Source organism: Excalfactoria chinensis, chromosome 1, assembly GCF_039878825.1.
Source record: "Excalfactoria chinensis isolate bCotChi1 chromosome 1, bCotChi1.hap2, whole genome shotgun sequence".
In the NCBI taxonomy this organism is placed as follows: domain Eukaryota; kingdom Metazoa; phylum Chordata; class Aves; order Galliformes; family Phasianidae; genus Excalfactoria; species Excalfactoria chinensis.
In genome coordinates this window covers 100,505,955-100,650,133 of record NC_092825.1, presented here as the reverse complement: position 1 = coordinate 100,650,133, position 144,179 = coordinate 100,505,955, and the positions used below count along the sequence as shown (strand labels likewise).

Below are 144,179 nucleotides of genomic sequence, written 5' to 3'. Positions count from 1 at the left end.
ACTGTATGAAAAACACAATGCCCTAAGATAGGTGGTGCTAAGATTTACGTGGTTGGCAGCATTTCTTCAGCTCAGTCAGTCCTCCTTGACTTTTCTTTGTGAGCTTCTGGTTTTATTCCTCAAATAAATTGATGAGTGCTTGGAAATATGTATCCTCTTTGAAGACAGGAGTTTTTATGTCAGGCAGTGAAAGAAATAATGCGTTTTTTTAGTAGAAAACTCTTCTCTGGAAACTAGGTGCTTGAAGACATGGAGATTTCAAGGTTCCTGAAGACATTCTAGTTTCAAATAAGCCTGCAGCTGATTGTTTTCTGTGAAAATATAGTGCTAAGGATATTCTGTATGTAACTATTCATTAAAAAAACAAAACAACAGCAACAACAACAAAAATGCTTGGAGGGATATTTTAATTTCTGTGGTAGTCTTCAGGCTCAGGGAGGGTAGATTTAGGTTGGATATAAGGAAAAAAGGCTTTTACAGTGAGAGTGGTGAGGCAATGAAACAGGTCACCTTCTATTGTAGCTAACCCATTTTTGAAGACTTCCAAGGCAAGGCTGGATCAGGCCCTGGGCAACCTGATGTAGGTGTGTCCCTGTTCATTGCAGGGGAGCTGGAATAGATGGGCCTCAGAAGTTCCTTCCAACTCTAAAGACTCTATGATTCTGTGATTCTACATAACAATTTTTCATCCAGTTAATCCCTACCCCCAGCCCCTCACACACACCAAATGCAGAGATTGGATTTTCACAGCTCTTTTTTGCTCTTTTGCCTCGGACTGGAGAAATTCAGAAAGCTATGGGCTGGAGACCAAGCTGCATGTCTGCTTTAACTAATCTGTAACTTCTCAAAGTTTAGGAAGTTGAGCAAATTGACAGAACAGTGAAAAAAGAGAGCAAACAAGAATTAAGAGCTCCTTCAGCTTCTTGCAGTCAACAGTGGAGGAAAAAGTGGAGTGAGAAAATAAAACATTAAGATATAGATTGTGTTTTTAATCTAATGTTGAGAGCACCCAGATGTTCTGTTTCAACATATCTCAGAAGTTTTGTGAAACTTTTATCTGTTTTTAACCTCTTGTAATCCCCTGAAAATCAGTATATTCTTTAGTGAAAGGATACATCCAATTTAAACTGCTTGAAGTATGTATAAGAAAAAAAACATTCTGATCTACCAGTAGCACTAAAGAGCAAAAAGTTTCAGGGAAAGATTACTAAAACAGCCTAAAGAAGATGGTTTGCCTGAGGTTAGGAGCAAATGAATCCTGATACAAGTTCTCTCTGGAGTTTTTGTCAGAGGCATCATCTCAGTCCATGAACTGAGCACCTTGCTAATTGAAAATAAATGGCAACGCTGTTAGGGTCAGTGTACAGTGACATGTTCTGCAGAAAACATTGAAAAAGATTAATTCATGTTTATTTGCATTAGTAGCTTGAAAATAAATATTATTCTGAACTTCAAAAGTACTAAAAAGTACCGAAAGGAGCAACAAACTCACCTGTGTGAGAAATACGCTTCTTTAAGTACTTTATCTGTTATGACTTTTCATGATAAACACCCTTTAGATTTATTTCATAGGATATTGCTTAAATATGAATAATCACAGCTTTCATACTTTGGTCTTCCAAGGTAGAGAGCTCAGGTAGCAGATGGTGTAAATAACTGCATTTTGTGGCAAGGGGCCAAAGGGGTTTTGTTGCACTAGTTGTCAGGTAGCAACACAGTGCCAGTGTGGGATACAGTGGCCCAAAAGTGCTCCCCATGGTTTCTCCCATCTGGCCAGGGCATGTTGACCCTCATCACAGAGGCATGTCGTAGATACACAGAATTACTTGGACTGGAAGGGACCTCAAAGCCTACCCAGTCCCAGCATTTTATTTTCTTGGCAGAAAACCATAAAAAGTAGAATCATAGAATCATAGTGTTGCTTAGGTAGGTTGGAAGGAGCCTCAAAGCCCACCCACCCCAACCCCTGCCATGGACAGGGCTGGCCCCACCAGCTCAGGCTGCCCAGGACTCCATCCAACCTGGCCCTGAGCGCCTCCAGGGATGGGGCACCACAGCTTCTCTGAGCATCTGTGCCAGTGTTACAACAACTGAGGACAGCAGCTTTACTAGAAAGCAGTGTGGGTGCTTTCTCACTTGCATCTCAGCCCTAGTGTTTCTCTCTTGAATTTCTGACTGTTTGGCCTAAAAGAGTTTGCATGAGGTAACTGTGCAATCACAGAGGCAAATGAGCAAAATTTTCCTTGAGTCTTTGTAACAAATCTAACTGTTGAAGCAAACCGGTCCAGCCAAACTGGCATATGATTGAAAATGCAGCAGCGTTTTTCCTCTTGTAGATCAAGTTTCCATCTGATGCTCTTCTATGTTCTTCAGGGCAAGCTGGAAAAACCACTGATAATTGCCTGTTATTCAGTGTACACACGACCAACTTTCCCTTCAAGAGCCATGCATCTGCCTCTCAATTACCATCATCAAATTTATATTCTTATTTGGACCAGTGACTCCTTTTGTGCGTGTGTTTGTTTGATGTCCTAAAACAGTGAAACTTCATCTTGCCCTCTAAGCCTACCCTGTTCATAACTATTAATTATCACACCACAATCTCTAGAGACTGTTCCTTTGGTTCAACAGCAAGTGCTCGTTTGCTATTTGGAGTATGCACTAATTATGTTATTACTTTGTGAAGAATGGGTACTGATGTTGATGAAGGCTCTGCTGGCTCTCAAAGGGGGATGCTCCTCAGGAAAGGAGCAGCCCAGGAAGAGCAGGGGTGACAAGAACTGTGGTAAGCACCATGGGTTGCAGTGGGTGGTTCTGCAGCCAAGAAGCTAGAGCAGGGGCTGGAGCTATATGCTGGGGCAGGGAAATAATAGACATCTAACATTCTGCTTATTTCTGTGCAAGGGATTTAACTCCTTTTCCCTGGATGCCTCAGAGATGGGGGCCAGTGGACTCAAGAGCCTGTCCCCAATGTGACAGGGCTTTAGGACAGGCCTTATCTTGTAGTGTGGCCAGACAGTGAGTGGCAAGCTGGACCCACCGCCTCCTACTTTACTGAAGGGGAAGTGAGATAGAGGGGATAACTGCCTTCTGCAAAGTCATACAGGAAGTTCGTGCGAAGCAGAGAGTGAGAGCCAAGCTTCATGAAAAACAGACTAAATGTTCAAATCCCTCTCTTCTTTTTAATTCCACTTCAGGTTGCCCAAGCTGTAATGAAAATCCAAGTGTTTTATATAGAACTTAATATCATATTCTATTTCTTTCCACCAAAGCATTAGTAGAACTTCTTGAACTTGAATGATACCTTGAACTGGATCCCAAACCTTCTCTCATGCACTCAGGAACACCAAATAATAGCAAGACCCAGGTGCAGAGCAGGGGGTGATGTGGGATCTGTTCTGAAGCTCAGGGCCACATTCTTGTGCAGGGGACAAGAGGAATACTTTTTGCAAGCTCTGACTCAATGCTGGATGACTCCCTCCCAGTCAGCTATTAAGTGTACGGCTCAGAATTTCGCACTTGGGTTTTTGTTTGGTTTGCTCCAATGAGCAGCTGAGGTGTAGGCAGCAGTCTGCACAGGCAAGGTTAGCCAGAAAAAAAAGAAAAAAAGAAAGAAAAAAAAAATCATTGGGAATCATCAGGAGGCTTCAGTTGCTCTGTTTTTAAAAGAGTGGATGTTTTGCTCTTGGCCTCGTCTTGTTTTCACAGCCACTTGGAAACTCAGCACTGCATCATCTGCAGTGAGCCAAGGTCCCCTGCTGCCAGGGCAGGATAGTTTCCTACTCTGCCTTCTTGATCGTTTAGTCCTGTGTAGTTATAAGTGACTCAAGCTATGGTGCTTCCTACCATTTCCCTGGGGAGACAAGTTTGCAGTCTAAATAGGCTATATGGTAGCAAATTTTCCTCCTATTCAGCTTAATTTTTTTCCTCTCATTTTCATCCCATAATGCCTATTCCAGACAGAGGCAATGTTGTTGGAGCAGGGGGAAGCAGCTCACACCAGCATCTCTCGGTTATGGAAAATGTGAGTGCAGGTCATAACACAGGTGCATTGCTTGGGTGCAAGGATAGCTCTGGGCTGCTCCCGGGTATGGAGGCTGGGGCTGAGTGTTGGCAAGCCAGTAAAAGCCAAGCCCCCTGCTACCCTCTCGTCATGAGAAAGTAATAAAGAGCAAAGCCAAGGCTTTCCCTACCACAGTCTTGTGTTCTCTCCTTCTAACAGTTTCTTTTCCTCCACTCAGGCAAAAGGGAGCCACTTCATCTCTGTGCTGTGCATTGGCCTCCTGCTTTTAATTGCCTTCCTACTGTGGATGGCTTTCCCACTGCTTGCCGTTTCAAACACAGTGTCACTCCACCGTCTGTTCTCCCAGGCACATCACCTAAACTCAGTACAACGCTGTCGTCATATAAAGAAGTTACTCTAGGCTACAGATCCAGCTTTCTGAAATATTCCAGCCCAAGTGAGGGGAAAGGAAGGGTTTCTCTTCATTCTGTACTTGTCAGATAAAAAAAAGGAGAGAATCTGTCTGAACTGAAAAGGAGGAGGTTATTGCTTAGAGGCGATTCTTAAAATGGTTGTCTTACAGCAGGTTTCCTGCAAATTGTGTGTTCTGTGCAGAAAGCACATCAGTGGTGTGAGTGCACTGTTAGTACTAGATGGAGGTGGCCTCAGTCAAGGGCTTTGCCACTCAGAACTAATGCAAGCTTGCTGCTAGCTAACAATTTGTTTTATCCCTGATGCAATGTGTTAGTATTCCGGTGCATATTTTGTATTAACATTCACAAAGCCACAGAATAGTAGGGGTTGGGAGGGACCTCTGGAGATCAGCTAAAACAGGTTCCCTGCAGTAGGTTAGAGGACACTGTGGAAAACTGTCTTAGGTAGAGAGGAAAGGATGAAAACTGCACAGTGACATCCAACATATACGTGGACACCCCAGAATTGCCCACAGCTACCCAGTGTGAAGGAGAGCAGCCTCTAAGAAGTGAAACATGGGATAAACAACCATGTTATCTCTAGGCCCAGTAAGTAACCCAGTGGATATTTGTTGTAAGATGTGAGGATTTATTTTTTTTTTTCTTCCTTTTTTTTTCTTCTTTTTTTTTTTTTTTTTCCTTCAGATGTGCAGACTAATTAAATTACTCAGAGAAGGGAAAAAATCAGTTTGATCTGACTTCAATTTGAGTGAAGTCTGGAACTAAAAATGTGGTGCTTTGAAAGACAGAATAAGCAGTTTCCTGAGTCATAAATTGAGTCACACAGACCCCTAATGGTGTTTCCAGGACTGCAGACAAGCTGTTGCTCTTAAGACAAAAAGTAAAACCTTTAAAAATAAACTAGATTTTGTGGCAGATTTCCAGGGAGATTTGTAATGTCCTGTGAGAGTCACTTCAAAGGTACAGCCCCAGCCCCTGGGAGCTTGCATCTCTGCGTGAAGAGAGTGAAGAGAAAGCTCTAGCCTTGAGCAGAAAGGGGAGCTCCAGAATAGCAGTGAGATGCATCCGGGGAAGCCCAACAGCCGAGTATGTTACTATAAGCCTGCAGAGTGCTTAAAAACAAGGATGTTATTTCCTGAGAGGCTGATGGAATTAGCTGTGCTGCAAATACGCAAGCCATTGCACATTTGCTTTTGCACGTAGTAATACAACCAGGGAAAGCACCCAGCACGTTTCTTCTGGCTCAGTCTGCTGCAAGCTTTCCAGCAAGGGACAGAACACAACTGAATCATAGCATCACAGAATCATTAAAGTTGGAAAAGACCACTAAGATCACTCAGTCCAACTGTCGGTCCACCCCCACCATGCCCACTGCCCACGTCCCTCAGTGCCATATCCATGCAGTTCTTGAACACCTCCAGGGACAGTGACTGCACCACCTCCCTGGGCAGCCTGTTCCATTGCTCCTTGTCTGTCCAGCAGATGTTTCCAAATAAACAATCAGAGCACACTGGACAAGGAAGAGTAGCCATCACAGCTATAGTGTGAATGGTGTGAGGCTCTACAGCTACAGTGTTTTGGAAATGTCTGAGTGTCACAGGCTGATGGCTGGGTCAGGAAGAACCTCTGGAAGGAGTGGGCTGCTTCATGTCCTTGCTGTGAATCTGCTCACTGCAGTTCCAGCAGAGCCTTGGCTGCCTGCACGTCTTGCCGCATCTTCCCTTACCTCTGGAACCAGACCTTGCGAAAGGAAAGGCATTGTGGGAGATGCTGAGTGGGAGGCTTGTTTGCTTTCCCTTTTGTGAGGATTAACAGAGGATCTCAGTCTCCACAGCTATCAGTGAGTCACCCTTCACAAGCAATAAATTCACACAGCCACAAGAATGCTGCTATATATTAATGCTTTGGTGCCATTGTTGATGATCTCTTACTGCATCCTGTGCCAACACCACAAACATTCTTAATAATATGGGAGCTTCCAAGCCAGCTGATGGAAAGCATTTCAGATAAAAAGGAGAAGGAAAATGCCAGAATGAACCCAGAGACTTCATTTTTAATTAAAAAAAGTACAACTAAATAGAGCAACTGTCTCACACCTCGGACTAACCTATACTTTCTGAAACAGATTTGGTCTTTGCTGTTGGCTGTAATTTCTTACTGGTCATCATAATTAAGCTCCAGAGTGTCTTCATGGTACAGAAATAACCACCACCTCATCTGATTTCACATACACCCCATGTGTTATCCTTGAGATCATGGGGAAAGGTTATTCTATGGAGGAAGCTTCAAAGAAGCACCTGAAATATTGTTCTTCATGCTACCTTGTGCTCTGGTGTGTGTCCATGATGCAAAGGGAACTTTAAGTCTTGTAGCTGGTTCCCAGACATGTGCTGGCTGTTACAACATGGTGTGCCTTATTGGTATCCAGCCCAGGGTCCATTCTGATCTCCCTCTTACTCTTTCACTACAACCTTTTAGTCATCACTGATTACCCAGCAGCTCTGGTCTGATTATGCACACATCTCTGAGTACCTGTGGTGTCAGGGTATCAGGTATCAAGTGCAGCTTGCCTTGGTTTTATGCCTGGAAATGGAAATCCCAACCATAATGTAAGGGGTTTTGTTTTACTTCCTTGAATACACTACACCACTCTTTGGCAAGAGAGGACACTCAGAGAAGAATAGACTATGCACATGGATGGGGACCTGTCATAAAATTCATTTTAATTTCCAGTTGAAATTATGCCTGCTCAAAAGATCTTGTTACCATGCAGTCTGACAACATAAAGCCCTGTAGAAGAAAAGGGCCACCACTGGAGGCTGAGGGGAGGGGAGGAGAAGGTGACTATAGATAAACCAGGATTCTTATTTGCTCTGTTTACATCAAACTTCTCCCAGCTCACACTGAAAATCACATCTACTCTGCCCGGGATGTGGAGAATGGTCACACTGCTGGCATTCTTTGCATGGAATCGGAGTACTTAATACGTGTATGCTTGGCCTTGCCCTCTGCCATGTATGTAACTAAACCAAGGTCTTACAAATGGTTCTCTGGCAACTTTCTCTAGAGACAGAAAGGTCTGTGGGAAAAAAAAAAAACAACAAACCAAAAACAGAAGTGGATATTAACCCCCAGGAGGCCCTGTGTTCACTGCATTAGAGGAGGACAAGACTGGAGATCTGTTTCTCCGCTGTGGTCTTCATCAGTCCTAAGTCTGGTTCTGAAGAGCAGGGTCACAGAGGAAGGAGAAAATAGTGCAGCTCCAGCCCCAGGGCAGTACATTGTGACTTCCTGCCCTCTGCTGTGCAGCACCAGGAAAGGACACAGGCAGCTCATGCTGGGGACAGGCTTCCTCCCACAAGCCCAGGGATGCTCCATAGGCCCTGCCCAAATGCAGAGATTTCCCCAGGTGGCCATAGTGACTGTATGGCTGGAGCACATGTACTGGCAGAAATTCCCTGTTCAAAAGCCCTGAAACATGGAATGGTAGCAGCATGCAATGTGCCATTTGAGATGGCTGGCACCTAAAACCTGAGTTAGCAAAGGCCTTTAGGAAACTATCCTAATGACTTCTTTTTAATTTTCAGTTGTATTTATGATTTGGTCCCTAAATGTGTGGTCACTTAAGGTATTTCAAGATGAACTTGTCAGATCCTCTGTTTCTCTGTGGGACACACACTCCTGGCTTTGCAGTTACTTTCTGAAATGCTACTCATGCTTTCAAAAGGAAGATATATGTTTGTCTCTGCATGATTCCAAGGCTCTCACACTATGTAGCATAGAAACATCAGCCAAAGAAAAGTTGGGAAGGATTTCCTGAACATTTTAGGTGATTCTTTCCATGCATGAAAAAAAAAAAAATAAATAAATAAAAAGAAAGAAAAAAGCAAGGAGGAAAGGTTGGATTTTTTTTCCTCAGGTATGTTAACATACCATATTAGTCCTCATTTATTTCCATGTCTATTCATGTCCCATAAATAGGTTGTGCCTGGAGTTCAGCATCCACCAGTTCCACCCCATGTTGGCTGTGTGCCTTTGGGTGCAGCTGATGGCAAAGCCGTGACCTTGACACTTACTAGAAAAGTTTTTAAATATATTCCTAACATTGGTGATGTCATGCAGCAACTCTCTTTCACAAGGGTGTTTTTTAATTCTTTTTCTATTTTATTTTTTTCAAGAAAAAGAAACGGATGAGTAATTTCTTACAGGCAGCTTTTTCCCTTCTTGTTCACTCATCATCAAAGTGCAAATCATGGCTTAACTATGTGCAATTGTAAATTGGTTTGGCATAGTTGTGTCTACATCTACTGACTTTCCCACTTGTGGGAGTCTCCCATTACTCTTTCTCCTCTCTGACTCACTTGCATGTGTACCAGTGATTTCACTACCAGCTGTCTCACTGCTCCAAAAGGTCTAAAATGGGATCTGTGTATATATTCCCTGAATTAGATAGAGATCTCTGCCATTTTGACATTGTGCGTATAGCCTAGGATACACCTCAGCCTTTTGACATTTCACTCTTTTTAATATTAAACTTGGGTGCAGTAACTGCTTTTGCAGAATGGAAAAGTGATTAGGATACTCATTTCCAAAGAAGCGTGTGGAGCATTAGCCATGCAGTTCCCATTGACTTTAATGGAGGGTTTGTATTTAAAGCCTTGTGCAGTTCTTTCAGAAGATTTAGGGGAATTTATTACATTATCTACTGGTTGAGAATTTGTGCTATTGTTTTACTAGTAGCTGTAATCACCATAATGAAGTTAAGCCTTAGGAAGAGAAGGTCAAAAAACAAATGTCCTCCAGTCATTACATGAAAGCTGTTAGATTGGTTTGTACAGCTGCTGGGGGGAAAAAAATGAAAAGCAAAAAAAGAAAAAAAAAAAAAAAAAAAGCATGATATGATAATAACTATTTCAGATTCAGGCCAGTTCTGCATGTCTGGAAGTTGCACTTCACATCAGCATGCCAAAAGATTGCAAGTTCCAAAAATGCTTAGGAAAAGGTGACTGCTACTCTGGGAGACAGATAAAGAAACAAGCTGAATGGAGATGAGGCTCATCTCACCTATCTATCTGTCAAGCATCTAGCTCAGGTTAATCTGTTCTGTCTTCTCTAGTTCATGGGTGGAAAGAAAGTGAGAGATACCTCCATATAGGGTTGGTTACCAGCAAAAGATAAGTCTCTAAGATAAGTAGGCTGAATCACCCTCTGGCAGTGCCTTTCTAACATCCAGTGACTATAAAGGGAGCATAGTTTAGACTGGCTTAGACAAGACAAAGCTAAAATTAGGTGAGATGAATCCCCACCCTAAGCTCTGCACCCAGACAAATTACTGTACATCAGCATGATTAGGGAATCTGAGACTGTAGGTTGGGACTGCTGACCACTTAGGTTCCATACACTGTCATCCCTGAGCTACCATCTTGATCGTGGAGTTTTGCCCTACCCAGAAGAGGTCACAGGAATCCACTGACTATGATCCTGCTTAAGAAGTTGCATATGTAATTGTTCTTTCATCTGGGAAAGCTATGAAATGCTGGAAAACGGGATTTAAATAGGATGATCATAAGGATTTTTACCAGTGTTTTCCCCTGGCTTTCAAAAAAAGGAAACTTTGGCAAAGATACAAAAACCTTTAAGATCAGATTGGTCCACCTTCTTTCTCTCTCATCTTATCTACTTCTACCCTGCAGGCAAAATGCATAGGATTCCGGAGATTGACAGTTCCTGCGTAGTTCTAGGAAAGTAGTTAATTATCTAAATCACTTCATAATTGACTCACTTCCACTACTACTACTTCAAGAGAAGCCATACCAGAGCGGTGGAGTTGGAGCACTAAGATGTGAGGAGTATAGGCAGGCAGTGAAACTTGCCAATTTATATCAGTGTGCTTCCAGGAAACATATCTCTGTTCACTGCTTGGCTTTCTGACTTCTTTTGTCCTCTCATTACTGGCTGCTATCTTTTGGACTAACACCCTTTTGAACTGCAGAACTGCTGCCAGTATGCAACTTTGGTTACACTTCCAACAGTTTGTTTCTTAGAACAAAAAAGTGACACTGGAAATGTGTCCCTTTCAGTGCCAGCAGTTCTAGAAAGCATCTTGTTTGGGTACTTCATTCCCCAGCACTTCCCACGTCAGGAGGGCTCAATGTTCTGTGACTATGGGTCTGGCACCCTGACAATCGGTCTGGCAAGAGCTTTCCATCCAGAGTTGTGCAAGAAGCAGCAAGAGCAGTTAAGATGAAGTTAATGTCAGCTTAGTGCAGTAGGCTCACTCACACAGTTAGAAAACCTTTTCTCTGCACTTTCTATTCTTGAAATTTTGCAGAGCAAAACTTTTATTGCACAATGGAAATTCTATTTTTTTCTTGTTTTAGATCAAAGCAAGTTTAGAAGTACTTATAAGATGTCAGCATTTCTAGCAATGAAGTGTATTCAGCACAAACTCAATGAATCGAAAAGCGGTATTATTTGATTCCTCATGCACAAAGCATTCTCATTTTTAAGATGCTACTTTTAGGAAACCCTGGAAAGAAGGAAAGGATTTACCATCAATTAATCAATGTACTATAAAAATGCCTAGTTGGTTAGAAATTTCTTTGTAACTAAGTGTGGTGGACTGCAGCCATAACCACTCCACTTTGGAAACTCTGTATTTTAATCTCAGTTTTTTTAAAACAGTTTCCATAGTTGGCTGGTGTTTGTTGTTTATAATGTCATTTTGACATTATAAAAGGAAGAGATACAGCATAACTTCAGATTTATTGTTATGTCCACACTGAGATTATTGCAGTAGCCATTTGAGGAATCAAGCTATTCGTTACAGAGCACCATCTGAAATTGCTGTATTTTCTTCAGTTGTGCAGGTACGAGATAGCTGTACTAACATGACAACTGCCCAGTTGTGTTATTCCCCTTTTTATCTTTCCATAGCTGTGCCCTTCTCCCTCTGTGCTAAACCCCATTTGCAGAGGAGGTACCATTAGGGTAACTAAGGGATGCATTTTCATCGCATTCTGAAATGGAAGCAAGCTGCCTTGCCCTGATGTCCAATGAGAGCATCCACAAGAAGAAATTAATCTGAAATAACATTTCATTTCTTGATTGCTTTGGAGTTCTTATACAAAGTCTGAGACATGTTTACTGAGAAACAACAGCAGAGACTTTATAAAGATAATCGCTGAGTTATCTAAAAACTTTTGGTGCTTTCCATTTACCCTTGCATTTTGCGATATGATCTCATAAACCAGACTCAAAATGCATTTCCATTAGTGTAAGCTCATTAGCAGGATGACTACAGTGTATATATCAATAGCCTACTGGCTACCAGGGAGACTGAGCAGCCAATTGTGCCTGTCCATAGAAAACAGATCTTTTTTTTGTGGCCAGCCATTTCTTCTGAAGGAAAGAAAGAAGTCTCAGTCATCTGGATTTCCCTGATCAGTTCATCTCAGTGAGTAATACAGGGTGAATTTTGTAAAGCTTTTGGATTTCATATTCAAAACAGCCTTTTAAATAATTACTCGAAACTCCAAACGTTTTGAATTTTCTTTGTATTTATAAAAATAAAAAGACCTTTTAATGCTTAATGAGAGTAGGTAAAGCTTTCTTAACACTTCTGAAAATGATTAAAAGTCTTTTGGATGCGCTCTTCTTAATTACAGGAAATGACTGGCATTTCCTTAGCTTTGCTCAGATCCACATTTTGACTGAAGCTCCACTCGCTTTCCAGGTCAAGATGAAGGGGTTTGCTGTGTGTTTAGGAGTTAGATCCTGCTTTCTTAGCTACCACCTTTATCCCTACATGATATCCTAATAGTTAGTGAGAGATAAAACACTCAGACTAAATGCTTCATGAACTAAACATTATCGGGAGAAAGATTTTGGCTAAGGGTTCCTGTCCAACAGCTGCTAGATGCCCTGCTTTGTAAGTTAACACAGAAGCCTGTAGGGACAGCATCAAGTATTGAATTGATATATTTAGCTTATTGGTGGACTCCATTCTGGACATCTCTGCTGAATGTTTTAATGAAACTATACACGATGGGAGAAGATTCTTCAGGAGATTTTGGTGTGATTAAAGAGGGTGATGTGTAGGCAGCTTCATTTTTGAGAATGGCCTTGATTCCCACAGTGCTTTCCCTGCACAGGATCACCCTTGCTGAGTGTGACTGGGCTGACCTTGGCAGTGCAAGGACGTGACACCTTCCTTTCATTCTGACCTGAGCAGGAGGCCTGCAGTCAGGGGCCTTGACGGGGTTTTTTCTGTCAGGAGTAGATGCTGTTGTGGGAGCCAGATATTTGTTTGCTATAATCCTGTTTGCAAACAGCAAGGAACGCCTTCTTTCCCTGAATGCAGCAAGAATCAAACGGGCGATGGTTTCTTTGATGGTGGCTCCAAGCCTCTCTGAGCCTTACTGGTGCTGAAAGCTTTTGTGGGTTTTTTCATCACAGTGCTTTGCTACTGCTTCACCCCTACTACTATACTGCTACTACTATAGTCCCTCCTCTTCTGGCTCTGGTCTCCTCTTGTTTCAGACCTAAAGGAACTTAGCACTGTCTTCACATTTATCCTGAATGAAAAGTTACTCCTAAGCTCTCTAGGGAAAAAAAAAGATCTCATTGTCCAGTTTGCAGTGTCCTTTTGAGACCTGCCACTGCACAGCCCCACACTGGCTCTTCACTGCTTAGGGAACTCTAGGGCCACATTGCTTGCCTCAAGTCTGTGTACCCTGCTGATCTGGGGATGCCTTTTGACTCTGTCTGGATTGACACTGGCAAGCCCCAAGGCAGGGTAGAGCAAAAAAGGGTCTGTCTGCATAGGGGTCATGTAGACATTCTTCTTGACTACTCCAAAAAAGCAAGTGAACTTGTTCAGAGAATTTCTTGAGCAGCAGCATCTTTTTTCATTATTATTTTTTTTTTCACTAAATGGAGTTATTTGCTGGCAATTATTTCAGACCGGAATAGCTGGAGACTGTGAAGTTGTATTTGCATTTTTGTTCAAGTGCCTGCACATGTACTGCACACTGTGTTCCTTGCGAGGCAGTCATTTATTGTCCAAAAAGCTTTGCTTTCCACATCCAAGTGCTAGCGCAGGAAACTCTCAGGCTGACCTGACTTTGGAGTACAAAACCTGAATGGCTGTGCTTATGTAGCGCTACACTTCATTATTAGTACATTATTATATTAAGCAGGCAAGCCCCAAACCTTCTGTAAAGTGGTTGTTTTCCTGCTTTTCTCTATTGCTTTCCCTTAAGACTGCATGCCAGTCAGACTGAAATCTGACCTGAGCTCAGGATTAGAAACTGGCTCCTGAATGCTGTTTCACTCTCACAGATCCAAAGGTGGCTTTTACATCCACCTTCTCCCTGTACTGCTTCCAGGAGCTGCTGAGCTGTTTAGGAATCAGACATGGTTCACACTGCAGTTGTTCCCCAGCGTTGGCTACAAGTGGCCCTTTACAAGCCTGAGTGGGTATTGGGCATGGGTCTCACTGAAGCTCTACTCGATACCCCAGTTACAAAAGCAAAATGCCTAACTAAAGTCCTACCTATTCATCATCTAGGAAATAAATATGCAGTAGGAGAGTCTCCTGAAGACTGTGGCTGTGTTTTCCTGTTTTGATTTTTACTCTGCCAAGTAGCATTTACTGCTGTTAGTCAGTGCCCATTTTAGAAGAAGCAAAAAATGATCCAGAATGAGGGTTTTCAACCAGAGTTCACAGTTTGGTTTAGTTTTGAATTGTTTGGAGGGCAGGTTTCAGCAGAAATGTCCAGCTTGCAGTTAAAAGACACACATTCTCAGTTGAGCTGGGTCCCTCTCTCTTTTCTAGAATCACCACTTTTGAAGAAATAGCACGGAGATTCCCTCCTGTGGTATGGGAGTTTCCAAAGGTAATCCCCCCTGCTCCGGTCATTAGCCAGGCTGGAAGGCTAAGCTCACTCCTTTTTCTGGAAGGCGTCAGCCCCTAACCTGAGCTTCCACATGCAGAAATAAACATTTATATTGATCAGTTTCCAAAGCACATTCCTAGGATGTCAAATCAGCACCTCCTGGTTTATGGGCCTGACAAAGCATGGCATTTACAGTTCCCTGAATGAAACAGGGTGCGTTTGTGGCAAGAGATTGTCGCATGGGAGGTGTCACCTCACACACCCCAGTGAGGTTACAGTTGGATGGGTGGAGCAGGGGTTGCTCAGGGTCAGCTGCCAGAGGGATAACCTCAGAAGGCCAGGGTGGGTGAGCATGCCTGAGGTACCTGAGGTGCAGCAGCAGCTTTAGATGAAGGCTTGTTTCAGTGCTGTCTTTTCCCTGTGGCAGTGCCTGAGAACTTGCAGCTGCAGGGCAGGCTGGACTGGAATGCTTGGGGTCCTCAGGTGGCAGTGCGCTCAGCACAGACCCCACTAGACCTAATCCAACCTCTCTGGGGAAAAACAGAGCAAAAAAGGATGAGGCACGAGGCAACCAGCCTGGGGCCATGTGTAAACCATGGTTCAGTCTGTGTTACCGGCTACAAGCTCCTTATGTGGGCTGGGGCTAGGGGAGAAAAAGTCCCTATACCTGAGGTATTTGGGCCTGTCCTGGTTTTCTGTCTCTCTGATGCAGGCTGCCATAAGTCTGTGCTCCCTTTTAGATCACTCCCTTTGGCTTTCTGTGGACCATAGCGGACTTCTGCACAGAGCTTCCTTGTACTTACAAGCCAGCAGAGCAAATAAACTATGTTGGTACAAAGCTACGCCTGTACATTTTTCTTCTTGAAGCTTTTTCTTCTCTTTCTGCACTTATTTGTTTTTTTTCTTCTTCTTCTTCTTCTTTTTCCTCCTCCTTTCTATAAATGCATTGTGGATGGCTTGCAGCGAGCTGTCCAAATTTGTCCTCTGTAGCTACCCCTCTTTACCTGAAGTCTGAGCTGCCAGCTGGTAGCCAGCACCATTTCAGTGCACATGCTATCAGCAAAAAAGACTCATCAGTGGTGTAGAAGTGTTTTCTTCCCTGTTTATTAGGGTAGCTTGACTCTGTGCATCTCAGCTTTGTGTTATGGGATGTGAGGAATCAAACACACCAGCTGTGGATCCAGGGTGAGCAACCCAACCAAAGGCCCACCCCTTCATCACAACCCCCTCTCCACCCACTCTGCTGCACACATGAGCCTGGTGATAGTCAGGAGCAGTCAGATGTGAGAGAAAAAGTGGAGTGAGCAGCAGCACCCACACAGGGAGCTTGTGCACACTCGTAATGGTGTCGGCACTTGCTGCTGGAGCACTGTGAGTGTACTGGAGCCATGCCTGCGCTCCCCAGCGTGTCTGTGCATTCTGCTGGCATTGCTCTGTCCTCACCTCACTCTCCAAGTCATATCCAGAGGGTAGATGATGTCTGGTCTGCATAAATACACTGGAGGGGCTGAGTTTCCTGCCCCTTTCTCCCCCTCCAAGAACATCTGTGCCGGAAGAAACCTAATTTAAGCCCTGTGTCTCTGGCACAAACAAATGGGAGCTCAAAGCCCTTGGAAAGAGTGAACTAACTGAGTACATCAGAGGTGATTTTCACACATTTTCCCTTTAAATTCTTGTTCTTCCTTGTGGTTTCGTATCTCACTGCAATTGACAAGGAGGCCGGCAATCGCACTTTGAAATGATTTTACTGTAGTGGACCCTGAATTGGATGTTATGTGCAGATTAGCATCTTGCCATTTTGGATGCGTTTATTCACTGAGCAATCACTAGGATCGCTCCAGCCCATATATCGATCAAGTGAGCTTGCCATGGTTTGAAGTGGGTTTATCTCAATCTGCAGCGTGTGTGGCAGTACACTGGTGACTCATAAAGGCTCACTCCTGCAAAAGCACATGTTTAAGCACATGTTTAACTTCCAGCACATTATTCTATCTCACAGAAGTCAGTGAGACAACTCACTTTCTCAAAGTCAGGCTTGTTCTCAAGCATTGCTCGGGGCTGGAGTCAGAGAGCCCAGCACCTCACAGGAGTAAGCCCATAATGATTTCTTGCCTGCGTAAGTAACATTCCTGAAGAAAGGCTCTAAAGGATCAAGTTCTGCTACTGTTGAATAGCACATATTCACAGATAGTCTGGTTTTAATCAATGGGTGGATGACTTTGAGTGAATAAGATCCCCCTTCCTATAACTCAATTTCCCATGTGTAAAGCAGAGATAATGATGCTTGCCTTGTTTGCAGTATACCTGAAAATTTACTAAGAATTCACTCTATAAGAGAAAGGGTCTGTATTTGGCTCTGAATAAGTCAATAGTAACACATTCTCACACTGGCAAGTACAGAATGAGTCCTGGAAAAGTATTTTCTGCTATTGCATAGTTGCTGTCTCTCTTCTGCAGGCTTCATGGGAAGATAGAGAAGATACAGCGTGAAGTTTTGGAGCATTTATTTTAGTATAAGAGTTGGAACCATAGGGAGATAGATAGGTTCTCATTCTCCCTGCCTACATACGTGCTAAGGGTGTTACCATAGTCTAAGCAATTAAATGTGGGCCTGCTGTAAACTGCTGACTTCTAAACTTGCGATTGTCAAGCATAAAATTTGCTTCACACCTTTCCCATGGAGAATAATAATTGTAAGGGATAGCATCCCTGCTGTTTCTGGAGCCTGAGCCTCTACACAAGAAATCTGGATTTCCTGGTGACTTGGAGAGGTTAAATGTGTTTCCTGCCTTCACCTGAACAAGGCAGAATGAAACCATGCCCCATGTCAGCGACTAGGAAGGAAACACATTGACTTGCCCAAGCTGAGAATCTAGCTCTTTACATTTAATTGTTTTAAGTAAAAGGAAAGAACCACCGATGAAGTGTATTTTAAAAAATGGTGTTGAAATGATGACATTGCTACTACATAGTCTAATGAGCTGGCAGAATATGTTTTCCAGCAAAATTCACCTTTGCATCTTTTCAGTGACACCCACACCCTTTTGTTTAACCTCTAGGCTAAATTTAATCTGAATGTTTCTGAAATACTTGAGTTTCACTCTCAATTTTTGAGTTTTCATTTATTAGCATAGGGATAATTCTGGCTTTCCAACCTCAAAGATATAACATTGGTTGATTATTAAACCTGTAAGTCCAGTTTCTGTATTTTCCACATCTTTATGTTTTATTTTCAGTGGAAATTTTGTCTGCCATGTAAAACAAAGTGATTATTCCATCCTAATCTTTGGAAAATTCTGTTCTCTGGCACAGTGTTGTGTTGTCTGATACTTTCTTTTTTTGATTTTACTTTATTTTATTTTTATAAAGTTCTAAATTTCTGGAAGGAAAACCCTTCCTATGAGGAGATTTAAGTTTCCATCAGTCATGAGAAAAACTGTTCCCTCTGGAATATTAAAGGTAAGCTTGGAAGACAGCATTAAACGGAAATAAAAATGCAGATTGTTTCATTTTGAATTTCAGCCCTTTTTCTTTGGAGGGGTTATTTTTTTGACAAAACACCTTGATTTTGAAATTTTCTTGGCCTTTTCAAGTTTAGTGCATTGAGTGTAATAGCCAAGAGTTCTGGATACACAGCAGACGGGAGAAATGCGAAGCATCTGTCAAAAGACAAACATATACGTGTGTGTTATATAGAACATAAAACTTTGTGTTTTACAGCTATGAACTTTCCCTCTCAGTTGTTTTGCTTTAAGTGAAAGAGGGTTGAGGATTCTCACAGAAAGTTGTTTCAGAGATAGTTTGTGAGACAGATATATTTAGAAAAGTTTCATGCAAGTTCTCTGCCAGTTTCACAGTTTGGATAAGCTTATCTTCTCCCCATGGTATTTGAACTCTGTTCCTGTGTCCACATAGTATGTAGTTCAGGCATAGGCTCATTCATTCGGATTTATTTTCAGTGAATCTGCAAATTGCATTCTGATCTTTTGCGAGACTAGCTTTCATTCCCTTGAGCTTTAGGCAAAAGTTTCTGTTCTGCTGCGAGGGCGCAGAAGTGTAGCTACCAGTTACTATGTGTTGTCCAGCTGAAGCTTGCATTCTACATACAAGAGCTGACAGGGTTATAAGTTACTCTAGGGGATGGCTGTCTCTATATAAGTATTTCCTAATGCTACCAGGCTCTCAATTCTGTCGTGCATACACAGACATCTGGTGCTATTTGAGATGTCCTGGAGTCTTCCAGTTGGCCTCCAGTAGCCACTAGGGATGGCTCTCTATGTCATGGTTCCCCATGGGTAATGTAGGATGTTTGCTTCATGCCATGTGGACATCCTGGACTCCTTAAGGCCTCTCATAGGGCACTGGACAGCTGTGGTGGTTCTCTAGACTAGTCCTAGTATTCCAGCATGGTCATCTGCTGTCAGCCAGACTTCATGGAGACACAAGGTTCAAAGAAAGAGCTCTTCTCAAGCAAAGGAATTTATGTGGTAAATGGCCCCAGGATGGAGCTTGTGACATTGCAAAATTCCAATCATCTTTACTTCTCCAGGTATCATGGAATATTTCATGCTGTTTCAGAACAGCTTTGCTCTCTGCAGCTTTGAAGTCACAGTGAAGTATCAAACAGCATAGAGGGGGAACTATACAGCTTCCTTTATGCAAGTGATTCCTGGATATTTGCTTTGGAAGAAAACAGTCCTGTTGTTCAGCAAAAATGAAATTGTAATATATTTCTCCTTTGATCAAACTGAAGTCAGTCAGATGACGGGAGTGCTGCTAACACACGCTGTGTGACTGCTTTTGTCTATTCCCACTAGGCAGGCAGAGCTTGCTTTCAGTAGCGAGGTATCCTAGCGCTTGGGCGTGGTACAGAGGAGGGTTCAAGTAATGAGCAAGCTCTCGTTTCTCTCAGAAGACCTGGCAGAAGGCCCTGTCTGTTCTTTAATTACATTTCAACAGCTGCTTTTTATATATTTGTGTTTCCTTATTCAAACGTGGCTTATGAAGAAAAAAAAAAAAAAAAAAAAAAAAAAAAAGCAAATGATGAGCATGCTTTCAACCAAGAAACACAATACTCTGCAACACAAGAAGCTGTCTCAGACTAGCCAGAATCTTTCCAAGAAAAATTATTTCCTTCCCAGACCCACGTCAGTGTCGATGCCACTATGGATGAGGTGGAAAGAAAGCAGAGCAGGTTGAGACTATATTAAGAGCAAAGGCAATAATCCATGCTGACTTGCAAAGAATCATACATTGTTAGTTATCAGGTAGTCTTCCTGACGGCAAAGTAATAGCTCAGTATGTTGGTACCCACAGAGTGAATGGAGAATAAGAGCTTTCCACATCATGCCAGGGAGCCTTTAGCCTTAAAGAGCAGCTCCTGGATTTTAGGTGTAAAGCTGCACTCGGTTTCAGGTGACTGAACTGCAGTACCGTCACACATGCATGTCACATTTTCCCTGGGACATCTGCTTCCAGCTCAGCAAAGCTATGGTGGGATGGAGAGCAGTAGCTGTTAGCATCACCTCTGCTCACGGGGCAACCCTCTGTCCCTACCATCAGAGCCCACGTTTCACATCCCCTCAAGACTGATGCCAGGCCACCTGCCAAGAGGTTTGAAGGGCCTCCAGAAGTTTTCTTCAAGACTAGTTGTTGGAAGACAATTCTGTGTTAGCTTAGCTGACTTCTTATCACCGAAAAGGAAAATTCGCCCTCCTTAGTCAGACTCAGACTCTAAGAGTAAAGTGCGGGACTGATCTTTATAGCTTTGCTGAAGCCCAAGAGGTTGTCTCATTCTGTACATCACGTCTGTCTTATCCTTTCTTCACTGCCCAAAGCTGTAAAAACCGGTATGTAGTGATGAGACAAGAGAGCCATCTTGTCTCCAGCTGTGGTTAGGAGCACATGCTTAAGAAGGTCTGTCTGACTTGGCACTCCTGGCCCTTCACAGCTTCTAGCTGTCAGCACTGTAGGGATTTCCTGGGCTGGAAATTGTATGTAGACTATTGCACTTAGCAGACAGTAACAGACCTTTACTTCCTTGGGTTCACCAAACATGTTCTTTGTGAACATGTTTAAACCTCTTTGAATTAATTTATAATTTGGCCTCTGCAGCATCCTGTGGCATAAGTTGCACAGTTTCATTATAAGCTGTGTATAAGTCCTTCCTTAGCTCAGCTTAGCTTAACATATGCACAGCTTTCTCTAGTCACCAAGAAAAGGAGAAAATAACAGAATGCAAAAATCTCTGGAATATGAGTGGAATAGTTAGAGCAAGATGCTGTCCGTATCTCTTGTGTATACAACTGTGTAAAGGGAAATTATAAAATTGAGAAGGCTCAGTTGTCTTTGTTGGTAAATGAAGTCAGAGCAAAGAAGCAATACGTTTCAATTCCTTTGAGATTATGTAGGCAAAGCAGGAGGACGGAAATTCCTGGTCTCTGTGTCCAAAAAGATTATCTGCAGAACAAGTTTGGGACCAAGTTGGCCAAGTTCGGACTAGATATTTCCTTCTGAGGAACGTGGTGCATAATAATACAGACCACTAGAAGTGGCTTCCAGCCCAAAGGGAATAATAAATGCAAGAATATTGCTGTCTGTTGAAAACAAAGCTGGTACTACGCTCAGAAACATAGTTGTTAATGAAATGCATCGGGACTAAAAATAACTTAGAAACAAATGTGCGAAAGTGTCAGAATCAGCTGCTGAAAAACAAGTGCTGGCCTTAGAATCGAGTGTATTTTTTGTGGGAGGTAAGTGAGTAACCTCATCTTCAGAAGAGCCTAGTATAAAATCTCTCCGCAACATTTGCCTCTGTTTTTGTTTAAAGGGATATGCTTAAGCACAGTTAACTTACAGTTCTTTTCTTTTGTTTGCACAAGTGAAAGCCACATATGTTATTTTATGAACTGCCAGACATTGTGGCAGAGGAGCAAGATTTACCCCCATACTGCAGAATGGAAGGGGCTCCAGTGCTTTCCAGTGATACCAAAACCACTGCCAAAAGGAGATGAAGTGGAGGACACACACCTTTCAGGACTCTTTCTCTCATCCAGCACACAAATTCTACTGCACCCTTAAAACAGACAGTTCCTGAAATGCCACAGCATGGAGAAAGGTGAGGATGCAGGCCTTAGTGTTTGAAAGATATCACAGCGCTATAGCTGCAGTTCACCATGGGTGTTTTCAGGTTAATTTTTATAACAGATTTAGTCCCTGCAAAAAATGGCTAAATATCCAGAGCAGATTTGGATCTGAACAGTGTAAACTGTTCATTCAAAATAACTGTAATGGATTGCTTTTGCTAACTTAGCATGACACCAACCTTTGGACTTTCTTTCAGTTCTCATTCCTTTTTAGCTTATTTGTGGAAACTTATAATTAGATTTTCCTCTTCCTTCTTCTCCCTCCACCCCAGCTGATAAAGTGCCATAAATCCTGGACATCATCCATGAGTGCAGTCATTTATGAATTTTGCTATTTTTTGCACATTGCACCATATGTAAGACAAACTAACTTAGAGGCACAGTTTCTTATTCCTGGCATGCAGGAGAGTCACTGAGAGATATCATATGGTCTCCTGGCAAAAGTACAAAGTGGCTCTTGTTGTTTGATCTACTGTCTTAAACTTAAATGCAAAATCTGATAATTGGGTCAGGCAGGAGAAGAACCGTACTAATAAAGCTCTTTTCATTTCCTTTTCCTATATTTCCTCTTTTCATCTTTTCTTTCTCTCTTTCTTGGTTGATCCAAGGACCTGGAATCAGCTGTTAGCAAAAAGGTTAGAAGCAGAGCTTAGCTTATGGAATTGTATCTTCTCCTCAAAATCCCCCTCTGCCTGTCATCCCTTAGCATAAGCTGCTTATACAGATCCCATGCCAGCCGACTGACTTTCCTAGACTTGCTGAGAATGTCTTCCTAGAAAAGTCTCTGACTTTACAAAACTGAAATCACTGAACTTACCGTAAACATTCTCCAGAATCACGCCTGATTTGAAAACAACAGTCTCTTTTTCATCTAGGAGTCTCTTCTCTGTTATTTGTAACAAAGACAGAGGCCTATGCTCCCAAGGATACACAAGCTAAAAGGACCCTGAACTTTCTTTGCGAGCCAAACATCTTCATAATACAAGAAGCTGAGACCTGAGCACTCACTCAGCTGAGTGATTTTTTAAGCAGTAATAGAGAGCTTTTGTTCCCTGCTAGAAATAGCACAGCAAGAACATTTCATGGTTGGTTTCATGGATGGAATTAGATACTTCACAGTTGCCCATGTAATTGGATTTGCTGCATTTCCCTCAGTGATTTTGTGTAGATTTCATCCAGAAATACGAAATCTCCATTCTGAAAAACCTGACAGCACATTTTGGAGTAGCCCTCAAGATTCTGAAGCAACTTAACACCCATAGCCCACTCCTCTGCAGTAAGCAGGCCTCCAGCCCAGGGGGTACCTGACTGTAGCTCTGTCCGCTGGATGGCCACTGCTCCAGAGCCATCAGTCCCACACGGTTGCATAAAAGCGCTTTAAAATGACAGAAGAGAGAGCTGCAGGGGTGAGTGGTTGTTGGCCAGCAGTAGCTGAATAAAGGCCTTAATTGATTGCTGAGCGCCAGCTGTAGCATGCTTAGCGCATGGGCTGAGACCTATGGAAATGATCAGTTTTACCCTGCTCCTTCTAATATAATATGAACTGTCATTCAAGTTACTACTCTTATTCACATGACTTTGCTCCACATTTCACCTCTGAGAAGCTTGGGAATTCTTTTCAGTGTGGAAAACAGATCTGACATTTGGTGACGAACAAAAGTAGGTGTTTGTTTTTTTTTCCCTCAGATGCTGACCACAAACACAGAAGCTCCCCAGCTGTGACCAGAAAAAAATGCTCCCGAAGCTGTTTCTCTCTGGTCAGAGACAGAGCAGCCCAAGTTTGGTGGGTGTAGCTGTGCTGTCACACAAAACTGTATCTTGACCAGCACATTTATGGGAGCACTTGCCATTGCAGTCCTTGCAAACCCAATAGGCTTGCTGGTTAAGAATTCCCAAATAATTCATTGCTCAGGCTAGAAACTCAGCTTAAAAAGCAACAACAAAAACAACAACAAATATCCTTTAGAATAGACACACTAGATGATGTGTATTTTTAGCAAAGATCATCTGCACAGCATTTTCACTGTGCATTCCAAGTTCAGCCTTAAATTCTGCTTCTTGATCTGGAAGAGGTACTCTGGAGCAGCTGGGCAATTTCATAAAAGAAAACATTGGAGACAGTAAATACAGAATGTGTGAGTGGAAAATAAAATCAAAAAGGCCCTGTCAAGATAAGTGCTGAAAATGGAGTTCAGGAAAAACAACAGATTTTGCAATTGTTAAATAAGGCAGCAGAATAATACTGCAAGGGGCAATGGAAAAGTTTGATTGTTCCCAAAACACTTTTTCCCTTGCCTTTCTCTTTTGGTGAAAATTAGACAAACTCACACAGTGAGATGATAAGAACACAAGCAAGGACTGTCAGCAGAGCTTCTGGGTTATTTCTTCTTTTGGCAGATGTAAGAGCATGCATTTCCTTGTCTGTTTCATGTAATGACATAGGCCTTTTGCAGGTTTGAGTATTAGGTCTTGGGAGCAGATCATAGTATCATTTTTCCTCACGTGTCAATGCAAAGGCAGCTGTGTTGATCCACTGTCAAACCTCAGCGTTGCACACTACTGAACTACAAGGGCGGTCAGTTGTCATGACATTACACATCATTATCAGCCTGCGCTTTGCATCCTGAGTCCCTTCTATTCTCACTTTGATTGTCATTATTTACTTTCCATCCCATTTGTAAAGGAATGGACAGTCCCAGTGATGAGTTGAGCCTACAGCAGTAATGGACAGCTACCTTGTAGTGTGCCTTTTCAGTCATTTTACAAACTGAATACCTCAAAGTAGGTCGCTGTTAGTGCTGGTCGAATTCCTATGGGCAGCAGAAGACACTGGTGCTGCTCTACAAATCCCTGTGCCTTTATCTTTGACAGATTTATTGTCTTCATCATTTGGGGTTATTGCACTGTTATTAACCTCTCCTCCAACTAAAATAGCTGTATCATTATTGTCAAGATGAGCAACACATTACCAATGCAGACAGATCAGTGATGACTGGGGCCACGTCCATCAGTCAGGCTTGGCGATCCTCAAGTATGGATGTGAAGTGAACCAGAAACACAAACCACCATGGGAGCAGTACTTGGCATTTTAGGCTCCCAGGAAAGCCTGGGAAACTTTGGAAATCTTGCACATCCACCCCAATCTGCAGGCAGAGGCCCAGATGTATTGCACGTAAGAGAAAGCCTGGTGGGCTTGATTCTGGGGACACCCAAGTGCTGCCATCTTGCCAGCTCCAGTTCCTGGCACCTCAGGGAGAGAAATAACTCATGGGCACCCCTCCATTACATCAAGGTTTTGTGGCAATGTGTAGGATTGGCAGTGGTGGCACCTAGGGAGGGCTGACCACAGGTGCTGTGAAGCTTCGTGGCGCAAGGGAGACTTTGAGGGAACCATGGGCCAGAGCAGAACAGCAGTTTCTCCCTTGGTTCCTTTGACATTCATCATCCAAGCCCACAGTATCACTGAGTCAAAAAGTCCCTTGGTGGTCATCCAGAAGGGCAGCAGTGTCCATCCAGCCCTCATTGGTTTGCCGGGCTGCAATCACTGTACCAGTGGCTGCAGGAAGAGAAGGAAAGAAAGACAATAAAATTATTTGACTTTCAGTCTGCTAGGAACTGCATGGCCTCAATTATAATGTGTTTGTTCTGTCGGGTTTGTTTTTGTATCTTTTCATTGTTATTATTATTATTATTATTATTATTACAGATTCACTGGTTCGGTGCTAAATTCTAACCAGAGCTTTCTTTGCCTGGTTACTTCTTGCAGACTTGCTGAAGACTGCTCAAACTTTTCACTTGCGTGTGTTTACTAGCTGACTTAAAAAAAAAAACAACACCACAAACAACTTTTACATGAAAAGGCAGAAGTAGCTAAGAGTGGTGTTTTAGATCAAAAATGAATGTGAACAAAACTACTCTTGACAGTTAACAAATATGAAATACTCTTGACTTCTAGACTGTTAAACAGGAGCAGCCAAATGTTCCCAGCACTTGCTTAATGCAATTACTTGATTAGAGAAAGGCATTTCATTTCCTAACCACTACAAGAATAAGCAATATAGCTGTCAATAATTTTGCAGTGAGGGCTGAGGGCTGGTGGTCAGCCTTAGACCACATCTTTGCATGGTCATTAGCACATATCCATCAATGCACCCAGCACAGCCTTTAGATTCTTGAGGGATTTCAGCAGTATGTGAGTGACCTTTTCCTTCATCAGTTTCCAGGATGTTTTTCATTACTGAATATGCAGCAAATCATAATGTTTTACATCGATTCTCCATTTAAGTCATATCACATTATTTTGAGACAGCCTACAATCCTGACTGCCTTTTGCATTCAGGGTTTGATGAGTAAGTGGGGTGATTCTCCATCCGAAAGCACTTTCAGTGGGCTGCAAGGCCTTCAAATGCTTGTACAAAACATGCGCTCTAACAAGAGACGGAGGGATTTGTCTTTCTTGTGACTGGTGTTGCAGCAAGGACATAATGGAGAGGTGATGGTCAAATAGATGGTGTGCCCAGCTCCTCAGTGTGGATCAGTTTCTAAAAAGACAGCTTTTTGTCCTCTGTAGTGTTTTCTACTGGGCAAGAATGGGACTTAATGGGCATTTTAGTGTGGTCAGTATTGCACCTTTGAAGGGCATATCTCTGTCATCCTACATCACACTGTGATGTGTGTCATGGAGTGGTCTCAGCGAGAGTGAGCTGGAACCCTTTCTGATGAAGCAGAAAGCAGAAGCAGGGAATCAGATGGCCTCAAGTGAGCACTTTAAAACATAAACAGCATGTTTGTCAGGTCTACTGCACCACTGGTTTCTGTCTGCAAACATAGTGCTGTTGCCTAAGCTGGCTTTCTGATGCCAGAAGAGCTAGAGTACATACTGAAGGCTATCTTTGCCATGAAGAGATGAACTCTATATATCTAAAACGATACACATGAAACCTTCATTCTCCTTGCTTTAAAATCATCTTTATAGGTAGCTACGGAATGGTGAGGCTGAGTCCATAGTCAGAACAGAAAAACGGGAGCATTTTTATTTCCATAGAAGATGAAATAGTTTCCCTCATTCATCAGTCATACTTAAGCCATATTTCTAAGTACATTCTGTCGGCAGACGTTTTGACCACGTGTTCTAAGTACAAACTCTTGAGTGTTCTGTTGTACATAAGTATTGTATGCCACATTCTTCAGCTTTATATTGATGTCTTTAAGATCATTTATGGTATAAATAACAATGCTTTCTTTTAAGTGGGCTGGTTCCTGGGCTGAGTAATACACATGCATGGGTTTATTGAAAGGATGGGGAAGAATTAAAGGCAGATTTTTTTTCATCCCCTCTCAATGTCCAGGTCACACAACGCAGGAGAAAACATCCAGATCTGCTGTAAACTCATCTCACAAAACTCTAGCACAGACAAAGTCATTCATTCATGGATGGCTTATGAGTTTGGGAGTTAATTTCCACATAGAGAAAACTCAAAGAGAGAAGGCACTGTAGCAAAATAAAAAAACTAAAAAATACTAATCCAAGGGAGTGAAAAAAATCTTTTTCTTCAATCTGAATGTAAATGTTTAGGTTTGAGTTTGATTTACTAATCTTTTATAATTTTTCCTTTCATTTTCTTAATGGGGACTAGTCTTCAAACAAACATACAACAGACAAGCAAAAATTACCAAAATAAGGAGCCAAAGTATTCATTTCAAAAATGCCTCAGTGACACTTTAAAAAGCCCATTTAGAAAAGGTCAAAATGAAATTAACCACTTCAAAACAATTTCCCCCTTTTTCTGGATTGATTCTATATGCAAATTTCATTCTAATTAGTAAACTGTGGTTCACTCCCATGATGTACCGTTTTGCACTGGAAAAAAAATTGTCTTCAGAACTTTACCATAATGATTTCAGAATTGAGGGCGTTTCATGCCTTTTGTGTATCCAGTTGCACACTGACACTGGAAAAGACAAACTTCTTCCCTGGGAGTAACTTTGTCATCTCTGTGAAGTATTAAGATTTTGAGTGAAATCCCCTTTAGAAAAAAATAATGGTTATCTGTAAAGTACAATTTTTCCATGTCCAAGCTGAAGTAGTGAAGTACTGAAGTAGCTTAGCTTTGGCTAAGAATTGGGAACTTTTCTGTTACAAGGACTAAATGCAGCACAGGAGGATTTGGGTTAGAAGTGACCTCAAAGCCCACCCACCCCAACCCCTGCCATGGGAAGGGTTGCCCCCCACCAGCTCAGGCTGCCCAGGGCCCCATCCAACCTGGCCTTGAGCACCTCCAGGGATGGGGCACCACAGCTTCTATGGGCAGCTGTACCAGCACCTCACCACCCTGAAGAGGAGAAGGCACTGATCCACACTCCATGGGACTGTTTCCATGTGCAAGTAGCTGGTGTCCATCAGCGGGTAGCGAGCAGTGCTGCAGTTGGCATCCCAGCCCTGCTTCTGATCCTCCTGCCTCATCCCTATCAGAATTGCTGAATAACAACACACCTGGGCAAGTGCAATACAGGGGAGCCAGGAGCACCTCCACTGCATTCAGTGCACTGAGACAGTGAGTGCTGAGTGGCATGGGTGACTTTGTGAAGCCTTGAGACATGGAAAAGCAAAATCGCCTCTGCCCTGACAGTGTGTGCACCCACTGCCTTACCGCATGCTAGAGTTGCTTTCTAATTCCACTTCAAAAGGAATTTGAACACATCTATTGCCGCAGCCAGAGAGAAACAGAATTCAGGAATGCTTTCCTTGATGTGTTATTCGTTCTCCTACTTGGTGTATTGAGGGCAAAATTCTCTCTCCTTTCTGATCCTAAGCATAGATCAAAAGGAAAAGTAGATCCCTTATTTGTTGTTTGTCTTTTAGGAACACAGCCTCTACATGCACATACAGTAATGCTTGCAACCTGTAGCTGAGAAAATGTCTATTCATTTGCAATAGCTAGGAATCATGGTAGCACTCATTTCTCTAGAGAATTAGTGCCTGGGGTTGCAACTTTGTCTGTAATGCGCTGCTAAATGGCCTGCTGCGGTGGGATGAAGGTCTCTGCATTCATTACTCCTGAGTCAGATATGACAGTGGTAGCAGTGTCTGGGTTTTTATCTAGCTTAAGTCATTTCTAGGAATTTGCTTTCATACATAAGATATCAACTCATATCTTGTATTCATCACCAAGCGCTATACCTCATATGTAACCACTGGGGAATTCAGCTGCATAGTATTCTTTTCTCATAATCTTTCTAAAAATTTTGCTATGTTATCACAGGCTCTGGTTTCTCTTTTTCTATCTATCTGGGGATGTGTGTATCTATGCATATGTGTGTGTATTGCATATAGGTAATGTGTGCTTGTCCAAGGTTGTACACACAAAACCAGCAAGACACAGTCCACATCTATTTTTCATCTGAAATTGTGAAACACAACTGCCACAAAGACTCTTATACCATGGAAGAGGAAAGCACACCAAAGGAGACTGAATTCCGTGTTGCAATATCTCATGTATTTCTCAGCTATTTCCATTGCAAATATGAGACTTGCCATTGGAGAAGAAAAGGCTCTGGGAGAAACTTCACTGCTGACTTTCAGTACTTGAAAGGAGCTTATATGCAGGAGGGGGACCAACTTTTTATGCAGTCTAATAGTGATAGGAAAAGGGAGAAAGTCTTTAAACTGCCTAGAGAAGCTGTGGGTGCCCCATCCCTGGAGATGTTCAAGGCCAGGTAGCACGGGGCTGTAGACAGCCTGATTTAGTCCTGATCAAACACTGCCTACAAAAGGGGAGTTAAAACTGGATGGTCTTTAAGGTCCCTTCCAACCCAAGCCACCCTATGATTCTATGATTCCCTGTCGGCAAACGTGAGGAAAGCTGCTTCATTTCCATTCAACATGCCTGGGTACTATGCACTGAAGCAGTACAGTGACAGCATGTTAAAAGCAATGGAATGCAAAGCTGGTTTCCAGTTGGAAAAGTATTCCTTTTGCAAACAAAAAATTTATTATTATTATTATTATTATTATTATTATTATTATTATTATTATTATTATTATTATTATTATTATTATTTTAATATAGATGTTTTTGTTAAGATATTCTAAGGAAATGTCCTCTTCATTTCTAAAGCTGGAGATGCTTTGGCCATTGCCTCTAGACACTGTAGCATCCTACCCATTCCTGGTACTGCTTAGAGGTCCTGCACTCACCTCCCCCCAACCAACTTGGCAGCTCCCTGCCCCAAAAAGCAGGCAGTACAATGCTTTTGAAGTGCTGAAGCCCAACCCATTTCAACTGGGGAGGCTTTTCATCTCTGTCTTTCAGCTTCAGGCATGTGGTGGATCTCCAAACATAAGCAGCGGGATGGCCCACGCACGGAGTCCCCAGCTCCCTGTATCCCTCCAGGGGCTCGGTTCCCTATGTGCTGCATGGTGCCTGGCAGAGAGGATAAATGTCAGAAAAGAAAGAGGCAATATGCAAGTCCTGTAACTATACAGAGTAGTTTCCATTTGGGGAGGAAGGAGGGGAAAAAAAAAGAGATCATACCTTTGGGTACTAGTTTTAAGCAGAGCAAATAGGGAGAGAAAGAGGAGGGGAGAGAGAAAATGAGCTAGAAGCCTCACATGCGGAAGTGCAATTGGATGTCAGAGCAAGGGCTTTGATGTCGCTGGAGGAGATTAAATGTCCACATAAAGGATTGGACTCATGTGGTCTGTGCTGTTTCCTCTCACATGCACCACCGTGTGACAATTGCTTTTCAAACATTAGCAATTTACCATGTTCTAAAGCAGAATGAAGAGAAAGGGGGAAAAAAAAAAAAAAAAGACCTCAAAGAGGAGCTTGGAAGAGTTGGTACATTGCACAGCTCCTATTCTCCCTGGGCTCCCTGGCCATGGCATGATGCTGCTTGCACTGCCATAAGAACATACAACATAAACTGTACTGCCGAGACACTCACATGGTGACATGTCCTCAAGCTGCACCAGGAGAGGATCAGATAGTGTATGAGGAAACATTTCTTCTCAGAAGGAGTGGTGATGCAGTGGCACAGGCTGCCCAGGGAGGTGTTAGACTCACTGTCCCTGGGGGTGCTCAAGAACCATGTGGTTGTGGCACTGAGGGACGTGGTTTAGTGTGGTCACAGGCATGGACTGATGGTTGGAATGGATGATCTTATTGGTCTTTCCAACCTTAATGATTCTGTGGTTCTATGAAAGCGAGTCACTGGTGTGGAGCCTTGAGCAGTAATGTTCTTTGGGACAGCACTGTGCAGCACTGCAGCTTGGAGCTGCCTTAAGCTTCTTCTGAAGTCATGCTGCCTCAATGAAATCTTAGCACATAATTCATTTTTACTCCTAAGTGCTCTGCTAGGCTTCAGCCAGAGTCCCCACTGGTTTCCCTGAAGTCTTGATGGTTCCCCAACCTCAGGAACGTCTGACCATAAGGGAGGATTTATTAGCCTACTATTATCATTATTATTATTCCTAGAAGCAAATCATCAGGAACATTAACTCTGTAGACACAGGCAACCAAAATTCCTTATTTCCTGAAGTTCAACACAATGCACAGAAACATGCAGGGTGGATAAAGCCAGTGGTTTCCCCTTTGGTGCCACTCCTGTTCATGACAGATTCAAACGTAGCCTTGTGCCAAAGCACGCTAAATATGGCTGAGTAAGTCAGAGGATGTAAGCAGGGAAGGTCTTATTGACTTTATGGGCTTTGGATCAAGCCTGAAAGTCAGGAAGAATGTACCACGAGTGACAAATGGCAAATGCTGCCCACTGGGTGCTGTGGGCGAAGCCTTTTGCCTATTAAGTTATGGTTTAGACTTGTAGTCAGTTGGTTACTGTGGTTTCATAGGTTTTCTGCTGTGGTCAGCAGTTTTTGTCTGCTTGGACTATAGAGGCATTTGCAATTTCTGAAGACTCGGGTAGGAATTTTTTTGCACTGAGTAATTACAGGATTATATTTACTGTCGTTCCCTCAAACATTTTTTACTTCACTCACTTTACTGTGTTTTTCCTTCTGCACCAGTTTTCTGTAACGATCGGTAAACATTACACTCACATATATTTTGATAAAGAGGAAGTATTTCCACTCAGGAAGGCAACGTAACAAAAATCTTGTTGATTTTTTGATGCTAGATTAAGCAGAGCTGTGGAATCCAGCCATACTCTCTGAGCTTTATCAGAAGAATGCATATATGCTAAGTATGGCACATGCACAGCATTTCAAATTAATATGCTGAAGTTGTGCCACAGAAATTTTGCATCAGTACATAAGCACCTCATCATTGGGTTAATGAACTCATTAGAAAATACAACTCACGTAATGTAATCCTTACGTGATTGTAATGGTTGTAATGGTTGGTGGACTTTCATACTCTATGCGGACCTACATTCCTATTTTAGTCTCTGCCTTCTCTGCTCAGACCATAAATCTCTGTCTTTACTAAAACAGAAAGTGAATGAGACTGTGAAGATGGAATCATTGCCTTCATGGTAATAGGACTGTGGACAAGTGAATGGAGTGTGGTGACTGTGGTAATCAGATGATATTTTTGTCACACTGACGACGAAAGTCTGCGAATCTCCTGAACAGTAATGAAACTTTGCTGATACTTGCAATTAGAATAGTTTGTACCATTTGATGTCTAAACTCTGTACTCTTTCTCTCTTTCTTTCTGCTGTCTCGAGAATGGGTAAGATAATTGTACTGCATGGCTCAAAATACCATGCATAAATCAAAGGATTTAGCATAGTTTTGTAGGACGCAGAGACAGTCTTAGCTTACTAAGCTTAAGTTACTACATGTGTTTTTCATTAAAGAATCCAATCCCTGATCTTCATAAAAAAACACCAAAACTCATTGTCTATAGCAAAACATCAAACAATAAAATAATCATTAGCTTTCTAGACTATTACGAAATGAGAATCCCTGCATTAATCTTGCTGTTATTTGGTTTTAGTAAAGTGACCTTCAAAAAGAGTTTGAGTGAATAAAGCACTGAAGCATTTGCAGAAGAGCAGACAGCCTGACATTTAAGAGAATTCTCTTGTTTTACTGTAATCAACATAGCATCACACATGCAGAAGCAATGATTTTAAAAGTAAGCCTGGGACATAAAAAGGTCTGTTCTCAGGGGAAAGAGCTTGAAAACGTTTAAGAAAATGTCCAGAGTGTAGTGGAGAACACATTGGATATCTTAAGACAGTCAAGTCACCAAACAAAAGCATGCTGGTGAAAATGGTTTGTGATGAGAGTGGAGGCAGAAGCATATCAGCTTTGAGGTAACTCTGCTATGAAAAATAATTCCTTTACAGGCCACCTGCATGAGCCAGGCTCTGAGGGCTTTCCCAAGTGACCTGCCTCACATTCAAGATGTGGCTCAGTCTGGTTAGTGAAGCTGCAGGACAGGGAGTGAGGAAGAACTGATCCGAAGGAAAATGAGTACTTGAGGACTCCCACAGCACCAGGGATGTGGACATGGGCATTTCTGATCTCAATGCAAACAGCCTCCCTCAAGCTGCCCTCTGCTTTATTTCCAACCTGATTATTTATTGCTTCTGATTATTTTTAGTTACTAATGGATATATACAATAAAAGGCGGTACTTCTGGTGTTTAGATATCTTTAATGCAGAACACATTTAACAAGGACATTCAAGGACAGGCGAATACTTAGCTCAAGGCAGACCACATGTTATTTTTTTCCTTTCATCTGAAGGACTTGGAGACTAAGCTAGAGTGGGTTCTCTTCCTAATTACATCTGGGCTCACTGAAATCCTCACGTTCATTGGGTGTTCCCAACCCATCAGCACCCTCTGCTTGCCCCGGGGCACAGCTGAATGCTGGAGCCCTGGAGCAAGCTTCCAGGGTACCATCCTCTTGGGTGTTTCCAGCCCTGCCCTAAGCCTGGGGGACACTGCAAGAATAGTTGTGTACAGGGCTGTACAAAAGAAGGTTTAATGTACGCAAACACAGGCACACCGTGATGGAGAGAGGATTGCAGGGATTTTATTGCCTGCAAGCCAAGATTTCATCCTTTTAGCTAAGCCAGGCAAAGGTTGCACTCATGTGAGAGTCTTCCAATCTCTTATACAGTGTGTGGTTTTGCAAGTGCTTCAGCGTAGGTCTTGAAGGAGCAATGAATGTGCACTGAGCTCACTGGGCTGCTGCCTTCAACCAGCCCTGCTCCAGGGACAAGAAGCTGCCGCCGCCACCGCCTTCAGTTCTCTCCACAGGTTGCTGGGCGCTCAGATGTGGTTGCACTTCTTTGGTGTGTGAAACTGCACTTTCAAACTTCCTATGATTAGAAATGCTCAGCAGAATTCTTTGGGATGAAAAGAGCTACGTAAAGGAAAAGTTGTGTCTATTTCCGTGTATACTACTAGAGTAGAGAGCAAAGGATCTTTAACTTTCAAAGGTGAATTACAAGGTGTAGAAAATACAACATATATTGGCCAATGTAATTTTCTTTTGAATGCATGTTGAGGACATAAAGCAATAGTAAACATACACAGATATAAGATTTTCTTATGGAAAGAAGCAAAGTTGAACGAAATATACAAGAGTTTACTGTGTTTTACAATCAACATTATAGGATTCATCTCCAGTGAGGTACAGTTCAGTGCTGACAGCTTTTTTTAATTTACTCGTTAATTTGGAAAAGAAGATGGACGTGTACAGCTTCATTCCAGGCTGAGGAAGCGAGAGAGCGCACTGTGAAGGAATCACATTTCTCCCTGTTCAACAAAGTCTGCTGGATTCAAATTGAAATGCAAGTGTAAAATAGACTCAAACTCACTCATGCAGCCAAATAGGAATAATTTTCCAAGCAGAAATTTAATCCTAAATAATTTAATAATATAACCTAATTGCTTCGTTATTAGACAGAACATGAACCAAACTCAGCCCCGGTATGTACAAACTTGCCTTGACTGGAATTCTACCGACTTGCTGAAAGAGTTGGGTTTGGCTGCACCTTTTTTTTTCCCCCCCAATCATAATATTAAAAAGTTGGTGTTCAGCAAATATGGAAAGCTGCACCTAAACAGTGAGAAGCAAATTCCCAAGCCTTGTTCCCCAGGTTTAAAAAGAGATGAGGGTCGTGCTAGATTTAAGCTTTTCAACAACAACTCCTAGTCTGAGAACAACACTCAGGGAGCCTGTCACAGCACGGGCAAATCCTAAGTCCCTTCATAGGCTCAAGAGGTGTTTACTTCCAGAAGTGCCTCCACTTCTGGTTTGGTTTCTATAGGCTAGTCCTTTAAGGCATGCTAATATGCCATACATCTGCTGAAGAGCACGCAGTGTTTGACCTCTGCAGTCTTGGAAACTTCTGATGTGATCAGCGTTATGCTGGTGGCTCTGCACTGTTCCAGTTATCCAGGGGAACACAGAGAGAGATATCAGTGTCTGCTGGAATGCATGAAAGCACTCTGGGCATGCAAACAAGGAAACTCGGTGGCTTAATCTTCCACTTAAGTGCAAGAAATATCTGTTCAACCTTGGAGGGGTGAAGGGATTTTTTGCACCCATTTAGTCAAATAAATAAACAGCATCCCAAGCAAAAGAATATGAAAGAGGAGAGGAAATTTCACTTCAGATTAGACTCTGTGAGCATGGCAAACTGTGCAAGTGCTGCAAAGAACAACACATGCTGACTCACACCAGTAGAACACTTTGCTTGCTTGTGTGGTGGAAACTGGTCCTTGGTCTGCCCTTTGAAAGCTCCCCTCTACTTTTCTGTTTCTTCTCTTCCATTGATGTCCACTGCAGACATAATATTTAAATCCAACTTATTATCTTTTTTAAAGTTTAGGATACAAAGGGGAGGGGAAATGGGAGGAGAGAGGAAACCATATGTCAAGAGAAGTGAATCAAAGTGAAAGTGGTGTGTGCGTGTGCGCATGTCAAAGGGGGCTATGTTTGGCCTCATGTTTTCTATACTGACTATTGGAAAATTTTGGTGAGATGTGGGCTTGGTGTGACATCTGTTCAGCTTTGGGGAGCATCTGCGTGTCTGTGTGTGTGTGGCAGGGCCTGATGTCTTTGTGCAAGGCAGCCGCGGTATCATATGGAGATATAAAGCACGAACACCCACTTAGAAAATTCACGCAGTGCCTGTTGAGCAGTATTTCATCTCCCTTCATTCTGGTGGCTTTAGCTCGTGAGGTACATACACAATAGGTCTTTTCACCATCAATAAAGTGCTTAAGAAAGCTCTACACTGGTGGTGTTTTGTGAACCAATGGTCCAAAACCGGGATGTTTTTAAAGCCTCTTTACGATGAATTCTTCCTAATGCATTCATTCAGGCTCTGAGAACACATCACAAGAGGCATCCAGGATCGGTGCTGTGTGGCTCCCATCCCAGACTGCTGCCTGCCTAAGCCAGCAGCAGACATGGCTTGAGCTGGCTCACCGCATGTGTCAGCCCTGTGAGAATCAGGCACACGTTTTCCCTTCTCACAACAAGAAAAGTGACAGCCACAAAAAGAGTCGAATTATTGGTGTTTTTTTTCTACATTCTCCATATCAGCAATCCCAATACTTGTTTATAAAATAGGGAGGATGAGTGGCAAACCAGTATTACTTCAACAGGCTTTATAGTACATCACGTTTGGCTCTACTGAAAACAGAGCCCGATACTTCAAGAGTAATCAAGTGCCTGCAAACCAGCTTTTCCACCACTGCTGGCAATAATTAGCCATTCAGACTGCACTAAAAGCTGCCTGAAGGCGCAGACATTTTTAGTTCGGGGAGCTGTTAAAAAAAAAAGAAAGAAATCTGTCAATATTTCTCACTGCTGTTTTTCTTTAATTTCATTCCATTTTCTATGACGTCTCTGCACAACCTGGAAGTTTGCGTTGCCCAAAGAGCAGCACGCAGTGTTTGTCAGCTTTTCAGGCACTAAAGCGTTTGACATTAGTGTAGTTTCTATTTTTGTGTAAAATCCCAAACATCTGTCCCACAGGAGTGGGGTTTGCTACCAAGCACTACTGTTAGATTTCTCGCCAACAAGTTTCATTGCTTCATGTGGTTTCTGTTTTGTTCTTTAAACAGTTAATTATGTTTTATTCTTTCTTCCATAAAAGCTAAATTTAGCCAAGATCTTCTCTAATCTGAAACATTTTATGGAAATGACACTGTTGTTAAAAAAAGCATTCTGGGTAGAGATTACAAATGTATAAAATAAGTGAGCACAGTGTCCCTTATATCATATCTCTGTTCACCACCCTATCTTTGATGAATGCGGGCAAAGGCTGCTATAAACTGAGATCAAGTAGTCTGCTCTGTGTACACATGTGTATGCTGGGATGCTCACACACGCCCGTGGACGTGCACCCACACACATGCACACAGTGGTTTATATACTGCTGTCAGCAGCCAGCTCTGATTCACTGTGCTGGGAGAGGGGGGTCAAAACCCAGCCGATGGGATTGATAAGAAAGTTTCTCAGTGTCTTAAAAGAGCAGAGCTGGAAGAGACCTCAAGAGGTCACCCCATCCATTCCCTGTCCCTAGAAAGACCAGCCTCACCTATATCACTGCCAGGGGGTGTTTCTCTAACTAGTCCATGAAGACAGAATAGGGTATTGTGCAGCTGCTCTTTGCTGTGTATGTTTCCAGCAGCCTTATGTGCCCTGCATGCCTTGCATGCATCCCTGGAGCTGCCAGTGACACAAGAACCACCAGTCTGAGCTACCCTGAATATCCCTGGTACACCTCTGATGATAGAACATCACCTCAGTGAGGCTGGAGCTTTGCCATTCATAAAAATGACTTCAGAATTTCAGTGTATGTATTTACCACAGCAACATGCATGCAGGCACAAACTCAAACACAAATTGCTGCTGAGAGTGCTGGCAGCCTTACTTATCTGCCCCTCAGCTTTTATCAAACTGAAAGATAAAGCCTGCTTACAAGAAAACTGCTGAGAAATCAGACCGTAACATGCATGCATAAAACACCTCCCCAGCTCCTCCAGATATTCAGTATCTCAATCTTACGCTGACTCCTGTGTGTTTCACATTTTGCAAGTTTTCATCTTTCCCTCTCTGTATGGATGCAATTTAATGCCCTCCTCATTCCTAGGATGGCAAAATGGGCAGCAACCACTTTTGACAAATTAAATGCAGGTCCCTCAGCTTCAGTCCCATCAGTGCACAAGTTCCTCGTCTTTACCCTGCTTTTGACTGTGCTGCTGCCTTGCTGGCAGACTGCATAGTGCTGCATTCAGAAGCAGAGACTCTCACTACAGAGCTTTTCATACTGACTTCCAGAATTACATAAGTGAGGAGTATTTATATGGAAAACCATGGGAAGCTCTCTGCTATGTATAACCTGGAAATTACAGAATCATAGAATGGCCTGGGTTGAAAAGAACATCAAAGAACATCCAGTTTCAACCCCTTACTATGCACAGGTTTGCCAACCACCAGACCAGGCTGCCATATCCAGCCTGGCCTTGAATGCCTCCAGGGATGGGGCACCCACGGCCTCCTTGGGCAGCCTGTTCTAGTGCTTCACCACTCTAGGTGAAAAAAAACTAGGAAAAACTTCCTCCTAATATCCAACCCTGTCTCAGTTTAAAACCATTCCCCCTTGTCCTACCACTATCCATCCTTGTAAACAGCCATTCCACCTCCTTCACAAGCTACAGTCGCTTGTGCGTACTCTGTTTTATAGAGATGTGCTCAGTCACCACAGCCATGAGCACCAGGCAGCCATCACCCAAGGCCACCACCACCATCACTTGCTGGGAAGGTGGTATTTCACCATACTTCCACAGAAGCAATCACGGTGAAGGAAAAAAAAACACCACTGCCTGCTAGATTTGTGTCAGAAAAAATGCAGCAAGAAAAGAACTGAGTAATGTTTTGCTGTGACCCGGCCCCTGCTGGATTTTGAATGGTTATTCTCACCAAGGAAAAAAACAGGCAGAAATGGTATGGATACACGTCAGCACCCTGTTGTTTTGTTTTGTTTTTTTTCCCAGAAGTGCGATATTTCTCCCTGCTTCCTCTCTTCTTTGCTTTGTATGTGACTGCAAACTCCAGCCTCTGTCTTCCCAGGAATTCTGCAACACATCTGTCTGAACTTTCTGTTTGGCACTATCAAACTTCAGCCTCGGGAATACCTGTCACTTCCTGGCTCTAATTTCACTTGGGCAATAAAGTGGACCACCCAATTGGAGGAGGAAATATTGCTATCACCACACTAATTCCTAAATGATTTTCTTCAGTACATTGGCTCCGCTGGAAAAGAGCCAAATGTGTGGTAAAGTACAAACCACCACAATCTGAGCAAAGACCACCGAATATACCCTTCTACAGGCAGCTTGTCTGCAAGATGAGAACACCAAGCAGGCTGCCTCTTCCTCACCATGCAGTCGTTGTAGCTGGAGTTCAGCAGCACACTTCCAAAAATTCTACATAGGGTCATTCATCTTTCATTCAGTGCTCAGGTATCTGACATCGCACTGCTCGTAGAGAGCAGACTTCCTTGTAAAGTCAGCAGTAACTGATTCCTCCAAGCGTGCTGTGAACTGTTCCTGACCATCTTCACTTTTATTGCCTGGCTCTGCCTTGCCCTTATCTCTCACCACAATGGTGCCAAAATCCCCAGCTGCCCATTCTGCAGATAAGCTTACCATTGTCTGATACTGCTGTCCTGGGGCTGGGCTAAGCAAATCCCTTCCCACACAAAGCAGTCTGCAGCATCTCCAGTTTCTGACAAGACTCCTCAGCCGCTTGCCTACAGGAGTCAGTGCCCCTATTCACATCACCCTGCCTGGTACATTTCAGCACAACTCTTTAGGCAGTCGAAATGTGTAGGGCACCATAAGGAAAAAGTCTCTTGCTCCACATTTCTATCCAGACATGTGATTTCCACTAAAACAAAATTTCTAGTGAAATATCTCAGAAAATAAATACGAGGTGCCACTCTTACTTATCTTACTGTTTTTAATGCTAAACCACAGAAAATATCTTTGTGAACCTCATTTAAAAATATTTCCAACCAGAAAGAATGTTTCTTTTCTTTAGAAATAAGGAAGCACATTGTCAAGTGTTACGATTTCATATTACTTTCAAAATATATCAAAGACTGACTGAAACAGATCATTTTTGCCACAAGAAGACCAAACCTGATAAATCATTGATAGAAAAAGGTGCTGAGCTGAGAAAGTTAGGATTAACTCCAGTATGGATCATCATCTCAAGTGTATCTTCCAAAATTTGTTAACTTTTGCCTGTCACTTGAATGATGTGATGCAAAATCACCAAGAAGATGTCAAACAGTAACCTCTTTAAGAGGAGCCCCAGAGGAAACTGGAGTAGTTCACAGATGAATGTACTGAATCTGGAGTGTTGGCTGCTATCTTAAAATTGAGATTTTCAGCAAGTTTCCTACTTGTCTATAATCTGTTCACCTTCTGCTTTGCAGTGTACTGTGCTTAAAAATTTGTGAAGGGTACATTTACATTTTTTCATTTCTTTTGGAAAAAAAAAAATGAAAGGAAAAAGGGAGAGGAGAGGAGAGGAGAGGAGAGGAGAGGAGAGGAGAGGAGAGGAGAGGAGAGGAGAGGAGAGGAGAGGAGAGGAGAGGAGAGGAGAGGAGAGGAGAGGAGAGGAGAGGAGAGGAGAGGAGAGGAGAGGAGAGGAGAGGAGAGGAGAGGAGAGGAGAGGAGAGGAGAGGAGAGGAGAGGAGAGGAGAGGAGAGGAGAGGAGAGGAGAGGAGAGGAGAGGAGAGGAGAGGAGAGGAGAGGAGAGGAGAGGAGAGGAGAGGAAGCACATCACTGCAGTCTCCAAAGGCTAAAGCAGGGGCTTAGCATCCCAGGTCTTGGACAGCGAGGTAGAAAGGAGTATGTAGTTTTTCTCCCATACAAAGTGACATAATAGAAAAACATTCCAGCTTTTGTTACTTGTGTTGATGTGGAGTGAAAGAATTTTTGTACATCTTGCTATGAGTTATGTGTTTGAAATAATAAACCAAGGTAAAGGCTTCAAAGGTGCTCAGTTTTCATTCTGGCTGTTGCTTAGGCTGGCAAGGAAGCCCTTCTCTTTACACTTATAATTTAAGAGGAGAGAAGAAAGCGGTGCTTTGAAAGAACGAGACCAGTTGTGCTCAGCACCCCTGTTCTGGCTGACGGGTGGTGAGAGGAACATACAAAATTGGGTATCGCAGAAGGGTGAATTGCTTTGAGATAAAATGACTGGAGCTGTTCTGCCAATGCTAGCTGTGGAAAAAAAAAAAAAAAAAAAAAATGAAAAAAAAAAATCTGGAAAACCTCAGGAAATGCTCTGTTCTGAATTGGCTCAAAGCAAATCATTAAGAATTTTTGGCAAACTGCTTTGAAAAATTATTCTAGAACCAAGCAAAACCCCTCAGATCAAAGCCTTCAGCTGCCAAGGCTTTTAAAACAGTTTCAAAACAAAGCTGAGAGTGAAGTGTTATTTCAGGTAAAAATATTTTATAAAAAAATTTCATTCTGAAAATAACTGAAAAGTATTCCATGTGTAGACTTCCAATTTCTTGAGCAAAACACACTGAATAGCAGGCGTGAATTCATGAAATACCTCCCTAACTTAAATTTGCATCAGGTTAGTGGGCAAAAGAAGATTCTGTCCTTTTCTCCTGCCCTAAAAAGCAGGATTTCTTCAGTCCATTTTCCTTTACTCATCCTGCAGCCCCACCGTTTGTTGCCTACTAGTCCAACTCTTTCTTCCCAGTAAGTATTAGTGTGGGCGATGTAATACAGAGTGATCAATGGAGCCGAGCAGCACTGGCAAGGCGAGAGGAGGAATGCCATTTAACAGCAGATCGTATATCTGACACCACCCTCCGAGTGGCTGCTTTCGCCTCCTTTCAATTGTTGTGTCAGAAAATCAATCTGTGACTTCAGCAAAATCTTGACGCTTTCTCCCATCAGCAGAAGGGACCGTTAATAATTTACGACCGCTCTTCTTCATCGAAACTCGTTTATTCCGAGCCTAAACGCCTCACAGCATGCTCACTACTGAATCCCCCCCCTGGTTCTTGTATCTCTCATCTTCTAAAGCTGAAATAAGCCAGAACAGGTACTTTTAATGGCCAAATCTCAGAGAGGGATTGATGATGAATAATTCTGAGTGTTAATATCATTTCAAAGTGTGGGACTCCATTCTGTGCCTTGTGTGCTAAGTCAGCTAATACTGCAATCACATAAACAGGATGGTCTTGGTGAAATTAATTTCCTGTAGAAGCTTCTAGATGTTGTGACAAGAATGAGTGGGTATCAACAATGTTCTCATATTCTTGACAAATAAAAGATAAAAATGGCAGATTTTCTTGACGTAAATATGGATATAAATAGATGAAGGAGGGTTTGTGCACCGGAAGGCTTCTTGGTTTTCTTCAATTTTTGCAGCAGATGCAATAAAGGCACCTATTACTCTCCACAATTTTAACATACTACATCCATAAAATATCTATAAAAAAAAGATGTTTGGAGGAGAACTGGTTTGTTCTTTATCTGCTGCTTCTTTGTAGCTCTTTGGTAGCTAGGGAAAGAAGGGAAAAAAAGTATCTTTCAGAAGAGAACCAAAAGGGTGTTCAACACGTGAAGCACTTTGGAACATACAAAAATCAGGGATTTGACCTTTTGAGTTATCTGCAGTGGGATTACCTATATCAAAGCAGAGGTCACGAGAAAGGAAGCTCATATCCTCTATAATGAATGAAAATATCTCTAGTAGTTCCTCCAAGCACTGACTACCCGGGTCACAGTTTTCAAGCCTAAGTAATTAAACAGTAGATTTCTAAATCTTTGAGTATGGAGCATGATAAATGCTCACAAATTCTTTAGAAAGTTTCATGAAAGTCAGTAAGAGTTGGGCTTCTTTTGTTTAGTTATCTGACAGAATATGTCCGTTTTGAACATTTTGACTGCAGTAGTTTATTTAACCTGCTGTGGCCACCCAGCCCTGGAGGTCATTAGAACTGGTGACTTACTGTAAAGATAAAATGCTGTATAAAATACTGTTAATCTCTAGAAACAGATTCTGTCATTTTGCCTTCCTGCTCCAGACCCATCCATCTACATGTCTGTAATGCTCATGAGTTTACAAACAGGGTAGGCAACTTATTATGGGGTCAGGAGATGCTCCGGTGACCTCTTAGCTCAACCATACCTGGGCACATGGCACACTTCTACAGACTGCACTCATCCTGCAGCTCAGTGCCATTATATCCAGCTGACAGGAGCTGTGTTTTCATACCTACCGGATGTTCTAAATTTAAATACTCTTGGCCCATTGTAAATAATAATGCAATACTTTTCTCTGACAGCACTGGAGGCAGCATATGGATTCAAGTTTTAGACAACACTGCATGTAAAATGCCTTTCCTTTTATAGCAGAATATATTTAGAGTCTTTTAAGCTCAGCTACTGAACTGAGAATGATGCATCTAGTCATCCAGCCCAATCAACAGCAGAATCACAACTTCATGTCAGTGCAATACATTGTTAACTGATATGTCAGAAAATCAATTAATTACTTTTAAGTAGCAGTTAAGAGTATCCACACAATACTGCCATGTGAATTATTAAAGAAAGCAAGGTTGAGTTTTCTCCGCAATTGAAACCCTGTCTTAGAAGAAAGTGCAAAATGCTGCTTCTGCCCTGAAGCCTAATCAACATTATTGGCTAAGCAACAGGAACCAAAAGAGTGGTGGAGAGCATGAAACTGGAAGGATGCTGACTCCCAGAGCACAGGCACCAGAGTTTGCAATGGTTATGGCTGAGCTAACTGACCAATAACCGATACCTTTCATGGAGCTGCAGCAACATCCAGATGAGAATAATGGCACAGACACAGTTAGCAGAGCAGTGTGAGAAGGGCAGAAAGGACTTTCTGTCTCCTTCTGCAGGGAACTTCACCAAGGGACCTGCTCAGACTGCGCCTCCCATGTCACTGTCTGTTATAGATTTTTGCCTGGGACTCTCCTCTGGCATGCTGAAGGGAAACATGTCCAGAGTGGGACCCTGACATGAAGCTTTCTGCTTTCTTCATGCCTTGGTCTGTTGGAGATGGTACATGGGTGAATAAATCAGTGAAAATGGAGAGGTGACTTTGAGGTGGGATTTGGCCCAGGCTTATGATTTTCTGTGTTGTGGAGAGGAAGGTCCACAGAGGAGGGTCTGGCATGATCAAGAAGGCCTAGCTGGTGCAAGCACACCAGAGGGCCATCCCACTGCTGTCTACCAACCCTGCTCTGTGAGGTGGCACCGTGTTCCAGGTGATGGTCTGTTGTGGTATTTTTTTCACAATGAGTAAATGCACGGTGCTCTTGGTTCAGTTTGGCCATGAGCAAATGTATTTCATCTGAGTGTGTGAAGGGCATCCTTTGCTCTCCTCCTCTTCCTTATCCTCCTCCTGCCAGGAGCTGCAGAAACAATTGGAATGTGGGCAAGGAGCATTCCTGTGCTTGGACAGGGTTTTCTGGTCCTGCCTTAAAATGGATCTCCAGTAGCACCTGAGGCCTGACCAACACTACATGGAGATCTAGGAAATACATTTCTCTGAAAACCAAGAACGTGTGGCATCTCCGTGGTGCCATTTTCCCTTGTCTGCCTGCCCCATAGGGATTCTTGCTTTGGAAGCCTATGTTACAAGAAACCTGGGTTTGGTGATTTTCAGGCAATTGGCCGGCACTGGAGAAATCTAACAGTTGGCTCCTGACAGTTGGCCTGTCAGGACAGTCAGTGGTGCTTCTTTGACTCCTCTGATTACATCTGTTTTTCTGGCTAAGATCATAGAATCATAGAATAAGGGAACCATTTAAGTTGGAAGACCATCTGGTCCAACTCTCCTGCAGTGTGCAGGGATACCTGCAGCTCCATCCTCAGAGCCCCGTCCAGCCTGACCTTGAGTATCTTCAGAGACAGGGCATCCATTGCCTCTCTGGGCAACCTGTTCCTGTGCCTCACCACCCTAATGAGAAATGGTAGGGTGATTTTTGTTCTTGTTGTTTTTTATAAAAAAATATCCATTCCTCAAAACTAAAGCATTTGCAGAATCATGTGTAATGATTTGGGTCAGAAAACACCACTCAGCTCCCGACTTGGGAGATGTCTGGTCAAACCAGAGGTTGATCAATTTGCTAGGCTTCTAGGTGTGGACTTTTTTGTCACATCAGCATTTTGGCTGTACCATGGCACACATGTTGCATGTAGTCTGGTATTTCAGACTGCATCAGTTTACAACTGTCAGAGTCCATGGGCTGGTTTCCCCACTGGTAAAACACCAGGGAGAGAAGGGAAGCTGAGCATCAGTTCTGCAGCACTTCTGGCTGGGAGAGCATGTCTTAATGAATTTCAGTTTTGTCTACAGCACATGGATGGTGGGTCAGGGTGGGGGAGTTAATATCAGTCTCACTTCTTCCCCATGACAAAGTAATTACAGCGTAGGGTAGCTTTAAGCAGAGGAGGGAGACGGAAACTGCTGGGCAGTGTAGATACAGTTTGTTCAGACATAGCAGAACATAGGCCCAAGCACACGGAGTGGATAAAGAGTTGGCGGTGGGCCATGGCACCAACCCACTGGACTGCTATTGCAGCTGTATGACCCACTACAGTGCTCCCAGGAAGAACCCTAGGAGCTGAGCGGGGACTACAATGACTCTGCTGTTGTGGCCATGGCTGAGCAGATGTGGTGCTAGTTGCTGGTGTGGGGCAGCACCCACCACTCTGCCACCAAACACTGGTTTTACTGCTGGCAATGTATTCCCTGTTTGCAAAGGTCTTTGCTTGTCTAGAAGTAAGCACTTCACAACGCTGCGATCTCATTTAAAGGAGGCTGTGATGGAAGGATTGCTCGCATCAAAAAAAAAAAAAGGGATAAACATGCTGCTTTGACAGCTTTCAAATGTCTGTTAGGCAGCTCCAAAACAAATGAAATCTTAGCTGTTGTTCCAAAAGTCTCACTAGGTTCGGTTTCACTGCAGAACACATCCAGCTTCAGCATGGTGAAAGTGCACGTAAATATTATCCTTATCCAGAAAGAACTGGCATTTGAATTTTCCCAGTAGCCACGTGAGTTTTCCAGTGAAATCCACTGTTGTCCACTAGTTTGGCAGCTCACTCGGATACACAGGCAAAACAGTGCCATTCTGCTTCGAGCAAAACTTGCTTTAGGAGGGGTTTGCTAACCACTCTGCAAAGAGGATGTCGTGCTTCAGAGCAAGTTAAAGATGGTGTTGTATGTTGAAAACAGGACGTGTGCTCCATCCTGTTTCATTCTTACTAGCCTCTTTCTTTTCTTCTTTTTTTTTTTCTTTGGTCTGTGTTACGCTGTTTAAAATGTCAGTCATTTAGCTCCTTTCTGAGAACACTAAAAATACTTTGTTCATAAAGCAGAGCTCTCCATGTTTATTAGGTAATCTTCCCGCACTGTCTGAAAAAAGAAATATCACATTGTGTCCCCTTCCCATGGCTTGTAACAAGCCACAGAATCATGTCTACAGCTAACAGATAACACTGTGTTATCAAAGCTTTGCAAGGTGCATGAAGATGAGGGGGACATGTGGGAACCCACTCACTTCACAGCATCCCTGTTTTCCATGCTTGGTAAAGCGAAAGTTTGCTTGTTAACATGAAGTGCAAATGAAGTGATTCTCTTCTCTTCTCTTCTCTTCTCTTCTCTTCTCTTCTCTTCTCTTCTCTTCTCTTCTCTTCTCTTCTCTTCTCTTCTCTTCTCTTCTCTTCTCTTCTCTTCTCTTCTCTTCTCTTCTCTTCTCTTCTCTTCTCTTCTCTTCTCTGCCCCGCATCACTTCAGGCTGTCATATAGCTGAGAAGTGGTCAATTGAACAGGGAATGCAGTTGGTGCAATAATAAAACAGCTGGCATTTTGTCTGTGTGTTCATTAGGCCATCTTTGTGCTGTGAGTAAAAAGCAGACCCTGAGGACTGCTAGCTTTACCTGCAATGCCAAATTAAAATAAGAGGTAGAGGAAGTCTTTTGTAATATCCTCACTTCTCTATCAGCTAAAGTATTACATTAGGGAAGAAAAGTATGAAACCCAAATGCATCCCAGCCTTTGGTTTAGCTTTCCTGGAAAATCCATTCTTTCTCATGGCAACGTATAGATATTTTGCATAGCTCTATCATTTGTTATCTTTACGTAAATGTCTGCAAGGTGCTCATGCTCTGATAGATGGCCAAAAAGCAATAGGAAAAGGAAGGTGAAAACTGATAATAAAAAGTCATCATGAAAGAGTCAGGGACTGAAGGTCTGTACATTTCAAAAGCTCAAACCTAGTGTGGGGTGAAGGGATGGAAAGAAGGAACCTCCTCAGTGTACTTAGCATCTTAGATAGTGCCTTGCAGGGTGCTTTATCTGGCCCTACACAGAGGGGCTATTGCATCTCTGCCGAACCACTGTCAGCAAAGCCCAGGAAACACCTTGCCTTCCAACTGATGAAACACTTGCCTGAAGTCTCTCCCAGTCCTCCTGTGGCGGTTGAACAATGTCATAACCCATGGTTGTGCAACAGCTGCTGGAGTGGTTGAGATTGTGCTGCTTCATTCCAGAGCACAGGGCTTTTTGTGGTTTGGTGTGTTGTTTTTTTTCTCTTTCCCTTATTGTCCTTGGAAAAAGGACTACATTTCTGGTGTGGGTCTTTCTCTATTTGATGAGACAAAACTCAAGAAGAAAGGAAAACAACGCACTGCTTGTTTTCACATACAGTTCTGATGGACCAACAGCCCTAAATGCCTTCTAGATTAGGCTGTCCCAGAAATACAATTTTATTTCATTGTTCCTTTTACAGAGGCTGCACTGAAAGGTTTCTTGTGATCCCAGGGAATTAGAACTTTCTCTCACAGACATAGAGCTTTGGCCATCCCTTAAACAGCTTAAGCATGCTCATGATTTTCCTCATAGGCAATGTTATACGTGTTGAAGCATTTGTAGGGCCTATAGGTTTGTGGCCATGTGCTGATGAGTGAGAATGTAATGTTTAAAACCTTAACAGTGGCCTCTGCTTGAAAACGTGAAAGTTGGCCAGCAGCAAATCCCCAGTAAATCTCACAACCTTTTGTTTCCACATACGTTGCCTGATTTCATTAGAAACATCCTATCGTGGAATCTGGAAAACACAAAACACATCACATTGGCAGCCATACGTTTAAGTAATATTTCTTATTCTCTGTCCAGGTGTAACTGCCACTACTTGATTGTACTTCTTATCTCTGTCTATAAGTGCCTCTGTTTTCTAAGGATAAATGGATTACAAAGGTTGGATTACAAAAGTAGAAGGAAAGGCACAGAAAAAACATTTCTTAGAATAATAAACCATTAAGGTTGGAGAAGACCTCTATGATCATCCAGGCCAGCCATTATCACCATGCCACCATCACCACGCTGCCAAATGCCATCTCTTCTTTCCCTTAATTGAAAAGAATAGGGAGGGTGTTGCCATGGGAATCACTGCATGTGCAGGATTTCTACAGATACAGCTGTTTGGTAAATCTGCATTACACACTGAGGTCTGCGTGGCTCCCAACTTCTTGTCTCTCAGGGACTGCAGCACTTTGTTATGCTTTGGAAAACAACTGGACTAAACTCTGTAATCTGGTATAAACTTTTGAGAATCTATCTATCTATCTATCTATCTATCTATCTATCTATCTATCTATCTATCTATCTATCTATCATCTCTGTCCATCCATCCATCCATCCATCCATCCATCCATCCATCCATCCATCCATCCATCCATCCATCCATCCATCCACCCATAAGCCCATTCATATCTTCCAGAGCTCTTAATAAAATTGCAGAATTTCTCACTAGGTGACAAATGTGGCAGGCTTTTAAGGAGTACATAGCTCCTAGGAAAGATTATTTCCTCTTAAATACTAGAGAACTGAAATGCAAATCACTTCACCTACAGAAGAAATTCACGCTTAGCAGATACTGTTTCATGTTTGCTGACTTATCAGAGCAGAGCAGCTGACTCATGTCACCATTTCTCATACACATCTCCATGCTGGGGAAGTCAGTGCCATTATTCCCAAGTACAAAAGTTGAGATAAAACCGTCCCATGTATTTACTGAAAAGAAATATCTCCTTTGTGTAATCAGGGGAATTCTCATGGTACCACTATATGTTGCTAGTGATTGTAAAATACCAGGAGAGGGAGAAGTCTGAATCATTACCAGTATCATCATTCTATTTACTGATAGTAGACTCTCATACATTTGAAACAGAACATCAGCTGAAACAACAGAAGAGCAGCCCACTGAAGCATCCCAACCTGTTTTCCAACAGCAAAACTGTGATCTTAAATCCTCATCTGCTTCCACTCTAATTGGGCAGAGGAAAATCATCTGAGAAGCTAAATGAAAATTACTAGTCTATAAATGCCCGAGGCAAAGAAAAAGAGAGAGAGGAGAGAGAAAAGGATGGGAGGTCTCATGTGAGTTTGGTTAGTGGAAAAAAGAAGAAAAAAAAAAAAAAAGAAAGGAAAAAAAAAAAAGTACACGTTGTAAGTATGGCTGCATGTCATTTTTCAATTTGCTCATGTTAAATAATGATCTCTAGGGCAGAGAAGGAGCGGAGTGAAAAGGAAGAGCTCTCCCCTCATCTTGTTCAGTTTGTGCTCATCTTTTGCAGTGTCTGGCCACTGCCTGGCTCTCATATAGACTTAAACATGAACCACGGGCAGTTTGGTGTGTCGTCTTCTCTCTCCTGGACCATGTACCTGATGAGGAAAAACAGAGCAGCCCCTGGCTTTTTTGGTAAAGAGTTCTTTATCTTCCTTTTTGTCATTATTATTTTTTTTTTCATTACAATGCAATACAAATCTTGAATGTAAAGTAATGGGAAGTATTTAGTGGAGAAAATATTTAAATACATTTAAGGCAATGTAGCTTCTGTTGGAATGAAGTAAGGAAATCCATCACTGCGTGCATGCGTGTGTGCATTAACTTCCAGGAGACGGTTGGATTTGTACAGGAGCTTTCACTGGTCTGTTAGGCATGTTGCAAACCTCTTTAACTGAACTGGTTTCTTCAGAGGAAATACTTCAGAACAGTTTCCACTGAGATGTTCAGCATGGAGGTGGAGGCAGGAGGGTGTTCCGCTGCTGAGCGTGAGGGCACAAGGTGACGGCTGTTGGATGGCACCTACTGCTCTGTGCTCTGCAGCTCCACAGAAGCAAAGTGGTCATGGAGGACAAGGTAGCGTAAAGGGATGTTGTCAGTTGGCTTGAGTCAAAGTGTTAGTTGTGGTCAGTAGTGATGGTGTTTTGTGCTTACTGAGGGCTTGACCCATATGCTACGTGCTTTTTTAATTCCCCAGAAATCACGATGGAGCAGAAATGTTCTCATCAGAAATCCAAAGATGACTTTGTATCCAAAGATTGTGGATTAAATAATGCACCCAGTTGACTGCTCGTATAGACCCTGCTGCAGTCCGTTTTCCTGTGGCTCCACTGAGAATAAGACAGGAGTGCTTAGGAGGCAGCATCCTAGGTCTTGGTCGGTGTTTGAGCACTGTGTAGCAGCAGTACATAAAGGCAGTTCTAATAGAAGCTAGAAAAATAATGCTGTATTTAAGACTTTGTTCTTAACAGATGCATATAATTCTTGCTCTGCAGGACACTGAAGAAAACTCCCTTTTGATACTGTAGTGTGTTTGTAGTGGTTTGTGTAGTGCGTAAACCAAAAGAGCAACTATTAAGATTGTCCTGTGTATACTTGATTTAGTGGTATTACTTCACACCTAAAAATAATGTGAGAATTCATTGTCTTAGCTAAAAAAGGCTTAAATGTATTGCTACTTCTATCTGTTGCCAAAACTAAAGCGTTTACAATCCCTGATTTCCTAATTGTGCAAATGAACTAGAGGAGAAACAGATTTAAATAGCCTCTTGTCTTTAAAATGAACTCACCAGTTTACAGCACATCATGGGCAACATCTGTAGCTGGAAAGGAGCATTGGCATATGACTATAACTAATCTTGCTAAGCTTTGCTCTCTTTATAACAGATTTCCTTTTAGAAGCGTTGTGTATGGTAGCTAGTATTCAAGGAGTCATTTATTATATCTTTCTGCCTTGGAAAGAATGTTTCATGCTCTCAAGCTTTCTGTAAGGTATACTTCAGGGCAGATTTGCAATGAGACTGATGTTAAAGGCCTGGACCTATAGCTTTTCTTCTCACCTTTCCTGCCACAAGCAGGGGCCTTGCAACTAGAGCTAAGTAAGCACAAGCCCATCATCAGGGAGGGCTTTAGAGCCTGGGGAGATGGGAGATGGTGGGTTCTGCTTGATCATTACCCTTTCCTCACCCCCAAACATGACATACATGGGACGGAAAAGTCCAAGTCCAGCATTGCCCCTCTGAGAGCTCAGAGCTAGAGACACACAAAGGGGACCAGACCACCTTTCCTGCTGCTTAATGCAGAGGCTTTACACTCCATCCTAAACACCTGGCATCTTCCTGCGCCCTGCTGAATAGCTGTGGTGGTGTCTCCGCCGGCTGATTTTGGCTGCTCCCTCCCTCTCTCCACAGCACACGCTGCTCCCTTGCTTATGCAAAGATCTCATCTCAGGCAGGTGAGCATGGAGGCTTTGATATGAAGTTGTGCCTTGTTATGACCCGGGGGAGATCTGTGGTTGAGATGAAAGCTGGTAAATGACATACCTGGTAAATTAAAAATGCTTAAGAAAAAAAACCACCCAAGAGGAGCAGCAGTGATTTCCATTAAAACCAAGTACTACTTTTGTAGCAATTATTTACATGTGTTTCAAATCCAATGACTCGATGAGTGCTAATGGCCTTAAGTTGCACCAGGGGAGGTTCAGGTTGGATCTTAGGAACAATTTCTGCTCAGCAAGAGCAGTGCTGCAGTGGCACAGGCTGCCCAGGGAGGTGGTGCAGTCACCGTCCCTGGAGGTGTTCAAGAGCCGTGTGGATGAGGCACTGAGATACGTGGGCAGTGGGCATGGTGGGGGTGGGCTGATGGATGGACTGGGTGACCTTAGAGGTCTTTGCCAACCTTAATAATTCTATGATGCTATGACTGCAGGTGAGAGGTGCCAGACTGACATCCTGGGAAGCGCTGCCTTTCCCTCAGCAGTGCCCATTCCTTCCATCACACAGAACCCCACAGATCTCCCTTTGCAAGTGTTTGTGTCACCCTGAGAGTCTCCTGAATCAACCAAATTGTAGAAGTGTTCTGTAAAACAGTTCAACAGGTTTAGATTTTAATTGTAGTATCAAAACAAAGTGATTTGGGAAAGTACACAAAAAATAGAATGAAGCAGTTTGGAAAATGTTATTGTTCCTCAACTGATAAAAATAAAACTTAGGGAAGGTCAACGTACTAAGAGTGTGACAAGGAATAAGCCCAGAGTGGTGCTGGTGCCCTTGGCTCTGGGGAGGCCTCGGTGATCCTGCTTGTGACTATGGGGTTTGCCACGTTGTGTTAGAGCAGGGTGGGATATCTAACTGCACTTGTCATGTAAAGACTCCAGGTTTTACTGCTAATCAGGCTCAAAATCATCCAAATATTTTTTTTCTATTGCTGTCATCCAGGTCTGTACCTAAAAGGCTTGCAGCCTTGTCTCCCTCACCAGCCTATCCCATCCATCTGACAGCACCGTAGGGGTGCTCCCTGCTGGGCATGCGGCTGCTGGGACACAGCGTGCCCAAGCCCAGACCTGCGCAGCATGGGTGGAGACAGTCACAGGTGGGATGTTAAGTGGAGGAGAAACAGTTTATGAGATTAACTTGTGGCTTCGTTTGTGGCTGTGAGAGCGCATTAGCGGTGCTGCGCGTGGTTAATAGTGCCTTGACGTTTCAGCCAGCCTTTCCTTCCTCTGCCCTTGAGTGGTGTTGCAGTGAAAGTCCCAGGCAGGATTCCCCTGTAAGCAAAATCCTTTTCTGCATGAAGGCATTGCTGCGTGTTCACTGCAGGTACGAGGAGGATTAAGTACAATGCCAGTGGTCAGTGACATAGAGGGGACAGCCCAGCTGCTGGCTGAAGGCACCCACACCATATCCTGCTGCTAAGAGCAGCCCTCAGGCAGAAGCCTGGTCTCAGATGAAGAAGAATTTATAGACAAATAAAGAGAGACAGAAATAAGGTGCCTGGGATTTAATACTCCTACTCACCGTGGGACAAGGAGCTTCATGAGCTCTCAGCAGTTACCCCACCAGCCTTGAAGGGTTCTTCAAGAGGAAACAGGGAGAGGGACAATCTGTCCTGGCCCTTAAAAACAGGCACAGGAGGAACAGAGAATCCATTCCTTCACTGAACGCTTTTGCCAATAATACCACCCACCGATACAAGTGCTGCAATGTCATGCCGGGAATAATGTCATTATTTTCTTTTCGCCTTCCTGTTTCATCATCTAAGCCTGTCACAGTTTCTAAATGGTGAAAGTAATGTAGGAAGAAGAAAAAGGAAGCAGTTATCATCCTTATTTCTAGTTGGGTGTTTTGTTTTGTTTTTTCACTCCAGTCCAAAGTCAAAGTGTTGAAAGAGCACAGCTTTACTTCTGGCAAAGCTGGGAGGAAGGAGCCTCCTTTGGAAGCATCTTCCTCTCTGTTACATGCCAGAAATTCCTATGGGAACTTCCCTATAGGAACTTTGGCAACCATTTATCATTTCTTCTCAGTTTTGACTGAAAATGAAGCAAACCAACCCCAAGCAAGGCAAACCCACGCCACACAGTTTGCACCAAATGCAGCATTCATGCCACCAATATATTTTCCCTATTACACAGTACCTGTAGTGCATTTATTTTTTTCCCCCTAGATTGAACACGTTCAGTGGCCTGATTCTGGCTGGTCAGTCACCACTAATTGCAGGAAGAAAGTCTAGGGGTACAGGAGGGGAAACTTCGCCTGCTCAGCATCAATCAAAACATAAGCAAGGCCTCTCCAATAACAGCCTGACTGTCTGAAGAACCCAGGTCTTGCTGACAGCCCAGCAGTGATGCTGCCCCATGGGCATGCCCCAGTGGGACAGGTGTGGGAAATATAACAATTACATTAATTCAGTGCCATCAATAGTCTCCTCCTTATGGCAGGACTGTTCCCTGCTCTCCTGCGGGTTAGATTTACTGTTCCTTCTAAGCGTCCTGGAACAAAAGGGAGCTGGAGGTTGTCATTTTTGTTGTTGTTTTTTCCTACTATTTTTTCCATTTGCTGGTACAAGGTATCCATAGTGTTCCTACCAGAGCAGAAGATCAAAAGCCCAAAGGTTACAATTAGTGCTGGAGGTTGTTATGATGTGAACCTGAATATATAAAATTGTGCAGAAAATACAAGGTGTGGGTGATGTTATCTGCATTAATCTCAACGTGTAATGAGCACAGTATAATGGCACACAATGCGTATTTTTTAAGTCTCCACACCAACGAGTACTTATACCAGATGGCGGCTTTTCAACAATTTCCATTCCCTTCTCCACCCCATACTCCCAACTGCTTCAAGTAATTGGCTTCTTCTCTAGGGATTAGCCACAGTAGAACCGTATTAAGTGACTAATTTTCCTCACTTAGCCTTTCTCTTCCCACACCCCTCTTTTAATTTTGAACTACGCAGAGAAAGAAATCATCCAAAAGCTCTGGGTTCGTGTTTGTTTTTAGAAGCCCTCTAGAAAGGCCTCAAAATCATTTGGGCTTTTAGGTCAGGCAATACATCCCTGCGCTTCTTGGCTTCGTTTCTACTATTTCTTAAACTTTCCCCTTCAAGGTGCTTGTCAAGCTCTGACTTGAAAAGTTCAAGCGATGTTGATTCTGCCGCTTCCCTGGGAGCGTTTTCTCCTGCCTATTTGATCTTGTGATCAGCGTTGCCCCTGCTCTTAAAACTGAACTCGTTTTACTTCAGTTGGCATCTGTTATTTCTTGTCTTATCATTTTTAAGTAATGAAAACAGTTCCTCCCCTTCCTCTTTATAGTTGTCTTTCATGTACTTGTAAACCGCAGTCATGCTGTCCCCTTGGCTTCCCTTTTGCCCCAAATTATATGTATGTATTTAATTCCTTTAATCTTTCCTTATAGGTAGTTCCTTCCAGACCTTTAATCAAAGCAGTTGCCCTTCTCTGTAATCTCCCTCATTCATTGATATATAGCCAATAACACTGAGGCCAGGACTAAACCCGTTGCTCTCACTGGGATTCAAGCTCTGGGAAAATAAGTCAGCCTGTTCCTTCGGCTCTGATGTGACCCTCTGCTCCTGCACCTCGGGGAGCCTCTTCTGTCTATCATGCACCTCTGCACTGTGTAAGCAGCTTTCATTCTGAGGAAGGCAAAATGAGATGGATCTTAATGGCAGAATCATGCACTTCACACGCCCAGTCCACAGGTATGGGGAAGGTACCCAAGGCAAACCACTGAAAGGTATTTTTGTAGTGGAAACTTTAACGCAGTCCCACTCCTACTTGCAAGTTTGCCAGCTGCTGCAAGAGTAAGGAGTGAAGTTCATTCCGCTGTAAAACACAGAATGGATGGGGTTGGAAGGGACCTCAAAGACCATCTAGATCTAATACCCTGCCATGGGCAGGGACCAGCTCAGGTTACCCACAGCTCCATACAATCTGGCCTTGAGCACCTCCAGGGATGGAGAATCCACAGCTTCTCTGAGTGAAGACAGCAAGCTGGCTTTTTGGCTCCGAGCTAGTAAGGACTTCTAAGGCAAAGAGGTTTTGAAACTTCCCAACAAAGCTGAGCTGGCCCGGCTATGCAGCATAAGACAGAAGGGGCATTGACATCAGCTGCTGCTGCAGTAACTTCATGTCAATTATTAATCCTCCCCCTGAGGAAATTGCGAAGGAGGAAATAAGATGTGATGGAGAAAAGCCTCTGAGGCTTGGTGGTGCTGGTGGGATGATGCATTGGTCATGAAGTTGTGACCCTATGCTGCTGAGCACTGAGATAACATCTGCGCTAGTGAGAAGAGTTGGCCAAATCATTTCCCACTGCCCATCCTTCTGGGGCTCTGCTTGCTCTGAGCTCTTCCTTCAGCTGCTGCTGTGCCTCATTTGTTCAGCCAGCAAAGCTCTAGGAGGACCTGCAGCCACCCACAGGCTTGCAGATCTGGGCTTAATGCTGGATGCAGATTCACAGTTTAGCCTCTCATGAAAGATGTCCCTGTTCCCTGCCCATTGCCCCCACCAGCTGACAAACTGAGTTCAGAGAGGTGCAGCTCTCTGGATTGCAGTTTCTGAAGGTCCAATGAGGTAAAACAGTGAAAGGCAACTCCCTTTTATGTAGGTCCATGTCCTCACATCCTCAGAATGGGAGTCCTAGAATCATAGAATATCCTGAGTTGGAAGGGACCCATAAGGATCATTGAGTCCACACAGGACCACTCAAAAATCCAACTATAAAATGACTGATAAAACATACAAGCGAACTAAAGACATGTTTCAAAGAGGGTTTATGGACTATACTGCACGTCTACAAAGGAACATTTTAATTCTGTCAGCATAGCTGTCTTCTGTGGATGCTGGAAGTGATAGTTGATTACCTTTTGCATATACATCATTAGCAAAGACTCGGTCTGTCCCATCTCTGTCCACCCTCTAAAATGTTTAAAATGACAAGACTATGGAATGTTCAGTCCATTTTGAATGGGAAATGGCTCACAACTTCTGTGAGCATTGTTACTACCACAATGTTCTGAGGAGAACAGAGTCCTTTTCCAGTGTTAAAGTTGGGTCGCAGGTAGTTAGCTGCCCAGACTAAAGGTACTGAGTGGATACATTATATGTTGTTATTCATCCCAACCCCTCTGTTTAGCATAAACTGAGCTGCAGCCAGTTCCCCTTTTTCAGAGCAAATATTCTCGTATCAGCTAACAGAGATGAAAGAAGAGACTGCCGGAGGGGCTCAGGCACTTCCCTCCCTGAGACAGAGAGAGATCACACATCATGCACCTGTGCAGTGCTGGCCCACAGAGCCAGGCTCCTCAGCATGATGCTGGCATCTCACATCTCATTCTCAGTGGCAACGTATGTTTCATGTGCTGGGGTGAAATATTCACATTTCATTGTGTGAGAGATGAGTGCAGGAAATAAGGAGCACCAACCTCACCTTTTTACTTACAGGCAGCTGCATTTCTCCATGCGCTGGAATAATGCGACATGATTTAAAACAATTTAATGCATCACCGTCGTCATTGCTTTCAAGTCAGTCAGTGGAATTACCCACGACGATAACTGTTATGCAATAAATACTTGCAGGGGCAGTTCAGAAGCCTGATCCTACAAATCTTATTTACAAGCATTAACCCAGTGATTCATTGCCACTACAAGTAAGGCACACTCACATCATCATAAATATTTTCAGGACGGCCTTAATACATGTATTTTCACTCAGAGGGTGGTGATGCACTGGAACAGGTTGCCCAAGGAGCCTGTGGATGCCCCCATCCCTGGAAGCATTCAAGGCCAGGCTGGATGTGGCTCTGGGCAGCCTGGTGCAGTGGTTGGTGACCCTGCACATAGCAGGGGGTTGGAACTGGATGATCACCGTGGTCCTTTGCAACCCAGGCCATTCTGTGATTCTATGATTAAAGTCGTTTGGGTGCAAGAGGGAGGAAATGACCCACTGAGTAATGCCAGTCTAAGCCCACTGAGTGCATAATGAGATTTTCATGTGGCAGAAAGGTGGCTAAGAAGAGGTTGAGGATGTTCCTAAAAGGTGGCACAGTCAGGGTCTGTGGCCAGTTCTCTGTGTTGTGCTTACACTACGTGCACTTTCTGTTACAGTCTGCAGCTCTTTAACAAAATGTTTTGTCCCTCAGCCACGTTTGCTCTCTCCCTGCACAAATCCAACCCACTTTGCACTAGCATCCCCCCTGCCCGTTTGCCTGCAGAGGGTTTCCTTGTCAGCACGGTCTCGCAGAGTGCTCAGGCTCACATTCTCCCTTTGCAATTCGCTGTGTTGAAAATTCGCAAATTTCCGAAGCTTTTGCTTAAGTAAAAACTTTGGTGCTTTGTGGTCTGCGAACCCCACACAACAGAGGCAACGCGTGGCAGAAAGAGAATCCGTTGCGGTTTGCTTATGGCTATAAAAAAAATGTCAGCATCCAAATGGAAGCGGTGCTGCATGTGAACGGGTCAAGTTCCGATTCCAGTTGAGATTCACGCTTCAAAGAGATGCTGGCACAAAGGAGCCGCTGTCCGAGCGTGAACCAGGGAGTCGGGCGCGCTAAAAGCCGCAGCGGGAGGGAGGAACACTGACTTTCAGTGCTGTCCCTCGCTGCCTTCCTTTGCCTAATAATCGTGGGTGCTCCCGCTGCTTCACTCAGCAGTTCCGATTCTTCCAGAGTGCACCCAGAGCACAGTAAGGAGTCGACAAACCCCTGCGAGAGTCGCTGTCTTTGTCATGTAAAACTAAACCCGGGCTGGATGTGGCTCTGGGCAGCCCGGTCTGGTGGTTGGCGACCCTGCACATAGCAGGGGGGTTGAAACTGGATGATCGCTGTGGTCCTTTGCAACTCAGGCCATGCTATGATTCTATGAAAATTACAAGGAAGGTGGTAGGCTGTGCAAGCTATAAAGTACAGAACCCCCCGTGTGCGGTCGGTGCTAACGGATAGGGACCATCCACTGCTCGACCTGAAGGAACACCGTCACCTGCTGCCAGGTGCAGCCATTCAGCCGGCCTCCATGCTGATGCCCGGTTATAAGGATCGGAAAGCGTGGCGTTATTTTACCCGACTTCTGTTAAATAGCGGCGTTTTATTTTGCTGTTTTGATTTTATTTTGTTGTTGTTGTTGTTGTCCTTGTTGGTTATTTTTTTTAGTCGTTCGCATGTGTTTATTTTGCCTTTCTGTGAACTGGGTTTAGTTTGCTCTTATAGAGAGGAGCTGAGGTGAAGAGAGGGTGCGATCCGTCGGCCGGAATTCAGCCCCGTGCCTTCATTTATTGAAATACAGAAAGCTGCCAGCCGCGGAGCTGGGATAGGAGAAACAGCAAAGAAAAAGAAGGGAAAGAAAGAGAAAAACCTCAGACGCTCTGTGCGTACTTTAACGTGTTACACGATGTGCGCGCTTCGCTAACAGAGCCCTTGCGATCTCGGCAATGGCCGTAAAAAGCGACCGACCAGCCACAGTACTCCCCAGGTGGCTTTAAGCGTGTAACAACGCTTCAGCTGTATAGTTTTCGAGTGTGTTTTGTTTTGTTTTGCTTTTTTCTTTTGTTATGTTTTGTTTTTCCTTCAAGCAGTGGGAAACATCCCCACGGCAATTTAAATTCGTGCTAAGTTCATATAAAGAACAACTCGACGGGGAGTGACTGAGGGAGGGAAGGAGCCGTGCGGGACGGGCTTATAGCGAGCCAACCGCACGGGCGGGCATAGACACCCCACGGTTGCGAGGTCAGGGGATGCCACGGACCCGATGCCTGAGCGGGAGCCGCTTTATCGGGTCGCACGGAGCGGGCGGCGGGGCGCACGAAGCCGGTGTTTTCCCTCCTGCGCGCTGTCCTGCCCCGCAGCAGCGCTCGGCGCTTCACTTCGGCCTCCGCACCGTTTCCAGGCGGCCGCCGGCTCCGCCCTCCCCCCGCCTTCCCCGCGGCGGCTCCCGTCCCGCAGCCGCTCCCCGGAGCTCCTCCGCGGCCGTCGGAACGCCGTCGGCGGGCGGCGCGCCCCCTCTGCCGGCCCCGTGGCGGAGCTGCAGCGGAGGCCGCCCCGGGGCTCGGCGCCCGCCGCCCGCCTCCCCGCTGCCGGGCAGGAAGGAGGGGAGTCCCCGCTCGCCGCCGCAGCTGTTAAGCGCGGCCGCGGGGGCGAGGGCCCCGAGGCGACCGCGGGGAGGGGGCATCCGGGGGTAGGGAGCGAGGTGGAGGAACCGCAGCGTCGCGGCTCGGCTCTCGGGACGGGGAACTCCAGCACCGAAATTGGGGGGGGGGAAGAAAAAAAAAGGAGGAAGCCCAAACCCATCCCGCACGGGCAGCCACGCCTCCACCAGGCACACCGCCGCCGGCCTCGCTGCTGCCCGCCTCGTGCGGGGAGCCCGGCTGCGGCGGCTCCCCCGGGGGCCTCCGGCCCCGCGCTGCGGGACAGCCCCGGGGCGGCCGGGCCGGCTCTCGGGGCTCAACCCTCGGCGGACGAACCGCGTCCCGCGCGGCAACCGCAACCGCCCGCGGAACCGCTGCCCGCACAGTAGCGGCGGCGGCGGGCGCGCCAATTCCAGGAGCCCCTGGCCCGCGGCCGCGCCCTGGCTGCTCCCGGAAAGGGCTGTGATTGGCCGGCGCCCTCCCCGTATGCAAAGCAGCCGGGGGGATGACATTCCTCCGCACTCCGCCCGCCGCAGCCGACGCGCTGCCGGCCGCCTCCATTCATCCCGGCGGCGGCGGGCGCCGAGCGGAGCGCCGAGCGGAGCGCGGCGGGGTCCGGCGCGGTGTGCGGGCAGGAAGGCGGTTCTCCCCGTGAAGACCCGAGGGCTGCGCGCCGTGGAAATGTGCTCTTCTCCGCGTGGCCGTCCGGGCTGGAGGTTGTGAGCGCCGTGCCCGGCTGGGAACTTTGCCTTTGGTCATCCCCGCTTTTCGCTGTCTGCGCGGCGTCCCGCCCCCACCCCCCACCTTCAACCCCAATCACCCGTTTGGCGGAAGGGAAACTCGCAGCGACTCGACGCGGGGCTGTTGGAAACGGGGGGCTGAGCGCTGCCGGCCGGCTGCGGGGTGACTGCGCTGCTCTGCGCGGGTTCTGCGCGCTGTTCTCCTCCCGACCCCCGTGCTGCAGGCGGCGGAGGGAAGAGCCGTGCTGCCCGAGGCGGGGCTCCACCTGCTGCGGTTGACATCGTGTTAAGCAGCCTCTCCTGCGGCCGGGGCGAGAGGAAGACCGACCGCCTCAGATACCGAAGGGAAAAAAAAAACAAAACAAAACCAACAAAAAACCCAAACCAAAACAAAAACCCCAAAAAAACAAAAAGCAAACCGAGTTGGCAACGAGTGACGAAGTTATTGCAGTGTGGGTTTGAGTGCTGAGGGGAACGGGAGTGAGAGAGAGGGAGCGCTGTGGCGCACACCGACCGCAGAGCGCCCGCAGCCGCACCGACACCCGGGGGTGGCCTCAGCCGTCGGCCGCGGCTTTACGCAGAGCGCTGTCCCAAAGACAGACCCAAAGAGAGACATCTCGAGCCATGCATTGAACTTTTTATTCTTATTTTTTTATTATTTTTTCTTTCTTTTTTTCTTTTTTTTTTCTTTTTTTTACGGGAATTATGGCGAGGCCATGAGCCCTCGCACAGCGACGCGAACCAAACGACCGAAGCTGATTTTCGAGGCTGCTTTAAAAAATATATAAATATATATCTTAAAAAAAAAAAAAGAAAAGAAATCTGAAACAAATATCCCAGCCGGGCCGCAGAGCACTGATGGATCCCCGCCGTGTTTAAGCCCCGGCGGATCGAGCCGTCAATACTTTATGACGCGCGGCGCGCGTGTGTGCGCGCGTCCGGGCCCGTGCGCGCAGCTGTGCCCGGCGGAACCCTGAGCGTCCCTCGGAGCCCGGCGCGCCCCGTTCGGCCCCGCGGAGCCGCCCCCGCGTCCGGCTACGAACTACCAGCGGGCACCGGCAGCCAAACGAGTTGCCCCCGGCTCCCCGCCCCGCGCCCGTGTATGTCGCTCCCCAGAGAGCGGCTCGCCGAAGAGTTCCTCTCGCTTCGCTGTTTTGCCCCAAGCCCTCGGAGGTCCCTCACTCAACAGGCTTGTTGTGATGCGTATCCCCGTAGATACCAGCACCAGCCGCCGCTTCACGCCGCCCTCCACCGCGCTGAGCCCGGGGAAGATGAGCGAGCCGCTGCCGCTGCCCGGCGCCGAGCACAGCGGAGCGCTGGCCGGGAAGCTGCGCGCCGCCGACCGCAGCATGGTGGAGGTCCTGGCGGACCACCCCGGGGAGCTGGTGCGCACCGACAGCCCCAACTTCCTCTGCTCCGTGCTGCCCACCCACTGGCGCTGCAACAAGACGCTGCCCATCGCCTTCAAGGTACGGCCGCACCGGGGGCGGGCGGGGAGGGCAGGGGACCGGACGGGACGGGGAGAAGGAAAGGGACGGGAAAAGAGTTGAGGTGGGGAGGGCGGGCAGGAGGCGACCCCGCGATGGGGAACACGGGGCCGCCGCGCACAGCCCGACCCGAGCGACCCGGGGAGCTCTGCCCAGCCGCTGCCCCGCGGCAGCCGGCACGGATCCTTTGCGGGAGGAGGGGGGGAAAAATAAAGGGCCGAACCCGAGGAGCACCAGCAGCACCGAGATGGGGTGCCAGAGACGGGAGAGCCCTCAAAAAAAGAGAAAATATATTAAAAATAGACTAAAAAAAAAAAAAGGAAATCAAATTCCTTTTTTATTTTCTTTCATTTTTTCCTTCTTTCTCTCCTTTCTTCCTCTTCTTTCTCTTCTTCCTTTCTTTTCTTTTTCCTTCTTTCTTCTTTTCTTCTCTCTCTCTCTCTCTCTTTCCCCCCCCCCCCAACCCCCGCTCGGAGCCCACACAAAGCCTCGACTCAACACGGGGCTCCCATCCCAGCTCTCCCCCCGTCCCTACTGCCACCCACGACACGGGTGCGGAGCTCAGCGTTTCCCTCCCTCCTAGTCGCGTCCCCTCTTCCCGTTACCCGACTGTAGACAAAACTCTCCCCCCTCGCTTTGCTCGTTTTCTGCTTTTTTTTTTTACTTCGGCCTGCCGCAGGCTGAGCGATTTTCGTGTTGCTCCTTACTCATCCCCTCAAGGCAGGAGCGCCCCGAAGCTCAGAGTTAGGATGGGAGATCGGCAGAGCTTCGCAGAGCGCTCAGCGCAGGACCACCCCTCGCCCCATCCCGGTCCCTCAGGCGGCTTGTGGGGGCAGGCAACCGGCGCGGCTCCCGGGGCTTCGGGAGCGTTTCCCAAAGTTCGTTCATCGCTGGGAACTCTCCTGGAAGGCAGAGTTGCGCGGAACCCCGCCGGAGCAGCTCAGCCGCGGGTTAAAGCTCCTCCGAAGAGCCGAAAGCGCTCGTGGCGTGGTTTGCCCTCAGAATACGCAAGGAAAGGAAAATGAAGGGGGAAAAAAAGTAAAAATCACCAAAACCGGGAGGGCGTTTCCGGACGCGGTAAAGGCACCTGCCCGCCGGGCAGAAGGCTATGGTAAAGTAGCGATTCTTACGGTTATTTGGGTCTAAGAGAAACCCGAAAACACAGTTCTTTCCTCTGTGTCTGATGTTCTCATCCGACGCAAAAAGCGCTGGGTTTTATTATCTCCCATTGCTAACAAACATTGCACCGACATAAAGGAGGCAGAGGGGTTTCTCCTCGCTTTTCCTCAGACAAATTGTCTCCTGACATTCGATCTGTAGGTTTGGGATATTACTCCCAAAAGTAACGACCTTTTCCATGCACGTTATTGTTTGTTGTTTTTTTTTCCTAAAGTAAGGAAGGATTCCGAGAAACTTAGAGAAAAATACATGATAGCTCTCACAGGGTGCTATGCATATAACTCGTCCAAACGCTGCTTGGAAATCAGCTCAGTCTTCATTAAAAAGGGCGATTTGGTTTGATTGCTGCGCAAGCAGTGAGCATTTCGATAGCCGGCGGTGTTGCAGCGTTGCTGTTCCCTTCTCTGGAAGCAAACGTCTTTTAGGAGCCCAGATAGCAGCAGCCAGCAAGTCCCAACTTATCTGTTTAGTCTTTGTTTTTTTCCCCCCTAATGTCAATGTTTGTATTTCTGCTTCTATTGTTTGTGCCTTTTTACCTCTGGTTTCTTTTCTGCGCTGTGCCTTTCTCTTTTTTTTTTATGCGTTTCTAACGTTTTCTTCGCATTTCTTATCGCTGAGGCTGCCCGCAGTGTGATTTTAAAACGGTGCTTCTCGATATTGGTGCTGTAAGAGCCGACTGACCCTGGATTCGGGAAGGTTTTTCTCCCTAAAAATGCTGGCAGGTATTTCCTTGAACAAGCCGGCACCGTCTGCATCGCGGGGAGCCAAGGGTGATGCCCACATTTCCCCTTTCCCTTCCTTCTGTCCTTACTCTACGTGCATGTATTCAGGTTTTCTGATCACTTCATTAGAAGTGCGTGCTTTGACTCCACAGCTGCTGCTGGCTTAAGCCAGCCCGACTCATTGCACAGCGCTGTGGAAAGAGAAAAGTTTGCAAAGCGTTTTGAGAGGGGACTGTTTGATGCCAAGACTGGGGCTTTATGAAAGGCACAACGCTGAGTGCAGAGCAGAGACCAGAATAGGCCACAGAGACATCAAGTGGCACGCGGAGAAGAAGAAAAAACAAAAGCACGAGCTGTGGAGGAGTGAGAAAGAGGAAGCTGAAATACAGCCATAAAGCAGGAATTTTGACGCAGTGATTTTAACTTTGTATGTGGAAGTGAAAATAAGGGTGATAGGTTGGCAGAAGGGAGAGCACTGAAGTGAGAAAAGCAGCGCCCTGCGTCAGGAAAAGCTCTAAAATACCTCTCCCTGTCATGCTGGGGGGAATGCTTGTTACTGGAAGGTCAGCATCAGAGACGGATTGAGCAAAGGAGCTGCTGATCTTGTTTGGAAAGAGCAGTGTGAACAGAAACTAACAGCGGTCAGCCCGGGCTATGACTAGCTGGGGCCCATTATAACTGCGTGGACGTAAGCTAGAAAATGCTAAGAGGAAGGAAAAATATCAAACAGCAACTCAGAGGACCTGCTGCAGGACTACTTCCTCCTAGAGTATGTAAAAGAGGAAATAGAAATGAACTCGACTTTTTTTCTCCCCCCCTAGTCCCCCCCTTTATTTTTGGTAGTAGTCCTGAGGTCACTCTTGTAGATTTAACTTAGGGAAACGTCTTAGCAAGAGCAGCGGGTTCTTAAAACACTGCAACAGAGGACCCATTTCGAGCTCTTACTTTTGCCAGAGTCGATCAAGAGACACACCAGACACGCATTCGATCATTGCAAAGGAGAACTGCAGTGAGAATTCAGTCTTGCTGAGGAAGATAAGATAAAATACAGTTTTTGTTAGTGTAAAAGTTGTGAACGTTGCAGGTACGAGTCAGAAAGCTTAGCATTAGAAATGCATACATCTGCCAACGTAAGAAATGCGGATGCTGTGTTCCTGAATATTAGTTTGATAGATACTGGCACTGGGGTGCTACGTTGCAAACGTTTAGGATGAGGTGAAAGCTTCTGAGCTGTTTCATTTATTCAGACTGCAGCTTCCACCCATCAGATTGCAGGTGAGGTCTTCAGTCAGTGATTTGCTTTCACGCTTCCAAAGGGAAAAATTGTTCCGTAGGTTGTGATTGAGCCCTCGGTTGAGGCCTGCTTCTCCATGGATTTATTCTGAATTTATATATTCAGATCAGTGGGATGAACAGAGAGGGAACGGATGCACCTGTGGGCAGCCTGACCCTCTGCATCCAGGAGGCAATTGGCTTGGGTTTGTTTTCTTTGAAATGTTATGTTTAGATGCTTGTGCTGACTTTGCTGTAGCTTAAAAGTAAGGCTGCTGAAGTAAATCAGATCAGAATTAGTTCCTGTTACTTAAATTTATACGCTGCCAATTACAAAAGTATATTTTGGAAGGCTTATTTTGTGCCGAGGTGCACATTATGCTTTGTATTTTGGACGCGGGTCAATGTGAAAATGTAGCCGTAAGTCTGCATGGTTTTCCCTGAACAATTTCTAGTCTGCATTCATTTTTGTTGCTGCTGTTTTTTCCTGTTTTATCTCATCACTTGTTGATGTTCTATTCCCAAAAACACACATCCCGTGAGGAAGCTGAGGTCTCTGTGCTTTGGTTTGGTAGGTAGTGGCTTTGGGAGACGTACCCGATGGGACGCTGGTCACGGTGATGGCTGGAAACGATGAGAACTACTCTGCAGAACTCAGAAACGCGACGGCTGCCATGAAAAACCAAGTGGCGAGGTTCAACGATCTCAGATTCGTGGGTAGGAGTGGAAGAGGTACGTATCTGTTTGCAGCCACCGTTCGGTCAACTTTACCAGCTGTGTCCAGCTCTGGTTCCGTGGAAAGAATTGGAGTGCTACGTGTTGAGCTTTCTGCAGTGGGGATACCTGAGGACAGTTTAAAAGGTGCAGAATCAGCTGCGTGTTTTTCTCGGTTTATTCTTCAGTCATTCAGCTTTTATACAGTAGGATCTCATTAAAAAACAACAAAACAAATCACAGTCGGTGAGGTTCAGTGTGACTCCAGAATCCTCCCCACCGATTTAGGACCTGCACAGTATTGCCCATGTTTAAGTGTAAATTAAAACACGGTTTTAATTTAAAATAACAAGTCTCCAAAGCCAGTCTCTGCAATGGTGTGAGTCAGCTTATGCTTACAAACAATTCCCACATGGTTCTGAATTTTTATCAGGTTTTATTGCAACCTGACAAGCGTTTCCCTGGCTTTTCTTTCTCTGGAGTAGCTGTAGAACTGTACAAAGTAGTCGTTATTTAATGTATTACTGCAGGTTGCGTAAGGGTGGGTTAGGACAGAGCAGAACTAAATGGACGAGCTTAATATTGGCTCTCTGCGATAAGTGAGAATTACTGGTACAAATAGAAAGGTCTTGAGAGTGTAAGAAACAAGTCAAAGCCGACTTAGACTGTATTTATGAAAACTGTTGTTGGAAAGCTCCCATGTGCACAAATAGGCGTCCAGAGCTTGGTCCAAAAGCCCGTCACAGCAACAGAAGGATGCTTCTTAATGTCACTCTTCAGCTCAAGCCCATAATCTTGAAAACCACGGCTTTGAAGCAGTCATGTTTCTGTTACGAGTTCATTTGAAGCACTCCTCCTGCATTACTGCCCTTGTTCCCATGAGTTGAGCACCTTGGCATGGTCGGGGTGGTTAGAGAAAACCCACTGGAGCCAGTGAACTGTTGGTTAGAGAAAGTACAGGGAAACAATCAGCCTCTTGGGTTTAAGGTCAAGACCAAAAAACCATCGCATCCTTCATGTGACTTCATACGCTATTTGCTTATGTATTTTCCTTTTGTTTAGTTCATATCTTCAAGTAAAATCGGAACATAACATCACGGCGTTCTAAAGACAACATTGTTACCTAAGGACAATTCAGTGCTGTAGCATTCACAAATCAAAGCGATAGTATCTACAGCACTTGCGCAGGTTTCTTTATTCCATCTTTCAGAGCATTTTGTGAGCTGCTGTCCCTCACAACCAGATTGAATAGTCTGGGGCTCACCATTTTCCCCACTCGTGGGCTCTCCTGGAGCACCCGGGCCATCTCTCGATGCGTGGTGGTGGCACGTGCAGCTTTAAAAGCACACGCTGAGCTACGGGCACACTTCAGGAGAGTTCAAAGGTGACCCACTTCTGCTCTCTCTCTCAAAATCTCTCATTCGCAGTGGCAGATGGGTCGAGCTTTAGGCTGAGGAAGTCATTCTGATTATACACAACAGCTTCTATTTGCCTTTGAATTCAAATGCATTTGAGGGTGTTCTTCAAGTGTAAGTACAGCCTGCAATTTTAGAAGAACTCGGCCCTCTTGAAACACGGATGCAAGCAGCAAGTACATTTTAAGTGTAAAATCCCCATCCAATCCCTCTGTATCCTGCAGCATTTTTAGCTGAGGGTACGAAGGGTGATGTCTTTTAAATCGTGTTGTTTAGGCTGTCTTCAAAATGTACTTGGTGGAAAACACCCGCAGCTGAGAACATAGCTTCGTAATGCTAGCAAAGAATAATAATAGGGTAATGCAGAGAAAATTATATCCATTTACTGAAAACATGAGAGATGCTGTAATGTCTAAAAGTATCAGTCATTAAACATGCTCATTTGTTATATTAAAGGTTCCACCTTTTCAGTAAATGGAATTTGCATTATGATTCAGGGATGACTGTTTAGAAGATTCAAATGAATAGCTGGCAAAGTGGCTGAGAAGCTAATAAAAACAAACCTGTAGTTCAGTTCCTGGCCACGGTAGTGAAGCTAGAAATCATAACAGTGAACTGTGGGATTTTCAAGGTCAAAATTCAGCAGCAGAGGGAGAACAGTGGCTATTCATTCAGCAGGGTTAGCAGAGAGCCTCTCTGAGCCCCTTGCCTGCTGGGTGCCAGTGGCTGGAAGCCGTCACTCACGGACGTGTGTGCATGCGGACGTGGATGCTGTGCACTGTGTGACACCCAGGTGCTGGGGATCATTTCGGCCATAGAGTGATTTGGGAGCATTGCATGCTGCTAGCCAGTCCTGGAGGTTAAATCTCATGAACCCCATTGGCTGCCCATCTTTGGAGCCAGTGACTAATGTATGCTTGTGTTTACTCCTCCAACAGGGGATTGTTTTCCAAAGGTGTGGATTGTTTGCATTTGGTACATGATTTCTGAGGTGCTGTTCTGTTGAATTTGTATAAAGCCTGAAGCATAAGGTGGCTGCTTCAAAGGGCATTGCTGCCTTTGATACTTCGGTAGAGGAAAATTAACTGAAACTTTGTTTGCTGTGTAATATTTGAGTTTGAATAAGTTCGGTTGCCACCAGTGATAATGAGATGCCAGGAATATTATATGAATAGCCATTGAAAGTTCACATTGGTTGCAGGTATAGTGGGCATTATTTGTGTACCTGGGTGATTTAAAATCACTGCTGGAGAACAAGGAACGGCTTTGCCGAGTGACAGTCCTGGTCCATGCTTATATTTCACTACACACGAGTTCTTGCTCAGGTGTAAAGATTGCCATTAAAGCCTCACCGAACTGTCAGCAAGCCACTTCCCTCTCTCTTTTAAAATGGGAGAAAATTGTCGCTCTTGACATTCCTGACAAATAGTTCAGTTTTTCTTCTGTGGGCTTTCAGTGAGGTCTGGCAAGGCAGCCAGCAGTTGCTTCACACGCTCCTGCAGAGGACCATTGTCCCATCCCAATAAATAAGCAGCTCCATGGGAGCGTTACAACTCACTCCATCCAGAGGCCTGATCCTGTGCATTTGTGAAAGCACACCATGACCAGCTGTGCCTTAAAGAACCGCATGGCATTTCAGCACTCATTCCATACTGAACGGGGAAGCACTGGCCTTATGTTGATTGGGCTGTGCCCGCAGTTCAGGATTAAAAAGGCACTCTCGTTTTCGACACCAAGGATGGGAGCTGAGAATATCACACGTCTCCCGAAACAGAGAGATGCCGTATGAAAGCAATTTGGCTGGCTTTCCCGAATAAAACAGAGTTACATTGGAATTGGCTGGGGTCCAGGCTTGCTATTCCTCACCCTGGTTTGAGAATGCTACTGGGAAAACCTGCCTGTCTGGCTTGTAAACTCCAGTAAGTAATTTCTGAAAGAAAAATGTAGTTTAAAACTTCAGCCAATCTCAGCCCCTCGTGCCTGCTTACCTGTTTAAAAAACACTTTTTCCTCCCTCCATTCATAAACATTTCCAACTTCAAACTTGCTGCTAGTGCAGGGTGCCCTGTTTTCTCAATGTGTAAGGAGCAAGTTTGTGTAACGACGGTGAAATAAATCCAGTGCAAAAAGCCTGACACCATGGAAGTTCATTGGATAAAATTAAAAATAAATAGTTATTTTGGAGAGGGCAAGCCTCGTGGCTCAGTAAGCATTACATATTTTCCTCTTGGAATCATTAATCCCAGTAACTATCTTCTTTGTAGAACGCAGCAGTAAGAACAACAACAGCAACAACAAATAAACATGTTTTCCAGATGAAAATGGTTATTAATAGGTTATCATAATAGTAGCTAATGAGGAATTGTCTTGGCTTGCTGTAGAAGATCTCAATTTAAATCTGGAATCTGTAGCTGGAGCTTTGTGATACAGTGAGCTTTCCAGCAGGGTCCTTTTTAAAAACTGAGTTTTGGAAAGAACTGAACACTGAGCCTGCATATATGTTTTCTGCCCGCTGTCAGGATTAGGCTCGTCTGAATAAATTTCACAATCGTTTTCTTTGGAGTTGAGAAAAGTACCCGTTTTTCACAGAAGCAGCCTGTAGGAGAGCACAGGAGGTAGGTTACCAAGCAGAGTCGTAAGGTTCTGCCTCCAGAAGTCTTCCTTCTGGATATGATTTTGGGGAAGAAAAATCAGTTTGAGCTGGAATCTCAGAAATAGTCCAAAGACAAGAATTACTGGCCCGGGTCCTGAATCCAATTATTTTTATTGCTCTTCTGAAGTCAGAATTTTGCTCCTTCTGTGTAGCTTCAGCTTGTGGTTGTGTTATGTAGGCACTTAGTTGAAATTTGTTTTGTTTTTACTTAAGCGCATTCAAAATTACAAAAGTATGTGCAAAACAGAGGAGGATGCTATTCAGCAGGATCGTAAAATCAGCATTAAGCAGCCACCCAGGTCTGGGTCCAAACCATTGGAATGCTTCAGGGGATGTGGTATCAGATACTGGAGTAATGACTTGCCACGCTTGCCAGGCAGGACAAAAATAGAAGAAACACAGCAGCAATCAGAGCTGAAAAGGAGTCAGTTGGTAGAGCTGAAAAACAACTGGTTATCGATACCTCAGGCCGACGGGTGTACAGCAATAGAGGATGTGCCACCGAGAGGTGTTTGGCACAGAAATCCTCACCCTGCTTTGGTTAGTTGTAGATGTGTATCACAGGGCTCTCCCCTGCCATCCTGTGTGACCCAAGTGAATTTTTCTCTAAAAGACAGGGACTGGAAGTGGTCATTTTGTTCTTGAGTGACACATGGGTGCTTGGCTGTGTCGCTCATTTCATCGAGAGCTCTGTGTGAATGACGTAGCCTTGCCAGCATTCAGCGAGAGGACTCTTGACCCTAATGCCCACGAGTCAGAGCGTCTTTGAGGTCAGTCAGTACGGGTCACGGTGAGACTGCTGAGCAAAGCCAGCTCTTTAAGCACGGCTGTTCCCAGCACAAGCCCTGGACAGGGGCTGGATGAAGGAGGCAGGGGAGCAGGCTTGCTTATTGCTAACATCCAGCCCCAGTCGTCATGGGTGCAGACTTAATACGTGCAGCCGTTTTTCTCTGAATTGCTGATTGTGTAAGAAAGTATATGATACAGCTCAGAGAGGGTGTCTGCATCGAAAACATCATGTGGTCTGCGAGGCTGAGCATGACTGGAGATATCTTTGCCAGCTCACAAACACTCTGCTGGGTTACTTAAAATTTGGTCTGGGTGAAAGAGCTCTCAATCAGAAAGCGTCAACAGGAGAAAAATAATGGCAGAGTGATTTTGAGAACTTCCTGTCTCCGGGAGCATTACTGCTGTAAACAGTGACCATGCCAAGTGCTGAACCACTGCCCTCATTCCAATAACAATAAATCTATTTTTTGGTTGTGCAGAGCTGTGCTTGTACATTTTTTAAAGGCAGGGTAGGGATGAGGATGAGGCAGACACTATCCTCCAAGCATTTTCTTATTTTCTGTGATGATAAAAGAAGTGGGGCTGACCAGGATACTGTGTCAGGAAGACAAAGGATCTCTCTAAATGAAGAGGTTGCATAGTTTCAAGTGATCTACTTGCCCTTGAGCTTTTTCTTTTTACTTTTTTCTTTCTTTCTGTTCAATTTTTTATCTGCTTTGTATTTTAGCATGCCCCCCTTCATTGGTTGTTCTGGTCAAATAACATGTTTATTTTTGTGTGTAGGTAGATAGGTACGTATGCACGTATATTACAACCCAAGTAACAACTGCTGTTTTGTACTCAGAATGAAGTCATTCTGATATTAATTAGGATCTTGGCTTCAGGGCTGGCTAGTGAACTTCAGATGACTGTCCTGTGGCAAGCACTTCTTGTCAGCTCACTCAGCCTTAGCAAAAGTGAGGATGCTGCAAATCAGTGGCTTACAATTGCTGTCAGCAGAGCCTTCCTTTTCCAGCATAGTCATGTGCATAAACCCTCAGCAGTTTGAATCAGTCCCTGTTCCCTTCAAAAAATCCTTTAGCAACAGCAAAAACAAACAAACAAACAAAAACACCCACTATTTTTTCTTCTACCTTGATACTGGCTGACTCTCTACTCTTTTGCTCCCAGCCTGCTTCGCCTATTTTCCCCATCACACTATTTCAATACAGTTTCTTAGCCTCTTTTAAGCTTCATTCCTTTCATCTGCATCGTGCATTCATCTCCACATCATATTCCCCATCTCCCATCAGTGCCTGTTCCCTTTGAGACAGTCACCAAGAGCCCCTCACTGATGCCAGGGAGGCCAGGTCACATCCAGATGTGCAGTGGCTTGAGGTGCTTTTGTGTGTATCATGGTGGTGCCTGCAGGCAACAAACAAGCTGGGCCTCATGCTTGTACAACCAGAGCCAGGTTTGACCTGTGGTGTGGTGCTTGGGTGGATCTTTGATCCCCTCCATTGCTCTCCTACAGGGAACTGCCCACCCATGCCATGCAGGCTTTGCTGGTAGAGAGGGCCGAGGGAAGGCAAGGAGAAAAGCAATGTCTTGAAGGCTTGATGCCATCAGTGCTCTTCAGCAGGGCGGTGCCTGGAGCAGATCATACACACATCAGTTCCCTGAAGTTTAGGGAGGAACTGAAGGAAATACTTTGGCAAGGCTGCAGTGTTTCCACAGGCCAGACTTTATGCACTGCAACTCTGACAAAGCTGTGTCCATATCTGAGGCTTCAGAGGCCGTTCTGCTCTTGGAAGTTGTCCCCGGTAAAGCTTGGCAGGACCCAGTTTCATAATGGCAGTGTTATCTCCCCATCGCTGACTGCACGGATATCCATCAAGTGACCCCAGACTTCTGCTGAGCTCTTAAATCAATGTGCATTGCATTAGCGTAATGACAGCATGGAGGAGTCCTTCCTCTAAGAAAATGAGTGCAGAGTAAACAGTCCCCACGCACACTCCCACGCTCAGGCTGCTGCTGGAGAAGTGACCTGTCAGGCTGGCTTTCCTGTTTGAGGCCTCTGCAGGCCCACGTCGCCCTTGCTGAACTGGCAGTGATGATCACAAAGGGCTCCTCACCTGCCGCATTCAGAGCGACATATTGCTCTTCCAGTGAACCCATGCCTCCACGGTTCACTGTGCCTGCAGCCTCACCATCATCCTTCTTCTTGTGCAGGGCAAGGAGTGTGCTAAACTCAGACCCCAGCAGCAGGCTAAAGCACTGAGGTGTGCCATGTCTGTCCAGAGAGGAGCCCAGGCCAGGTACTGCAAAAAGGCAGAGGGAGCTCCCACAGAACTTAGATCTCAGAGGGCTTTCTCGAGGCTCGTGGGACCATGCACCATGAGGTGAAGGTGCCCCAGAATAGCATCTGCCACAAACCACAACAGCCATTACACCGTTGGTCTCACAGCCGGCCACACCAAGCTGTTCTTCCCCAGGGACTGAACTTGTGGCCACAGAAAAGCAGGGCCATGCAGCAGGGGAAGCTCTCTCAGACAGAAGGTGCCTGGACAAGGACGCCGAGGGGTGTAATTTGGGGCTGAAGCATTTAAATCAAACCTGAATCCCACTTCAGGCAGCTAAATCCTCTTGTGAATCTGGGTCTTCACCTTTTCATGTCTGTCTCATTCCCTCTAAAGTGTGGGTGATAATTTCTACCTCAAAAAGCTTATTAATGGCTTGAAATTATTGCTAAGTTAAGGACTGTTATTAGGCTTAAGGATCCCAAGGCATTCTCAGTGAGAAGGTGGTTGGTAGCTTTGCATTTAAGTCATTTCATTTTGAAGTGTCTTTTCCATTTTGAGCTCCCATTGCTGTTTTTTTCCCTGAACTGTTGGTCAGTGACACAGCACTCGGCTGAACGATGGTGGTTTTGTTCTACCAGAGCTGGATGTGCTTCTGGAGGCTGTCATCTCTGAATGTATGTTTATGTACAGATACCCTAGGCTCCGAGTATAGGGAAGCACCGTGTTTAAAACTAAAACGATACCGCAGTGAAAAAAAAGAAAACGGCTCCTTGATATGTGGTAAGCCACAGCTTGAAAGCAGAAGTTGGTGTGGCCAGTACAAGTGGAGTGTCAGAAACTTATATTAGAGTCATCTTGGCAGGGGGAAAGATAGCTCTTCTAATTCTTACCGACACTTTAATTCCACCCTCTCAAAATCTGTGTTCAAACGCTAGCGGCACATATATTTGTGTAAATTGTGCATATACATTTCAAGTCTTAAAACTGTAGCAAGAAGCACTTTATTTTAAAACTCGGTTTATAATCTCTATGAGCTACAGCTCTGCTGCAGAGGCCAAGCACCCCATAGCATCTCATTCTTCCTGTGCTGTAATTATTGTCTCCACCCAAGTTCATAAGAATTTTATAGTGGTTACTGCAGCAACTCCACTTATAGTTAGAGGCTGCTTGGCTTTTCCATTAAAAGGTCTTCTCTCTACTCCCCCCTCAACCCAATCTTTTAATGCTTTAATCCATTTTGCAAACCTGATCTGCAGGCTTTCAATCTAAGAAGGCATCCCACCCTCAAGATTCAGTTAAAATAGGTCACTCAGGTCATCTTTCAAAACAGGATGGAAAAATACTTTTTTGTCTTACTGACAGATGTGGTTGCTATTCTGGTGCCTGCACTCACACACACACATGCACACACAACCTCGGTCTCAAAGCCTGAAAGCTGGAACATACATAGGATATAAACCTAATGTTTATGCCAGCCAAATGCCTACCCTAGTTTGAAAGAGTCACTTTTCAGAAATCAGACAACATCAAAATATAGGGGAATTCCTGGTGGTTTTGCGTGTTTGTGGATTGCTGACGTTGCCATATAGAACTGACTAATGATGAAGCTGCTATTGGGCTGACCAGCGTAAAACACCCTGCCTTCAGAGACCTCCTTCCTGCAACCCAGGTCTCAAATCACTTGGCTGCATGTTTCCCCTCTTCAGTGAGTTTGATAAAAGCTCAGAGATGTCCTCCAGATAGGAACATATCATAGGGAGCAGCTCCCTTCCTGATAAATGACCATGACCATTTGGTATCTACACTTGGTATCTCCTGCTGCTGAACCACCACAGCTTTGTCTCTAAACAGTTGAAATTGTGCTTTTGTGGTTATCTGCCGAACCACACTCCTCATATTTGTGTGATGAAAAAACAGGATGCAGGTAGTTGAAGTAGTAACTCAAGGGAAGGAACTTGAAGGGATCAAAATTGAGACTGATTGCTTGTATGCAACACCATGGACATCAATCCCTGAGCAGAGCAGGGCTACCTTGCAGGCTCACAGTGTAGCAGCAGCAGTGGTGGTGGCTGCACTTTTACACACTTTGCCAGGCTGTTGAGGATGGGATTAGCATGGAGGCCCCTGCAAGGCTGCAGGAGGCGGTGCGGATATCGTGATGACAGCAAATGGAACTGAGAAGTGAAACCTATCGTCAGTGCAGAAGTGAAACTAGCTGCACACAAACTCATCAAATTAAAATGTAAACAACTGGCCAAAAAAAGAGACTGTCCTTATCACCCAGATAATGGTTTTAGGGTAAATGTAGATGTTATAGCACCTGCTGAGATTGGCAGTGCCTCTATTAACGTTGCTCAGATTTCAGTTATGTAATTTTGGTTGCTTAACGTGGTCCCTGCATTGCCTTGGGTTAAATGCCGTGTGTACGCTTCACCAGAATAAGGCCTTGAAATGATTTCACCCCAGATAAAACCTTCCTCCAGCCTTCCAGCACAGGGAATCAGTGGTGAAAAAGGGCTGGAGAACAGGTGAGGAGGAGCAGAGGAGGCACACGTCCTTCCTCAGTGCTAGGCTATGCTGCAGGAAGTTAAGAGAAAAGCAGACGGGCAGGAGCCCTGTGGCAATGCCCTGCTCAGCTCAGCAGAGCTGCTTGCAAATCTGACAGCAGCTGTTGTGCGGCAAATGAAGTTCAGCACTGGGGCCAAGTGTGTAGCAAGACCCTTTGGGCCATTTGCATGGAGGCTTCGTCCCATGTAAATCTAGAACAAAACACCTACTGATATATTGGGATCAGGTTTTCATTCTGTGCGAGTAAATGCTGTGTAAACACAGATAGGAGAACTTCCTGGAGCGAGGCACTTGACAGCAATGCTCAAAAGTGCACCTTCATGCTGACCCAGTCTGGTTTGGCAGGTGAATTTCCCATATCTCATACTTGCTTCACACTCACACAGGATAACCCCGCAAATATGCAAAGGGATCGGTTGTCCATGCAGCTGATTTGCATGCACGGTCCCTGTGTTGTTTTGGGCTGTGACCCTGCTTTGCTGCCATTTCCCTGTGTGCTCATTGATCCATTTGGTCCGTTGTTCAGCGGTGGTCAGAGTTTGCAAACCCTTTATAGCGCTGCAGTGTGTGAGGGTTATAACAGGTTTTTCTTATATTTAAATTCAGCGGCATTTGCGGTACTGCTGGTAAACAAATGACGCTCTTTTTTCTTTATGCCACCTACTTCAGCTGCAGTGCTTTTCTGATAGAACAGCCACTGGACCAAGCGTAACAGGCAAAGCGGTGCTCTTACCTTGTGAACCTGGCACTGGCAACAGCACAGTTCTCATACAGGGACAGAATCTGGAGTTGTGCTGTTTTTTTTTTGTGGCTGGGCATACAGTTGGAAGAACTACAAAAATATTTCGCTTGTATCATGAGCAACAGTTAACTAATGCAGGGTCAAATTATGTTGGCCCTTTTCGCCCTATTGATTACATTTGAATTATTCAGCTAATAAGTTATAATGTGCCTTAAGTGAGAAAAATGGCAAAATTTGGCCCCAGTGTACAGCAGTCAACTGTTGAGAGTGAATGTGTGTGCATTGCTTCCTGCCCAGGGATGCTGTCCAGTATGTTATTAAAGCACAGCAGGTATCTTTACGTTGGCAGACCCCTGGGAAGATGTTGTGAGAAATTGTAAAGGTGTGTACGATGGATTGTTTAGCGTGGTTTAATACAAGGAAGTGCATGAGTACTAAAAAGTAGAAGCTGAATGAATAGTGCTATACACTCCTTTACAAAGATCTGGAAGTCTCTCGTTAATATCATAGAAACGTCTGTAATATAATTTGCATTGTATTTTTTTATATCATATTTTTCCATCAATGCCTTTTGTCCTTATCAGCACAAGCATTCTTGGCTCCTTTCCCTTCTTATTCTGTTTTATTTAATATTTTACCATAATGACGTACAATGTATATCACAGTCGTAGAATCACAGAATGGCCTGGGTTGAAGAGGACCACAGTGATCATCCAGTTTCAACCCCCCTGCTACATGCAGGGTCACTAACCAGCAGCCCAGGCTGCCCAGAGCCACATCCAGCCTGGCCTTGAATGCCTCCAGGGATGGGGCATCTGCAGCCTCCTTGGGCAACTTGTTCCAGTTCCACCACCCTCTGTGTGAAAAACTTCCTCCTAATACTGAATCTAAACCTCCCCTGCCTCAGTTTAAAACCATCCCCCCTTGTCTTTATATATATATATATGGTACATCTATGATCGGCAGTAAAAAATCCCCAAAGCAAAGTGCAGTAATCCCTCATTTGGTTAACCCTTCTTCAGTGGAATCAATCTTTTTTGTAGCTATGGGATGGATTAAAGTGAAGGGGTAGGTTTGAGGAGTGGACTCAACTATCTGTTCTCATTCCACCTTGCATCTGCCCATGCAGCCATTGATTTCAAGCATGCCTTCCCCTCCCCGCCACCCCCACAGTTGCATTTGGCCATGACACTGCTCAGAGCTGACAAAAGCAGCGCACAGGAGCTTCATGTGACTATGTTGTCACTTAGGATTCATTTTTTCCCCCTCATTTCCTCTTGGACATTCCCAGGGGCCGTTGTTTACAAGCCTATTGCTCCCTCTAGAGCCCGTCAGTCCAGTGCAGGACTGTTCTGGAGGACGAGTGACATAAATCCCTCTCCCTGCCAGGTGTGAGCTCATGGCTCTCTTTGCTTCCAGACTCAGACAGATGCGATGCAGCTGAATGCAAAGTTCAGTTCACTGTGTTGCAATGCAGCATGGGCACAACACCTTCATGTGCCTGGGAACCGGAGGCTGATCTTTGCCTTTTTCTGGTCGAGGAGCAGTATTGCTGAGCAGGCGTTGGCTGGCATTGCACTCTGCACTTGCAGCTCTTACAGCTTTGCACAGCATCAGGGGATCTTGTTAGCAATCCTGTGAAGTAAGAAGCTGGGGACAACTGGTTTAATCTGACATACTTTGGCTGTCAAGTAAGCAGCCATTCTTGAAGGCACAGTTTCCAGCCCAGTCTCTGACCAGCGCTTTGACAGTCTCCAGTTTCTCTTTCAAAAGTGAGTGTTGTATTTCAGCCAGAACTGCTACTGTTTCCATTATTATTATTTTTTTTCTGAAAGAGTACTGACTTTAATGCTCCTGCAAAATAAACATTACCAGGCAGTTTTTCCTATCCTAGTTATGTGGGACGAGTCGATGGAAGCAGTGAGTCTCATGCTCTTTCCTTACGCATGTGAGGGAATGCATGATGTCTGTCAGGAGGGTTTTCAATGGCAGAGCTCTGTCCCACATCAGGAGAATTAATCTTTGGGCTCAGCAGGTGCTCTGTAGCTAATAATAGGTGCTACTGTGGGAGCTATGGAGAGCAGCAGTCTCTGAAAGGACTCTTACACCCAGCAAGGTACAGCTTGGCATGGACATTATCTTTCAAGCGTTCCACCATCAGCAAAGACTCCCAAAAGGAGGGCGTAGGGATTGGCTTAAACATACCGAGGCATACATCATGGACCTGAACTAAGCTCTGTGTGTTTTCCTGTAGTTTTATGGGACCATAGGATCTCAGATTTTGGTGTTAGTCAGTGAAGGGCTACATACAGAATCACAAAATTGTAGGGGTTGGAAGGGACCTCTAGAGATCATCGAGTCCAACCCCCCTGCCAAAGCAGGCTCCTTACACCACGTCACACAGGTAGGCGTCCAGGCGAGTCTTGAATATCTCCAGAGAAGGAGACTCCACCACCTCCCTGGGCAGCCTGTTCCAGTGCTCCGTCACTTTCACTGTAAAGAAGTTCTTAATACTAGCAATACTAGCTTGCTGTCACTGCTGGACCATAACCAAATTGTCATTGTGATTATTTGAAGCATCTGAGCCAGGCCAGCATTTCAGAAGGTCTTCTTGCGTTGTGAGACCCCTCTCTACAGTCACTGTAGAGCTTAGGCCTTCACTCAGGCTGTCTGACAGCCTTGGAGGCACCTGTTCCTTTATAGTTTATAGATGTGCTATCATCCCAAAGCAGGTACATCCATAAAACACGTTTCACTAACAGTACCTCCAATCTAAACCTACTTTTGTCAACCAGACACATGAATGAATAATGTAGAAGCTATGAATGAAAATGATAAAACCACTTAATAAAACTAAATGTAAATGAAACAGAACCACCAGAGAAAAACACGGCCAGAATTATTGGTAAGCAGCAATGAGTGACACATAGGTTTATGGTTATATAGTCCTGTGGTTAACCAGTATGTGGTTAATGAATACTCTTCTGTCAACAAGAAGTAAGCTAAGCATCTTCCTGCTTTTTCCAGCTTGTATCACAACCTTAAACTGGTTCTGAGATCCTGTCTGCTCTGTAGAAGATCTTGAAAGTAACTTCACTCCCCTCTTTTTCATTCTGGTCTCATTTGGTAATGTGTTCTCATTTTCAAGTTTCAGTATCTTAAGATCTTCTTTTTCTGTATTTTTTTTTTTTTCTATCTGAAAGGACCACGAGGGCCTTCGAAAGAAATAAACTGACTGCATAATCTAGCAGAACAGCGGCAACCCCTTACTGACTGCATCTTTTACAGCCTTGGTGATCTAGGTGTTGTATGTAATAATACAGGGAGTATTTTTTTTTGCTAGAAGGAAGATCTACAGGAGCCTTTCTGATATTTGTTAAGTATAATGCTATGAGTGTGATTAGAGGTTTTTTTTTTGGAAGAAAGCTTACTGAACTTTACTCATGATGCCTTATAGAAGAATCTGGTCTACAGGTGGAAAAACAGCAAGAAAGCTTTATCATGTAATTTAGCATCTAGAAATAGCCAGGAGCCTGGTGATCTTGGGTCTTGGTAGATGTAGGACCTTTCGAGTGCTAAGGACCCTCAAACAGGGATCTAAAATTACTTCTGCTGCTGTTGTAGTTCTTTTGATCTCAGGGAGTGCTTTCTAGTGAGGATGTGGAGGTGGGACGATAGTGGCCTGCAGTCCGGGAGGGTTGTGTTTCAGCTTCTGTTTTCTCAGGGCTGTGATTCAGGATTATTGTCGGATTTAGTTGCAGCAGCCAAAGTGGTTAGCATCGCTGGCCACAGGCTTCCTGTTAGATCTTGGCCAAGACACTTTATCTCCCTACAGTTCCTCATCTGTAAAGTGGGGAGAATACCTCTCTAATTCACTGGGCTGTGATGAGGACAGTTTCCAGTAACAGTTATGTGTGTGTGTGCCCGCTGTGATGTTGATGCAGACCATTAGCACCAAAGTAGGAACTGCATTAAGAGAAGTATTGAATTGCAAGTAAATGCACATGGTAGAAGCTGGGAGATGGGGGGGAAAAAGGGGGGTAGGGGGGAGTGTTGCTGCTAGAGGCAGGCATTTATACTTGTATTTACAATTATATTTATACAGATAAACCAAGCAAATTATAAAAATGGGAGGTATTTTATAAAGGAAAAGGCTCAGCTTTCAGGGGGGCTGGAGCCAGGCAGTGAAACAAACCAGGCAGATCTGTATGTGCCCAGAGGAGAAGAACCTGAATTTTCATACAACAGTTCCTGGTAATCTAACTTGGGATGATGGCCCTCGTTGTCTCTGACTGATAATAAAGATAGCAGTATCTGAGACCTCCATGATGCTGAGATAAGAATGTTAAACCTGCCAACAGCCAATGTTTTTATCGCTGTCCAGGCCAAAGCCATAATAAATATAAACACAAGGTCTTATCAAAGATAAAGAAAATTACTTTTGTTTCTGAAAAAGATGCCTGAAGTTGTGCTGGCGTTATCCACAACCAAATCCAGAGGTAGCAGGATTTGAATGCCTTATGGTCACAGGGGGATACAAAACCATCCGGCCTCCCCAGCAGCCATCCAAATGGGCACTTTTCAGAACTCAGAGCTGTGGCATGTGCGCAACAGTTTTGAAAAGGCTTTCACAGTTTTCTTATTGAATAATAGAGAAACTGAGCGTAATGCTCTGCTGTGTCTTCATAAAATGCTTTAATTCTCTTCGGACAGGCTGTAGGGATTTTTTAATTTTTTCCATTCCTTTGTTTCTTGGCATTGCTGTAGCAGATTATTTTTCAAGGATTCTGGTTCATAAGATGGAATCGATGTAACGCTAGCTTCAGCCGCAAAGCATGGAATCTTACGATCCACCTCGGCGACCTGAGTAGCCAGTTCTCTTTAATTTTTACAAGCACTGTTGATCAAATTCCCGTGGCAGTTTTGGAAGAGTCGACCACAGTCTCTAAGCCTCTCTGAACTAACCGCCTTTCAGAAGTTCAGATAATGCACCAGTAGTCTAGTAGATCAGATAAACTATAGCTGTTAAGGGTAACCTCCTTATTTTGCAAACAAAGTGTAGAACATTTACATATAAATTGATTTTTTTTTTCCCAAATGCTTTGAGCAGTTGCCACGAAAGGAATGCATCCAGCAGCAGACAGTAGTGAGCCCATGCTGCCTCATATCTGTCTGCAGATATGAACAGCTAGTGGTTAGTGTCGTTTGGTGTGTTCTGATTCTGTTTGAAAGGACAACATGTTCTCAATACATATGTTCAGTAACCTTCTCTCTTGCAGGGAAAAGCTTCACGCTGACTATCACAGTCTTCACAAACCCGCCACAAGTAGCCACGTACCACAGAGCCATCAAGATAACGGTGGATGGACCACGTGAACCCAGAAGTAAGTGAACTAAAAAGAGCATTTGCAGAAGGTCTTGATTATTTAGCTCAGGCATTCCATCACTAGCTGTATGCAGTGCAGGAGCACCCAGTGCATGTGGATCAGTGGGTGTGCCTCAAGCCAAGGCTGTCCTATGAGTGGTTTTAATTATGCCTTCCTGAAGGCTTATTTTTCATGGGTGTTCAGCTGATCTAGAACGTGAATTACTTTGCATTTATAAAGTATCTACCTAGAGATGGTTTGGAACATAACCAAAAGCTGACAGAAGGCATGCTGGTAAAAGGTGGGCAATGTATACCTTATGCATCATTTCTTGCTAGTCTCGTCTTTCAGATGTTAAGAGGGTTTTAAAGTATTGGAAACCAATACGTCATTGATCTAAGTTTTCAAGCTCAGCCACACTGCAGAAATAAATAAATGCCTGAGAGGCAACACCTGGTTTTTCCCCTGTAGACTTCACTGAGCCTCATTCCTCTGTACAACTTGGGAAAGCAGTAATTGCTGAGAGCAATGCTTCCAACAAGCAGACACAGTTATCACGGTGGGACACCCATTTTCACAGATGGGCAGTGTTCCCTATTTATTTTCTCTTTTTTAAGAATGAAGCTTAAAGAGAAGAGGAATGATTTGATATCCCAGGGGAATATTCACACCGTTCACGCACACGGTTGTTTTCGTTAGGTTAGAGGGGGAAGGTTGCTTTGTTTTGGGGGAAGTGAGGATTGCACAGGTAGGCAGATGTAGGTGCTTCTCTGGCATATGCTCTGCCTGTTACCACAGGCAATCTGTAACCTCAGAATGTGGAATTTTCATATTTCTATCGAAGTGCCCTGATGTAAGTTGAGGTTTGTGGTTAGTTTTTCACTCCTGCACACTTGGCAGAAGTTCTGGCTGTTGCTTAAGTGGAGTCGTCCTGGGAGAAGAAAGCAGTAAGATTCAAACACCCACTAGGGAATGAGACATGCAGCTCGGGGCTACTTTAACTGAGTGGTGCAAGAGAAGAAGGGTTTGAAACTTGAGTTTAAATAACTTAGAAAACTCTTATCTTTCATATGCATTTTATAATGGAGCCTTCATTTGCCTGAGTTGCGTCATGATGCTGCATGCATTTAATGGAAAAAATCTGATCTACGTGTATTTTTTAAGTGCTGTCAGGATAAGGTTTCTTCTTTAGTTTGTGTTTTGTTTTTTTTCTGAAAACTGGTTGAATTGTCCCTGAAAAATGTCCCTCGTGAACCAGGCACCAGGTTCACAGCTGTGCACATAAAGCAGACATTTGTATATGCAAGGTTTGCATACACAATTACCTGGACGTGTTCACAGTTTGCATACAACATATAAGCTTTGTTTTGTTTTTTTGAATATGAGTCTGCTAGAATAGTAGGACACAAAATCATCCTGCAGGCATACCCTGCTGTTTTAAATCAATTCTTCAGTTGGTATAGTAGTTAATATTTAATAAGATTCTACATTTCAAAAAGGAAGTAGAAATATAATACACACTGAAGCAACGCTCATATCTTCCTGACTCAAATGTATGTAAAAAGCTTCCTTGTAAATGATTTCACTTTGTCGTAGGCAAACCAGAGGTACAAAGGAGTTCCGTACTCAAGGAGGCTTTACATGTGCCTTGAGCAGAGGTCAGCTCCCCTTGGCAGGAATGCACAGCTCCTTTTATTGCTAAGTCACTCATGACGCAACATCAGAAGGGATTCTGCTCCTTTCACACCTAAGTGGGCTGCAAGGTCCGGTAGGCTGACTGCTCACCAGCTTCAGAACTGTGGTGGCTGTTTCAGTCAGAATCACAGAATAGTTTGGGTTGGAAGGAACTCCAAAGCCCACCCAGCCCCACCGCCTGCTGTGGGCAGGGCTGCCCCCCACCAGCTCAGGCTGCCTTGGGCCCCATCTAACCTGGCCTTGAGTGCCTCCAGGGATGGGGCATCACAGCTTCTCTGGGGAGCTGTGCCAGCACCTCACTGCCTGCTGGGGAAAGGATTTCCTCCTAACATGTCACCTAAATCTGCCCTCTTTTAGTTTAAACCCTCTTGTCCTATCACTGTCAGACCATGTAAAAAGTTGTTCCCCCTCCTACTTAAAATCTCCCTTGAAGTACTGGAAGGACACAGTGAGGTCTACCTGAAACCTTCTCTTCTCCAAGCTCAGTATGGTATCTGCTGTCCTTATTCCACATTGGACTAAAATACCACATGGCTTGCAGGGATGAAGTGTTACAAAGGAAGGAAAGAGCAGTACCTAGACCTTTCTCCCTTATGTGTTCCTCACATGCTTGGAACAATCCTGACCACAGCTCAGTTTTCCCGGCTGTCACCCATTCACTAGTTTTTAGTAATTAAACTCAGAATTAATTCTCTCCAAATAACTGTTATGTCTCTGAGAGAGACATGCTGTTTGGGGCTATACGTGCTTTTTTATCCCCTCTCTCGGTGGGTGTATCCTGTTCTGCGCTGCTATGATTAGATCAAGGTACACTTGTAGCCTGTACCAAAATAGATAGCGCAGCTGTTACCTGCACGGGATTTGTGGTTGAACGTATCGGTACATGCGTGCCATGTACTGAATGGATTTAAGATGATATCAGCCTTCTTGCATGCAGGCTAGAATCAAAATAAAACTGGGAGAAAAGTGCTTCTAGGTCACTGATCAATATTTGGGAACTCGCATGCCTACAACGGGGAGTGGTTTTGAACTGAAATGGGAGGTTTAGGTTAGATATTAGGAGGAAGTTTTTCACTCAAAGGGTGGTGACGCACTGGAACAGGTTGCCCAAGGAAACTGTGGATGCCCCATCCCTGGAGGCATTCAAGGCCAGGCTGGATGTGGCTCTGGGCAGCCTGGTCTGGTGGTTGGCGACCCTGCATGTAGCAGGGGGGTTGAAACTGGATGATCACTGTGGTCCTTTTCAACCCAGGCCATTCTATGATTCTAAGATACGGATCCATAACTCAGTCTCTCACCTGAGCTGCAGGAATTGCAGAAATACTGACCTGTGTTTTCTAAGATATCCTGACTGAAAAGAAATGTGGGAAAGAAAGTGTTAGGAACAAAATTAGTTACTGTTATCTTGCAGAACTCTGGAGAAACCATGCTTACCTCCAAAGCCAACTGCAGTAACAAATGTTGATTCATCTACTTAAGTTTGTAGAGGCTGCAGATAGGCTGGATTCTAATGAGCATCTACATGGCCTGTAAAAAATACTGTGAGGTAAGATGCCATTTTTGAGATAAAAATTAGAGTTTTGTAACAGGACAATTTTCAGTGAAAATAATAGATCATGGATATATATATATATATATATATATATATATATATATATATACTTTTTTTTAATTAAAAAAAAAAAACCAAATTTTTAGAGCTGTTAACTTCAGAAATAACAGAAACACGTTCTTTTTTCTTTAGAGACTGACAGAATAAGAGCAGTTTTTGTGCTAGAATTAAAAAGGGTTCCAAAATTTGATTTTTTATGATATAGGACAGCCTCTTAAGCTATGCATGTTTGGGAGAATAGAAAAAAAAAAACAACTTCAAAAAGTAATGCAGAGCAGCATTTGAAACCATTTTTGGCAAGCAGAAGAATGCTCAGACCAAGGGCTCTGAAGGCAAGCATACAAAGCACAGACTTTTTGGCTCACTCTGATGTGTGGAGATGTCACGTTAGGCGACAATAGTACAATGTGTATCCTTGTGCATGAGCACTGCCCCTCTGAACCAAGTCCTGTCTCTGGTTTTCAGACCCTGGATTCTTGCATGTCATGCCGTACATTTGGTCACAGTGTACAATCTATGGGCAGCTCCTTGCCCATCAGCCTATTCATATATGTAACTATATAACTATATATTCATCTTGTGTGCGTTGCTTACAGCACTGCCTTCTTCTTTTTTGCCACTGAATTTCTGACTGTGCCTATCCAGATGATTCTTCTCATCAAATTGTCAGGGTTTCTAGAGAGAGCCAAGGTACTTAAGAATCTGGCTCTTCCTCCACTGTCTTCATTATGTATTTTGAAAATCTCTTCTAAACTTTGTGTTTTCATTCTCCAGCTTTACAGAAATGCTTATTTTCATTTTCATTTCTTTTTTTTTTTTTTTTTTTTTTAATAGAAAGAAACAGTACTGCACTGTCAGAGAGAAGGGCAAGATGACCTAACCCATCATTTTCTTCTCCAACTTCTATGATTCTATGATTCATAAAGCAATTTATGTTTTTATGAGCTAAGTCCATGGGGAAAATCATTAGCAGTAACCAGATCAAGAGGAGTGCTCCTGATGAAAATACTTTTGGTTAGGAAACTTGGTAGAAATAGTATGACTCTTAAATTAAATATTTCCCTTAGGCCATTTGACCTACCGTGTATGTCTGCTCAAAAATTAGGTTTTTCTTCTTTTGACTGCTTCTTTCTGTTTTTCTCATTGAATTGTTTTAACCTACATAGCTCTGAAAAATTCACTAATGGACCAGGTGCCTGAAGACTGTGCAAAATGAAAGGGCTGCACAGATTTTGCCCCAGCGGCCCTGAGCTGTCCAAGGTTAAGCTGTGCATTAAATGCGATTATCCCATATTGGATCTGTGGTTTTCCCAAATGCTTTTTTGGCATCTTTGTATCAAAGGGCAGGATACTGTGAAGCAGACGGGGAATAATATTGCTAAATAGGGTTGGAGAAGGAGCTTTAAAGGCTGCTGGCTAAAGAAATGCCTTTCGTGGGACAGTTGCTGGCTGTTGCCTTCTGGCAGAGCTAGCCATGGGGATGCATAGCTTTGGTCTGCCACAGCTGAGGGCACCCTCAGACCTTGGCCTGGAGTAGTCTGGGCTCACTTGTGCAGTTCAAAAAAGAAGCCCCTGGCCTGGATCTGCTCAGAAGGAGCAACTTTGCCTTCAGCCTCCTCCTGCAAGAAAAAGCCAAGCAGTTATCCAAACCTTTGTAGCCTCAGTGACCTGAAATAGCATGAAATGCCTTCATTTCTTGGTTGTTTGCTGCTGCAGATGCCTCCATCTGCTGGAAACTGAGGCTAATGTATACCAAAGAGTTGTTTAGACACCATGAGAGAATGAACCATCACATCACTGAAATAGACCCACCATATAAATTCAAATGATGGCATTTCAGATCCTTTCACTCACCTATTGATGTACAGTGCTTAAAAGCTTCTTGGCAGAAAGTGCATAGAGGGAACTGTGACGTTTTTTAAGTTCCTTTCTCTATAGCAAAATCCCTGTACTGAAATGCAAGTGTGGCTGTGACTCTTTCCCTTTGCTAACACTAGCTGCATGCCACAGAGTCCATGGTGTACTAAGCTCTGAGGATAGGAACCCGAACTTGCAAATCACTGTTTAAAAATCTTGGCTTAGACACTTGCCCCCGAGAGGTTCCAATCTAAATAAATCTTGTATAGACAAAAGAAAGGGATGGGCTGCAAGAAGAGCCGATGGCTGAGCAGCGCTGATTCTCTGAGCGTATTTGCATCCCTGCGTCCCATTGTCTCATTGACACTGCCTGATGAGTGGGTGGATGGGTGCTTAAATTACAAGCATTCTCTGGAGGCATCATAGTCAGCTTGTGCAATGGCAGTGTGCAAGCCTACAGCAGCTGTGTGAATGAACAGAACATTTCTAGCCAAAATTCAAGCAATGTGACTGTCTCTTAGTGGGTGCCAGACATGCCCTAGTTGTAGGGACATCATTTTTGTCCCACTCGTTATTAATCTTTTGTTTTATATACCAGCACTCTTGAGATTTCATGGTGCAAATTATTTTCCACAACATTTATCAGTCTCACTGCTGAGACAGTAGGGAGAGTTGATGTTGGGTGATGGGGGCAGGGAGTTGGTCATTGTAGTTAAATGAAATTGCCACAATACTCGCAGTACAAAATCTTGTGTTAAGCACTGCTATACAGACTGCTTTTCTGTGAGTGTGATAGTTCATACGTATTTGCTTGCCTAAGCTATGAACTGCATTGCTTAAAGATAGACAGAAGTGTTGACAGTATAGGTTCTTTCCTCACGTAAAATAGGAAAAGAGGAAGTAAGAGTTGTTGTGATGTAGGCTAGGAGCAGCCTGGTCCTCTATAAATTATTTCTGCCCCTTGTTTGAGTCACTTAATCTCACACAGATCTTTTACTTTCTCTCTCAAATTAGCGTGATTCAGAATTGAGAAGGGGTTTGGTACTTTCCTTTTTCATTTCTTTCACTTTGTTTCATCTTTGCCAGTTTAACTTCTGCACTGAGTGCTCATTGTTTTATTGCGTAATTGTTGAACAGCAACAAAGACGGTGGTATTTTTGTTTACCTTTGTTTGCACAATGGAATTTTCAAGTATATCTACTGTTGGTGTAGTTCTACTAAAGTCAGAGGGAAAGTCCTCTGTAACTATGGCAAAAGAATTAGATGAACGTATATTCATAGGATCACAGAATGGTATGGATTGAATAGGAGCTCAAAGCCAACCCAGCCCCAACCCCAACCCCAACCCCACCAGCTCAGGCTGCCCAGGGCCCCATCCAACCTGTCCTTGAGAGCTTCCAGGGATGGGGCACCACAGCTTCTATGGGCAGCCCATTCCAACTTAAAAAATGCTTCCAAAGCAGCCAGTAGTTCTGACATTCTTCTGTCAAGTGCACTTAACTACAAAGAATTTATCTCTGCTGTGATTGATAGACAAGTTTTTTTTTTGAGGGGGGGGAATATTTTTTTCTGTAGAAACATGCATTTGTGTGAGTGTGTATGTGAGAAAAGCACTGACATGCAGTGTGCTGGCAGGTAGGTTTGCCAATGGGAATGTGACTGTCCTTGTCCCCTCTGAGGCCCTCACTCACTGAATCTCAGTCAGACTGTCCATACCTCGGTGCTGCATGGGTCACTGTAAAGCATGTGGAGAGCAGTGCTTGGATGAGTCTGTGTCCACTGATCTTCTACACTGTAGGAGAAAGGGCTGTCTGTTGTACTACAGCACACTGCTTTTTAATGACTGAAACATACCCTAAGGAGCAAGAAGAATGAATACATGGCCCTTGCCTTCTTTAACTGTGGAGCAGATAAGAAGCAGACTGTGAAAATGGGAGGAGACATGAGAAAGAATTTAACTGGCCACAGTAGTAAAGTCTAGTAGTAGAGTTTATACATTTCTATTTTTTTTTAATGGCTTCAGCCCTTTGTTCTTCCCTGGCAGAGTGATGTTGTTGCAGTCCATTAAGCACTAAGCATACCAGGCTGCCTTCTCTGGGCTGACCGGAGTCAGGAGGAGTCAGACAGTGTCATAACCCCAGCATATAAAGCTGCACAAAACTTTTGGTGACCGTGTTGATTTAATTATTGAGGATTCTGTTTGTCTGAGTCTTTCTGCCTCTCCTACCTGCACCCCGGCGTTATGGGCTGTTCCTCATTACCTGCTCTACCTATCTTCGCAATCTAGCCGCAAACAGTTTTGGTTGACCACACCACTTCCCTCTTGAAAGTTAATACTGTTTGACTCATTCTGCACTGCTAACACCAAGCCAAAGAAAACAAGCCAAAGAATAACCTGCTTGTATGCAGTTTGGAAACTTCTCAGAGGCCCTGCTTTCAAAATGCTATACAGTAGCTTACTATATCTCTCTGCAGCTGCAAAGAAAACGAGGAAAGCAAAAAATGGTTCAAGAACCTAAAATAAGGACACGGCAGAACCACATGAATTTATGAGCTTTCAGTGAACTGCCGTCTTGTGTAGGCGCAGTGGCACGTTAGTACAGAGCAGGGACTACTTAGTAACTTACAGATAAAAAGGTTCAACCTCATTTATTTGCAAAAGCAGGTATTCACAGCTGCCATGTGAAAGCACCACCCACTGGCCTTAGGGAAAGTAAAGGTCTTTAGTTCAAGAGAGTTCCTATCCTTCAGTACTACCGTGTTGGTGCAACTCACTGTTCCATATGTTTGGCCTCTCAAAGGCACACAATGAAAGCAAATGCATCCCCACTTTGCACAGCCTTGGCTCAGAGGGCAAGGCTTCAGCTTCATCCCAACTAAGTCTGCGCATTTGATTAGGAGCCTCATCCCCTTCGTTCAGTGGATGTGCAACCATCTTCAGAGGGCTGCTTAAATGGTGGCTCAGTCCTTGCAGTCTGAGATTTGTGTTTCTGCAGCTTTTTCCTTGTACAGAGACCTATTTTTGTGCCACTGTTTTTCTTGGTTGCTGGTGTACTTGTTGGTTGGCTGGTTGTTCCTAATTCTACACCTCCTCTCTCATCCCTATCTTCAACTATTATGTCTCAGCCCATGTCTAGAGGGTATTCTTGTGGCAGTTTGTACGTGTGGGAAGATGCAAACTATAAAGAAACAAAAGAGGATTTTGGCAATGTGCTGCTTAAGTTGAGAGTCATTAAAGTTTTGTCAAGGAGTCAGGATTCTTGGAGCGTATACATCAACATGGGGGAAAGGGAAAAGAAGGCAAAGGGTATTATTTTGCAGACTAATTTAACTTCATGAACAACTTCTTCCATCAAAACTCTTAACTTTCAGTTCCCTTACTTTTACTTCACTGAGTTCAGTTCCCTTACTTTTACTTCACTGAGTCTCTTCCAGAGAAGAGCCTGCTTAATAATTGCCCTCTGACAACAAAAATAGAGGACACCTATATGTCATGTTCATTAGACGTTTTGGTGGACACATGTCAAGCAAAATAGTTGTGCTGTTTTGGTATGGTTTTGTTTCTGCTTTTGTTTTACTGTGTGTTAAGATTTAAGCAGAGGTGTGTTTGTGCTTTGCTGTTTGTTAGTACAGCACAGGCTGTACCAGCAGAGCTGGAGGGGAGGAAGCATCTTTCCTGTCTTGCAGCAATTTCCAAGGTTGCTTTTTCTGGCTGTTGTAATTCAGGATGAGCATGAAGCTTTTCAGGAGTTTGTCAGGATCAGAAAGGCCTGTAGTTGTGCACTTCAGCATGCTTGCCTGAAAGGAGAATGACCAAAAGGTTTTGCCTTTTTTCAGGAAGGGTGCACTCTTCAGCCCACCACCATTCATCTCAAAATGTGGACACTCCCAGTACAGCTGGAGAATTAAATATGGATAGAAATGGAGAGAGAAGGGCTCATAGCTTGTAATTAGGGCTCTCATCTGGAAAACAGGAAACTGAAGTTCCTTTTCTATTACAGACCAGGCAAGATGGGCTTGATTCTGACTCTCAGCTGGGGGAACTAATTTTAAAAAGAAGTAGTAAGGAAAACAGTATTGCTAGGAATATTTAACTCCTATTAAGAAAAAAAAAAAAAAGCATAGGAAGAAAGTGCCCCAGCTGCTCAGCAGGAGCTGCAAGTTACTACTGTGTGTCACTGCTCTGTGATGAGTGTGGGGTGAAAAGCCCCAGTGGAGAGGCCATCAGCTGCCTTGTATTTCCCACAGAGCAGGGTCTGCACTGGTGGAGCTGCTGGAGAGTGAATGTGCCACATGAATCCTTGTTTGCCTTCTTGGCATCACCAGACACTTGCTTAACACACAGCCAAATTGGATTATCGAGTGGAAAAATTAAATGCAGAGCAAAGGATGACACCTGAAATGTCTAGCTTGTCTGCAGTTAGTCAGAACAACAAACAGATTTTCCATAAAGGCACGGAAAGCCCAAGGTTTGCCAGGGAGCTGATAGAAGAAACACAGCTGGAAAGATTTCCTGTTGTCAGTCTGTGTGTGTGTTTGGCATTACATGGTGCTGGCATTACTTGGCATTTGGCTTTTGAAGGACATCTGGATGTTCATTGTGCCAGGAATGGTGCATGTGCATAATGCCCTGTCTCATTCTCACGTTTCCCAGTACCTCGTGCCTAAGGTCATGTTGGGTCTGATGACCAACACTGCTTCTGCTGGTAATTACAGACACAGCACAAGAATGTTTAGCATAATATCCTGTCTGCCGTGATGTTCCTACTGTCTGGAAATAAGGCTTTTCTTACACTGTGCTTAAGAAAAACAGCCAAAAAATATAATTGCTGATGAGTCTACTCAGAGCTCTGTCTACCATTACCCTTATTTCTCCTTGCTGCAGCACTTTTTTAACAGAGGAGAAGGAAAACATCCTATAGCTAGTCTAGTTCCTCTACTAGTAGCATTTTACACAGTATTTATAACGCTGTACAAAAGGTTAGTGTGCTTCGGTGTGCTCCTGCAGCAGTCTCTGCAGTGCCCAAATGTGATATAAGTCCTTTCCAAGTAGTGGAGGCTGTGGAGGAAACCTCTCTTGAGTCTGATTTCATTTTCAAGTGTCATTTTCTAGAGCCCCATAGGCTGCCAGATCAGAACAGTTAGTGAAGTTGTGAAGCTGTAAGCAAGTGCATACCTCTGTACATGATCAGATCGTGTCTGATTTAACACACAGTAAATGGTGCTGCATTGGTTGCTGTAAAATTATGTAAATTATTTTATGGAACACTTGAGACATAGAAAAATATTATTCACTTAGGCATTATTTCCATTTTTGGCAATATATATATTATATATACATATAATTTATTTTACAAGCAGAACAGCTGATTTTCAAACTTTTGCTTTACCCAGCTTTGTAATAGTGCAGAAATACTATGACGCATTTTTGTTTACAAGACTCTGTATATTTTGCACTAAAAAGCATGTGCTCTCATCCTAGAAAAAACGTGAAAGAATACAGTTTCTTCTCAGTCTTCACTGCATACAGAATAATTGAATATATTTTAACTCCGTGGTAAAACACGTTCCTCAATTTATTAGCTGGGCACAATGAAACATAGCTTATTTTCTATCCAGCTACAGCTGGAGCCAAACCAAAGACGCTCACACAAACAGCCCTGTAAAGTGAAGGTGCCTAGATCAGCTTCCAGTGGAGTTCCAAAGCGGTGAGATGTCATGAAACCAAAGCATTGGGTCTGATCGGACCTCCCTGTTTCAGCAAAGCCTGAACAAACACTTTTCCTGTGTATTTCCACTTCTGGGTTGCAGAGGGAGTGAAAAGCCTCCTATTCCATCCTGAGGAAAGAGATGCAGAGTGAGGTGTTCTGCTCCCTCTGGGGACAGGGGGCTGTGCTCAAATTCATTGCGGCTGTCTGCTGCTGAGCACCCACTGCGATTTTGGTAGCTGCAGTGAGCAGAGCAGGAGCACAGAGGGCTTCACACCTCCCCTGGATGTGTGTGGGATGAGGGCTGCCGAGACACATCATTCTGGTTGCTTCAACGTCCAGCACTCCGAGCTGGTGGCTGCTGTCCAAGCTGAGCACTCTGCTGCCTCTTGAAGTCTATAAAACCGAGTTTCCCTCATATAAAGAGGGAAAACACTTTCATGTTGTGTTGATGTCGAAGTATCAGAAAAGCTAATGTTTTCTCTACACTCCTTGTTTAATATTCTGCATTAAAAAAAGAAAAAATCTGCCTGACCTCACTGATGGAGTATTTGAAAGGGATGAGGAGGAAAAAAAAGTCAAGAAGCACCCAATGCTTTCATTTAGCCAAACGGGCTGGATATCCCGTTTATTGTAAGCAAAACCTCAAACTCTACTTCCCCGAGGAAGAAAGAGGCAAAAATGTCACCAGCTCTCCTCTTCACCCTGCCTGGTGCTGGGAGTGCTGTTACTGGGGTGCACAGCAGCTGAGGGAATGGGGGTTGTTCAGTGTGGAGAAGAGGGAGACCTCATCAGTCTCTACAACCACCGGAGAGGAGGCTGTGGTGAGACGGAAGTCAAGCTCTTCTCCCAGGTAACAGCAATAGGATGAGAGGGAATAGCCTCAAGTTGCACCAGGGGAGGTTCATGTTAGGTATTAAGAATTTCTTCATAGTAAGAGCAGTGATGCAGTGGCCCAGGGTGCCCAGGGAGGTGGTGCAGTCACCATCCCTGGAGGTGTTCAAGAGCCGTGTGGATGTGGCACTGAGGGATGTGGGCAGTGGGCATGGTGAGAGTGATCTTAGATGTCTTTGCCAACCTTAACAATTCAATGATTCTATGTCTCTGTGCAGACTAGTGGACTGGGCACAGTGCTGAGCTGAGAGAGTCAGGCATATGCCGCAGGTTCGCTGTCTGACCATGGGCAGGCCACCTTGTTTCCCCGTGATTCAGTTTTCCACTTGTAAAATGGGGATAATAATAGACCTGTGCTTTACAGAGGTGAGCTAAGGACAACTTGACTGCTCCTTAAGCAAGTTATTTAGAGGGTAACTTCAAAGTAAAGCTAATAAACACAAAAACACAAGTCACCCAAGCAAGGCGCTGCCTGTGCATTTATAGTGGCTTGGGAAAACTATTTATATTTGTTACATTTTTCTGACACGGTTCTTCACTTTCCTACCACAAAAACAGGTTCTGTGCTGCTACCTGTAGCAACTGGCAGAGGAGAAAAGGTTGGATAGCTCTTCTGACCTGGGAAAAAAATAAACAAAGGTCACTTCTGTAGCTACATCTGAGATGACAATTCCCTGACGTTATCTGTTGGTAGTTCCCACCACAAAGCTACCACACAGAGACCTAAATAAATAGCTGAGCTGTCCTGAGGAAGAGCCTGCAGGTGCTGATTCCTTGACCAGCTCCAATGACACAGGTGGGGTTCTCATGCAAGCTGCAAGCTGAGGCACCCTCTGTCAATACCGCAGATAGTTAAAATCTGGGGCTTTAGTTGGTGGATGGGCAATGAAGAGACATGTAGAGGTATGTTCTGGAGTAGGGTGCCCTGTGGTAACTCCAGGAGGATGGTGCGCCTTTGGTTAATTTAATTCAGACACAAATGCAGTGCATCAGAGGGGAAGGCTAGTTGCTGCCTAGTTGGCCTGAACATAGCCTGTAGGACCTGCTTGCCTGTGCATGAGGCTGCTGGGCTTTAGGATAGCTTGGGGCCGTGACAGGAGCTGCAGCAGCCTGGCCAGGAGAGAAGAAAGCAGGGTACGAAGAGGTCATGCTGATGACTTAACAGCAGAAAATGGCTGAACTGAATTCAGGATGAGGAGTAAATTACACTGGAGGTATGAATTTGGAAGGATCTAAATCTTGGCTCTGCAAGAACTCAGGTCAGACTGCTGAAGCTTAAACTAATCCAAATGCATGAGTTATTTTACACATCTTGTTATGACTCCATGTGTTCACGTTAAAGCCCAGTGTCAAGAGCAGCATCCGTGCTGCTGAGAACCATAGCGGTTGCTCTTGGCCCACCAGAATATCCAATAGAAGTCTTTTTCATCTTTCTCCCCTCCCTGCGCCGCCTCCTTTTTTCTTTTTGGAAGCCCTAATGGGTCTCTTTAACAGTGAAACCGCTGCTATATAATATGTCTTTTTATATTTTAATTTTTCTTTCCCTCTTGGGATAATTTATAGCACAGTGTGGAATCTGAGACATTTCATGCTGTGCCAAAAGGCCTGGCAACAGGAAGAAACGCCGAGCCACTGAGATTTGGAACCATAATACAAGTTATAAAATTTAATTTTAGAAATGCAGCTACTGGGAACTGTTTTTGAATGTACGTTTTCCCCTTAGTGCATAAAATGGTCTTGTGTCTTGATGACGCTGTTAGGTTGGCATGAAAGAGTGCTCTGTAGAGTAAAGGACATACAGAGCTTTTTGTTGCTTATTCACCGATACACAAAATTGGAAGCTGGGTGTTTATAAATGTTTAGATGTTGAATAGTATGGGAATGTGTGGATTATTTGGAGAAGTTTTGTATCAGTCCGTTTCACTGCCGATGCCTTGAGCTCTGGGAGGACTTGCCAAAGGAGCACAGGAGGTAGACAGGCAAAGGAGGTGGAAATGCACAGAGAGCTGCCAAAAGCAACCTTTTATTGCAAGACGATGAAAATCAGGAGCAGACAGGCAGTGAAATACGATATTTGGCAGAAAATGTGGATAACGCCACTTTCTTCAATGGAGCAAGTAGAACTGAAGATGTCCATTCATTGACCTCTAGGCTAGATATGTGAGATATATTCACATCAGGACAACATGTTTTCATGTAGAAAGGAAGGGGAAAGAATAAGCTACAAAGATTCACAGGGCAGATGATTTCTTGATTTCTTGAGACAAATGCAAAGTGCAGATTTGAGACTGGGGGGAAAAGAGGGTTGATGGCATCCATGTGAAGGTCCAAAGCAGAAAGTGCTCTTTTTGGAGTTGGGGATCCTATTCCATTGGCTGAATACAGATAGGGCTTGGATTTCTCATACTGCTGCTGCAATCAGTATCTTGCTCTCTATTTGAAAAAGCATCTTTGATAGGACAATTTGTGTTTCAAAGACAGTCCTCTTATGGTCTTTCTGCTAAGAGCTTGTTTCCTGTGAACTGTAAGATGGAAGAGGCGATAGGTTAACTCCTAAGAGGGTGCAAATGAAGGTAGAAAATTTGTGTTTTCATCATGCCAAACAGAAAGCAAGTGCTGCAGTGGGTGAGGCATTCTCCATGTGGGCTGTGCAAATTGCTACTGAGCAACGTTACATTTTGTGGCAGCTTTACACTGAGGGTCCCAGAGCAGAGAGCATTGATGGGCAGCAGTTAGAAATGCATTACCTCGCATACTGCTCATTGCTCCTAGTTAAAGCGTATATTGAAACCAGTACTGCCTGTGGCAAGACAGATCTCTGCTCTTCCAGACGAACCTGGATGTACCCCAATGCCATGCTGGAGCAAGGCCTTTCCAACTCCTTTCCTGTCCCCTGGCAGCCCTGTGAGGTCATGGCAGCAGAGTGCCATAAGGACAGCATTCCAAGGCCTGCCCTAGGCCAAGCTCTAGGTCCTACTCCTCCCACCTGGCTGAGGCCAGTGGCACTGTGCTTCATCCTATTCTGCCATGTTAGGGTCTGCTTTCTTATAGTTGGATTTCTGGTGGGACCTCATGTCTTGGAAACTCCTAGTGCTGCTAAGGGAGACTTCGTGACCTTGCAGCTGCAGTTCTGCCAGCTTCTGGTGTTTCTTGTCTATTTCTGTTTGGAAAGCAATTGCTAAAGAGTCCAAAAATGAGATTTATTTGTGTTTGTTATTTTACGGCCCCACAGTACTGAGTACAGTACTTTATGACAGTCTAGGGTTGCATTTCAGATGAGTTACTCTGATGCAGGGTTAGCACAGGGACCACCACAAGTTTCCTTCTGTTATTCATCCTGTCAGATGTTACTTCTTCTATAAAAGCCTCCTCTCCCAGAGTGAGTTGTAGTAAGGAGGCACTGCTGTTTTCAGTGGGCCTGGTTCTTCAGAGTACACCGTGTCATGGGCTGCCCCATGATATGGTTTCAATGCATTGTTTGTTTCTCCTGTCCTTCCAGAGAGGTATTTTCAGTATAACTTCAGATAGCCACTAGCTGCTTAGATACTTCACCAGTGGAGGAGGGGTTTAGAAAGTAAAATTAAAAGAAAAGTCAACGGACCTCATGTATCAGTGAGATTTTCTGATCTTTTTCCCCCCCCCTCCCACAATAGGACATCGTCAGAAACTAGATGAGCAGACAAAGCCCGGGAGCTTGTCCTTTTCAGAGCGCCTGAGTGAACTGGAGCAGTTGCGTCGTACGGCCATGAGGGTCAGCCCACACCACCCAGCCCCCACACCCAACCCACGAGCCTCCTTGAACCACACCACTGCTTTTAACCCTCAGCCTCAGAGTCAGATTCAGGGTAAGTACCCAAAATCCTCCCCTGCTCACCCAGCACCTGCCCAGCCCCGCTGAGAGCTCCTGGGCTCAGAGGCACATTCTGCCTTGTTCCCATCTCTCTTTTTTGGCTGTCCCGAGACTCGTAGACACCTTGCAAGTCTTTGTTTTCTTGCAAAGGTGCATTAACACAGGCTTTTTTAATATTTATAGGTGTATTACTTGATGGGTGGTTATCAATTAATTGTGTGCTTGAATGAGACAGATGTGCTGTCAGGGCCTTGATTTGGCCTTTCAAGGGAGGCAGTCACAAAGAAAGCTTTAGGCAAAGGACCCTAGAGCCAAGACCTGAATGTGAGAGGGCTGGTTTGAACTTATTTCTGGGGTTGGTGGTTATCCATTGGGTTGTATTTGATCAAAAGCTTATAAAATGATGACTCTGGAGCCCAATTTCCTCTGAGATGGAGGTTCACATATGCCAGTGAAACCAAGCAACCCAGTTGGAAACCTTATCTGCCTCTGCTGGATCTGAGCCTGTCTCTGCTAAGATCAAATCTGCCACCAAAATCTGTAAGCAAAGAATCAGATCACTACAGTCAGCTGATTTTGATTTGCAAAATGCATATCAAGGTGCAGATTCACAGTGAGATGCCCACCAGAGGAAGGATGCAGCATGGTACTTGTTACAGTGAGAGCTGTTCTCAGTGTAGTTTTCCTCTCCTCTTCTGCCCAGAATGAATTGGTCATAGTTGAGGGGAGAGAGATTTCTTCAACAGTCACTTTTTTTGGTATTCGTTTTTAAAGTCAAGGTTTACTTTTGTGCATACATAAAAGGTTATTGCTTATAGAATATAATGCATGATGCCTCAAGGGAGGTCTTTGGCCCACTGATATGTATTGCAAACCTGCTGTTGACTTCACAGGGAGCAGAAGTGTGCATTTTTGAGACGTATACATTGTTGTAAAAGGCAGGGAAAACAAACAAACAACAGAGAAGGACCTCAAAGTATCTTCCTTCCCTGGATCTAGTCCTTCAACTTGCCAACCCGCAACTCTCACCTCCTTTGCCATTCTGAGCTGTAGATCAGGCTATACTGTGAGCTTCTGCATACAGCTCAGCTCCTTCAAAAGCTAATGCCCATGCTGCAGTGACTGCTCAGCCTGCAGCTCTGTGTGTGGAGGTATCAGTCACAGACTTGCATTCCTTGGCTTCTTGGGAACTCTATATGCTTAGCAGAGTATCAGGTTCGGCCATGCTTATCCCCCTTCCCTTGTTTTGCATGGAGGTCCCTTGTTGGGATGGCTTCTCGCCTTTCTGGGGACTCAGCTGCTCACTCCAGAAATACATTTAGTATGTTGCTCTACTTCGCTATCCATGAATGTGGTTTTAATACATGTCACCTGCAGATGTAGCTCTGAAGGCGGCAGCAGTTGAGCTGGTAGTGTTTCCTCATTGGTGCCCTCCTCCAAAGCTTCCTCTGAGTTCCCCCTAGTCTCTGTGTCCACAATTGTATGTTATGCTGGGACCTCCTTGAGCGACTTGTTGAAACTGCAGTCTCTGCTGGTGAAATAAACTCAAGTCCAAATCCTCTGTGATGCTGGGCTCCTGCTGTGGGCACCTTTTGGCTGTCAGGGCTCATCTTTGCCCTTCTGTAGCAACAGGGCAAAGGGGCTGGATGGTGACCGAGCTGCACCACCACTGTATATTTGTCAGTGCTGAAAGGGGGGCTGGCTGTCAGGCTGGTCTGCTGGGGGATATCTAGAGAACTGGGGTGTTTCCATTTGTATTTTTTTATGTTTCAGAATGAGATCCCCAAAATGACATGCTTCTGACCCTTTGAGAGCACAGGGTGCTTTATATGTGGGCAGGAGACAAAAAAGCCCATGCATTGCTAGTAGCAATGGAGCAGCGTCACATCGTGCTTTAACTCACACCATTATGAATCACAGGCTACTCCTCTCTTCATCCAAGCCCAATTATCTTTTTCAAAAAAGCAAAACTAACTCAAAATAGACAACTCAGAATAGTTTTTGGATTTAAAGGGGCAGGTTGCCATGCCACTAAACCACTGTTTATTTGTTGAGGTTTTCGTCTATAAAAGGATTGAGGTTAATTTTAACTTCCTATTTTACCCAGTCTTGAAGCTGAGCATAAAGCTGCTTGTGTCATGGATACAAGTCCAAGCAAGTAAAGAGACCATAAATTGCTATAATCGAGTTTTATGCTTCTTTCATATCACAAGGAGCAAGCGAGTACACCTGTTCATTTAAAACTTCTAACCATAACCAATTCACAGACAAAAGGGGAACAAAAGGGGAGAGAAGGCTTCCACCACATCACACATGTTTTAAGTTGAAAGATTACTTTGTGCAAGTACTGAGCGTATCGTGTCAAAGGCTTTGACCCAGCTCACAGCATAAGGAAATGCAGTTAGAGCTCAGACAGCAGCTAACACTTCATCCTTAACTCACCCCTTCCTTTGCTCAGAGGAAGAGAAAATAGAGCTCTGTCATCTGGGTTGGGTGTTGCTATTTGTGAAAGTTTAGGCAAAACCCTTGCAGAGCATTGGAATTTACACATGCAATAAATGTAAATCTTAATATGTATTATGGTTGAGTTTCTCCTAATACCTGGTCTGAACCAGACGGTAAATATATGATTAGTAATTTTACAGTGGTTAATGTTAACTGGAGTAGGTAGATCCATAATGCAGGACTTTTAAAAATATGAATTCATATGGTTCCTTTGTAGTACGATTTTTTTTTAAGGGCCAATAGAAATGTTTTATATCTGTAAGTCATCCGCCTCGGAAGGTATTCCTCTAAGGCAATAACACGGAGCTAATAAATAGCCTAAGCAAATTAGGAGGTTAGGAATATCATCCTAAAATGTTTGCAATTAAATTACTTCAACCATTTTTATTTTCACATTATCCCTGTGAAGGCTTCCAACTAGTGATTTGTTAATTACCTGCTAGTTGGAAAAAATAGATAGAATAAAGCTATTTTTCCTGTCTGTACGGAAGCTGTATGCTTCTGTTTCTGTTTATGCTTTTATAGCCCTAGAAATATTTGAGCTCTCTTGCTCACTCTTTTTTTTTTTTAAGTTTTGTAACCTTATATGTTAAGTTTCAGCTGGGACCGTGTTTTTATGAGCAAGACTCAAATCCCTGGAAACGAGAGTCTGTAATAAAACTGCTGACAGATCTTTAACCAAAGCAGCAGAACCAGCACCGATGGCAAAGTAACAGAGATCGTGTCGAGATCAGCTTTTTGAATTAGCAAAAAAACTTAACGATGGAGAGATTATTTTGTTACAGGCCAGCCTTTTGTCTTCCTCCAGGTGCACTGCGCTTTGTTGAGGAGACATTTCAAGGTCTTTGCTATCGTAATCTTGCTCTACTAAAAACAGCCTGAGTTTATCTGGGTTCCCATGAACGAGGGAAACGCACTAGTGGAGTCAAGGGCGGTGTTTAAGCGTGGGGAATTAAGGCAGCTTTGTTCTTGCTATGATTGCATCCTGTCCCAGTTCCTAATATTTCCACTTTGAATCAGCTCAGCAAGACGCAGGTTAGCAGAGCCAGAAGCATATACAAGGCAGCTCTCATCCAAGACAGATGCACGGCCTCCCAGGATCCCAGACTCGCCAGCCCTGCCCCCTGTGCAATATGCTAAATGCCTGTATGTTCACATCCAGTGGAGCCGTGTCTGCCTCTCCTTGCCATTCCCTCAGCATATCATTGTGTTTCCACTTGATTAACCACCGGACCTCTCCATCCCAAAATATACTCTCAGGTATCTCAAGCAAGTTCCACCAGAACTTGGCATCCTGCCTATCAGCACCTTCCCTGACCAGCAGGGCTGTGGCAGGAGGCCATCGGCAGCCCTGATGTCATCTCCCAGCAACACATCCAGGGATGCAGTGCTCCAGTGCTTTTTCCTAGATGCCCAGAGCTCACCTCCCCAGCTCCAGAGCAACATTTCTGTACCATAAGACAGGCTGCTTGAATTTTGTGAGTGGCCAGGACACATCCCTTCAATGGAGACACTGGGGGTGGGCAAGCAACATGCTGGAAGTACATGAGAACAAAGCAGGAGGACAATAGGTGAAGGAGAGGTGAAGCCACCCTGGTGCTGAGGACCCAAAGGCTTGAGTGCCATGACCACTGGGAGGTCGGAGGAAATTTGGTGAATGAGTGTTGTTGTTACAAAATATTTGTAAAGCAGATCTGTTTAGCTGGCTCTGTCAAGAGGAGATGTTATAGGGAGAAATACCTTTTCACTGAAAGCACAATAGGTTTTGTTGATTCATCTTTATGTCTCGACAGATAATGCTTTAATATTGCCATGAATAACCTCAGCAGCTTTTCTCTTTAAAGGGTACAGTGTCATTAGAAGCAGACTCACCCTACTGTTTATTTGCTGTGTCATAAACCAGGTTCCATGTGAAAGGATGAGCAGAATGATGCATGAACCATGCATGAACCATGCAGATTAGCTTACTGAAAGCCATTCTCCTCTCATTCAGTCTAACAGAATTCTACTCAGGGAAAAAAATCAGTCCTCTTTCATGACCCCTACTAACAAATCTGGGTAAACCTCCTTCTGAAGGGTGCCCAAGCCTATCCCATAGTTCTGAAAGCACACGTGCTGTTGTTTTCGTCCAGAGTTACTCATGTTGACCAAATTGGAGCATGTTTTACAGAAGTTTGCTTGAAAGCATAAAATATAAGGGAATATCATTAATATGACTCTTTGCCATTTGCAGAAGCAGAAAGCTAAGCTGTGTAGCACTTCTGGCCAAGCAAGACTTCTCATTTTGCTGTGAAACTAACACCTTCCATATCTGTATCTTGGAGAATGTTTGTGAGGTTGTAGCATATATAGAATGTATTCTATAGAATGGAAAAAGATGGGTTGTAAATATCTCTGCTAAAGACATAAGCGAGAGGTATACGTAGTAAATAACCCTCAGCTTCATTGGGTTCATTGTTTTTTGGCTGCAGCCCTTCACATGGCTTTTCACTTTGCCATTTCATCCTTTGTGGAAATAGGCTCCTTGCATCAAGATGTATGGCATTCATTTAATCTTAAAAGTTCTTAACACCAGTTGGGTCTTTTCCAAATATTATTAATTTTGACAGGAATAAAATATTGTTACCTGCTGAGCCTTTGCTTGTGTGCAGGGCTGGTTCTCTGTGACATAAGAGAGAGACTGTTAATAGCCAGAAGTTGCTCAGAAACAAGAGTGGTCTCAAGGAATTCCCTGTGTTTGGCATTAGAAACTTTAATTCCACCATCACCTCCCCATCATCTTCTCACCTGTCTGAAGCAGGACCCTGTTTTGCCATTTTCATGTACCATAGGTGGGATGCTTCATTCATAGCAAGACAGAAATGTCTAGACAAATCTCATCTGAGATTTGATCCATGATCGCCCAGTGTCCAAGAAAAATTAAGCACTGGGTGTAAAATGAACTGTTTGATAGGAGGAGCACAGAGCTTACTTTAAAGAGATCAGAAGTTGGGTTTATTGAGGGCATCAAAACAAAGGCTGTGTGCAAAGATAGTTGCAGTCAGTGAACACAGCAAAGGGACACCAGGGAGGGGGGATCCCTGTTTGTGCTGAAAGACCACTCTGTCTTGGGAGCAAGTGGTTATTCTCTAAGTTGGCCATCAATGAATTTAGGCAGGAAATTGGAAGATGGTTCTCAGGTATTTGTGCAGTGCTGGCAGCCTTCCAGGGGGTGATAAGAGACAAAAAGGTGTAATTTAAGACATATCTTATTGTTATGTAAATGCACAATATAGGATGTGGCTGGACTGCATGACCCCAGAGATGCTTTCGGGGCTCATATTTTGTTCTGCTCAATCAATTCCCTGCACCTGTGGCTTCAACAAGACCAAATGAGGGACAGTTCATTCTCTGGAACAGGCAATGGAAGACTCAGGAATGTTGTCAGTGCTCTGCTCAGTCACCTCTCAGAACTGAGACACAGTCTTTGCCTGTAGATTCCCAGTGTCTTCTTGGCTCCCACCTTCATCACCATGTCTCCAACAGTCCCAGGACAGACCTCAGCCAGCTCCCCAGCACCAGCACTGCATGTGGGTAGCCAGGGCTACAAACCTTGTACCTTGAGGAGAAGACCTCCCCCGGTCTTGTGGCAGGAAGCCATCCTTGAGGGTTTGGATCCCCCAGCCACATATCAGAGCCTCCCCAGCTTGTTAGAGCTGAGGCAGCGCTAGGCGAGGAGGTAAGCTCCTCAGCCCCAAGCAGCATGCACAGCTGCAGGGCACCAGCCTTACTCAGAGTCCCTGCCTGCCTCTTTGCATGCAGCTCTCAAATAAAAATAAAAAAATAAAAAAATTTAAAAAGGCTTGAAACCCTTTTTCATCAACTTAACACCCTAATGGAAAGAGTTATGTAATGATGTTTAATCCAGAAGATTTCCAAGTGTCGATATATATCAAAGATACCGATCTTTGTATTCCAATTGCCTGGCACTTCCTGAGGTTATAAAAGCAGTAGATAAGGCAGCAAATATGTTCTCAGTCCCCAAGCAACATCTCCACTTACACGAATTTTCCTTATGTTTTTTTCTTTTATATCCTCAACACGGCACATCCTAAAGCACACCTTTTACTGAAGACATGACATGAAGCCTTGGTTTTTAAGCAGAAGGAAGGAGCTTAAAAATGTTCTGTTGCTGTTGTTGTTGTTGAAGGTTTTGCCTAAGGTTTGACAGAGCCATTCTGCATACGTTCTGGCAAGCTGTTTGGAACACAAAAACTTTAAAGAGTTTTTAGGAAAACTCATCACACCAGAAAGGCGTCTTAGCAAGATTTTAGTTAGGTGGCCGAGCATCTTGACCCCAGAGAAATCAGTGTCAATGACAGAGATGCCTTTGGAAATGCCCCTAGCTGCCTCACCAGATCTTTTGGGTGGTGATTCAACTTGGCAGCCACAGTTCTATTTTTCATTAGTCAGTCCACTGTCTCTTGCCACATGATAGCTATGTTGAGCCGATGGATGCCACTAGAGAAACTCAGCTTGCAGGTAGGAACAAGTATCCCCATTTCACCTCTTCAATTTCACAGCAGATCTCTCCGTTTTACTTAGTTTTGCCATTTCTGAATCACTAATCCAAACTCCCCTCTCCACTGCAAAAGTGTAGGCGCTCTTTGACATGGTACAAGAACCCTGTAGGTGCATTATTGTTACCCCACGTAAGTGCTTTCAGTGCTCACTGTGATGGTCAGAGACAAGAGTGAATTCCCTGGGCTCATTTCTTGCTTCCTTCACACCCCTACAGCACAGCAGTGCTGGAGACACCTTTCTGAGCTGCTGCCTCTGGGTTCTCTTCTTGGTTGCTCACTTCTGGGGCAGTGGAGAGGCTCAGCATCCTTCAGGATGGCAGCTTCCATCCAGCCTCCCCTGAGCCATGCTCTATCGTACCTCTGTGACATTTCATATCTTCTGATGATCTGTGTCACTGAGCTCTCTTGATTTTCCATGGGAACATCTTACCCCAGCTCACCATTTCTCTTCCTCACAGCAGCAAAGGCCCACCTGTTGCGGCAATATGCTGAAGCTGCCTAAAGCAAATATCCCTGCTTGCCCCACTGCCCTGAACCTTGGAGGGCAGAAAGTGGCTGTATGCTCAACAGCATTCTAGCATTTGAGGCAGATGCTTTTTGTTTTTTGGGGTTATCCCTTACTAGCCATCGAAGGAAATTCTTGGCCTTTGAATAGCCCAATTGTGATGAAGATTAAAAGCACTGATTGCAAAACTCTGGTAAATAAAATCTCTTAGTTCTTTACTGACAAATCCAGTTTCTTTCCATAGCATTCTTCTCTTTAATCCCCTCTTGGCAGAACATGACATGTTTTGATACCAGAGCTCAAATTACCTCCCATGGTAAATAAAACAAACAAAAAATAAATAAATAAGAACTCCTTACCCTAAAAACAAACACCCACTGAAACCAGCTTATTATTCAGCTGCTGCTGCTGCCCATGTGCCAGAAGATACTGCTTTGATTTTGTAATTGAATGCATTGTTTTCTGTCAAATACTGTATTGAGCCTTTCCAAACCCAAAATGCTGTAGTGAGCACAGGCACCCCTAAAACTTGCAGTTTAGAACATAAAGAAGGTAGCAAATGAGAAGACTAACACACAAGTTGGTGATGTGAATCCACCAGACCTTCTCATTTTTCATCTCGGTGACTTCCACTCCACTCAGTATGCTGGATCTCTATGTGGAGCTCATTCAGGCTCTGGGGATGAGCCCTCCAGCTCCAGTAGGATTTCATCCATAGGGCAGGGGCTCCCTCAGAGCATCAAGTGCAGGCATGCCCTTGCCTCTTCCGCTGCCATGTCTTTAACATGGTGTTACGTCAAGTCACTCTCCTCCAGTAATCCCCCGTGTGTCGAGGGTTCACAGGGCTCTTCTCACATGACTGAGTACACAATACACCCTTAGTAAACTTACTCGTGGGTTTTCCCTATATGTGTTCAGTATATTATGACCCCTACAAATGGAGATTGTTTGCATGCGGAAAACAGTGTTCTTGGATATGCTTTGTAAAATAGTCAGTTCTGTGGGGAAGCCACACTGTATAGTCAGTAGAGGATTGCTTCCGTCTGACCTTTTTTGTTCTGTATATACATCTCTTCACTTAAAAGCACTGAAAAACATAAGCATGGGGAATAGATCCATTAAAAAATTGTGGGTTTGCTCTGAAGGTCAGCATGATTTCTAACTGTAAATGCCTAGGTCTGTTTCGGAGGTTTATCTGTACTGGGCAACACAATCAGTTCAAGATTGGTGATTCTGAGAGCTTGCAGGTCTTGGGGTTCAACTCCAAGCACTTTCAAGGCGCCTGGATTCCAGAAAAAGGGTAGCTTTGAATGTCTTTGATTAGGTATCTAAAAATGGAACTTGATCACTAGGCATGCTTTATAATCTAAACCATTGTGGTTTACTTCCTTTGTATTTTAAAGTAAGTACAATTAGCAGAGCTTTTAGGAATGACTTGGCCAGATTAGGTTCCCTCATTTCTTGATGATCAAGTTCAAGTGATGAATGAAAAATACCGAAGCCAAAATCCTTCTTATAGAAAAAAGTTGTATATTCACTGCTTTATTCATTTATAAGTTCCCGGTATTCAAAGAAGTTGCTGTAAATTGGTATGTCCTTTGAACTGTAGAAGAGACAACGTTTTGTCAGCAGTGATGCTTCCTTTTATTAGTATAATGGTGATTTATAACTAGCTGAACAAGTATGGCATTTATCATGATTTCAGTTCTCATTGCATAAGCTTACTGAAGTGCATTTAATTTGAAAACTCCGAAGCCCAAATGATGATCCTCATTCAGCAGTAAAGCACGAGAACAGCTGCTCAAAAGAACAGCCTCTTTGACATCCTTGAGACCTACATGTACATGAGCAATTTAACACGCAAAACCACGTGCAGATTCAGACCCTGTATTAATGACTTTATGGGGAAAGTATCAACCAGAAAACCATACTACTCTACTGTACACTGTAAAAGTGAACACTTGTATTAACTTGAAAAAGAACCACATAAAAGGGACTTTTCAGATGAGTGCAAATGAGGATTAGCCAGCTAGCGTTCACCTAGATACAAATGGAGTGCTAGCAGATTGCCTCCTCTGCAAACACTGTTTTGAAAAACCCTCTTCCAGCTTGTAAGCACCTACCTAGGCTACTGAGCCAAGCTCTTGTGATGGTGGCGTTCCCCAACCACCACCCCTGCAAGCCCTCCCATTGCCTAGCCAGAGGATAAGATTACAAATGGATGTGGCAGGGAACCAGCCTGGGACCTGCAGCTGTGTCAGGGTCAGGAGCCAGCCCTAGTCCCAGGAAGTCTGTCAGCAGTCTTCAGTTGACAAGAGACCGTGTTGGGAAATGCAAGAACTGAGTGATCTGCTCACAGGACAGAGGAACAGGTGATGCCTGAGATGAGGGCTTGCAGCCATCCCAGTGGGGGCACACAGATCTTCCACAGAAAAGGGCTGTGGTGTGAGCACAACTGAGGGAGCAGGCTTCTGCAATGACATAGCCACTAGTCAGGGGCTTGGTGCTCCAACCTGCAAGCATGTTGGGAGCACGCATTTCATATGCCAGCTGTGTGTTGTTCCTCACACAAGGTACAAGAAAACAGGGCAGGATCCATCACCAGGAGCATAGGGAGAAAATAGGCAGAGCAAAGCCTTGGGCACAGCAAGAGGGCTGGGCCTGTGCTGGGTCACCCCTGGGTGACTGAGGCTGGGGTGGCACGTGGGATCACTCCTGCATGTGGCTGAGCCATCAGCTGCACCTGCACTGCCCGCCCATGCCCTCACCGGGTGAGTAACCTTGCCAGACACAGCACAGGGACTGCTGGGATGAAGCGGGTGAAAGAAGGAAAGGCAGAGAGCACAAAAACAGGTTTTCCTAGAGAAGTGAAGGAAACATATCCGCGAAACAAACAAAAGAAAAAAGAGAACCAGCTGTGCTAATTCTTGTGCTTGTCTGATCATGTTCAGTGCCTCCTAGACTCCTATGGAGTTTTGTTTCGTGAGGGTGGTGCAGACTGAATGCATGTCCATGTGACTTTTGTATTTGTACATTAAACATTTCCCCAAGTTGTAATTCGTTCCCTCCTGCACTGGGAATAAAGCGACTTTACAAGAAGTCCTGCCTCCAAACAGCAAGCAAAGGAGGGTTGTTGGGGCAAGATAGGGCAAATGTAAATGTGTCTGAGCTAGCTGCTCCACCCAGCCTCTCATCTTTATATGAGAGAGAAAAAAAAAATGTTTCCAATAACCGAAACAGGCAAGGTCTGATCTGCACAGACGGTCTGCAGGCATCTGCCCAAGAAGCTGACGGTTGGCTGGTACATCCTCATCTGATTTATGTTGTGTGTGTGTTAAGTCTTAAATTGTTGAGTCTCTGGCTGGCTGCAGTGGTATTACTGGATGGTTGGTGTATGTTTTCAGCTCACAGAGCTGGCTCTGATACTGGGGTTGTTGGCGCTGAATCAATTCCAATCTCACACCTGTCTGAGACAATGAGGGCCTTGTTGCACACATCTCCACTAAAGGCTGTCATACGACTTATTTTTCACATTTGAAGGAGGAGGAAAAAAAATAAATAAAGGGAGGGCTGAGGACATGCTGTCTCCTCACAGGACACAGTCCCAATGCTTTGAGGCAATCATGCCCTTCTTTTCTTCAGGGGAAAATGTATTTACAAAACAAAGGCGGTGAAGCGATTATGAAATGTATTGCTTGGTCTTGCCAGTTAAATGTGACTAAGATTTGCTCTCTGAGGACTTTGGCATGGGAGATGGGCACCTTCACAGACTCCCTAAGATGTTTCCCTTCAGCTGGGTCAGCACTATTAATAGCTTCTTATCAGTTTGCCTAGCACTTGTGTCATTTACACAGTGCTTTGGGGGCATTTCTTGAGATCTCAGAGGTTGTGCAAGGTGCTGGGCTTGGATGCCAGCATGGCATCCTCTGCTTCCTGGCACTGAAGCGGCCCAGCCTGGGTGGAGGATCAGTCTGGCTCAGGCACCATTAACTCCTGAAGTGAAGGCAGGAGTCTGATTTTCGTCTTGGTCATCTGCCCTTGCTGTTGTGGTCTCCCTACATCCACTCTTCCTCCTTGCTCAGAAATCTTAGATGTGCATCCTCTGAAAACTTTGTCATTGGTTATCTCTTTGCCAGGTGTTGTTTCAAAACAGTCAGATTTGGTTTTTAGTTCTCTTTTGGGCAGGTGGTACTTGATTCTGTGATTCTATGAAACTATGATTCTGTGATACTTCTGTCCCTAAGGTGGAGCCTCTTCCAGGCTCTCTTGTGTCCTTCTTCCCACCAAGGGATGTAGGGACCTGTCCCATACAGTTTCTTCTTCCACTGAATCATTTAGCAGTACTTCTTCCCTAAATCAGAGAGGAAGCATTTGGCTGACCATTTCATTCAAGCGGGAGTTTATTCTCCTTCCAAGTGTCTTTCCAGGCTCTTCCCACATATCTGTTTGCCCTGTATAAGCAAAGGCTCGCTGAGCTTCCTCAGCTGGCAGATGTGCACCATGCAAGCTGTCAGTGACTGTGAGCTGTCAGTCCCTACTTGGGAATGGTTGATTTATAATTCTCCCCCTCTTGTCTCTTACATTTCTTTTCCCCAAAACATCTTTTGAGGAGGGAATTAGGAAGGAAAATGGGCAAGATTTCTCATACTCTCTGAGTTTTGAAGGGCACAGAGACAGACCCAGAGACAGATCTCCATCCAGGCCGAGCTGATGTTGCTTTAGCAAGCAGGCCGGCAGAGGATCTGCCCTTGCACCTTGTCGGGGTGGTCTTTGGCATAAAAATAAATGATTAACTGAGCAACGAGTGAACGTAAAGTCAGATGATAAAGTATACTTCTGTTGGTACTTGCATGCCTTTGTTTCAGAGTACAGAGAAAGGCCCTGCGGTGATGAAATGCAGACAGGAGCGTGATGTTATCTCACACCTATAAACCTCACTCTGAGTCCACTGGTGGCCACTATCCAGAACTGCTGAGTTCAGACGCACTCCATTGCACTAAGTAGAAATGGCGCTTTCAGTCTTTAGTAAACAGCATTTTTGCCCAAGGGCCCTAATCCTTCAAACATTTGCCTAGGTAATTGTCTGTTTTTTGCCTTCTAGTGTCTCATCATCAGCTTATCTGTAAGTTCAGACCCACTGAATGAGCATGTGAGGATGGGGGAAGAGCTGCTGGAGGATGGGGGAATAAACCATTTCATATTTAACTCACTGGTAGGAGAGACTGATGCAAGAGCAGTAGGTGATCATTTTAGGATCACGTCGGGGAAAAAATGAGTAATACAGCATATTCATTTGAACAGATTAAAGAGCTGCGTGCCTAAATGGAAGGGCTTTTGTTTTGTTTTGTTGTACTGGCAGTTCCAAAATGTCAACAACTGCAACAACTTTCTTCTGACAAAGCCAGTGACTTATAACCTAAAATAACTTCCTTTCTTGCCATCGCATTGGATTTTTTAGATTAAATGTACGTGTCTTCGTTTGGTTTATCTTAACTGGTGTTCTTTATGAAAGAAAACAATAGTTATTTCATATTTGATTGCTAACACATCAAGGTTATGTTTAGCTTTGAGATAGTTTCTGAAATGGAAAAAAGCTCTTTTTGCTTATAGTAATGACTACAGATCCTACGCTCCGTGCTGCAGTTGTATAACATTGTTCAGCTCAGCACATTCAATGGCCTTCAGCTGTGTTTAGCTCCATTTCTAGAAAGTTTTGGAAGTGTCACTATTTCATAAGTTCATAACTGTTAACAGAGAGAACAATCATTTGATGTGATATTTCTCAGCAGACAGGTTGGTCATATGGTGCTGTTAGACAAGAGGTTATAGCAAGCTGGATTTGAAAGTATCCAATCCATGAAAGGCATAGTGATTAACTTTTAAGATGTTTTATGCAGAATGTGAAACGAAGCTCTTGTTTTTATCAGAAGTCATTCACTGCGTTTACCCAGAAGGAATCTTCTTCAGCCTGGCAACACAGCAGCTGTTTGTTCTAATACTGCAAATTACTTTTTTATTCCGTACCGGGCCATTTTGCAACACTTGACATGTGTTGACACTTCTTTTCTGTACCGGATCAGTTTTCCTTGAACGCCGTTCCTCCTTTACCCCACCCACTGGTAGCACCACCTGCGCACAAACCCGGGGTTACGGTCGGTCTTTCACAGACGTGGGTGTAGATTTGCTGTGCTGGAGGAGGCAGGGAACTTCTGACTGGCATGGGAAGCACCTTTGGCTTCACAGCTCAGCCTGCCTGTACCGTTTGCCGTTTAGCCTGCTCTGAGATCAAGCAGTATAACATTTAAACGCAGCTCATAGAGCTCACATGAAGGTTGAACTAAACTATGCGTATGCCTTGAGCTCTCCGACACAGACAGTGGAGAGAGGTTGAACAAGGAGATGAGTCTTTACTTTCCTTCAAATCCTTCTATAATGTGTGCTCCTCCAGCCTCCCAGCCTCACCGCAGGGCCAGGCCAGGCCAGCCAGTGCCACAGCTTGTGTAGGATTTGTGCCGGCCGCCGTGCAGGATGATGCATTCCTCGGCTAAACAGGAAGTGCCAGGGGATTTCATACAGGAAGCAGAGCATTTCTTAAAAGGTATTTTAAATGCATTTCTGGACTGAATGCCCCCGACAATCCAGGGACTTGGGGCTTTCAGTACATACTTCTGGGCTTAACTCATTTTCCATTTCGGTTTTGCAGATCTCCTCAAAACCAGCTTTGACAGTTCAGAGGAGCGGATCATTTAACAGAGTTACCAAAAAGTCCGTTTTGGTTTAGTGCTACAGTGAGCAATAGTTTCTCAATCACCTACTTTAAAAATAAAAAATAAAATAAATAAAATAAATTAATGCAATTTATAGTTATGTGGATTTAATAAATTAAATCCAACTCGCTTTGCGAATATACATTCACATGAAGAAGACCTTAACTCACCTTGTAAATCAAAGCTTCACTCTGGAGAGAAGTTTCATACCATGGGGCTCAGTATCATTTTTCTCAAGGTGACCGCAGTTGTTGAAGTATGAAGGTTGCATTTGATATGTCACTTACTTTCTCTAAGTCAAAATAAATGAACCCATGTCTTTAGATCATCAGAGATCCGCTCATGACCAAAAGTTGTTTTAATCCTGATTGGTGTTGGCTTTAAAAAGAATCCAAGCAGGTTTCGTTTGCTGCCCTGAATAAGAGTTTGGAGGGTGATGCTCTGCTGCGTGTGTAGAATGCCCCTAGATGAATTCCACTTTATTAGTTTATAGGCTTTCTTCTGAGCACTTGGGATGAGATCATGAAAGTGTAAATGGCTGTTATCTTCAAAGGCCTCTTTTATACTGACAGAACTCCACCTTACCAACTTGTATTAATAATCTATTGCAATCCTAATTAGTTCACGTCAAGGTCAGTGTTTTGTGGTGGATAAAATGACTGTAAACTCCAGAGAGTAAGTTCTTTATTCTACTACTTTCATGTGGAAAAAGGGGAGGGAGCAATGAAAGTACAAAAGAAGAGACTGATGAGGACTTTTTGTTTATCTGTAGGCTAAAGAAGTTTTAATATGGTGTAATTAGTCCACATAATCAGGAGCAACTTTTAAGATACCCGAGGCCATGCTACAGTCATTCCTTTATCACTCCCAGGTGACTGTAGGGACTTCTTCATTCAGTTCTGCTTCTTTATTTATGGCACTTGTTTTCCAATGGGAATAATCCACTTTTCATCCTGATACTTAATTGTCTTGAACAGTAGACAGAGAGCAAGGGAATGTTTTGCCACGCCACAAACTTATGACCATCTTTTTGAACAACCTGAGGCAGAGTCCAGTGTCTCAGGGGCTGGACACCAGGATATCAGCAGCCTGGACCAGGGAGGTCATGGAGGGCATTGACCTGGAGAGGAGGGTACGGGTAATCCTGCAAATACTGACTCAGTGTGACTTCCAGGTCCTGGCCCAGGAGATGCTGTGCCACTTCCTTTCACCTTGCTCCACCCATGAAAGAGAAACTGTGGAGGTGTAAACAGGGTGGGATTCATTTCACCTAGCCTGAAACATCCGTGTTTTGTATGTCTCCATCTGACACAGTTGTCTGGAATCTTTGAGTGGAGAGAGAAACAGGTGTTCCTTGGGTGTGATTCACCTGGTTTGGCTTGGATGTCTCCCTTAGGTTGCAATGGCTTGCACCCCACCAGCGTCTCTTTTACCCTGTTGGCAAGGAAGGGAGTCTAGACATGTAGCTCAGAGGTAGACAGCTACACTTCACATCACTCAAGTGGGAGGAATCCTCCCCCCAGGACCCAAGGCAACAGGAGATAACATGACATGCTGTACACAATTAGCACCCTGCTTCTACATCTGGGCTTCCAGGGCACGACCCAGGGCAGGCTGAAGGCAGCTCTTTCTCCTAGCAGCAACAGAGGAGTGCGCATGGGCTTCCCCATGAGCACTGTACCCCACCGGAGCCCTGTGCTTCAGGTAGACTCCTTTCAGAATAACTAGGATAAAGTGGATACATCTCCCCCAAGCAGTTTTACAGGTTAACTTTCCCTGCTGGGGTGACATCAGGTAATTCACATGTGCTCTGACTCAGCCAAGTGCTCTGCTAAACTGCAGCCTTGCTTTTTGTGTGCATCAGTTCTCCCTTTGCTAAAATGAAGGTTGTAATGCTACCCTTCCTCAGGGGGCAGTGTGAGGATCAAGTAATTAATTAGCTGGGAGGCACTCACATACCAGAGTGGTTCAGGGAAAGCAAGGAAAAGGAGAGGAGCAGCCAGGATCTGGAGCATCAGATTAGAGAAGGGAGCAGGCAGAAAGGATAGGACCAGGGGATCTCTGCTCTCAGATGGTGGTTTGCCATATGGACAGGTTAGGGATTCCCCTCCAGGCTCAGAGATTAGATTTCTAGGTGTAGGTTTGTGAAGAAAGATAAGGGAGCAATGGCCCTCCCAGCAGTTTTCATCCCTTCTGCCTGTCTAAGTCCCTGAAGATGCCTTCCCAGCAGCTTTCTCCCTGGTGTCTCTGGAGCTCCAAGAACTTCAGTGACGCACAGCGAATAAACAGACAAGTGTATGTTGCCCAGAGAAGCTGTGGTGCCCCATCCCTGGAGGCACTCAAGGCCAGGTTGGATGGGGCCTGAGCTGGTGGGGGGCAGCCCTACCCACAGCACAGGTTGGGACTGGGTGGGTTCTGAGGCCCCTTCCAGCCCAAACTCTTCTGTGATTATCTGATTATCTGATTCTGTGTGCGTGCACGTATGCATGCGCATAGGTACAGATGTGTGCATCCATGTATTGTCACCCTGCATGCCATGCCATCCCTCTTCCTTCAGCCCTCTGCATATCATGACCTCCAGTGCTGGGCACACTGGGGGGAAGGGCAATGTTTGCTCACCACCAATACACACACGTCTGGTATCTGTCCCTGATTTCCTCGCCGTTTCACTTTGTGCTTTACCAGAGTGCTTAGAGATAGGGGAGAGCACTGCAGCGGCACCGAGTCTCGCTGCCTGTCTGTAACAGAGGAGCCAACAGAGTGGAAGGTCAGGGCTGAATTGTTTCATTTCATTCCTTGTAGATGCAGGAGGGAGGGAAGAGGAAGATGGGTGGGGGGAATGGAGTCTCCCTATTGAACAAATAGCTGCAGCTCTGCGGGGTGACTCATACCTTGCTAGACAAAGAACAATGCATCCTTAATTTGCAAAACTCAGCTTTCCACCTAATGGGTGTCACTGGTACTGAGAGACTTTGCAGTTTGCCCATAATGCCATAGTGTTCTTCAAAGCAGCAGTGACGCCAGCCCAGAAGGAGTGTGCTTACTCAGTAGGAGAGATGGTTTATATTTCATCTGAGCAGCTTATGTACTAACCTGCTAGGACAGCACATATGCTGATTGTGAAATCAGGGTTTTCACAGTTTGGCATTTGGAGCTGCCTGCACTTCCTGATTCTGGCACCAAGTTAGCTGTGAGCCTGGGGTTGTTTTTTAGGATCCCCCTCCTCACAACTACTTACTACGGCTGTACTGCTACCTGCTGTTTCTTTACTGTGCATCGTGCAAGTGCAGTTTGGGGTCTAGACAGTTCATTAGGGATGCTTTAAACAATGAAGCAATGTACGTTTCTCCTCCTCCTGTATACACAGCTAAACCAGGTACCCTTGGTAGCATTTCCAGGCATCTTAAAATTACTGGAGTTCTTAATTTCTTGACGTGGACACAAAGATAATGAAGGAAATTCAGATGAATTATGAGGAAGCACTGATTTGTTTTTCTCCCTTCCCTGCCATTCATTTTCAAAGAAAAACTAGCAAAAGCCTTATTGGTAGATTTCTGCTCTGTCACCACATTCAGCACCGATTCCTTGAGACCCTTTCTGGCACAGTGTTGGAAAGGAGTGAGCTGACTTGCTAACAAGGGACACAGAGCAATGGGAGATAGGTTGTCCATAGAAGTGGAATGAAAAGGGAGTGAAGAGCGGAAGTGGTGTTCTGCACTCCAGTCAGTGCCTGCTCACATTGCTGTGTCTGTAAGTTTTCATGGCCTTTGGTAGTCAGTCTTTCCCAGGGCTTGGCACCTTTCTATATGGCCGTGCTATACCTGGAGTGCTATACCCTGGGGAGTGTTATATCACCACCAAACTTGGCAGCTAGTACCAACAGCGACAGCAGCTTGCGAAATGTTGCTCCTCAAGGTTCATATTTTTCTCTTACAGTTTGATGCCTGGGTGTGGGGAAATTCTCCCACCCTCCTATCCCACAGCAGATGTTTTGCTTCCAGAACTTCTCTGGTCTTCGTCGTACTCCACGAAACCACAGTAATATTGAACTAAAATGAAAGCAAACATAGGTAGGAGATCTCTGCCAAAGATCTGTCTTCCAGTGAGGAGGATCCCAGCTGGGGACTTGGGTGGTCATTTTTCCCCTCACCATAGCTTAGAAATTTCCAGGCACACAACGTATCTGTCACTGTTGTTCTTGACGGAAATAAGTTCTGCCACCCCGTTAGCAATCCAAACAGGACTTTTCAAGGCCGCGGAGAGGAGAAAGTGCTCATCCCCTATGCATTTCCAGTGGGAATTAGAAAGCTTCAAAAACCTTTCCCTGGGGGCAAAGCAGAGTTCTCACCCACCTGGGTGCACACTGCTCTGTGACAGCGGTTTCCTCAGCCAGGCGCGTGGAGGGAAACCACCCTGCGGGCTGCAGTCGCTGCCGGTGGAATTTTACAGTTTGCTCTGTAATTTTCCAGCTCCTCGTGTTCCAGTGCTGAGAGGTATGAGAATACCAGCCTTGTGCGGCGGCCACGGCTGCCGCTGCCAGAGATGAACTTGTCCTTTGGAAAGTCCCCCTTCTTTGTGCTCCTGACTAATTCCTTCAGCTGCCGGCAGATGACACGCCTTTTCACGGTGCCGCGTTCGTTCGGCTGAGGATTTGCTGGCATTTGAGAGAGGGAGGGCAACTGAGGGGCCCGGTTGAACTCGAGCAGAACCGTGCGCTGCTCAAACCATCACCTGCAGCCTCTGGAGCCAAGGATGAGTGAGAGAAAGCACACGGGAAGAAAAGACAGAGAGGGGCTGACAGGAAAGATGCTGGGAAAGGGGTGAAAGATGAACAGCAGCTTTTAGGCATCCTTTTCCGGAGCACAAAGTATTCCTGTGCTCACAGTCCCTTTTCCCTGTTAAGCAAGATGCCTCTCTGAATGAACAAGTCCAGTCAAGACCATTCCTGCCTTGCACTCGACGGGAAAGTCACACTATAAAAACTGTTTCCCTTTGGAAAGATGAGCAAATCAGAGCGGGGAGGGGGGGCGGATGAGTCCCAGACTCAGAAAAGCCTTCCAAGGCAGTTCAAGGATCCTGCTCTTCCCTTGTCTGCCTCCGAGTTGACACCAGGAAACTAATCCCAGCTTTCATTCACCCCATCCCTTCTGCCAGTTGGTGCCTTTAAAGTGCTCACCAGGATGGCGGAGGAACTGCAGAGCTCAGTGCTGTGTGACTTTGGGCTTTGTTGCATTTGACTGACAGCAATTTTTGCAACTTGAGAAAAAAGCCTGGCAGCAGCAGCAGCCGTTTCGCAATGCTGTCTTCATCGCGCTGTGTTGAGAATGACAGGATCCTCACTGCTCTGGCCGGTGGCTTGTCACCACCCAGCACCTGGAGCGACTTCTTTAGCTCCCTCTGACAGTGGCTTTGTAAAGGGTGGTCTGTCCAGGCAGCCGTGCTTCTAGATGGCAGATGCCCTCTGCAAGGGAGAGCAGTGTGTGTGGCACCGCAGCCTGGCAGCCAGGGCAATTAGCCTGCAGGGCCTGGCTGACTCAAGGCATACCTGCTGCCTCGAACCCGCCAGCTCCATCCTCCTGACTCACATCCTGCACATCCTGCTGCTCCTCCGCAGCTCCCAGCAACGTGCTGCATCACCCCAAGCTTTGGCCACGTAGCAAACAGCTGGGAGCTGGCAGCTGTGTCCCAGCTGCGGTGGTGCACAAAGAGCTGCTTGCTCTGCTGTGGGACTGAGGGCACGTTGGGAGGTGCGTGGGATCCGGCCCAGAGCGTAGCGTTTTTGGCTCACAGGTGCAATGAGACCTGTTATCTGGATGGAACTGGAAGCTTAAAGTTTTAAGCATTACTTTATGAATAGTGTATCTCACTGATCTTTCTGTAGCTGTCCTTGTTCACTGCAGGGGGAAGGGGCTAGGTGACATCTAGGGGTCTCTTCCAACTCAAATGATTCTATGGATCTATGTATATGCAGTGTTTTAGGCAGCCTATTACAGACTTACATTTGTTGTACAGAAAGAATGAGGTGACAGGAACAAACATTTTGCTACTGTCTGAAGCAGTACGTCCTGAGCTGGCAGTACCAATCAGTGCAGCCCGAACAGGACTGATTGATGCCTCCTGGGTGCCTGACAGCAGCAGGGTGCTCTAATGGAGAGTGAAAGTGTGTGGCTTGACTTTTTAAAGCACACACAAACAGCACTGCAGGGCTTTGAAGGAGAGGGAGCCACTTTTTACACAGTCTGATAATGGCAGGACAAGGGAGAACGGTTTTAAACTCAAAGAGGGAAGAATTAGGTTAGATGTTAGGGAAGGTTTTCACTGAGAGGGCGGTGAGGCGCTGGCACAGCTGCCCATAGAAGCTGTGGTGCCTCATCCCTGGAGGCGCTCAAGGCCAGGTTGGATGGGGCCCTGGGCAGCCTGAGCTGGTGGAGGCGGAGGGTGTTGGGGATGGGTGGGCTGTGAGGCTGGGGCCGGACTGCGGGGCTGTACGGAGTTCCGTGCGGGCTCCGTTCCGGGTTCTGTGCGGCCCCGCACCGCCATCTGCCGTCCGGGCCTCTCCCCGGCACTGCTTTGCTTTTCTCCCCCGTCGGGGATTCAGAGCTCCGGGACCGCCAGCAGCATCCCGAGTGGGGGAGAGTAGCCTTATCCCGAGTCTCACACCGGAGCTTTCGTTTCGTTCAGCTAATAAGCGTTATGCAACGTTTGTACAGCTTAATTACAAGTTTTTAAAAGGAGCCGAGCACAACCTTTTCGTGGCAATAAAACATGACGAGGCATGAAAGATGGTTCCATGCTTTCTGCTTAATAGCTTGTTAGGCATGAGGCTGGAGGCTGAAGAGCTAGTGACTAGGCAGCAAGGTGTGAATTATTGCACCATAATTCTCGCCCTGGAGTGCTTTATTGCAATTAATAACTGTTTTCATGTTTTTAAATACATTTTCTCACACCATAAAAAGCAGAAATGGAAAGTACTTGCTAATGGGAGAAATACTGGGAGAACTGGGCACAGCTCACCGACTGGAGCAACCTCTTTGGTTTCATGCTATTCTGATCTGCTTTAAAATGATTTTGGAGCTCTAAGACGGCGTGGACCCACAGCTCTGTCTCTTCCAGTTGTTGAAGGAGCTTTGACTGCAAATCTCTCCGCAGTGATTCAGAGCAAGGAAGCGACCGCCTTCTCTTTTCAGCTTATTTTCACCTGAATAACCTCAGCCACACAAACCCACACATTCAGTTCCTTGTAGTAGTCTGCCCACTTCTGTAGAAGTATGGCTCTATTTGGAAAGTAGAAAACAGAAGGGAGCTGTAAGCTCAGTTGTCTGTTCTCTTTTTCTCTTATTTATTTATTAATAATTATTATTTTGGAGTAGCCCAGTTCTGGGTCAAATTCAAGCCCATTTTGATTCAATTTAGAGTAAACCAAAAGCTGAAGAAAAGCAGACGTCACAAAAATACAACGCTCACTGAGACCTCTAATGCAGATCCTGCTAAAGCTGTTAGAAGTGCAGCTCTTGCCCTTACTGGGAACTGAATCTGCCTCTCTGCTGAAATGCTGCCATAAAAGTGCTACTGCCTGGAGCGTCTCCCTTATGAGGAAAGGCTGAGTGACCTGGGTCTGCTTGGCCTGTAAGAGAGAAGGCTAAGAGGGGATCTCATCACTGTAAATATCTAATATGCAGGAGTCAAATGGATGGGGCCAGGCTCTTATCAGTGGAGCTCAACAAGGTGACAAGGGCCAGTAGGTACAAACTGGAACAAAAGAAGTTTCATCTGGACATGAGACAAGAACTTCTTTGAGGATGACGGAGCACTGGGATAGGCTGCCCAGAGAAGTGGTGGAGTCTCCCTCTCTGGAGATACTCAGGACTTGCTTTCCTGTGTGACCTGCTGTAGGGAACTTGCTTTAGCAGGGAATTGGACTCCGTGCTCTCCAGAGGTCCATTCCAACCTCTACAATTCTGTGATTCTGTGGTACCCTTCTCTACTTGTTATTAAATAGTCCTGAGAGTGACAATTGGAGTCAGTCCATATAACCTGCTGTCATGTGTGTGAAACATAATACACTGTATTAACATCAGTGATTGCAGCTTAACCAACCTGATGTCAGAAAGCTGATCTTTAGTATCTAATAGCAAATACAGGGACTGGGAATACAGGTAACAAGACGTAAAATTGATCAGTAGAACTTTCACTTACGAAAGACTTAATGGGATTGTGAGGTTAATGATGGGGGTTCTCTGGCTGGCCGTCACTGCTGCATATACCCCAGGGGTTGGTAATGATAGCAAATGGAGGAAGCAGGTCAGGTGCCCCAGTAGTCTCTCTCTGGATGTTAGCAGACTTGCATTTGGTCCATTGCTGTTTCTGGTCTGGACACAACACGAGGCTAATTGTAGTACCACAGAACAAGGAGAGTTTCTGTTTTGTTCTGTCCTCACTTAGTAAATCTGTGACAAGGTCTTGCTTCCCTTTCTGTCACTACAGCTGCTGCTGTGGCTTTTCCTGCATCTTCTTATACTGTCAGGGTGCTTATTGCACCAGGGGCTGTTTTATGAAGCAGGAGCCATGCTGAGCAATGTACAGGATAGATCCATAGCCCCATCCTGAAGAGCCAGCAACGGAAAAGACAAAGGAAAATTGAAGGGTAGAGCTTCCCTGCCAGTCAATGGAAACTGTAACAGAAAGGAATAGGCAGTGTGTCCTCCCCCAGGCTGACAAACAAGGGTGGGTGGCAGCGACTTCTCCCCTCTTCCCTTCAGTGCTGGGAGCTGAGGACCTGCGAGCAAGTGATAAAACATTTCCAGTCAAAAGCACTCAGCTGCAAAACAAACAAGAACAAATACTGGGGACACGGCCAACTCGGGATGTGCTCCACAACTCCTCACTTGAAAAACAGCTTCCCCGCCACAACGAAGCAGGGAAAACAGGAGCTGTGCAGAGTACGCTCCCTCCTGACAAGGCAGGAAAACAGAGGAGCCATGGCCTCAATGGGAACCTCCTGCTGCAATGACAGCACTGGGCAAAACCCTTGGAGAGAGGTGATGCTGAGCAGTCTTGGCTCCCACAAGGCCTCATGCAGGGTCTGCCTCTGCAGAGCCTCCATGCTGGGCCAGGTGCCCTCCAGCACATGTATCACGGCTCCAGCTCTCAGCAGAGCTTCTGAGTGGAAACCAGTGGGACTGATGCTGAAGTAAGGGAGTCATAGAACCACAGAACCATTAAGGTTGGCAAAGACCTTTAAGGTCACCCAGTCCAACCATCAGCCCACCCCCACCATGCCCACTGCCCACATCCCTCAGTGCCACATCCACACGGCTCTTGAACACCTCCAGGGACCGTGACTGCACCACCTCCCTGGGCAGCCTGTGCTGCTGCCTCACCGCTCTGAGAAATGTTTCCTAATATCCAACCACATTTAATTAACCCCATTTTAGAACTAAAATACATGGGGTCAGGCCATTGCAAAGTTCAGCGTTCCAAAGCTTTGTGGTATTTATTCTAGCGCTACCCCTAGAGACTGAATTCCCCTGTCTCTTTCCCTGTCGTCTTTAATAAGCACTGGCCATACATTTACAGCGAGGCGATGTTACAGTTCAGAACACGGCAGGCTTTGTGCCTGTGACCTTTTGTTTGTTGCTACTAAAGTCTGTTTAATCCAATTGGATGTTGCTTTTAAAACAACATGAATAAACCGAATCTGTTTTTAAGGAAGTCTGCTTGAAAAAAGAAAAAATTAAATGTTAATAATATCTGATTTTGAACATGTTACTCAGCAGGGAAATCTTTAGCAGACTTCATTTTATTCTGCAACTGCCTTTGCTAGCTATTTTTGAAAGGCTCTGAGTTTTGTATAAACCTTCCTTCCTAAACGGGTGAAACAAACAAAATGTAAAACTCATCTCCATAAAGCACAACAAAATAATAATTTCCAGATGGGCTTTCTGATGGAAGATCAAAGTCCTTCATCTCAGACATGGGAAATTTCCCTTACACGCTGGTATCAGTTTTATCTGCATGCAGTCTGTCCCAACGTTGGCTTCTTTCAAGAAGACAATTAGCTATAGATGGAGCTGCGGGAGACTGCACTTAGTGCTGAAGGATATGGAAAAAGATTTTGCTAAAAAAAAAGCAAAAAATGCTGTGGGTAGGCGAGGGAAGGAGGAATCTTTCTCACTTTGAGTTGTGCAATAACTAGACATTTCTATACACTCAAAAAATGCCAGTTTCAAATGCAAATATTAAAGAAGCAAAAGAGGGCTGTTTCTGCATTGGCGCAACTGGTTTGGACAAACTCCCAGCTATGCATCTTTGATTTCAAACATCTCGAGGCTAGAAAATAATAGCTCAGTGGTTTTCCATATTTAAGTAAATGTTTTATGCATCTTTGCAGATTTTTCTTCCAAGAACCAGAAGTTTCTCCTGAAATCCTGTACGCACCAGACATCTGCACTTTCAGCTTTGCAGTTCCAGAGTTAGCGCAGGGGTTCCTCTTTCTGAAGTTCAGCCATTGCTGATAGGTGCATCCATCCCTCTGAGTTGCGCTTCTGTTTGTTATGCATAATAAATACCAAAAAAATTTAAAAAGATAGAGAAAATACCCCTTCATTTAATCCAGGCTGAGATTTTCAAAAGATGAAGGAAGTCAAATTCCCCAGTCCCATTCCTCCAATTAGGAATCTGCCTTCTGGAGGAGATGAGCTTCACTCCCTCTCTCTGTCTCTCCCACACTGGCACATTTCCATCTTGTTTTGCTGTCTGTACTTAGAAGCTTTCACAGAAGCACTCCCAGTACAGCATTTTTGTCTTCGTGGTGCCATGCAGGACGTGTCTTTTTGGCAAAAAGGGCTGTGAGTGCTCAGCCTGAAATACTAATGGTGCTCAGTAATGAGCAGGTTTTTCACCTGGCAAAGCCTTTTCCATGGCCGCTTTTCCCAGTGACATGAAACAGTAGAATGCTTTGCAAGGAAAAAATCAACCAGTCAAAACTCACAGATGTACAACTAGTATCTGAGGAAGCAATTCATCTACAGTTCTCTTGGCAAAGGGGATTATGGAACCGAAATGTAATTGCGTCGCCATTTAAGTTTCCACATCCACCAGGTGGTTTGGTTCACATCTTGGATATTGCAAAGTTTTATCGTTCAAATCAGCCTATAGGTCTCTTTCTCATTGCAGACACGAGGCAAGTGCAGCCGTCCCCTCCGTGGTCCTACGACCAGTCCTACCAGTACCTGGGCTCCATCGCGACTCCCTCAGTGCACCCTGCCACGCCGATATCGCCTGGCAGGGCCAGCGGCATGACGTCCCTCACCGCAGAGCTTTCCAGCCGCCTCTCAGGTGAGCCTCTGCAAATCATTAGTGCTGAGATGCCCATGCAACGATCCCTGCTGCTGGTGAAGCACATTCTGAGCCTTCTGCAGAGAGACATTTCAACTGGTTGACTGGGATTTGTGCAAAGAGTGAGGAAATAAGGTTTGGGTCCCAACGTGATGTTCTCGAAAGAGAAAGACATAGGGGAAAGTGGCTACTTCAAAGATGTCTGACACTATAGAAATAGTTGAGATAGATGGAAACTGTCATATCTGCCAAAAAAAAGAAAACCACAGGTACTTTGGTTCTTTTTCCTTCCTTCTCTCAAAATTCAGACCAGAGTAGAACGGATTAAGGGTGGACATGCTGCATGCAGGATGGTGTTTTTTGACATGTTAAGTGTTGCACTGTACTGTCTTGTTACATCTTTCTTGAATTGTACTGCAGAGCTTTACAAGCCAACATAAAGATGCATTGTGGAAGTGAAAGCTACCCCCCCTGGTTTGCACCGTGCTCAGCTGACCATCTGCTGACTCTAACCCCATATATTGAACCAATATGTGTGTGTTCAATGGCAGAAGTTTTCCTAAAATGAATGTTTTTTTCAAAAAGCATATTCTTTGGCCATACATGTTGCTCTCATTTGGATAATCATGTTTCTTGTCTAAACAAAGAACAGGTCGGAGGGTTTTTAGACACGGTGCCTCAAAAGACAATGGGTATCAGACATACTTGAAACACCTTGACATTAGCTTTTGTTGTTCTGCTTTTTGCCAAACTAGGCACAAGAAGTCCTCCTCTGATGAGTGCTGTGTCTAGGCAGTTTTAAGAAGTTTGATTGCTTTCTCAGGAACGAGGTGTTGGGAGCACCATTTAAAACCTGGCAGGTTATCAGATGTCACCTTTGGCCTTAGCCAACCTCAAGCTCCTACCAGTCCGCACCATGGTCTGTCTTATCATATTAAATCCAAAAGTGCCATGGTGTGGGGGAAGGAAATGCGTTTAGGGGTCCTGCTGATCTTCCAGAAGTCAAAAAGACAGAAGACAAACTGAAAAAGGAAGCATACCGCATGCGTCAGAGCTTTTCTAAGAAATTCATATAAATTCATCAAAGAGTGCTGGCTGTGCAGCTGACGAGCTTTCAGAGCTTGGCTCTGGAGTGTGTCTGCTCTAGCTTTAAAATTGGCCAGAGCCAAGAGCTTTGTTTTCCCTCTGCTACTTCTCATGAGTATTTCCTTCAGTGTATGGCTCCTCTTCTGCAGACTCCACACCTTGTCTGACAGAAGAATTTGTCTTCTGGAAACATTTTTTCTTAATTATGATTGTAGGAATTTTAATCACACATAGCTGCTAGCTCTAGGGACTGACACCTTCCATTAATGTGAAGTTCCTTGCTAGAGAGACCATTATCTATTCTGCTTGTTTAATCTGTGCGTGTCAGGGAAGGAGATGGTGGGACTGGGCATCTTTTCACTTGTGTCTAAGACAAAACAGAGCATAGTTTGGTCACCCTATAAAAAGCTCACTTAGGATGAGAAAGATTTCTGGTAGAAATGAAAAGGGGAAAAACAGCCCAACTCCCAAATGTAGCTTTCTGCTCTCAAAAGGCATTGCTGTTGTTATCCCTTTTTATATACTTACTAGAGCCAAGATTTTTGGAAGTTAGTAATAACTATGTAGACATTATATGAAGACCCACATACAAAGACCTCAAATGAACCTGATTTTTTTTCTGACTTTGGTAGTGTCAAGAGTCAGTGTGGAACTGTGTTGCTAAGTGCTAACAGCTGGGCTAAGCTCGTGTGTGTAGACCTCGCCTGTGTATTTTGAAAGGACAGTGTGTGCTCAAAGGAGCTTCCCGTTTGAGTCAGCAAGTAAAACTGGGAGCAAGGAGAGACTAAGCAGAAGCTGAGCAATCTGTATTTAGGTCCTATCGGTGTCTGTGGTGACTCGTGATTCTAAGCAAGAAGGCTGAGATCCGCATCCATGTTCCCCACCCACCTGCTGAGGATGAGGGCACTCTGGAAGTGTAAGGTCTCTGTGAGTGAGCACATACACCCACAAAACATGGTGAGAGCTTGGCACTCCTCCTTAATTGCTGCTTTACTGCAGTTAAACCAAAACATCCAGACCTGCCAGCACTGTGTGTTAGAGATGGGGTGAGGGATAGCTCTTCTTCCCCTGGCAACGCTACTTTAGTTAATTGTGGAATGGAGTTCTGATGTTGATTATTGCCTTGCAGAGGTGAATTTCTGCTCTGCCAGTTTGACAGTCTCTGCCTTCCTTTCCTGCAATCCAGGTGCTTCTGACTTGACGGCATTCAGTGACCCCAGAGTGGGGATCGACCGCTCCTTCTCCGCACTCCCTTCCATTTCTGATCCTCGGATGCATTACCCGGGAGCGTTCACCTACACACCAACACCCGTCAGTTCAGGGATAGGGATCGGTATGTCTGCTATGTCCACGGCCACCAGATACCACACTTACCTCCCACCTCCATACCCTGGCTCCTCTCAGGCCCAAGGCAGCCCATTCCAGACCAGCTCACCTTCATACCACCTCTACTACGGAACCTCTGCTGGGTCTTATCAGTTCTCCATGATCTCAGGAGGAGACCGGTCCCCACCGCGCATCCACCCCCCTTGCACCAATGCTTCCACAGGATCGACACTCCTCAACCCCAACCTTCCTAACCAAAGTGATGTGGTTGAGGCAGAAGGGAGTCACAGCAACTCCCCAACCAACATGGGTACCACGGCAAGGCTAGAGGAAGCGGTTTGGAGGCCATACTGAATCCATGTTAAGTAGTCATGGGCCAGGACAAACGTGCTTTTGATTTACCGATGCCTGTAGGTATCCCATAAACACCTGTCCTCTTATCGGCCCTGCCATGTTCACACATCACTTCCAGAAGCAAACTCTCCAGAAGTCAGCGGTCCCAGGAGCAGTGGCGTGAGTTGGACCAGCTGCGGGGCTGGTGAAGCGATGCCATGTCAGCAAGGTACCCTCCGGGGGGCTGAGCTTCTGGAAAGGAGGACATTCAGGTTGGTGGCCTGTAAGTAGTGAGGGTGGGTAGGAAGATATCCAGGCTGTTCCCAAACCTGTGGCTTTCAAGCATGCCCAGGTTTGAAGGTCTCCACAGCCCTAAGGAGAGTTTCGGTTCACTTCTGTTTTTAAGACTTAAGACCTAACAGAAACTTAACGAGTTTACTGCATCTTATGGACGTATTAACTATAAGGAAGTATAGGAAGATTCCCAGTGGGAAACTGTGAACGCTTCTGTTTTAGCAATGCTGTGAATGAGAGGTTTTATATGTTGGACTTCAGTTTTTCCTTTTTTTTTGTTATTGTTTTGTGTGTGTGTGTTTTTTTTCTAAACCACGTTGCGTATTCCAAAGAATATGGGATTTTTTTATTGCTGGTTTGTTTTGGGTTGTTTGGTTTTTTTTTTGGTTTGGGTTTGTTTTTATTTTTTATTTTATTTTTTTTAAGGATGCAACTCGTCCTGCTTTGCATCTGATTTGTTTAATTCCTCTTGGCACCTTATACAAAGCAAAAAACAAAAAAACAAAAAAAAAGAGAGAGATTTTACTTTTTTCGTTGTTGTTTTACTCAACGCTTGCTTCTTTCTTGCTTTGTCAACTGAAAGAATCGGCCCCTTTTTCAATGAGTTAATTTAACTTTTTTTTTTTCTCTCGGACTTTTTTTTTTGTTGTTTAATACAACGGCTACAGCCTTGGGTCATTTTCAACTACTGTACTACTTTGATGATATTTATGCTTGATATTTAGACTTTTCTTATTTGTTGATACTTTTATTATTTAAATATGCCTATATTAAAAAAGATCAGTAATTGCCTTTTTTGGTAGCAGCCAAAGTCAAATTTGTCACATTGAAAAAGGCTGGAATAACGATGGGTAAAGTGACTTCCTAATTACCTAGAAATGTTGTTTACAATGATCTCCCTCTCATTTTACTCAGCTAGTTGAGCCCAGAGCCTCACAGCTGTTTAGATGCCCCACTCTTGCTGAAACAATTAAGGCACCAGAGTCCCCGTGAAGGCACTGTGCCTTTCTCCCCAGTGGAGTCATCTCTCCACACCCCTTCCTCATTTTTCCATAGTCACCAGCGGCGATGCTCAGGATCAGTACTCAGGAGGCACCTATATCATAAGGCAGTCTTTTGTATTCCCTTGACTGTGTAAGTCCCCATACAGCCCTGTTCTGTGCTGAGCTTCCCTTGGCTTCCTAACAACTCTGGTAGAGGCTTCACAGTCTGTTAAATCAAAAGCCAACACACAGCATGGCAGGAGTGAAGAAGACTGTGATAGAATCAGTGTGAGACTTGCTCCCAGCTCAGTGGAGCCAAGATTTCTGTGCAGCACAAGAGCCATGTTCGAGTGTACTGGAAAAGAAATCAATTCTTGCATCACAAAATAGCTCAGACTGAACAGAGTCAGGTTTATCTGGAAAGCAGTCCAGCAAGGAAGGGGCCTTAATAGTTCTTCCATCACCGTATCTTGAGGGAAGAGGAAGGAGATGTAAAACCCATGCACAAACTATTTGGTCCTGTAGCAAATATGCACGGCTTGTACTAGGAGCATGTTAATACAGAGTCGTCATCATTGCCCATCGTTACAGCACAAACATATCAGATGTCACTGTAAAGTTTATGGCACTATTTTATTTGAGGGTTTGGTCTGAACGCAGCTGTTGTACTACTCGTTAATTACAGACTGCTGATGTTGACAAGTGTGCGTTCCAAATGATCCGATTATTATTTAATGTACGTCTTAAACAAGTGAAACAATTGCGGGTCAACTCGGAGAGTATTTGAAAGCAGGACTTCAGATCAGTGTTTGATGTTTAAAAAAGAAAAAAAAAATGAAAAGGATTCAAATTAAAAAGATCCTTGGCTGCAGGCAGCAGAACAGCTGGACTTATTTAAAACCATTTGTTTTTCGAGTTTTCTTCTTCTTTTTTCTTTTTTTTTTTTTTTTTTTTTAATATATATGATTTTGCTTCTTTGTTTAAGTCAGATGCAGTAGCACTTTGGTATTGAAAAGTTACACATCGAAGAACTTGCATTGCCGACAAGGTCATTTCTGTGCAGAAAATAGGGGGTGTTTCAAGAGATATCAGCAAAAGTTCAAAATGGTTCTGCTAAAATATGCACACGGCCTCGTGCTTTTATTTAGCGCAGTATAATTTATCATTTTCTGGAGTTTGCTCTGATCAAAAAAGGCAGAAAGCATCAAAACCAGCATCAGAACAGTTAAAAATGCATTTTGCAAGTACAGAGACCTTGCTGAATATGGAAATAGAGAGACCCTACCCTTACATAGTTGGAATCTCACCTCATTGGTAGCCTAAAAAAAAAAGTCCTTCCTCACTGAACAGTAGCTCTGTTGCAGAATCCATTTTATGCATTCTCTGTACAGTTCAAATCCCCGTTGACTGTAGCTTTCACGTCTGTCTTGTGTCTGGACCACCCAAGCGCATAGTACTGTGAGTGAGAATCCAAAGGTGAGGGTAAGGAACCGCAGAGGAGACACAGGCCTCCCCACAGGGCACAGCTGCTGGTGGCTGGGTGACTCCGACCCAGTGGCAGAGGTGAGGCTGCTGTGGTCAGGACTCTCCCATGTCGCTCTCCCCACAACCGCGACTGCTGTCTGCTGAAGCCTTTGCCTGTTTTAGCCCGTAGCGTTGTACCATCCCCTTCTGAAACTGAAGCGTCAGGGAGGGGAAGGTGAGCCCAGTCCGCCAGCCCAGTGGTCAGGCCTAACGTTAAACGTTTCTTATGGCTACACGTGTACTTTCTTCACACCTGCCCTGAAGTGGAAGTTTTAATTTTACATTCCCTGGTGTGAATGGCTTGAGAAGGTGCAGAGCTGGTCACAGCACTAACCCCTGTTCTGAAACACAACCAAAACGTAGCATTTCCCACCTTCTCACCCACCATCACTGCCACCAGCTACCGAGTCTAACCTCTCTGTGCACATCAAACACGGAACAGCATGATGCTCCCCTTACAGAGGAAAATCTGAGTTTATTATCCTGTGCAATTAGTCTGTTTCATCATCATGGGCTACAGCGTATTCACACAAGTGTTTATGTGACACCACAGTTTACTCAAACCTCTATTTTTGTAGCCATCCCCTGTCCCACTCAGGACAGCAGAGTTCTCTGAGGCTGTGAAAAATGCTCATGTCGTTCCTCTCATACCTAAACAGCACTTGGCAGATAGAAAGAGGACAGCTAGGTAAAACACTTCTCCCGTTCACACACCTCCAAATTATAGTGTATAAGTATATATTTTTATATGTAATATATATGTATATGTATATAGTTTTATCATCCCAGTTGCTGAATGGAATAGCACTGTTGTGTTTCCCTTTGCAAGTCGTGGTCAGCAGAGTGCCTTAGGCTCTTTCCCCTACCGACATGCAGTAGTTAATGGCGGTCCCTACTATCAGCTTGTGTGTTCCTCTCACAAGACACCGCTTGTTGTCCAGAGGCAGCCCCATCAAGCCATTCCAAAGTAAACACAGGGCCGACCTCCTGTTTGCATTAAGACCCCTCACTTTGCTCTCAGCGTTTCTGCTCACTTCCAGAGTTCCCATTTGGCTTCCAGAGCAAAGTGAAGGAGCTTTAGTGCAAGGGGAGGCAGACACAGGGAGCGTCGCTGCTACTAAGGATTTCACTAGCAGAATTATGCCAAATAAACTTCTGGAAAGGAGAAAGACGGTTTGCTCCAAATGGCCCACAGTCTTTGTCAGAGTGTTCCGAATTGCTTGCACTCTTGAAACATTCATTACTGCTTTCTGGATGACCTTCTCCATCAGTGTATTTGAAGATTCGGGATAAAAAGTGGATCGTTTTCAGTTTGGGCAAAACACTTTCTTGTTTTCCTGCATTGCAAAGTTCTCCTGTTTTATTTTTGTTAACCTTGCTTGGTCAGTACTGATCACCTGGCATTTTTCTCCTTGTCCAAAGAGGGTTGCATCAATGGAGTTCCTTGTATTTATGTATGTAAATAGATTTCAGAAGCTTCATAGCAAAATATTTAGTGCTTGTAATTACTCCGCTTTTTGTTGTTGTTGTTTTGTTTGTTTTTTCTTTTTTCTTTTTTTTTTCAGTGTTTTTAATGAACGTACCTTTGTTTGCTTAAATACTCTATGGAGACTTATTTCTTTCCAAGTTAGTTATTTTAGGCCTCGAGATTAACTACATTTTATTCACTTCTGTAAACAGTTATAGCACGGGCTCTATTCAACACACTCTTCACTTCTTTTCTTTTTTTGTGGTAGGGGAGAAACGAATGTGCAAAAACCTGTGGGTTATTTGTGGTATCCTGGGCTATGACAGTTACACACCTTGCTTACAAACACAACCTTTCAGTCTGAGGGGGTGGCGTGGCAAGTCAGAGGGGAGGGCACAGCGGGAGACGCGCTCCTATCGGGACGGCATCAAAGAAGTCTGTTCATTCGGCATTTACTGGATCTGTTTACAAACCAGATGCTGCAGCATACTGGAACAGTCACATTTTCCTTTGACACTGTCATGCTGAACATTTCCAGAAGGGGAAACTACCAGGTTCTGGAAGTTTGCTTTTTTTGGGGGGTTTTGATCACAGGGGATTTTTCTTCCGGGGGTGGGAAAGGGGGTTGGGAGGAGGGCTGCTGGGTTTTGGTATCAGATAGGAAAAGAGAATAGAGTAGATTTTTCCCCCACTACAGAAAGTCTGTAGATACCGCGTCAGAGTAGACTCTTGCTGTACATACGGATGGACGTGTCCAGCGCCACGGGAAAACTCATTACAACGAGCACGCAGAGCAGCTGGACTGCTGCGTTAGTTCTAATGAAGACTTTCTTTCTTTTCTTTCTTTGTACCACGGTTTCCTCTGTAAATTCAATATCATAATTAGTGTGAATGACAAATAAAACGTTTGACAAGTATGCACATCGGCCTGGTGCGTTCTTTCATCAGGGAGAAAGTGACTGTCACAGGAAGAATACCCATCCGAAAAGGATACTGAGAGTGTATCACTCACAACATCAAAAATACATTTCTGTGTGGGGTATTTTTGGTGTTTATTTTTTTTAGTCTATTTATTGCTTTTTTAACATTAGATTGACGTTTTTTCTGATGCAGAATGACCTGTCTTGCTATCCAATAGGACTTTCAAAACAAGACTCAGATAAGACTTTGCATGTACAGAGGCTTGGTAATTGAACTGTATCTCCAACGTCTTGATTAAATTCTTGAATGGCCTAAAATCTCCTATATCTCTTCTTTTTCTTCCTTCACCTTATGCTTCTCGGGTTGGATCCTCTTTCATATTGATGAGCTGAACCTCATTTTAGAAGCACCAAAACAGATATTTTGAAGTCGTGCTACTTTTGTGATACATTTGTGGGTTTTGTTTTTTCTCTCTTTAAATAAATAATGAAATGCTATTGGTAATGAAACATTAATAAGGGAAAAATCAAGCTTTCAAAAAGAGAAAAAGAAGATCCAATAGTGAAAGTTCAATCTGACAGCCTCTGTATCTATGCCTACTTATAAAATCTTCTAGTATTGCCCTGACAAAATACATTGCATCACACTGAAGTCTTCAGTAATCTACTTCTATACAATAATATATATATGCAAAGATTACCTTTCATCTGTTTCTCTCAGTGGAAAAACCTGCTGCAAAGCACACTATTAGAGGGATAGTTTCTCTAACATCTCGTCAGGTAGCATTCCATCTCCCAAATGATAACTCATATTATCATTTTAAAATTGGGATCAAGGGACTACGAGAAAACAGTTCCTGAATTCCAAGCACTTCACTTTGTAACCACTTTCTAACCTTGTTCTAACCTCTTTAGTCTGAGCTAACACATGCCTCTGACAAGGCTACTGCTCAGTATGAGCACATGACGTTTCTTTCTGGCACAGTCCCACATTATCCTAACAGTATTGCACCTAAAGTTTTGCAAGGCTCTACCACAAACATTTTTCTCCTTAGCCCCTGAAACCCAAAAGCACTTCTTCGGAGGGAGATGGTCAAGCAGAGCACGTATTTATTTTGTTTTTCACTTTAACACAGCAGGAAGAGAAGCTACAAATAGCGACAGTCAAAACAAAAACCAAAAATATTACGCCCAAGGGCAACTCAGTAGAAATATTTGTAGTTAGATTTTGAAGGCTATAGGGAGGACATATGAGCAGAGTTTCCATTTCGTATGGGAGGGGAAGGCAAAGGACTGCAGTGACCACTTGGACGTGATGCACACCTTCCACTGTTCCCTTGCAATGCAGACCAACGTTACCTGCAGGGTAAGGGGAGGAAGCAGGGACAGCTGCCCTTCCTGGACCCTCTGCTCTACTAGGAGCTGCCCCTGGGCATCCCTGTGAGGCAGGTGGCTTGGCCATGCCTTCCTGTGGTAGCTGAGGCATGCCAGCTCAACCCCACCTCTAGCATTTTGAGGGGGAGGAGGAAGGAAGAGCAAAAAGGTGAGGAATACAAAGGCTGGAAGCTGCTGTTTGTGAGAGGAGGGGCTGGCAGGGTGAACCCACACAGTTGTTGAGTTGTTGTTGCACCCTTACACCCTGACTGACAGCTTTGGACGGGCTTTAATTATAAAGGCCATTGTCATGGGTGTTCTCTGCACTGGTTTGTTTGACTTGTGCAATGAGGAAACCCCTCCCTCTGGAGTCAGGCTTCAGAGCTAAAGCAGCTTATTAAATAATATCCGCCTGAAAGGCATTGTACGACTCAACACAGCTGTCCTGGAAAGACAACACAGGTGTGTTACCTTTGGTTTACATGGCTTTTTTCCCTCTTTTCAGTGGCTTGTCACGCAAGACAACAGGCTTGGATTAGTGGTACTGTGCCCAGAAGTTGTACCCTTTTCCTGAGCAGGCACAGAAATCCTGGTATTGGTGCCATGTGTGCAGTCACAGAACTGACTGTAAACTCTGCATTAGCTGCTCTGAGACAGATCTGGTTCACAGCATTCATAGCTTATAATCCTATCAGCACTGCCACTGCTACAGTGCTGGAAGACCTTGTAATGACACTGTGGTTTCCAGACATCACTGAAGTATGACTCAGTCCAGAACAGTAAATGGGCCAAAAATTTTATTTAGTGGTGTCCCACCGCATTTGTACAACACAGGGTATCTGCAGATCTTTAAGATGCTTTGGGAGCAAGTCTGCTTAGGCAACCCCCAGTTGCAGGAAGGCAGCACATTTTATCCCTGCTAAACTCTGCTGAGGACTCGCATTAACTTTGCCACTGGGATGCCCTGTGGAGCAGAAATCCTAACGTGGACAGCGTTTCAGGGAAAGAATGTCCGAATTGCAGCTCACTGTAGCTCTCGCCTGCTGGGGGAGAGAGACTCTGAACAGATAAAAGCATGTTTAACTCTGAGGAGAAAGAAAATGAAGGCTCAGAACCTGCAGGTCTTCATTGGAATGTCTAGCTACTGAATTAGGAAGCTTGTTTTCTGGTTTTAAGTTACAGGGACACCTAGAAGTCTCCCAGACTGGATTAGTCAGCACGAGTCACTGTCTGGGAATTGTTTGGGTTTGTGAGAGGAGGATAAAACAATTTAGAAAGAAAATCTAATACACAGATTTAAAACATAGCCTGCTTGCAGAGCAGAGAGGGGGTTAGGTCTGATTTGTGGACTTCATAAACACTGGTTCCAAAGGCTAGGACAGCTGTCAGAAGATAGAGACCTGTTCCCTGCTGATGCAGAATTGTTTCCTGCAGCATGTAAAAAATGCCTCTGGCTGTTTTACTTTCAAATGCCCCAAATACAGCAATATCTGCAGCTTTTCTGTGGAAGCTTAGAGGCAATCCTACTACAGCCTTCATGCCACGCTCTGCTGCTGCTGCGCTTGACCCATCTCATGAGCTATACCCAAGGAAGCCTGCACTTCACTCCCTAGGGAGCTCTGAGGGCTGAGTGGGCTTCATGGTGCTTATGCCAGCCAGCTGCATATTGTGATTGCCACTGTATTCTCAAATCAGATCCCCTCAGCTCCAACACCCATCAGTTCAAAATGCAGTTCCAGTCTGTGTGCAGGAACATCCCTGATAGAAGAATACAGGTTTCCTGGCCCCTAAAGCTCAGCAGGCAGAAGCATGAGGGATGCTAGAACCCACAGAATCATAGAATTATTAATCATCAAATCCAACCATTAGCCCACCCCTGCCATGCCCACTGACAGACGTCCCTCAGTGCCACATCCACACAGCTCTTGAACACCTCCAGGGATGGTAGGCAGTCTGTTCTAGTGCCTCACTGCTCCTTCTGAGTATTCATCCCACAGCCCAGGTACTTCATTGACCTCCCACACCGACAACTTCTTTTCATGTGGCCTTCTTTAAAGGATCCCAGCAGTTCAGCAGCACTATGTATCAGGTGAGAATTACATTCACACAGGCATGGAAGTCCTTCAAAGTTGGCTGAGAATCAGTTGATTTTCACTGACATAGTAAAAATTGTGTGTGAAGACCCTGTAGCAAACTTCACTCTTCTTCTTCTAAAAGTCTGTGAGTCTGTGATAAAGAATTACTCAGAATCAAGGCAATGTGGATTATTTTACATGGGGAAAGTGTCGTACTTTGCTTTTCCCATGTAAAAAAGCAGCTAAATTTAGCTGGGGGGGGGGGGGGGGGGGGGAAGAAGGATAAGTTGGAGGGAGGGAGGGAAAGAAGGCATTATTATTGCTAAGCAACTGTCCTCCTCCATTTCTTTTTCTTTCCCACTCCCTCCTCTCTGTCATGAATCTGTGATCTCTCTCCAGCCTTCTGCAGGACTGGGAGCTCAATGATGTCAGCTCAGTACATACAACTTGGGAAGGGGCATGGGGGGGGGGGGGGGGGAGAGGAAAGGGTGTTGAGCACACACAGGCAGATGCCAGCATGTCCATCCCATGGGCATTATGATTTGGGGGATGAGAGGAAGATTTCCTCTGTTTTGGAACAGAAAGGCACATTTCCAAAAGTTTCAGCACACAACAAAAAAATCTGTCCGTGTGGTCCTGAAATAATGTTCAGTTGTATCCTTTTGAAAATACTGAGACTGAAATGATCCTGGTTGCCAAAGGGCTGCAGCCTGCCAGCTTAGCTGGGAATCCTGGGCTGTGGGAAGCAGGCAATACTGCTGGGGATACGGTAGGGGTGAGTCAGTGTGCTGCACCATAGTTTATCAGAAGTATTTCCAACAAGCTCCAGGTATGAGTGAGTGGTCAACAGCAAGCTCATCCTACACAGGCACTTAAGCTATTGCTTACCGCTGTAAGGAGTGTGCCTGTGATCTCATTTGGATGGCCTTGCAGACTTGAGTCCAAGAGTGCTGAAGTGGCAGATAATTTGCCTTGTAGTCCCCTCTTTCCAAATGTGATCTCTTTGAAGTTAGCAAGGCTGTTTTGTAATGTTCTTTATCTTTTCTGACCTCCCTGGGTCTTTAAGCATATCGCCTACTGGAAAACATTTGTGTACCCTCTCACTGTGCTTCAGCTAAGTTTGACATTTTCTGCTTTCTGAAGTCTTACAAGCACATTAATTCTCCTTACGATTTCAACTTTTTGGGTTTCACCTCTCTTAGTTCTCACAATGCTCAAGTTAATAAACAAGGAGTAAACCCTGCAAAGCAGATATGCATTCTACCCACGAACAGAACACAGGCGACTTTAAAGGGTGGCAGGCTGTCCTGTTTCAGTGGACTGGTATTTGGCTTCAGCTGCTGCCTCCAGGACAAACATCTGCCAATGTTCTTCCTCTTCCCTAAAGAGGTGGCTTCTTCTTTCTGTTTGCTTGCACTGCTTCCTCAAGAAAGGTTAATAAGTACGTAGCTGGGAACAAAGGTCAGAAAATGAGGAGAGAATTAAAAGGAAGAAAAATTATGAAAATCACAAAGCATGACTTGAGAGATCAGACTACAGGTATGTACCCAGTTTACAAAGCACATTTGTTCTACAGATGTGTCTCAAGCAATGGTCTTTGGAGCAAGCTTTGTTGCCATGTCTCCGTTGGTGCCTGTCTCACAGAAGACAGAATCATAGAGCCATGGAATATCCACAAGGATCATTGAGTCCAACTCCTGGCTCCACACAGGACCACCCCCAAATCAAACCTTGTGTCTGACAGCACTGTCCAAAATGCTCTCAGATCTTTCCAAGTTATAATAATCTTTGCCTGTTTTCCCTCAGCCCTCAGGCTCTTTACCTTTACTCTTTACCTTCAGGTGATTCCAATACTATCCAAATACTCTTATAAATCACTCTTCAAAATAACTCTGCTGCAGGTTTTTACCTTCTTTTCTGCATCCTCTCATTCTCACAAAGGCAACCCACAACAGGAAAAGGAAACGCTGGAGAAACTGGGAGAGGGTGAATGCACCAAGGGAACTTGGGTCTCAGGATGATTATTCAATGCCTCTTTTGAAGTCTAAGATGCATCGTTTATCCAGACCTTTCCAAACAACATACACAATTATGAGATATGGTCAAGAGGTTTCCAGTGTCCACTCAGACAGCGTGGTTGCATTAAAGATGAAAGAAGCATCACCCCTTGGTGAGGTCCCCTCCTTGAGGGGGTGAATTCCACCTCTCTTCAAGGCTTTTGGTATAACAGCATTTCGAGACAGGAGTGGGTGGAAGAGTCACTTCTGTAAGGGATATTTTTGTGCCCTGTTTGCAATAACATCTACAGATGTATTGAGGTTTGCCTCCCACGGGCAGCCTGGTGGTTTCAGGAACTATGCATGAGCGAAGAATGAGTTGCGTTTGGCCTATTTTGCAGGGCGAAAGAAAGGCAAGTGGGAAGTCAAATTTATTCAAAATCTTACAATAAGCAACATCAAATTTCCTGCCTGTTTTCCTTTCCACCTGGATTTTGCAATCAGCACAGAGGAGGAAAAAAAAATATGAAGTACTATTAAAGAAAATGAGTTTTTTCATTATCCATTAACAAGGTTCCAGAATAGAAGAGATATTTGCCTTTCCAGTGCAAGAAGCTGTAAATCACTGAAAAAGCAAAACTTGTGAACTTTTGATTTTTATCCTGATTAAGCAAACAAGTCTAGGGTGGTAGGCCTAAACCACCCTAGGAATGAGGTTCTCCTCCACGATGCTAACGGAGATATGAATGCTGAAAGGAGGAGAACAACCTCATCTTACAGTGATTGCTCAGCATCCCTCAGAGTTAAATTTCTGAAGTGCCTCTTTTCTTGTTTCTACCACAGCTCATACACTGTGGAGCTTTACAATCTAGAGCTCCCAGCTGCTGGTTACAACCCAAAACTAACACAGCTCCCACAAGTTGCTTATCTCCCTGCCAGTTGTTACGCTGCTATATTGAATGCAGCTATTCCTGAAGTTTCCCCCCCTTTTTTTGGCCTTTGGAATTGCTGTCTCTCCATTTGTCCTGCTCAACTGCGCTCTTCCATCACCTCCAGCTCATATCCAGGCCTGTGTGGTGTAATTAGGTGTGTCTTTCTTTCAAATGAGTCCATGTGCCATACAGAGAGCAAGATTAGGGATGAGCCCCTGCTGAGACAGTCCTGACACAAGTTCTTTTTCAATATCTGCCCTTACAGTTTCTGAGTGACAGTTTAGCAGTGAATGTACTTGATGGAGGATCTATTTCTGGCTTTTTCGCATGCTGATGGCTGTAGCAAAATCCCTTCTTTCCCGTGCCTCATTTTCCTCATCTGCAAATGGGCAGTGACACCGACCCCTTCTTGGAGAAGCACTGTGAGCTCCATTGAAGAAAAAGTCCACGGAGAGCAGCCTTGTTGTTATTGTTGTCTGCAGAGTAAAAACACGCTCATAAATCATCTTTCAGAGATGGTAAAGCAGGTTTCATTGGCTCTGGAGCTGGGTGACTGAACAGAGAAGAATTTCCTTCTTTGGCATTTTCCCCTAGTTTTAATAACTTTGAACTCTTGCTTTAGATCTTGTTTACATTAGGCTGGTTTAGTAACTGTGTGTCTCCCTCCAGCAATTGTCTCCTTCTTCCCCACCTTCCTCAGGTATTTGGTTTAGGTACCAAACATCTGACTCAGGTCTTCCTGGAGAACGGCTGGGCCAGGGCTCATGGAAGAGGGATTCATTTTTCCCTGTTTGCGAGCAGAGAGGGACTTAACGGAGGAAGGAGGCGGAGGCTGGGACTGTCATGGACGTGAGCCCTGAGAACATAAAAATCTAGGCTGTTACCACACCCATGTGGCCTCTCGATGAAATGCTAAATGCAAACCGCACCAACGGCCGGCCTGCACTGAAAATGCTTGGGCAGGAGAATTGTCATGGGTCCTTCTAAGCTTTACAAGTGATGAAGCAACGACGCCTGCCTTTCAGCTTAGGGAGGGGAAGCGAAGCTTCTTTGAAAGCAGCAGGTCACTCAGTTAGTTACACAAGCACATTTATCACGGCGTGGGCTGTAGAACTTGATCACTGCCAGGAGTGGTATGGTTGGTTCTTGGCTTTGTCTTTGAAAAGCTCTGACACGAAGAAGGGTCTGGGGCACCTACATCAGCGCCAGCCCCCTCGGGCCTGGGGCAGCCCTCAGGGAGGCACCATTTGGGGCAGCCTGGGGTTGGGTGTGTGGGGTGGGGTAGGCCGGCCAGCGTTAGGTGACAGGGTTATCTCCTGGGCCTGTGGGAGCTGAAGGCGTCTGAAACCTGTGGCTCTGGTTTCCCAGCACTGGGTAATGGAGGCTGTGCCAGCAGCTAGCCTTCCAGCCTGGCAGGAGAGGGCCCTGCGCTATGGAGTAATGAGGGTTACAGTGCTGTGAAGAGGGTCTTGGTTTGCGTGGAGGTGGCTTGTTGAATTCAAATTGGAAAGGTCATTTTATGAAGTAGCAATTGAGTGCCAGGCTTGGGGAAAGTGTGTGCAGGAAAGGCATCAGCCACCCATTGGGTCTCAGAAGCCGACAGCCCTTCAGTTCAGCAAGGCAGCAATCGGGCGCTGCCTGGAGGAATGGCAGCAGGACCTGGTGGTACCTGCAGGACAGACAGCAACGTGCTTTCTTTTCTGACACAAGGGATGTTTTAAAAAGCCATTGACTTTGTCTGCAAGACATTTTCACCTGCTGTGTTCATTGCTGTTGGATAAGAGTTTCAAAGCCGTGCCAAGGGTGTACATAGCCATATATCTCCAGTGGAAATGAAGGGAATACGTCCATCTGGCGTTTGTTTCTTTTAAGAGTTTCATCAGCTGATCCTTTCCTCACTTCTCCATCTGGGACAAAGTCTGTCACCCACTCTGCCACCGTGTGGGGCACTCGAGCAATACAGCTCCGGGGGAAGGCAGCAAGGACCAGGACACATTGCCAGGGATAGCAGGGGAGGGGAAGAAAAGGCTCGGGGGTGTAACTGAGACAAGATGGGATTATTTCAGAGTTCTCGGCAATTGCAGGTCTCAAAACACAAATAATAATAATAATAAAAATCATTAACTCAGCTTTCCTATAAGAGTCTTTTCTAACTGGTTCCGAGCCTGGAAGAAAGGAGAGCAATGTCATACATCTGGGCTTGAGGCTTGCAGTTATGGCCCATTCCGAGAGAAATTCTGACCTTTCCAGACAGATGGGCTAGTTGTGTACAGATCAGACAGCCAGGATGACTATCAGCAGACAGATCCATAAAAGCTTATGGGGAATAAATTTCAAGAAGTCATGATCAAAACTGTCAGGAGCTGTAAATGCATCCAGATGGGAAATAGCTCAGAAGAACTTCCCATTGCCACATCAGAGACCTGGAAGCTTGGAAAATGTTGAAAGTTGACTGTAATATGAGGTTCAAAGCTAATATGCTGGGTTGTCTGCAGTGTTGTATTATGGCTGTAATCTCGACATTGCATCAGGAGCCCTGGCTGGCTGATACGAAGCCATCTATTCCAGAGGCAGGCTGTTTCTTAGTCATCAACAATATGCAGAACATTAGGACGCTTGCCTCCTGTTCTTTCATATCCAAACGTTTGGAGTGCCAAATGCTTAGTCATGCTTCATCTGTGAGACCGCTTGAGCCCTGTGACGGCATGTTTCCAGTCACATCTCATGAGCTACCCCCCCCCAGATTTATGGCTTTTTTTTTCTTTGTAGAATCCAAGCTGTTCTAAAGATCATAAGAAGGTACTAGACGACAAACTGGATTGTTCAGAAGTGTTGACTTGACTCACTGGTATTTTGTCTTCTACACACTTGGCTGTCCATCTCCTGTGTGGCCCTGAGGGAACTAGCAGGCTCTGAGTCCTGTCTCAGCTGTGCTGCAGCTGTGCTCATCTCTAGCCATGCTGCTGGCCCTGCCTAGAAGGACCCTGGCCCTAGCTCACCCCACACCTGTTTCTGATAATCACCAAGTTAAGGAAAGGCAGGGCCTACAGAACCTACACAGATGGATGCTGTGTTTCTTTGTCATATAGTCTGTGTAATTGTGCATGATAGAGAGTCTGCATTCATTGGTTTGATCTAGGCCTTGGAAAAGAATCTGTACAGTAAAGTATGAGTGCATTTTACTGAGTCTACGTGTTTTCACAGGAGAGAATACATGCTGCATACTGAAATTCCTTCTCTCTCTCAGACATGCCCGTCTTCAATATTTAGTAAGCAAGGTACTGCAGAATTATTAATGCATTTATCTTCATTGGTCTCCTGGGAATTAGATAGGCACGAGCCATAATTTTAAGCGCTGTGAGCTGCATAATAACTAGGAGCAACTCTTGCTACTGACTTAGAGCCATACACGATGCAGGCCTGGGCAGCTCCTTCATCTGTAGGTTCCAGAAGTGCTGAGGTTTCTACACGGAAATACTGCTGACCCAAACCATTCATACAACAGTGAAAATGGCCCCTGGCTGTGCAGTCCGATTTGCAGATGTCTTGTCAGGAAATTTTTTGTCATTTAACAAATTTTAACAAACATTTTGTCAACCTTGCTTTAATGTGTGGCCTGGTAGAGAGAAGAATTATCTCACCACCTCACAGAAAAGCAGGAAAAGAGAGTAGTACTCCATTGACTTCTGGTAGAGAAGAGGGGAGATAGATAAATGAAATGAACCGATGGGCAGGCCTGAGACATGTTTATTTTGCATGCGATATTTTATTATGTTGGGGAGGAATTTCTGGTAAAAGGAGGAGCACAATTAAGTGGAAGAATGTTTGTAATTGTAACCAAGGATAGAAGTCTGGGCCAAGGAGCTACACTTTGGTGTCCCTGGGGTGAGTTGGTCAACCTCACCTGGGCAATCGCTTCCAGAATTGGAATGCAAAAGTTATAGCCTCAAAAAATAATAATAATAATTAAAAAAAAAATAAAAATACAGCAAACCAAAGCCAAAATGGGAAAGAGGATAAACAGAAAAGGCTTTGATTAAAAGTTTTTCTTTAAAGGGTAATACAGAGCAGAAATCATTTATAAGTCTTCTTCAAGGCAAGAGACAAGAACAGGGTGAAGGGTTCCCTTAATGCACAGGGATGAGGGTAATCCAACATGTTGCACGCAGTCTAGCTGAAGATCTGGGAAAACAGAAGTTGCTAGCAATGCTAGCTTGGAAAGTGAGGGCTGGTAAGAGGAAATAGCTAATGGAGTCCACAGCCTTAATCAAACTTTACTGTTCAGCAAGGTTTGACAAACCCAAGCTGGAAGTAGAATGTTACTACAGGGGACTGGGAAGAAACTGAAATAGTAACAGTAATATACCAGGAGTTAAAGATAATCCCTTATGCTGTTTATCTACCTTTTCTGCCATTAATATAACATTTTGCACTGAGTCAACTGAGTCATGTTTGCAAATGAGGAAAATCTGCTTGCTGAGCACCAGAAAGGTTAGGTTTTATTTTCCTAAGCTTCTGAACAGGCATCTGAGTTTAGAAGTGACCCATGGCATTTGAACTCAGCCCTTGTTGCCAGTCAAGTTCTAACTGAAAGGTTATATGAATAAATGAATTTTATTCAGCCCTTCCCTGCTCAGCACCTCAAACGGCAGCTTCAGCTTCTAATTTACATGCAGGCATTGTGGGATCTTGTCAAAACTATTTGCTAGTTTCTTTCTTGTGGTTTCCTTAGCCGAAAGCGTAGCCAAAACCTGTCCATGCTCAACTTGACCACTCTCCCAAGCTTTAGTTTCAGGAAACTGCCAACAAACAAGAGGCAGTATCATGCTGAAACGTTGGCTTAAGTGAGACAGCCGCAAGTGACTGATGGAAGGCTGACAAAATAGCCACTGAAACCATTTGGAGAGAGATGAGTCCAGATGTGATATACTATTTACTTGGACTCAGTCTTTTAAATGAATTCCGGATGAGGAAATTTTGGGCAGAGTGATTTCTTCAGGATTAAGCTAAGAACTAAGGAGTGTTTGTCCTCAAAAAGGGCTGGGTCATGCGTATCTTTCCAGGATGGCTTAGCATTTTTCTTTTCTCACAGAGTCCAACCTTTCACCGGACGATGTACTTTCAACACATTTTACATGTGTTTGGAAAAGAAGAACAGGTCTGTTGTGATGACACTAAAGAAGAGAGCCCCCTGCTAAAGCATTTGTCTTAGAATAGGTCACACAGGAAAGTATCTTAGGTGAGTTTTGAGTACTTCCAGTGGAGGAGACTCCACCACCTCTCTGAGCAGCCTGTTCCAGTGCTCTGTCACCTTCAGAGCAAAGAAGGATTTTCTTGTGTTTGTGTGGAACTTCCTTTGTTCCACTTTGTTGTTGGCCCTTGTCACTGGACGCTGCTGTAAATCGCTTAGCCCTGTCCACTTGAAACCTACTCTTTAGGTATTTATAACCATTGATAAGATCCCCCCTCACAGTCCACTCTTCTCCAGACTGAACAGTCCCAGATCTCTCAGCCTTTCCTCGTAAGCGAGATGCTCCAGGCCCTTCATCATCTTTGTGGCCCTCCTCTGGACTCTCTTCAGTACTTCTCTGTCTCTCTTGAACTGGGGAGCCCAGAATAGGATATAGAACTCCAGATGTGGCCTCACTAGGGCAGAGCAGAGTGGGAGAATCACCTCAACATGCTGGCCACGCTCTTTTTAGTGCACCCAATACACTATCATGCCCCATACAATGCATTGCATTGGGCAGTGCAACTCTGTGCCAGGAATGAAAGACAGGCTTTTTCCCAGTCAAATGGCAGTGCTCACTCCAAGCTGCTTCTCTCTCCCTGGTGTGGTTCTGGGACTATTTTTTCTCATATTGCACTGTCTGGAAGCTGAGGAAATACTGCCCAGGGTGCACTTTTAAGATCAGATACCATTCTGCCACTGTTAATGCCCCTTGTAGCCTTTTTTCTGGCTCCAAGTACCTCTGACACACAGGAGGAAGGCTCTTGGCTCTCCCTCCCTGCAAGCAGAGGCAAGCTTTTGAACCAGTGGTGTATCACTCTTGTTCCACCTTTGGCTACTGGTGGCTCTGTAACTTATCCCTGCTTCTGACAGCAGGGCTGTCATCCAGAACCATCCTTCTGATTCATCCAGATCCATGATCTTACTCCATTCTCACATTTTGATTTAGTCCCCAGGAGCACACGGCTGAGTTTGCAGGCTTTGCTATGTATCCAGCTCTTCACTATTCGCTGTGCTGACAGCTAGCATCATTGATGTGTTGGAAATCTTGGCTTCTGCAGTAATGCTCCCAATTCTTTTCTGCACCTTGACTGTGTGAATCAAGGAGTTCATCTCCATGCTGCTGTTAGCAGTGACTGTACTCATTCCCAAAGTCTGCATACATGTTTGGGATATCACTGTTCAAGCAGTGATAGCACCCACTTAATGTGTTTGCCCAGGCAGATAAAAGGCTTCTGACATTGGTGACTCTATTATTTGAGTGGCATAAAGTAAACCATGGAGAACAAAAGAAGGCACATCACCAAATATCAGAATGCAGATTGCTAAAGTGGAATGGGATGTGGGATTTGTTCTCTGGGTAGTGAGGAAAGAACAAGTACTTATAAGGCAGGAGATGAGATGGTTTGTTCAGCCAGAGAGAAAAGCCAAGCTTCGTAGAAGGGCATTCACTATACAGGCTTAGGCACTAAGAAAATCCTGTTTGACCACAGTGGCAACCACTGTGTTGGCTAATAGTCTTATCACTGTGGTTATTTCAAATGACTTTCTAGCAGCTGCTTCACCAGCCGTGCCTGAAAAAACAAAGCTTCCAACAGGTAAGGTCTGCTTCACTGCAGCATCCTAATGCTGTCTGGTTATACGTCTCATTGCACGCCAGCCTCCTGTTGTGGGTGTAACTGTCAGTGGGTTGGCTGGAAGGATGAGTTCACAGATGTAACTAAAGACAATATAGAGATGTTTGTGTTGTGCTAGGGATAAGAAGACACACAGTAAGATATTCTTAGGCAGAGTTAACTCTCACGGCCCTACCAAAGAAGCTGGCTTGCCAAAGAATCTGCTTTCATTTTAATAAATCCTTTTAATTGATTAATAGCAGGTATTTTAATCATTTAATTATTTGCAGTATTTTAATAATATAATTACCTAATTACCTTTAGTTTAAAATACCATTTACTAATTCATTTTTATTTTGGGTGTCAAATCTGTGTGCTTTACAGCAGACCTTGCCATCAAAATGAATTAGTTCGGCACTGAATTCCAGTTAGGCAGTGGAATGGGCTGCCCAGGGAGGTGGTGGAGTCACCGACCCTGGAGGTGTTCAAGGAACAATTGGATGCTGCGTTGAGGGACATGATTTAGTGAGGGCTATTGGTGATGGATG

The 144,179-nt window shown here is 44.7% G+C and overlaps 1 protein-coding gene across 2 annotated transcripts; it reads left to right on the top strand.

Moving 5' to 3' along the window:
* Nucleotides 1–60,846: 60,846 nt before the first annotated feature.
* RUNX1 (RUNX family transcription factor 1) lies at nucleotides 60,847–125,865 on the top strand. 2 transcript variants are annotated; one of them, XM_072344146.1, is made up of 6 exons: nucleotides 60,847–61,462; nucleotides 65,229–65,385; nucleotides 81,095–81,199; nucleotides 96,601–96,792; nucleotides 122,312–122,473; nucleotides 124,746–125,865. In XM_072344146.1, exons 1-6 carry the CDS (start codon nucleotides 61,193–61,195, stop codon nucleotides 125,237–125,239), a joined length of 1,380 nt encoding a protein of 459 aa, XP_072200247.1. In that variant the 5' UTR covers nucleotides 60,847–61,192; the 3' UTR covers nucleotides 125,240–125,865. The 2 variants fall into 2 exon arrangements, with proteins under 2 accessions (XP_072200247.1, XP_072200256.1); XM_072344155.1 differs by lacking the exon at nucleotides 96,601–96,792.
* The last annotated feature ends 18,314 nt before the right edge of the window (nucleotides 125,866–144,179 follow it).

Bases quoted from the DNA above. Each gene is read 5' to 3' on its own strand.
- RUNX1 (XM_072344146.1), top strand. From the start codon at position 61,193: ATGCGTATCCCCGTAGATACCAGCACCAGCCGCCGCTTCACGCCGCCC. The intron at 65,386-81,094 runs GTACGTATCTGT...TCTCTCTTGCAG, and splicing joins CGTGGGTAGGAGTGGAAGAG to GGAAAAGCTTCACGCTGACT. The intron at 122,474-124,745 runs GTGAGCCTCTGC...CCTGCAATCCAG, and splicing joins GCTTTCCAGCCGCCTCTCAG to GTGCTTCTGACTTGACGGCA.